Raw genomic sequence first — 144,179 nt, 5'->3', positions numbered from 1 at the left:
TTACGGTTTTAACAGCCCCTGGCACTGACTAAAATAACACTTGGTTTCACATTAAAGTTCAAAAATACAAATATACTTTATTCGTGTAGGCGTAGCAACAAATAATATGTACATATGTATTATCTTAAGTTAATTATCAGAGAAATTACGAGCTCAGACACAATGGCACGCACCGTGACACGCGCTCAGACACAATGGCACACAATGGCCGACCGCTACCATAAAAGAAACAATGGCTAATGTTTAAGAGATTAGGGTCTTAGGTGTAAAAATCATTTGAGAAGATTTAATACTATAAGAAATTAGTTAAAACCGTGGTTAAAACACAATTCAGTTATTCAAGAAAATAGGCAAAAAATGACCATTCCCCCCCCTTTATCTCCGAAACTACTAGGTCTAAAATTTTGAAAAAAATAAACGAAATAGATAACAACCTATAGATTACAGGAAAACCTATTAGAAATCGCAGTCAAGCGTGAGTCGGACTTAATTACTTAGTTTTTGATCCGACCCCTACGGGTTTTTTAAAGACATTTCACTCACGTTTCACATACAAAATACATTGTTTAAATTGTGTAATATACGGAACCCTTGGAACGCGAGTCCGACTCGCACTTGGCCGGTTTTTTTTAGTATTTGTTGTTATAGCGGCAACAGAAATACATACATCATCTGTGAAAATTTCAACTGTCTAGCTATCACGGTTCATGAGATACAGCCTGGTGACAGACAGACAGACGGACAGACGGACAGCGGAGTCTTAGTAATAGGGTCCCGTTTTTACCCTTTGGGTACGGAACCCTAAAAATAGTTTGCTTAAAACACGTCTAATCGAGTAGCAACACACACCGTTATTTATGCTGTGATTTATTGGCAGATTTCAATTACTGATATTTTACTAAATTCCCCCGAAATAAGTGTTTCATCGGCTCGTATATCTTTACTAGGCGGTTATCACACTGGACGCGATTCTTGGAACACGGCGCGTTTATCACGTTTATGCCATGTTTATCCGTGATTCCGTGTACTCTTAATGCAGCGTGTCCTACTTGGGTGATTTCGTTGCGAACGCAAACGCTGTGGACCCGCCAGGATTGCCATAAAACACTAACCTAACCCATCTATAGGATACCCTTATGAAAATCCTGAAGTGAACGCTCCAGGGAATAAGGGCTCTTAAAAGGAAAGGGAATGACGACCGCTTTCCAGACAAACGTAGTTGGCGTAGTCCCCCATTTTCCTTCCTTGATATTAACATTATATGTAAATAATATTGTTATGCAATTTATAGCTCTATCGCTTCGTTTCATTTTAATTTTAATAATAAGAGTCATCATCATCATCATCATGTCAGCCGATAGACGTCCACTGCTGGACATAGGCCTCCCCCAAGGCTCGCCACAATAATAAGAGTAAGGAGCGAAAAATTAATTAAATATATTATTTTAATACCTACTCATATAATAATTAAAATTCCAAAAAAGTCAGTAAGGGGCATATATTGATTGACATACATCAAAATGTTTTTTATTTATTTATATAAGGATCACCAACGGATAATACATCTACACAAATACATTAGAACAAGGATAATTAACATTACAGATGTTTATCCACTTATAGGTGACCACAGCTCACACATGTATATTTCATAAGACATTATATAAACAACTAATATAACTTATTGAGAATAAATTAACTTAAAAATTACATACATACACATACATATAATCACGCCTATTTCCCGGAGGGGTAGGCAGAGACCACGGATTTCCACTTGCTACGATCCTGACATATCTCTTTCGCTTCCTTCACTTTCATAACATTCCTCATACACGCTCGCCGGTTTAGGGTGCTCTTGACCTGGCCTTTCTTCAGGATTTCCCCGATCTGATAAGAGAAAGTCCGCCGAGGTCTGCCCCTTCCAACTCCCATTTCTACCTCTCCCTTATACGCTCTCTTTGTTAGCCTTCTTTCACTCATTCTTTCCACGTGTCCAAACCATCTCAACATACCTTTCCAATTTTTGTCACTACATCTTCGCTCAGTCCACACTTTTCCCTTATCACACTGTTCCTAATTCTATCTTGTAATCTCACACCACACACACTTCTCAACGCTCTCATTTCCACTGCATTCACTTGGCTCTGATGCCTCTTCTGCCATACCCAACTTTCGCTACCATACATAAGTACTACTAAAAATTACACTATACTACAAAAAATACTTAAAAATTAGATTTACTTATAATGTTAATATCTAGAGGAAAACGTTGACTTGATGTAGCAGTTGGCATGAAAGCTTAGCGTGGCCCGGGCCCGACTAATTATTTATATTTAGAAGAAGGGTAAAGTAATAAATAACGTAATCAAAAGGCGATGCGCTAGAGACGCTAAGTCGACTATCAGACCGTGGGTATTCACAACGATACGCGAGTGTGGGCGGATTATTTGTGGTATTTTCTATAAAAAGGGACCTTATTGTCGATGGCACTTACGCCATTATAAACGATGCTCCGATATAAATACAATGCCGCGCGACGCTGTGCGGCGTAAGCGCCATCGACAATAAGGTCCCTTTACCTTTCGGGACCGAACGCGTTGGAGGGTCTGCCATCTTGTGGCCTGCCGGAAACATAAACATGTACATTGCCAAAGCAAGTACTGCCATCTACTGTTCGTACGTTTTCTTGTGCATAGTGGGATAAGGTAAGTGGGCAAGTAATAAGACTGAACGTCGAATGGCGGTAAATTAAAACTGTTTTCATGCATGTCACGCAACCGTAGTTTCTATAATTCAAATACAAACTGTACTCATTATCATTTGTCACCATGCCTGTCATGTTTTATCAAATATGTAAGTGCGAAAGCATGGAGACTATATAAAGGAGCCAAATCTCTATGTATGAAAAGTGTCCATCAAAAAACAGTAATTAGGCGGCGCCACCGAAATACTACCAAAAACAAACTACGTAATTTGGTCGGGTTATTTGTTGCCTTATATGTTTCATGTTATACTCATGTCCCAGAGCCTAACTTGCGCCACCGGAGAGATTAGGAACTATTATTTAAAGCTGAAAGCGGTCACTTTTGCAACAATTCTGCCATAAGATATTGGCATCCTTTCTATACCATCCATATGCGAAAGTGATGCATGGAATGACAGGTGATAAAAATGCGACCATGATATCGCTACTGGAGTCTAATATATTATTCGTATCGATGCCAAATGCGAAATTATGTAACAATGGCTTGCAATCAACAATTTATTTCGAATCCGAATAAAAAATAATGTAGACTTAATGTATATTGATGTAATATTTATGCTATGATAACATTTTCACAGATAAGACATTAATTGTGACGTTTTCAATCAAAAGGTACCACATTGTCGCTTACCATAAGGATGAAAACTGCTTGTATACGAAATGAACCGTGATAGCTAGACAGTTGAAACTTTCACAGATGATGTATTTCTGTTGCCGCTATAACAACAAATACTAAAAAGTACGGAACCCTCGGTGCGCGAGTCCGACTCATTATACGAAAAACCTGTCAGAGCTTCCTTATGGCACGCGACAATGTGGTACCTTTTGCTTGAAAACGACACAATTAGTTCTAACAAAACAGTTTTTATTTATGTTGTGGTTTTTTAACGCATCATAGAGGGTTTATTTATTTATTTATTTAAAAATTTAAATCAGGCAACAAGGCGAGGCCCATATTACAAATACCTTACAGACTAACATATATATGCATTTTATAAACTAAAAACCGGCCAAGTTCGAGTCGGACTCGCGCACCGAGGGTTCCGTACTTTTTTAGTATTTGTTGTTATAGCGGCAACAGAAATACATCATCTGTGAAAATTTCCACTGTCTAGCTATCACGGTTCATGAGATACAGCCTGGTGACAGACGGACAGCGGAGTTTTAGTAATAGGGTCCCGTTTTTACCCTTTGGGTACGGAACCCTAAAAACTAAACACTATTTAGGCGACAATACGGCGACGGCGTGGCTCCGTTGAATCGTCTGGTTTGCCCCGGAACCTCCGACCTCCGAAACACCCTATATTATTTATTCAACCATAACATGCCCTTATCATAATATGCCCTTTTTACGGTTTTAGGGTTAGGGTAAAAACGGGACCCTATTACTGAGACTTCGATGTTCGTCTGTCTGTCTGTCACCAGGCTGTATCTCATAAACTGTGATAGCTAGACAGTTGAAATATTCGCAGATGATGTTTTTCTGTTGCCACTATAACAACAAATACTAAAAAGTACGGAACCCTCGGTGAGCGAGTCCGACTCGGTTTTGTATTAATAGTTGCCGATTTACATAGTACAAAATGTCCAAATATGTGACTGGTTTGCTAAATGTGACCAGTTGTGACAATGGTCGCGTACTGTGCGGTTTAAGAGGAATTTCCTCCCGCGGACGCTTCAGCTGTGGAATGAGCTCCCTGCCGAGGTTTTCCCGAGGGGCTACAGTATGGGGTTCTTCAAAAAAGGAGTGTACAGGTTTTTAAAGGGTCGGCAACGCGCGTGTAATATCTCTGGTGTTGCAGGCGTCCATAGGCTACGGTAACTGCTCACCATCAGGTGGGCCGTATGCTTGAATGCCACCGACGTGGTATTAAAAAAAGGAGGGGGGAGGGATCTAAAAATCTTCAAATTCGTGTGACGTAATTTATAGATGACCTCAATGACTCGCCAAGCCCTAGGAACGTGCCCCGACCGAACCGTTGCCCCCGGTTATAAAAAACCAGCGGAGCGAGAGAAAGGAATTATCTCGCTGATATCTTAGTAGAGGGTTCTTTGCTCCAAATGCCACGATCTTTTTCAAAACAAAGGACAAATTCTGTTGTATTTACCGAAAGAAAACAACACAATACAAATTCTTTCTAGCCCCCGCCCGCCATTTTCACCCGCATAGGATTACGATAATCATGATTTATGATTGACCAAAATTATCTTTTGTCTTTCCCCGGGCCTCAAATTGTCTTTGGTCAAATTTTATTTCAAAAAGTTCATTCCAAAAGCACTGAGTTCGAGAGTCGGACCAAAGTGTGCACAAACTTTGCAGTGACAGTGTGGAACTGCCACTATAAGTATCTAATATCTTTTTTTTATATCGCGTCGGTGGTAAACAAGCATACGGCCCGCCTGATGGTAAGCAGTCACCGTTGGACGCCTGCAACACCAGAGATATTACATGCGCGTTGCCGACCCTTTAAAAACCTGTACACCCCGAAACTACTGTATCTACGAAAATATAAACTTTGTAGTGGCACTCCACACTTTGACACTGAAAAGTATATTAACTCGCACGTACTAAAGATAATTAAATTACTGTGACTTCATGATGTGTCTGTCCAGCGTGCCCGCAAGCCTGAGCGGGACCTCTGTGATGCGACACAGGGCGATAAATGTCGCTACCTTCTGGTACAGAATAGGTAATAGTATTATCATACAGAACGGCCACGCACCGCCCCGCCCCGATTCAAATTACCTCGCCCCGCGACAGCAGATTGACGGCTGTTTGCCGGCCGCTTAGTACTATTTATATGCAACTTACACTATGACGCATGACGCGTGTACAGACGTGCCATTCACACATAGATACGCAAGTGATTCTCGATGTATAGCGTGTCCGCATAGTCTGGAACCATCGACACGAGAAGAGAGAGATTAAATTACTACACTTTCAGATCTGCAAGTTCCAGAAACTTTCCAGAAACTGTAAATTTCTAGGAAATAACATTTCACAGGAAACAAGGGAAACAATAATTATGGAAATGAAAAATTTCGATTATCATACAAAAACATAAGTTTCTATGTTTTCTCTATGTGGAAACGTCTCGATTTTATTCGCATCCCGACGGCAAATCAGTTCACGTTATTTCAGTCGCATGAAATGTAAAAAAACAAACAAACATATCATCACTCAAAACAACCATTATGTCACTCCTAAGAAAAATAAATGTAATGTTGATTTAATTTTCATTCACGATTTTTTGCCTCTTTTAATGAATATGTGTTGCGTGCTGATGAAAACTTATTCCAACTTGTACTGTTAAGGAATATACTTTACAGTACATATGGTGCTACTTTCTCGCACTAGTGCGTAAAAGAGCACTTTTCGTGCATATGCCGAAAGTTTTGGCCATATGTACTGTAAAACGTTGTACGATACACGTGCGAATAGGTAATTCGCAACTCGTGTCGATTTAAAACACTCCCTGCGGTCGTGTTTTAATTTATCGCCACTCGTTACGAGTCTCCTCTTTTACGCACTTGTATAGTAAATAACTATTCCCACCCACCTAAAGAGGCCCACTGACTATCAGTCCGCCAAACGATATCGGCCTGTCAGTGTTCGGAACTGTCAAATTTTTGTTCTAACTGACAGGCCGATATAGTCCGGCGGAGTGATAGTCAGTGGACCCCTTGGTGTCAGCAAACTGTCATTGTCACCATAAAAGCTAGCTAGAACACATTGCGTTGACATGTCGCAATTTTCGATCTTAACGCACTGGCGCACTGCTAATCTCTAACAACATTTCAAAGAAATGGGCAGGAAACTAAATTCCTTGACTTTTTTTAATACTACGTCGGTGGCAAACAAGCATACGGCCCGCCTGATGGTAAGCAGTCTCCGTAGCCTATGGACGCTTGCATCACCAGAGATATAACATGCGCGCTGTCGAACCTAACACTCCGCACCCTCGTTGAGCTCTGGCAACCTTACTCACCGGCAGGAACACGACACTATGAGTAGAGTCTAGTGTTATTTGGCTGCGGTTTTCTGTAAGGCGGAGGTTCTTCCCCAGTTGGACTCCGCTGTGCTGTGCTCTACCACTACCTCTCTCTTGGACGTAGTTTAAGGACATACCTGGGTCCGACTATACTTTAGAATCCCTCGCTACGTTCAAAATCTCACTTGAAATTCAAAATCAGTACTAGCAGCAATAACTTCTTTCGGTGACGTTCACATGACAACTGCAGCTTCTTCACTGTTGCGGCGATTTTGTTGAGGTATTAACTACTTTATCTTTACTATGACATCTTTTTAAGTGTACAAATAAAAATTCATCAAACGATATATTGGTAGGAGCGTACGAACTGGAATTTCATATTGGGATACCCTCCTCCAATTGAGGGATTTCAAATCTTTTCGAGGAAGAGGTGTAGGGTTAGAGCCGGCGTAGCTTTTTGACGTTCATAAGCGCATTGTAATATGCCTACTTAAATAATAATAATAATAATAAATAAGGAAGGCGGTGATCTTGGACACGGCGCGGATAGTCCGCCGGTTCCTCTCTCTGCGGCCCTGACCACCGGCAGCTTGGGCCCTGCCTCGCTGCTGGCGGCACCCTAGGTTAGGTTTTTTATAATGTGTTTATATGTATTTTGTATTGTTTTGTAAGTGTTTTATATTGTACTTTTATACACATATTATAAAAATCCTAACTTAAGAAAAAAGATTAATAAAGAGAAATAATAATAAATAATAAAATTCTTTATTTCAGGCCAGATTGCCCATAGATTGTTAGTTATATACAGACTTATAATATTAGAGTTAGCACATCTTAACCTAGGTATTACAGTTTTTTTACTTATTTGGGGTCCCGGTAAACAGGACGATGAGCCGACGCCCAGTGGCTAAAAAACGGACAATCCCACCTCTCGGCTATATCTACCAGCAAGCTGTTGGTGCTACCCCGCAGGCGATACATTTGAGAGGAGATTCTTTTTCTCATTATGGCATGAAAATCGTCCATTCGTGCTTCCGCAAACATGCCTGATGCACTGCAAAAGCGTGGTAGCCCCAACAGCATCCTGAAGCCGTTATTGAACTGGACACGCAGAGCACTGTAAGCACGCTTCGTATAATTTACTATCTTTATACCTATTTGAATCCAAACCACAGAATATATAATAGTACTAGATACAGAAGATTCACTTCCTAACAAAATGCGACTAATACGCGCAAGGCGGCGCAAGCGCGTGCACGCGTCCGTTCCATATATGTGCGGCAATTACTATGGCAAAACCTCAAAATTGAGGCGGCCGCAGGTACTTGTAGCGACGCGACGAAAACACGCCTGCCCAAACTACTTTGGAAGTCTCGCGCCTAAACCACTCGCCTACCACAATCTGCGTCATCTCACGATGTATCAAACTGAAAAGTATTAAATCACCGAGGCCTACGCCAGGTGGCATACTATTTCCATAGCAAATTTTAAATAGAACATTACATTATTCCCACAATATTTTACTATCCAACGGATGCCACAAATTTACAAATATACACGTGCAGCTAACATAACGCTCACAATAGATATTGTTCGTCGTTCAACCGCGAATGGAGTTGGTAAATTATATCCGTCCATAGTGCGTAGAAAAGTTCCGATAACATTAGGCTGGGCGCGACAAGGTTCTATCTGATTGAGTTTGGCTCGTGTTTTGGAACTTTGCGCCGTTGATAGATTTAGTTTGTATAGTGTCATGGATGTTAAAGTCATGTTATAGTGCTTGTCATTCATTATAGATAATCTTACAAAAGTCGACCTAATCAATATTGATTGCGTTTTGGATACTAAAATATGTCATTTAAAATAGATGGACAAACATTCAAATATATATGTATAAGTTAACGTAAAAAAGATACGGTCGGTTATGTCGCAAGAAACGTATATTTCGACACTCTCAAGGGAATCAAAATTTATAGGGTACTTCCCGTTGACCTAGAACAATGAAAGGCAAGTAATATCATCGTAAATCAACTACAACTACAGGGAAAAATCGGAAAAATACAAAATTTGTAAAAAATAAGTTAAATTTGTACGGAACCCTCGGCGGGCGAGTCCTACTCGCACTTATCTGGTTTTTTAGACATTTACCCGCATAAAAAAATTATTTAAAGTTATCCTCCTCTTAAAATATGATGCATTGACATTCAATCATATAAATAGGTACAGGGCGATCAATCCAATCCAAATGGGTCAGTAGGGAGAAGTCAGAAACTATGAAAGATAAAAAAATCTGGTTGTTGTAACGAGAATTCGGTAGACCCTACAATATTTATCGTAGTATATGTAACAACTCTACAGATAGCAAACTCAACTATTAACTAATATATTAACAAGAAATAAAACTATGAAAACGGATTATATCGCGTATATTGAATTTATAATACATCCCGACGTTTCGAACTCTTTACAGCGTTCGTGGTCAACGGGTGACTGAGGAAAAATTACAAAATGCAAAAATACCCACATACTAAAATAATGAACAATCATAGACTACAAACTTTAAGGCTGGTTGTACATGCAAAATCGGTTCATAAGGCTAGTTATACACTATAATTATTTTTCAAGTAAAGATATATATATATACGCGATAAAAAATAATCCGTTTTCATAGTTTTATTTCATGAGTAACTATCGCGGTAACCGAAGACAATATTAATATATTAACAAATTGAACATTGCCCGTTACAAACGAATTGTAATCGCTTCAAATCAAATGGTTGGCTAAACAGAAAAAAATGTTAGGAGAACGCAAAATTTGTTACAAGAACAAATTCCCATTTACTATACATTCTGGTAGTATTGTAAAAAATATTTTTTTCCGTGATCTGTTCTTAGGAATGCTTCGATTTTAGGTTTAATAATAATGGCATTTTAAAAAATAATGGTCAAATTTCATAGCAAAATTTGGTTTATACTTTCAGGATCAATTATACAAACAAACACTACACGCGATTATAAAGAATATTGACCAGGTTCGATTCCCGGTTATGTATGAGAGTTAAAAAAAAGTTTGAATGTCATTATTATACTTTTCCATACTGACCCACTTCGATTGATCGCCCTGTATATATGATTGAATGTCAATGCATCATATTTTAAGAGGAGGATAACGCAAAATGGATTTTTTAAGCGGGTAAATGTCTAAAAAACCGGATAAGTGCGAGTCGGACTCGCCCATCGAGGGTTCCGTACAAATTTAACTTATTTTTTACAAATTTTGTATTTTTCCGATTTTTCCCTGTACTTGTAGTTGACTTACGACGATATTACTTGCCTTTCATTGTTCTAGGTCAACGGGAAGTACCCTATACATTTTGATTCCCTTGAGAGTGTCGAAATATACGTTTCTGGCGGCATAATTTAATAAACGAGCGTATCTTTTTTTACGTTAACTCTCTAAGTTAGATTTTTTCACAGCATCAAGGGACCGTAGACCCAAGTATAAGGTTATAATTTCAACTCTATACCTACACGCGTTCTCGAGATAAAGGGTCTTGACAGACAGACGGACGGACGGACGCGGACGGACAACAAAGTGACCCTATAAGGGTTCCGTTTTTTTCCTTTTGAGGTACGGAACCCTAAAAAGTGACCAAGCCCTCGTTGCCGCGTATATAACCTAGAGTTCCAGGGCGATATCGGCGTATGCGGAAGAAGCCGGTTTGAATCTGGTCACTGTAGGGCTTGGTCACTTTTTTAGGGTTCCGTACCCAAAGGGTAAAAACGGGACCCTATTACTAAGACTCCGTCCGTCCGTCTGTCCATCTGTCACCAGGATGTATCTCATGAACCGTGATAGACAGCTGAAATTTTCACAGATGATGTATTCAATTCTGTTGCCGCTATAACAACAAATACTAAAAACGGAATAAAATAAATATTTAAGTGGGGCTCCAATACAACAAACGTGATTTTTTTGCCGTTTTCCGTAGGGTTCCGTACCCCTTCGTGTGCGAGTCCGATTCGCACTAGGCCGGTTTTTTCGTCAAAAAAATATCAAAACCATATAAGTAGTTATATCTGAATCGGGCTGACGGCGTAACAATAAATATAACGTTGGCATAATCTCTGGCGTTATCTCAGTGTAAACCGCAGTGTGCCATAATTGTTTCATTTAAGGGAAACGGTTAAACTCGGTACATGCGTTTATGTTATTACATAATCTGTTTTATATGTTTGTTATTTTTATGAGCTTTTATTGCTAGTAAGTATGTTTGAATTTAATCTTGGAAGATAAATTACTTCCTGACGTTTTATTGGGCTCATATTTTATGTTACAACAACACATTATTTTAATGCTTCATCAACACATGCTTCAATAAACTGAAATAAATGTCATATACGAAGGAAAAAATGACCAAAGCCTCCAGTGTCCAGGACCGGACTCCAGTGCTCAGAGTTATTGTTCGGATTTTAGGCTGCGCTTCCAGCAAAGCTATGAGAGGATGCGTCGCGAGGGATGTGTTTGTCATAAACCAATAGAAACACTTCATTAACCTATCGTCGCTCAGCTCAGTTCTAGTGGAAACAGCTCACCGGCGGGAGGTATTTGTACATACAAAACAAGTGAAGATTGTGACCGAGGAATGTGTTGCGAGGAATGTGTTGCGAGGCATGTGTTGTGAGGAACGGATGCGAGCGAAAAAGATTAAAAAGCTTGGCTCCCGCCTCACCGCGAGATATAATTCAACAACAAATAAATCAAGAGATGATAAGAAGGATTTATTAATTTTATCATGTAGAGTAAGTAAAGATATTAATAGCCACCAAATGGATGCCAGAAGAGGGCCGCGGACCCGGCAGGCCCAGACGGAGATGGTGGGACGACCTAGACACCTTTCTCAACAACTGGCCGGAGGAGGCACTATATCGGGAGTCGTGGAAGACAAGGGGAGAGGCCTTTGCCCAGCAGTCGGACACCATAATAGGCTAGTAAAAATAAAAAATAAGAGCGTAACTACGTTTGTATGGAGAACCGAGCATGCCGGGGACTCAATATGTTATTGATATGAAATTTATACCAAACTAACCTACCAAACTGGACTACGAGTACAGTCAAGGGCATAAATATATTTACAGTCCCAAAGTTTCAAAAATATGTGCCCGCTCTTACACCTTAGACAATAAAGTCACCCGTGAACATGATGCATACGTAACTGCGTCGAAATATCGGGAGCTCACCAATAATACAAAAGGTAATCAATATCCCGTATATCCCGGTCAATAATTATAAGTCTAGTGAAACTAACCGTGAATCATTCAAAACTCTAATAAAGTCGTGTTCACATATTCTTGAGCCATTTGTCTGGATCGATATTTTTGCCTTCGACGTACGTATGCTAATTGTGTTGATGTTGTCCGAGCGACACCACACATGGCCGCTTTCATGCGTGTTTCACACTGAACACGCTGCATCGGCACAGAATAAGTAATAGTATTATCATACAGAACGGCCATGCACCGCCCCGCCCCGACTCGAATTACCTCGCCCCGCGACAGAAATCTGGCGGACTTCTGGCGTACTCTCAGTACTATTTTTAAGCAACTTACTCACACTATGACGCATGACGCGTGTACAGACAACAAAAAAAAATATTTATGTTACACGAAAAACTGCTTTGATTTCGAACTGTGATGGATAAGTGCATAGATTTTTATTATTACATTATAATTAATTAGTGTAAGGCTAAGGTGACTGCAGCACGTTTGATAGCACAGTGTGAAAGAGAAAAAAACATTACTTAGGATTTTTTTTATACCACGTCGGTGGCAAACAAGCCTACGGCCCGCCTGATGTTAAGCAGTCTGCGTAGCCTATGTACGCCTGCAACTCCAGAGGAGCTACGTGCGCATCGCCGACCCTAACACTCCTCTCCCTCGTTGAGCTCTGGCAACCTTACTCACCGGCAGGAACACAACACTATGAGTAGGTTCTAGTGTTATTTGGCTGCGGTTTTCTGTAAGGTGGAGGTACTTCCCCAGTTGGGCTCTGCTCTAGATCCGGAATAACATCCGCTGTGCTGTGCCCTACCACACAAAGCGAGATGACATTCACAGTGCCCATACCTCTCTTTTGGACGTAAAATATTTGTAAAAAAAAACAAATGAATGCCCTACCGGATTCGATTCGATTTCGCGGGACCCTGCTTCGTAGGCCGGGACACTGAGGACTAGGTTCGAATACATACTTTAATATGTTTTTTAAAAATCTAATGTTTTAAAAACTTTCTTATTTTTACACTTCATTCAATAGCATACATTCAGCGATTCCAAAAAGTGAAAGACCAAAAGCAATTTAGTCCGAACAGTGAAATTGATTTCCGATTAAAGCGACCGGTATTAAATTGTTTACCCAAAATTAAAACCTGTAAAAATACTCTAAAAGGTGTGAGGGGCGAGCAACATCGAAGCCATTAGGCTCTTTTCGCCGCGAGGTCGGCTAACAAAGTGGCGAAGTTGGGGCCGTTCGCACGAGCGATTTTAATACCTTCTTTCTGCCGTGAAACGTAGAGGTGGGAACAATTCGAGTCGTTGAAATCATTTAGAGGGTTTTTTTTTAAATAATATACTTGTTGAGGGGAACGGGGGGGGTTAAAGCCGGGAGATCAGAAGGAAACAAAACAAAGTTATGGCGCTCTGCGCGAAAGTTGCGACGGAATACGAGTAAATATGTGGCTTTCGCGCGGGTGTGACGCGAGGCGTTTTCGCGCGTAGCTATAAAAATGCAATTATTTGTTAATAATAAAAGTATAGCTGAAATATTGTGTTTTTATTAAAAGGGATTTCAAAATTTGTCATCATGTGCCAATTGCTGTTGAATTTTTTTTTTGTAAATAAATCGAGTTATGATAAAAGTGATCTCTGACTTAATTATAACATACTGAAAAACAGTCGAGCAGAGGACTCAAACAATAATTCCCACGAGACTCGTAATAAGTTCTTCGACTTTAGACTTTAAACTTCGATCCCCATGGCCGGCACTAGCAAAAGGGACGACAAGGTTTCCACGGATGAAAAAGTGTTCCCTTCGAACTAACAATGAAATGTAAGTTCCATCGGTTTGCCGCTGTCTCTGTCACATTTCGCAAGAAAAAACGGGAAAGAGCATGCGCGCCAAGTGTCCATTTTGATCGAATTTTGTCGATTTTTATTTATTTTAAAAACGTTACCCTACAATATCGAAATTCGAAAGCTATGAAATTACTATTTAAGTTAAGATTGTTTGTTCTTCTTTTTTTGTTTATAGTATCACATAATAAATAACCGAGGAAAGTTGGATTAAAAGTCCGAGTTAGAGGTTACTTTGGGAATTAATATATTAATAAGGTGTATTCGTGTATCGGAAGCTATGATATTAAAGATAATATAGTCAAGAACTACATATATTTTTCCCACGTCTACGAATATCAACGCCTCTTAAAAAAACATGATCATATAGGGAGATTTTTTGCCTTCTGGCTCAGGGAACCGCCTTAAACGACCAACCAGCGAATATCACACCCCGTGTAGGGTAGGGAGACCCATTTCCGTATTATTATTTAGTTATGTAATATATATAGTATTAGAGAAATCACCATACATCATTAAATAAAGGATTTAATACATAAAACCACGGAAAACAGGCATAGCTTAGGTAAATCACACTCCGACGCCGCAATGGCGGGCGATCCTCGTCTGACAGTTCGGAACGCGCCACACGTAGTGTGACCATCGACACCAATCGTAGGGCTGCACCCGAGCAAGCCACGTAATCGGTTATCAATAGGTATCCTCATAGTGTCGGAGAAATTCATATTAAAGCCAAGTTAAATGTATACGAAATTATAGTAAGATTTTGAGGCATTTGATTGGTAAAAACCAATGATAGATATAACTCCGTAATAGATGGATACAGTCTAAGGAAAAAACGTGCCTCGAAAATCAAGAAAATTTACTATGACAGTACCGCTCTAGTATAAGTTACTCTATGGTAAAAACTAAACCGTAAAACATTCCAGCTAACTTGAATTCTGTTCAGGTATGAATATGTATAATATTTGATTGTGGTAGTTCTAAGAAAATGCAATTTAACAAAAGAAAGAAAAAGCTCGGAAAACACCAAAAAGCAGATAGGTATTGACACTTAACCGTTTTTCATACAAATTTTGGGTGTCAGTTTTGTAACGGTCCATACAAAATGTATTTGAAAATGCGTTACAAAACTGTCATTTTCTTGAGGACATTATTTATCTTTTAAGATCGATAGTGCTCGTGGTTCTGAGTAAAAATAACCCAAAAGTTGATGGATTTCAAAAAAAAGTAAATGGTACACTTTTAAGTGACAATGCCCATCACCAAGGTGATCGTCACGGTCGTATCAAAACCAGTTCAAATTGGTAAATTAAAATCTACCCCCCAGTGCCTTCCAACCAGCCAAATACCACCATATTCACAAAATAACATTTTGATTGCTTTACTCGTGTCGTATAGCTTTCGTTTTCCTCGCTGCGAATCTTCGTGTTTTCAAATATGATTGAATACCGCCACCGATATATATCTGAATAGATCACGCATTGCGAATTTAATGGCGTCTTTTTTCACTGGTTGGTACCATCGTAAATTTTCACTTTCAAATCACTACTTTATTGCCAAAACATGATAGTACAAAAAATAGCAATACAACAATACAATACAAAAGTTCTAGTTTAAGTATAGTGTTAACTTGTGTGTATTTTATCGAAGACATAAAGTCAAATCTCTCTAAAATAGACTTCGTGGATCATTAGAAACTAATTTAGCTACAACCTAGCTGTTGCATTGTAGTCACCGATTTTTCACTGGTCAATTTTTATTTTACAATTTTTGAAGTAAAACTTCTTCAGGCGCGACTGGAGGGTAGCTCAGATTTTTTTTCTGACGGAAGTAACGCTCAGTAGTGACACACGCACAATAGGACACACGTCAAACCAACATAGCGATAAATGTCAAAGAAGTTTTACTTCAATCGTACGTAAAGATTACAGGCACACACTTTTTTTTAATAAGGCCTCCTAGCCTAGTTGGTACGGTAGTGACCCTACGAATGGGTTCGAATTCTTTAAAGGACATTTGGGGCATTTTCTATGAAAAGGGACCTTATTCTCGATGAAGCTTACGCCGCACAGCGTCGCGCGGCATTGTATTTATATCGGAGCATCGTTTATAATGGCGTAAGCGCCATCGACAATAAGGTCCCTTTTTATAGAAAATATCACATTTCATTTGTATGTTGATCACAAATATTAAATTTGTTCCTAAGTTATGGATGTTTTCTATATATTTAAGTATTTATCTATATCATCTATTATGGTCATCTAGTGCCATGAACACAAGCTTTATTGAGCTTACTGTGAGACTTGATAGGTCTGTGTAAAAATTAAAACAGCCCTTAAAAAACAACTCAAATGTTCAACTAGGGAACAAATCAAATGATTTTCTGTTTTTTTTTTTATTTGTGTTCTCGGTGGACCGATCACTTTTTAGGGTTCCGTACCTCAAAAGGAAAAAACGGAACCCTTATAGGATCACTCGTGCGTCTGTCTGTCTATCTGTCTGTCCGTCTGTCTGTTTGACCGTCTGTCACAGCCTATTTTCTCCGAAACTACTGAACCAATTAAGTCGAAATTTGGTACACATATGTAAGTTTGTGACCCAAAGATGGACATGTAAAGTAAACAAATAAAATTTAAACATGGGGACCATTTTTGGGGGGTAAATGAGAAAATTAAAAATTAAAGTTTTTCAAACTATATCGTGTTACATATCAAATGAAAGAGCTCCTTGTGAGAAACTCAAATATATTTTTTTATAATTTTAGAATAAACAGTTTAGAAGTTATTCAAGAAAATTTACAAAAAATGACCATTCCCCCCTTTATCTCCGAAATGGCTGGGTCTAAAATTTTGAAAAAATACACAAAATAGTTCATTACCTATAGATCACAGGAAAACTTATTAGAAATGTGTAGTCAAGCGTGAGTCGGACTTAATTACTTAGTTTTTGATCCGACCCCTACAGGTTTTTTAAAGACATTTCATAAAAAATACATTGTTTAAATTGTGTAATGTACGGAACCCTTGGAACGCGAGTCCGACTCGCACTTGGCCGGTTTTTTTCTTTAGTGTATATTATCTATTTCAGTTTATATCTCAAATGTTAATTTATATAAATATATTATATTATCCGTTGCGCTGTCTACTCGGATACATGTCTGTGAAAAACGCTTTCACTTATGATTTACCCTAATGTACAAGCAAATATATAAAGTAATCCCCATACGTGGAAAACGAAATTGTAATATTACAGAATGGTGATATAAATAGACCCCGTTTTGCGTGTTTCATAAAAGGTAGGATAAACTCGCATTATTTGGTGACACTTCTAATTCGGTGATACAATTTGAAGCATGACACCGAGGAAAGCTAGTGAATTAGGACCTTTTAAATAGGCCTCACGGCAAAGCCCCCTACACCCCCGAGGTAGGGGATGATCAAAAGCAACGTGGTGTTCAAGTGTCACGAAGGATTTGGAAACCGCAGCACTTCAAGTAACTACAACCCAGAACAGAAATGTCTGGCACACCCGATCAAGGAGACCCGACCCCAAGTAGATGGGACAAGGGAAAGAAAAAGAAGAAGAAATGGGCCTCACGGCAAAGCCGCCGAAGCCGTGAAGTCGTGTCCCATTTAAAAGGCCCGACAGTTGTATCGATATGCGCACATCACTATTTTTCGTCAGTAGCAGAGATTTGTTTGTATGCCACATTTTAAGTGATTTATTTTTTGCAATATTTCAATAATTATCATCATTCAAGTAGTTAGTTGTGTTACATATATAATAAACTAATACTTTAAAACTTAATTGTGAGAAATTCTCTAATAGTAACTTAAAATTCTTCAATTTCTTAATGATTAATATTAAGCGTGAAATAAGAAATATTAGTGAATATAAATACGCCAAGTGATAAGTTATTAACTAAACATATTATACTTAATGTGTGTGTGAAATTTCAAGCACGTAGCTGTAGTACTTCAAAAGTTACAAGTAAGTGAAATTATGTCAAACCGCTTACTCTCGCCAATACATGCCCGTATTGAGCGGTGACTGGGTGTTCAAAGTCCCCGTAGGTAAAGGGTTAAAAGGTCCTAATTCACTAGCTTTCCTGGGTGTCATGCTTCAAAACTTGTATCAGCGAATAGGCGTGTTACTAAATTATGCGAGTATATCCAACGTAGAGTTGGACCAAGAAAAGTCTGCAACGATTTTGATAGCACTCGCATTGCAAGTGTTATTTTAAACGTCAATCTTCTAAAATTTACCATAGTTATGCAGAAAACGACCAACTTCATTTTTTAGGTTTCCGTACCCAAAGGGTAAAAACGGGACTCTATTACTAAGACTCCGCTGTCCGTCTGTCCGTCTGTCCGTCCGTCTGTCCGTCTGTCCGTCTGTCCGTCTGTCCGTCTGTCCGTCTGTCCGTCTGTCCGTCTGTCCGTCTGTCCGTCTGTCCGTCTGTCCGTTTGTCCGTCTGTCCGTCTGTCACCAGGCTGTATCTCATGAACCGTGATAGGTAGACAGTTGAAATTTTCACAGATGATGTATTTCTGTTACCGCTATAACAACAAATACTAAAAACAGAATAATATAAATATTTAAATGGGGCTCCCATACAACAAACGTGATTTTTTTTGCTGTTTTTTTCCGTAATGGTACGGAACCCTTTGTGCGCGAGTCGGACTCGCACTTGGCCGGTTTTATTTATCAATGCGGAAAGCGACCAAATCCACTGAGGTAGTCACTTTGACAAAAATAAAAAGTTGGTTGCTTTCTACAGAACTTTGGGCATAATGACACTTGCACTGCGTATGCTATCAAAATCATTGCAGATTTTTCTTGGTCTAATTCTTAGGTACCTTTAAATCGCCGATTTTATATATTTTGTCGATTTATTTTCGTCTTATTTTAAGGTGGATAGATAAAAGTACAATATAAACAAATTTTACCGTATGCCCTTAAAATATTCCTTTGTTAGAAAAAAGTACGGTATTCTCGGACCGAAACATGATTTGTATGCCGAAACCGAAATTTCGGTCGGACACTATCGTAATAAATGGAAAAAGGGAAAAACAAGTCTAGGACGGAAAAGTATTAACAAACCTCAAGACCCGACCAAAAAAAGGTAAATAATAATGCTATATAATATGCGTTTTCGAGTGTTTTCAAATAAGAAATTCATTAATTGGTGTGTGTAATGCGTAACTCCCCAATCTGCACGAATCCATAATTTCAAGAATTTTGGATTGAATGCCTCCAAAATAGTAGTAGCTATGACTGATTTTTTGCCGCTACGTAGAAACTTCGTACTTTTGACTTGTAGTCTCATTCGCCACTTCTTCTTTCGTGTCGAGGTTCCTTCAAACAGTGGATGCCCAGAAAGCAGCGGTGCTGACAGCCCTGACCGTCGCGTCCCTCAGGTCAGATTCTGAGCAGGATTACGGGCACGCGGGGCATTCCAACAGGTGCGCCATGGTTTGCGGTGCTGTATTGCAAGTGCATTGAGTAGAGTGGCCGCGAAGATGTCCCCATTCGCCAGTTTTGATACACGTATCTGTTCGGACAGACGGCATTCACGAAATGTCAGCTGTTCACCTACTTTCTATATATAAATCGTTTGAACCAAAACCGCCTTGTTTACAGCGATGTATGAAAAAGCGTCAACGCACACCCGCGGAACATTTCAAAGCATTTAAATATCGACTTTATTATCTAAGTTAGATGACTCAAATTACTACTAATAATTTTCTTTTAATTTGACAGCCGCACTTGAAATTTTATATATCTGAATTTAAGTAAATGTATCAAACTTCAACCTTATTTTGATAGTCGTAAAGTGGAAATCAGCGCGGCATGCGCAGACGCACGGCGAGTCTAAAATTAATTGTCACCTTCACTCTCGGCGCGGATTTGTATTGGTCGAGAAAGCGTAATGAAATAAATGTGTATGTCGCGAGGAAAAGGGTGTCATTGTCACTTGAAACAGGTATCTCGCACGCTCGGAGCATCCAGGCGGTTGACGGTAGCTGTAGTTTGTATACTAATAGGCCAATTCGAGTTTTAGTTATTCGATTTGTTTCCGATATGAAACGTGACATTTCATCAATCAAAACGTCACTTTTCACTCGAGTTGGCCTATAGGTGATAGATGCCATATCCATACAATTTATAACAATTTTACAATAGGGAATATTAAGCGAAACTGCGTAGGGGGCGCCAGGGCGCCACTACCACAATCTGAGGGTCCGACGTGAAACAAGAAAATTTCTTTATCTAACATCTCTGTCACTTGCATATTCGAGCAATAAAGAGGCAGGTAGCGAATTTTCGGATTCGCGTTTCCCGGTAGGTCCTCTGTAAGTATTGCCTTGATGCATCAATGTCATATTTCATATTATCTCTGCTAAAAATTTGTCAAAAACCTGTTAAAGGTGGTATGTATAAGTTACTCTATGGTTTACTAATAAGGCTAGTCCTGCACTCTGGTGGCAGAACATTGCAGTAATATCTCCTATTGTTATCTAGACACGCGGTAGCCCACCCCGGCCACCGGTAGACCAAGTCTAGTGGCCGAGGCGGTAATCGAACCCGCGTCTTCAGCATACGTCCTGACCACTAGACCAACCGGCCACCGGTGGACTTGGTCACTTTATCTTTAGTGTGTCATCTATTTCAGTTTTAATATAATAATAATATATTATATATATAATAGTGTGACTACTTAAAAAAAAAACAAAGAAATATTTCATAAAATAATTTGATTTGTGCCCTAGTTTCATAATATTGATAATTATTACATTAATTAAAACTTATAGACCAAAAATAATAATAATAATAAATATTCTTTATTTGCTTAAAATATGGTACAATGAGATGGTATGTTATCTATACCAAGACATATTTTGCTAGTTAGCATGCAAATGTACACTTAACCAACTTAAACTCTAAGGTTGACTGGTTGAGAATGCTTTTGGCATTAAGTCCACCTTTTGTACGATAAGTATTTCTTTTGTGCAATAAAGATTAAATAAATAAACCTAACTAAATTCTACTTAATACTATTACATGCAAACAAATCATCTATAAAACCTAACATACTTCTAGATGACCTAGAAACTTGATATTTGGCTAATAGAATAGAATAGAAATAATTTATTCGTTAGCACACACAAATAGAAAATTATACAAAACAGAGAAACATAAAAAAAAAGTGCCACAAAATGGTCTCACCTCAGCATGTTTGTTGCTGGCGACTTCCAGCGCTGATCTTCCGGTGAGACCATATTAGGCGTATACAAAGGAAAATATTGAAAAACTGAAAATTTTTGATAATTGGCCGAGCGTTAGGGAGTGAAGTTTATATGACGTGATCGGTAATACGAGTATACAGTGTCACAGAATAAGTAATAGTAGGTATTATCATACAGAACGGCCACGCACCGCCCCGCCCCGATTCGAATTACCTCGCCCCGCGACAGCAGATTGACGACCTTTTGCGGACTGCTCAGTACTCTTTTTAAGCAACTTACTCACACAATGACGCGTGCCGCGTGTACAGACGTGCCGTTCACACATAGAAACGCAAGTAATTTTTGATGTATAGCGTGTCCGCCCTGTGACAGTGTCGCTCAACATGAACATATTATTGATGACTCCTCCGGATCCATTAATTATAGCTGAACACACATGGGGTCAAATGGGGAGCTCTGAAGGCCTACGTTTGATCCGTATTGACATTGATAAATATCTTGGTATCTGGATAGTAAAATTTTAGCGCATAATGTACGGGAAAATACAGGACCGGCTACTTAATGCAGTAGACTATTCAGATTACAAAAACGTGCCCTTAGAATAATTTCAAATCATCATTCGCTTGCCCTTGTCCCATTCACTTGGAGTCGGCGCAGCATGTCTTTTTCTTCCATACATCTCTGTCACCCGTCATCTCATCATTCACTTGCGTTAGTTTCATATCATCTTTCAAACAGTCCATCCACCTTTTCCTCGGTTTTCCTCTCCTCGTACTTCCCTCCACATTCATTCTTAATACCTTTCTTGTCATATGACTTTCATCCCTTCGCATCACATGCCCGTACCATGCTAGGCGATTTGCCCTTACTTTTTCTGTTATGGGTGCAACTCTCAGGCTTCCTCTTATATACTCATTCATTCAGAATAATTTCAAATAAACCCTACGATTATCCAGCGCAGTCATTGTTTAAAGAGCACAAAATACTTACGCTACCATGTGTTTACATACTAACAGCCTGCAAATATGTAAGGTCAAATCTGGGGTTATATACAACTCGCGGGTAGAACCATGGCCGCAACACGCGCGGCGAGCACCTCCTGCTGGTCCCGCGGTGCCGACTGGCCAAGGCTCGGAAGTCACTCGGTTTCATGGGTGTAAGGATCTATAACACCCTTCCGAAAGAGGTCATTGACTCAGCTAGTGAGGCAATATTTGTAAGGAAACTTAAAAAAATGCTAATCTGTTTAGCTTGTTACACAATAAACGAATTTATATTCAGAACTGCTGATGTCCTAAACTGATGTAATTTTTAAAATAAATTAAAACAATGTAAAATAACTGAATAATTTAATATTGTGATAATTAACTCTATTGTGTATTATTGTGATAATAATGTGTATGCTGTGTGATGTGTAAAATTATTCATAATTTTATCAATAAATTTCTCATTCTCATTCTCTTAAATTTCGGTTACAATTTCTTGTATTTTTCACTATACTTCATTATTAATCACCGATTTAAACTCACGATTTTTATACATTATTATTTACGAAAACGAGACTTAATCGCGTATAAGTAATTAAATTTCTTACATTAACACCATGGACCCCTAGTAAACAATGTATTTATGTATGTATGTAGGCCGTATGTGGTGGCAGAGTGTAAAAATGGGCTCATACTTTAATAGTACCCGTTTTCATTGATATTTAGTCTATAAAGGCATGTGAAACGTTGGCCGACTTATTAGGCCCTCAGAATGGCGGCAGGTGACACCTCATTTATCAAGGCTCGGGCCAATTTAAGTTAGTCCCTGTTTTACCCAATATTTGACACTGCTGCTGTTATATTGAGTATAACAATTATTTTACACATGCATGAAATAAAGCACCAGAAGATTAATGGAGTAACGTAGACAACAGTTAATTTTAGACACAATTTATATTTTAAAACCCGTATAAATCTATAAATAATAAGTAATTTGATTGTGACGTCACATGCTAGTGTTTCATATAAATCCCATAGTAGCAAAATCGTTACGGAGAGCTGGCAGTAAAATTTCCTACCAACTTGATACCGCGATGAAATGCACAATGGTTTCCCATAAAAGTGATGCTAAGTCCGAATTTGATAGCACCTATCCTAGTACAGGAACGTAGCCGCCGCCATACAATACAAGTGACGCTCACATTTACAAATGACAGTCTGAAACAACACGAAATTTTACTTGAACATTCAAGTATTTAGGTAACACATCTGGTGGTGGTTTTCGTTGCTAAGGGTATTTGACTACTGGTCAAATCAGTTTCTTTTTTCGAACTGTCAAAACGATTTTGCTACTACGAAATTTATATAAAACACTAACATGTGACGTCACAATCAAATCAACTAATCTTTACAGTTTTATACGTGTTTTAAAATAGAAATTGTGTCTAAAAATAACTGCTGTCTACGTTTCTCTTTTAATCTTCTGGTGCTTTATTTCATGCATGGTGTAAAATAATTTATTTTTAATACAGTCTAATACCCTATTCGGGTTACACATAATGAGCCAGATTCTGATACAACTTGTGACGATTTTAATCTTATTTTCATACGAACTTGAAGATCGCTCACGCTAATCAGCAAGGTCGTGTCAAAACCATAACAAATCGCTCATGTAACACACATTATTATATAAGTAATACTAGCGACCCGGCCCTGTTTCGCACGAGTACAACTAATTTACACAAAGCCTTAACAAATTATACATAATAAACCTTCCTCTTGAATCACTATTTATTAAAAAAATCCGCATCAAAATCCGTTGCGTAAGTTTTACAGATCTAAGCATACATAGGGGCAGACTGACACACAGCGCAAAGCGACTTTTTTTTAAATTATGTAGTCAGGCCTTCCATCGTATTTTATATATCGTATCGTATAAGTCCTAGGTATAAGTAAACGGTACGGATATTAAATTACGAGTAGGTACCTAAAACAGTAAATATTTAGAAACAAATTGTAAACAACTGTTTGTCAATTTCAGTTTGTAATATCCTTACCTTCCGAGTCACGATTATACAATCTAATATTATACATATATTTTCATTACTCGCGATGAAAAATTTGAAGCCAAAATAAAAAGGGAAACAAGGAAATATTCATTTAACTTGTTATGCAGAACATGTGGCAGTAATCATGGCTAATTTAATGAAATACTGTATTAGGGCATTTTCACTTAAAAGTGTACCATTTACTTTTTTTCGAAAATTCGTCGACTTTTAGGTTATATCTACTCAGATTCACGAGGCCACGGAACGGCCACGGACCGCCCCGCCCCGATTCGAATTACCTCGCCCCGCGACAGCAGATTGACGAACTTTTGCCAACCACTCAGTACTGTTTTTAAGCAACGTACTCACACAATAACGCATGCCGCATTTACACATAGAAACGCAAGTGATTTTTGATGTATAGCGTGTCCGCCCTGTGTTTGTAAGCCCAAAAAATCATCTCAGATTTAAACTGTAAATATAAACTCTTTAACGTTCATCTATCTCTGTTTGAAGGAATTAAACACGCACATTAGACTCTAATGGTTCTTGAATTACTTTTATAAATGTTCTGTTCCCGGAGAACATGACAGGGACTTATTGCCATTGGTAACGCGAGCCAGGGCGAGGGGTGTTTAGGGGGCTGACGCAAAATGGACTATCATTTTAATTTTCTTACCGATTCAATTCTAATAAAAACGTACAAAAATTTAATATAAAAAACTATTGTGTATTGTACTTTGAAACGTTTTAATCAAGGGGAAATGCCATAAAAATCAAAACGAAACAAGAGTATACAGGTTGGCTAAAAAATAAGTGCATTGCCGTTGCCAGGGAGGTTATTGGTTTATACTGAGCAACTTTTACCATGGGACCAACCATGAAATCGCGAAAAAAAATTACCCTTTGATAGTAAATGGACCAGCCAAAATGTATTTAACAGCCAATTTGGAATGCACTTACTTTTTGGCTACCGTGTATATACACTATATACAGGGCATCCAAAGACTATGCGACATGATGGGAAAGTACCTTAAAGAATGGACAAAGAAGAGATCTTAAGTAATATCACAGGGTGGACACGCTATACATCAAAACTCACTTGCGTTTCTATGTGTGAACGGCACGTCTGTACACGCTTCATGCGTCATAGTGTGAGTAAGTTGCTTAAAAACAGTACTGAGCGGCCGGCAAACGGCCGTCAATCTGCTGTCACGGGGCGAGGTAATTCGAATCGGGGCGGGGCGGTGCGTGGCCGTTCTGTATGATAATACTATTAGTTATTCTGTGGTAATATAGTATCTTAAAAGAAAGGAGTACCCCTAGAGTTAGACCAAGAAAAGTCTTCAGCGATTTGGATAGCACACGCAGTGCAAGTGTTATTTTAAACGTCAAACTTCTATGAAATTACGACGTATAAATAACGCACTGCGTGTACTATCAAAATCGCTGCAGACTTCTCTTGGTCTAACTCTGTCTTTTTGTATTTATCTCGTTTTTTTATCATTAAAAAAAGGCTACACGATTTTACGCGTCTCTTTATTGAAAAACACGTACAGTCGCCATCAGATATATCAGAGCGCCCGAGGTGCTCAAATTATCTGAACACGCACTCTAACGCCTTGACAATAGAGGCGTGTTCAGATATATGTGAGCACATCGGGCGCTCCGACATATCTGATGGCGACTGTACAACAAACACGTAAATATGTTCATTTACATTCTTTTGGTTTCATAAGTAATAGTTACTATTTTTAAAAGCGTTTTCAATAAAAAGATATGTCAAGATAGTGTAGTATTTTCTAATGCTAAAAAAACGAAGTAAAACTTAGCTCATAATCCGATGTGTACATACATATGATATATTCTAGTTCTTTCTAGACAGCTAGCAATCGTAATATTGCCCCAGAAAAAAACTCCGCCAGACTGAAACTTGGAAACTGAAGTTTGGAAGGCAAGTGAAAAATTAATACCTAACTTAAAGGTCGCGTCGAAAGTTTTCAGAATTCATATTTTACGATGGCGCTAATGTTCGGATAGATACCTATAGCATATGCATCGTTGACGAGGATTGATCGTTTATATGGATGATGTTCTACATTTTTCTCAAAGCTTACAGTGGAAATGGGCCGGCCATATTGCAAGATACAGCGATAATTGAATTTAAACTATCGTGAGACATATTAACTTAACTAACATAGCGGTTTCACTCACGTGTTTTTAGTCACTCGCGTGACATGTTTCGGAGAGCCTAGGTCTCCATTTTCAAGCACTAACAGTGCCTGAGTGAGTAGCGGTCACGACGGATGGGCGTACGTACTCACTCAGGCACTGTTAGTGCTTGAAAATGGAGACCTAGGCTCTCCGAAACATGTCGCGCGAGTGACTAAAAACACGTGAGTGAAACCGCTATGTTAGTTAAGATACAGCGATGATAGATGGACATCAACTGCAACAAAATGGGCAGGACCTCATGGCTCTAGAGGCAAAGGTCGGCCAAATAACAGGTGGCAGGATGAAAGTCTCAATTGCGGGTCAACATTGGATAAATGCAGCAAAAAATAGAGACAAATGGAATTATTTGGAGGTGGCTTTTATCCGAAGGGGGTCCATATAATATAAAGTTGCATAGTTTTTTTTTTGTGTTGAATAATACTGAGAATAAGAAATACTATTAAAGTAAGAGGAGTATTAAGAACATTTAGAATAGGAATATTAGTTAAGTAATTCAATTATTGCATGAAAATTGTTTAAATTCAATCAACTACTGCATGACATCTAAAATTGTGTTAATTTGCAACTTACTATATAATGGAATTAATAAATCTTTTTATTATTTATTTATTATGGATGAATAGCTTGTGCCCGCAACTCCGTCTGCATTGAATTTGTATTTTTCCCACTCCCTTAAGGAATGATTCACGCGATTTAAACTATTAATATCTGGGAGACCATAAAAACATAAAAACTCAAAAATGCGCGTTTTCCCAGAGATAAGACCTAGCTAGATCGATTTTTCGCCACCGAAAAACCGCATAAATAGCAAATTATATCGAAATCATTAGAGCCGTTTCCGAGATCCCTGAAACATATAAATATACAATAATTGCTCGTTTAAGAATATTACCTATATACACGGTGTAACATGAGGAACCCGAATAATTTTAACGGCGTATTCCTGATCATATTTAAAGACTAAAATGTCCTATAAACTTTTCTGCAATTCGCCTAGTTTCAGAATTAATACCAACTAGCAAAAAGCAGAGCTTTGTAAGGGCTCGCGAGTTTTTCTACCTTATCATCATATATTTAAGAGTTAGACTTGTCGGTGGAGCGATTTCTATGCGTCGGTTTTCTGCCTTCTCCTCGACAGCCTGATACGACGCGACGACGATGTTGAGTTTTTCCTTATTTGATCTATGTACGTTCTTTTTGTTGTTGTTTTTTCTGCCTATGTAGTTATAATTACTAAGGCAGTTTTTAATAAGAGACCACGGCACGACTGTCTGTTACAGCTTTTACTTTGCCCTTGCCTTTTTTAGGGTGCCGTTCCAAAGGGTAAAAACAGGACCCTATTACTAAAACTCCTCTGTTCGTCCGTCCGTCCGTCTGTCTGACCAGGCTGTATCTCATGAACCGTGATAGCTAATAGACAGTTGAAATTTTCACAGACAATGTATTTCTGTTCCCGCTATACTTCGGTTTATTTATTTATTTTTATTTTATTCAAGACAACAAATGGTCCAATGAGTGTTAACACCAAATACTAAAAAGTACGGAATCCTCGGTGGGCGAGTCCGACTCGCACTTGTCCGGAATACTTTGTTGTTATAGCGGTTCAACTGTCTAGCTATCACGGTTCATAAGATACAGCCTGGTAACAGACGGACAGACGGACAGACAGACGGACGGACGGACAGCGGAGTCTTAGTAATAGGGTCCCGTTTTTACCCTTTGAGTACGGATCCCTAAAAAGTAAGGAACCATCGGTGCGCGAGTCCGACTCGCACTTGACCGGTTTTTTTATATATTTTTAGTCCTTATTTATTTTTACGTTTGGAAGATATTGATTAGTCCATTACAAAATCAGCAATCAGCATGGACAGAAACTATAAGATTTCCCAAATTTCGAGAAGCCCTATTGGGTGCACTATTTGCGTGTCATGACGCAAACCCATTACAATCATTGCGTCAAGATACATGCGTATAGTACAAGGGCCTGACACACTCTTTGATAGAGAAAGATAGTCTCATTGCGATTCCTATAAGAGGAAAGATATAATAGTGCCATGCTTTGTCCTTAACACCGACCGGGTGGAATCATAGGTAGGAGGCGATGGCGAAATACTGAAATTTATAACAGTGAAAGAGAAAAAATCCTATGCTGCCCAAATTTTATATGAATATTATTTCTCTTACCCCCGGTCGCTCGGTGGCGCGTCTATAACTACTTGTATATGATATGTCTATGTTACAAGGTATGGATGGTATAGAAAGGATCGCAATCTCTTATGGCAGAATTGTGGTAAAAGTGACCGCGTTAAGCTTTAAATAATAGTTCCTAATCTCTCCGGTGGCGCTAGTTAGGCTCTGGGACATGAGTTTAACATGAACCATATAAGGCAACAAATAACCCGACCAAATTACGTAGGTTGTTTTTGGTAGTATTTCGGTGTATGGTGGCGCCGCCTAATTACTGTTTTTTGATGAAAACTTTTCATACATAGAGATTTGGCTCCTTTATACAGTCTCCATGTTACAAGGGTTTGAACAGGATGGGCCAGTCATTTTAAGCCTAAAAAGGGGGTCAACCGCGGAATGAGAGATAATAAGCTGGAAACTCGTATACACCTTCGTTATGACGTATTAAAGGTTCTCTTAAAAATCGACGCTTAGATTGTGTGCGCGTCAGAAGTAATTCAAGGTCGAATGTCATACAAGGTTTTTCGCTGATATAAAAATTTCTATAGCTCCGATGATTATAGGTACATGTAGGAAAGAGTTGTAGAGCATATTTTTTTTTGTATGTGAGTATTTTTGCACTTTGTAGTTTTTCCTCAGACACCCGTTGACCACGAACGCTGTAAAGGGTTCGAAACGTCGAGATTATAAATTAAATATACGCGATATAATCCGTTTTCATAGTTTTATTTCATGAGTAACTATCGCGGTAACCGAAGACAATATTAGTATTTACAATATTTAATGTATGATGTGCTGTCAGTGACAAACAAACGTATACGTCATAAGACGACGGCGACACGCTCGTCGTGTGTCGGCCGATATCGGAAATAACTCGACATTGGGCACAATTTCACGATTTATTATAAATACACAATTATGAAAGCTGTCGTAGTGACACTAGTCCGAGCTCGCACCAACGACGGATCGGGAACTAGCACAATATTGCCTGCCACAAAGAATAGTTATTTGTTATACAAGGGTGCAAAGTTGTATTTTACCCGCGAGTGTGGAATTGAAACATGAGCAAGCGAAAGGATTCTATCGTGTGTAACACAAAACTTTTCCCCTCACTATAGCGAGGAAAGTGCAACATCCACAGGCGTTAGATCATCTTCATCACTGGAATCACTAATTTTTTTACGTCATTATAACAGAAAACACTAGAAATTCGATTTTAACGTGAGTCGGTGAGAAGAACAGTAAAAATGTTGTTGACAATGTTGACATTTCTGTTCTGACGTATGAAATGTCAACGATGCGTTTTGAAATTGCATCGACTCAACTTGTGCGTTCAGAATTATATTTAACATCATTACAAAAAATCTAACGTTTCTTATGGAATTTTAAGGTTTATAACTTAAAATTATTAAATAAAGCTAAATTTGGTATTTTTTATTAGATTCTCAAACCATTTATTTAATGATAATTAATATCGAACGAACCATTATCATGAGCGTTTTACGTTTTGTTATCTGTCAAGCTACTTAAACACGCTCCATCCAAGGTCAAATTACTTTCCCCACTAGTGAATAAAATGCGTTTTTCCCCGCTTGTTTTAAAGGATAATAGACGGCTTTCCGAGCTAGTGAGGGTAAAACATATTTTTGTAAACAGTACTTAAATAATGGCAATATGTATTTTAACCTCGTAAGGCCCATCATACAAAGTTTCCCTATTTTTGATTTGAACCTTGTTGTATAGAAGATTAGGGTGACTTTTGTTTGTTTTAGAAAACATTGAAACAAAAGAAATTCTACTTAATTCAGTTAGTGTAAGGTTCAAATTAGATTGAAACAGAGTGTACATTGTAATGCACATTGGGCCTTACAAGGTTAAATAAATAAAGATTTTTTTATGTATTGTATAATATATAGCTAGATGTCCATTTGTAATATAGATCGATTATCAAACAAGCTGGAAAGGAAAACATTTCAAATCCAAACCAAATTAATTATACTACAGTATGAAGGCTTTCAATTGCCAGTAAACGTACTGTAAATAGTAGTATTTATCAGTACGGTTTTTACTCACTATTATTTTTAGTCGCTTTTGGCGACATGTTGGTGTTTTGGCGGGCAGTGCACGACGTACAACCGCCGCGGACACTCGTGCCTGAGGATGGATTCCCAAAGAATCCGAAACATGTCGCCAAAAGCGACTAAAAATAATAGTGAGTAAAAACCGTACTGATAAATATTTTGAAATATGTCTCACGATAGTTTAAGTGCGATTGTAAATAGTAGTTTTCGGTGGTCAAAGTTGCACGTTATAACTTACCAGTCGAAATTGTCCCGCTGCACCTTACACAAAGTTTTTAACATAAACACGGATCTCTGAAAACTGGAAACTCTTAGAGCAAAGTCCGGAACTTTTAAGTTAATAATTTCTCTTAGTCTTGATGTTAACTCACTTTGATCTGTGCTGTATAAATGTAATTTTAGGGTAATAAATTTACTGGGAGTTGATTTTGACTTTAATCCTGTTCTCGGCAATTATTTTGATAATGTTCCACAAAATATTGTCTTCGGTTACCGCGATAGTTACTCATGAAATAAAACTATGAAAACGGATTATATCGCGTATATTGAATTTATAATACATCCCGACGTTTCGAACCCTTTACAGCGTTCGTGGTCAACGGGTGATTGAGGAAAAACTACAAAGTGCAAAAATACCCACATACTAAAAACGCGCGATTATACGCGATATATAATCCGTTTTCATAGTTTTATTTAATGTTCCACAAATTCATAGTTCCGCCTTCAATTCATTCTGGGGATCAATTGAGGGGGCTTTATCTAATATTCATGAAATCAGGCAGGAAGGTTATTCTGGCCCCAATTTCACCACGGTGACAGGTGCGACAATTGTCGAAATCACTATTACTGACGTCACATGCCTCCATAGGCTACGGTAACCGCTTACCATCTGTTGTGTGCTTGTTTGCCACCAACATTTTAATAAAAAAAAAACTCCATTATATCGCCAATAAATAAGTACTTATTTTGCGATGCTAATGACAATTGTCACAAGAAACACGACAATTGTCGCAAAATTCCGACACAGAACTTATTTCCTGTCAAGAATTACCGAAAATTCTTATAAATCTTGTGACAATTGTCATCATCATCGTCATAAACGTACCTGATTTTTGCCGATATAATAAAGTTTTTTAAAATATTACAATGATGGTGGCAAACAACGAGCTCAACGAGGGAGAGGAGTGTTAGGGTCGGCAACGCGCATGTAACTCCTTTGGAGTTGCAGGCGTACATAGGCTACGGAGACTGCTTAACATCAGGCGGGCCGTATGCTTGTTTGCCACCGACGTAGTATAAAAAAAAAACAGGAATACAGCCCGCCCGATGGTAAGCGGTAACCGTAGCCCATGGATGCCTGTGACGTCAGCAACATTGATGTTTTACAATTGTCGCACCTGTCACCGTGGTGAAATTGGGGCCAGTTCTTAACTAAAATTATAAAGCGAGAGTTTGACAAGGATTGTCTCAGTTACAGATTTCTAAATAATATGTGTAGCTACGGACCATTCGCGCGTTCCACGGTTAGCCAGCCAACTCGGAGTTAACCGTTTATACAGGGTTACACTGTACTGTATAACTCCGGGTTATAAGACGGGCACTAAGTCTATGTTCACTGTTCAGGGCATGGGCAACTAGTACCGTGTCACAGAATAAGTAATAGTACTATCATACAGAACGGCCACGCACGCCCCGCCCCGATTCGAATTACCTCGCCCCGCGACAGCAGATTGACGGCCGTTTGCCGGCCGCTCAGTACTGTTTTTAAGCAACTTACTCACACTATGACGCAGCGTGTACAGACGTGCCGTTCACACATAGAAACGCAAGTGAGTTTTGATGTATAGCGTGTCCGCCCTGTGACCGTGTTCTCGAAATATGATTCGAAATTGCTTGTTTCTATAACCTGTTAGAAAGAGTGGCTTTATAACAAAAAAAACATGAAGTAGTAGTAGTAGTAAACTCTTTATTGCACAAATATACATATTAACAAATTACATGGTACAAATTATAAGATGTACAAAGGCGAACTTATCCCTTTGAGGGATCTCTTCCAGTTAACCTTTGAGTAGATGAGAGGAGAAAGTGAAAAGAGGGTGACAAATGTAGCAAAATGTACAACAAGGTACCAGAAAGACAAACGATATAGATACATACAAAATTAATAGGATAAACATATAATATGTTACACAAAAAGAATGGGAGAAAATACACAAAAAATTGGAAAGCAAGAAATATAAAGCAACATACAATACAAATACAGGCACATTAATCAATCAGATAACCATAGCTTCTTTAACCTCTCCTTGAACGACGCAACCTTTGCGCCTGTCTGAGCGAAACTGGCAGCTCATTCCACAGCTTCACTGAAGAGAAGTAAACCGGGTAAAAATAATTCTCGAACCTGCTCACAAAAATTACGAGAATCTATTGAGATCTCGACTTATAAAGAAGAACAGCCGAACATACGAAACGACCAAGCTTCGCTCGCTCGGTCAGTAATATGGTCAGTAAAGATGTTAGCCTTAATTATTAATGAAATGGCAGCGACACCTAGTGGTGCCCCGAACGTCGCCAGGACGCTATTTCTTCAATAGGGTATTTGACTGTTTTTAAAATAAATTATTTTACACCATGCTTGAAATAAAGCACCAGAAGATTAATAGAGAAACGTAGACAGCAGTTATTTTTAGACACAATTTCTATTTTATAACTCGTATAAAACTATAAAGAGTAGGTAATTTGATTGTGCCGTCACATGCTAGTGTTTCATATAAATTCCATAGTAGCAAAATCGTTTTGACAGTGAAAAAAGAAACTGATTTGACTAGTAGTTAGAGCTCCCTGCCGAGGTTTTCCCGAGGGGCTACAGTATGGGGTTCTTCAAAAAAGGAGTGTACAGGTTTTTAAAGGGTCGGCAACGCGCGTGTAATATCTCCAGTGTTGCAGGCGTCCATAGGCTACGGTAACTGCTTACCATCAGGCGGACCGTATGCTTGATTGCCACCGACGTGGTATAAAAAAAAACCCTATTGATGAAATTGCGTAGACATCCACCGCGTGCCACGTCATCGTCCAATTACTGGACTTCGCACCAACTTTTTGGGAGGATATTTCCATTGAACGGTGCCGGCTAAGATCGTTAACATTGAATTATTTCGGCTAACGTGATGATGATACAACATTGATTAATGATTGGGCTCAATACGGCTAAAAGATTCCCAAGTGTTGGAGATACTGACAATTATAGCCTTAAGCCTATATAAGCCTATATGGGCTCTAGTTAAATCTATGTATACTGGAGTCGAAGCGGAGTGTAGAGTATTTATGTAATCACTATTATTAAACAAATACAAGAAACACAGCTAGCTAGATTTTTCACAGGCGACGCCATATTGCCCGCCGAAAGCAATCCTTTTTCTCAATATTCGTGGTGTAACAACAATTTAACAAAGATTACGTTTACGTTTAATCATTTGTAAATTCTTTTCTTATTATTTAATTAATTATGGTATAAGTTAGTTAGTATTATAACAACACATGAAATATTACACCGGATGCCTCAATGCAATACTGTAGTAAAAGGTTAATCAATGACCGTATTTTTATTTAATGTTAACAACTAGTATCAAAATAGAAATAGGTAGTTTGATTTTACCTTATATTTCTAACACATACAATCTTTTTTCAAGGTCCTACCTATTATTATAATAAAAAAAGTGTGTGCGTGTAATCTTAACGCGCGATTGAAGTAAAACTTCCTTGACGTTTATCGCTATGTTGGCTTGACGTGTGTCCTATTGTGCGTGTGTCACTACAGAGCGTTACTTCCGTCAGAAAAACAATCTGAGTTACCCTCTAGTCGCGCCTAAAGAAGTTCTACTTCAAAAATCGAAAAGAAAAACAAATGAAGGGCAAAGCTGGTGTACAGTTCACGGCCACCATGGCTGCTGTTCATGCACTGTTAATGCTTGTAAATGGAAACCTATAGGCTCTCCGAAACATGTTGCACGAGTGACTAAGGCCGCTTCCCAACTTGGCGGCGCGGTATCGGTGCAGTACGCAGTATTTCTTCATGATTGGCGCGCCCGCGACTCCGCGCCAATCAAGAAATACTGCGTACTGGACCGATACCGCGCCGCCAAGTGGGGAAGCGGCCTAATCATACGTGAGTGTTACCTTCAAAATATTCTCCTTGCAAACGTTTATTTAGATTATCAGCAATACTCACAGTCAGAATCTTTGTCATCATATTTTTGGGTTGTATATCGTATATCAAATAAAGGTCTATTGTCTATTTTGAATCATGTTAACGTTAAGTCAATAATTCTATAACCGCAAGGGCAAACGGACCCTAGATGGCTTATCCGACGATCTCCGGGGAAACCCTTCACATTATGTCACAACTTATAAGACATACGGCGAACAGAGTATTCAGAATCAGAATCAGGTAGGGGTAAGATGGTCGGCTCTTTGTCATTTGTCACCATTCCTGTCACGTTCTAACAAATATGTAAGTGCGAAAGTGACGCATGGCATGACAGGTGATAAAAATGCGACCATGATACCGCTGCAGAATCAGAACAAATGTATGAAGAATTGTTTGACATGATGCCAACGGCCGCTTTCTATCACCGCACCGCTCGCCATCGGCAGGGCGTTCATCCTCACACCCTAGCACCTAAATGGTCGCGTACTGTGCGGTTTAAGAGGAATTTCCTCCCGCGGACGCTTCGGCTGTGGAATGAGCTCCCTGCCGAGGTTTTCCCGAGGGGCTACAGGGTTCTTCAAATAAGGAGTGTACAGGTTTTTAAAGGGTCGGCGCAACGCGCATGTAATATCTCTGGTGTTGCAGGCGTCCATAGGCAACGGTGACTGCTTACCATCAGGCGGGCCGTATGCTTGTTTGCCACCGACGTTGTATTAAAAAAAATCCCATTTATTAAATTGACACATGCTTAGGTACATTGTTTCAGTATTACTGAAACAAGAGGAGTATTATCAGGGAGCAATTTTAGACTAGCGTTTTATACGCGTATGAGTTTATTTGTATTGACATTTGTATAATTAACTGTTGACGATAATTATATAAATACATATATACTATATATAAATAAATATATAAAATAATTTATAATTTGATTTTTATATAAATAAATCTTAATCTTAAAGTATTAATGAATCGCCTGGGCGCTATTTCTTCAATAGGGTATTTGACTGTTAAATTATTTTACACCATGCATGAAATGCATGCATGCATGCATGCACCAGAAGATTAATAGAGAAACGTAGTATACAGCTAAGCTCGTCTAAGCTCGTTTTTGCATGCGCGTAAGAGCGCGCCTTTTGCCAAATGTAATGCGTGTGTAAGGAAAAAAAAAACGCTTATGATAAATTAGAAAAATGACGCATTTGTTATCTCTGAAGCAGAACGCGTCGCACAGCCCCGTGCCTCATTGCTGGAATTCTTGGTGTGAAAAGTTGGCGTTTGACAATTGGCATGATGACAAATTTTTAAATCCCTTTACAATATTATCGGTACACTTGTATTGGTTCCGAAAAACACTATATTTCAGTTATATTCATAAGTTTTAACATAAATAATTGCATTATTATTTACAACGACGGGACTTAATCGCGTAAAATAAGTTTTAAATTTACCTCCGACGTTTATTACGCGACTTATTTTACGCGATTAAGTCCCGTCGTTGTAAATAATAATGAGTAAAAATCGTGAAAGTTTAAATAATTGCATTTTATAGCTATAGTTCAAACCTCGCGCGAGAATGCCTCGCGTTCATTTGTGACGTCACGGTTTAGTTGGTGGTAGTGTGGTATTGTTTACATTTACATGAGTACACGAATATATTACTTTACATACTTACATTTACGAATTTTCACTTGCTCACAACCCGAATGATATTGTTAATTCAGCACTATATAGCACTAGCTTTTGCCCGTGACTTCGTCTGCGTGGAATTAGTAATTTGGGTAGGTACCTTAATTCTTAAACAAATCTGCTTTTCAATCCATCCTCTTTTCACCCCCAAATTGGTCCACACTATACATTTTCACCCCATTTTTTACACCCTTAAGGGATGATTTCGGGGATAAAAGTTATTCTATATCCTTTCCCACAGCTTAAACTATCCCCATACCAAGTTTCATCTAAATCGGTTCAGCGGTTATTGGTTCCCCATACAAATTTCCACACCCCTTTTCACCCCCTTGAGGGGTGAGTTCTGGGATAAAAAGTATCCTATGTCCTTCCCCGGGACTCAAACTATCTGTGTACCAAATTTCAACTAAATCGGTTTAGCGGTTTAAGCGTGAAGAGGTAACACACAGACAGACAGACAGACAGACAGACAGACTTTCGCATTTATAATATTAGTATGGATTAATATGGATTAGAGATGATAAATTATTACATAACAAAAATTTATCACAGTAACTCATTTTAAACAAAAACCGGACAAGAGCGAGTCGGACTCGCCCACCGAGTGTTCCGTACTTTTTAGTTTTTGTTGTTATAGCGGCAACAGATATACATCGGCAAAATAGTGGTTCTCTGTGCCGGTTCTATAAATAGTAATATGTATTATAGTTCAGCGTAACAAACAGACCCAATTTTCGGCAAACACTCGCAATGCGCCACAAATGACACAAAGCGTACCTACTGTTTCCCGGCCTGCTATATTTTTGCGGCGTTGGCAAGGACGAGGGTAACACTAAAAGTTTTTGGAATGTCAAAAATGGGCATTTTTTTCTGTAGTGATGAACTCGACTTTTTTTAGGATATGTAAATTTAGAATAAAATAGAATAGAATAAATAGAATAATATTTATTCAGGCAACACATCATTATTACATTACAAAGATACATTAACAACAACAAGAAAGAATAAAACAAAGGTGAAAAATACACAACTAACAGATAAGGATGTGAGGTTGAAATGGTCTCCACTCAGCAATGCAATTTAATGTTATCTGTACCCAGAATCATGAGCGGATTCCATGCTCCTAGGAAAGAAACAATGTCCCAAAATGTTCATATACCATTTTACGTACTTTCCATTTTGTTACCGCCGTACTCGCCGTGAAAAGTGTTTGAAAAATGGTAACCGAGTGAAAATAAAACGGGTCGCTTTTTTCCTCCTAGTAGGAAAGATAGATATAACTCCGTAATAGATGGATACGGTCTAAGGAAAAAACGTGCCTCGAAAATCAAGAAAATTTGATTCTTGATCAGAGGGCGCTACTAGCTTTGGCCTACTGTCGTATAGATGGCGTTGACGGTTTCGTTTGTTATTTAACAATTTTAACGAATATCAGTGAAAGAACATGGGTCAAAATCATAAAAGTAATTAATGCAAATAAAAAAAATCATTTATCTATATTTAAATACATTTTATCGTATTTTTATAAATCTTCATTTTTAGTTTTAAAGTGTATCGACAGATGGCAGTGAATTTACTGGGGTTACAAAATTTACTATGACAGTACCGCTCTAGTATAAGTTACTCTATGCTCCTAGGAAAGAAATAATGTCCTAAAATTTTCATGCATTTTACGTACTTTCCATTTTGTTACCGCCGTACTCGCTGTGAAAAGTGTTTGAAAAATGGAAACGGAGTGGAAAAATAAAACTTGGGTCGCTTTTTTCCTCCTAGTAGGAACGAAGGAGCTCGTGATTCTAAGTAAAACATTAACATTTTTGATTTTGATTTTATTGTTAAAAAAAAAAAGGTTAAAAGTTTTGTTTTTATTTTTAATGTATTTACTAACACATAGCTATAACGATGGTACTAACAATATTGTATGGAATTTTGAATGTTCTGAAATAAAGATATTTTATTTTATTTTTATGAATTTATTTATTAAATTTACCTATTTTAGAAAAAAAGTCCAGTGCATCAGAAAAAAATGCCCAAATAGTATTACTAAGGCAATTAACGTATTAACATTCCTTTATCGATATTCTTGATATCTGCCTTAGGCACATTGAATGTGCCATACAAAATTTACGCTTGAATCGTTTATACGACTTATAAAAAGTGGATAAAGAAAAATATCTTTGGGGTCAAATCTTATTTTTGTACGAACACCCGTAGCACATTTCAAATTCTTATCAGTTTTAGAAATACGTATTACATAAGTACTAATAAATAGAACATCAAATATTTAATAAAAAGTTATTATTCCATACACACATTTTATTTATTTATTTTACTTTTATTTTATTTTATTGGGAAACAGCTTATCTTATCTTATCTTATCTTATAGTTTCGGGGGCCCTTACGGATACACTTCGACCCATAGGGATCTTTTGTGCAGTTACCCCCTAGGAAAGATCCGTCCGCTACTCAAGAGCCTTCCCCACCCTCTCCATATGCCGGATGATGGACCTTATGGGTAGCTTTTTGAATTCCTTTGGTACCAGGTAGCCTGTTCCAAAGTCCTTCATTCTTTGTCTGGCGAGGGCGTGACATTCACACATAAGGTGTTCTATTGTCTCTTCCTCTTCGCCACACATACGACAATCGGTGTTGTCAGCGTGCCCCATCTTGGCCAGGATTCCCTTGACCCCGTAATGGCCAGTAAACACCCCCGTTATTATTTGGAGTTGCCGTTTGCTAAGTTTCCAAAGCTTTTTGCTCCAACCAGAGTCTACCCCTTGTATAAAGAGCTTTGAGTGCTTTAGACCCGTCAGACTGTCCCATTCTTCCTGGTGTTTGGTCTTAGTAAGGTTTTTGATAGCCGTTGTGATGGTTCCCTGTGAGAGCCCCACGAATGGTTCCGGACCTATAAGGTTGTTTGCAGATCCGGCTCTGGCAAGTTCATCTGCATTTTCATTGCCCATGAATCCCTCGTGCCCTGGGATCCACACCAGTTGCACTTTGTTTTGCCTTCCAAGCTTGTTCAGAGCTTGGATGCCATTGTATACCAGTCTAGAGTCCACTCTAGGCGCCTTAAGCGCTTTGAGTGCAGCTTGACTGTCGCTGAGAATATAGATATTCTTCCCTTGGGTTTGCCTAACTATATTCTCATGTGCACAGGCAATTATAGCGTATGTCTCGGCTTGGAAGACAGTGGCGTAATTGCCCATGCTTATGCTACTACTAAAGTCATTTGCATAAATGCCTGCCCCAGTACCAGAATCTGTCTTGGACCCGTCTGTGTACCATATGATGTCATTTTCATCAGACATTGGTGCTTCAAGACCTTCGGTCCATTCAGCCCTTGTTGGAACTTTAACATTAAAATTCTTACGGAACACAAACTTGGGTTGCACCTTATCGCAGCCCATATTCGTAATCCTTTTCATGAAATTGTCACATTCCATGTTTGTGTGTTTAGTCTTTGGCTTGTTATCGCTCCAGAGGCCTGTCAAAGCCAGCCTGTGTAACGATTTCCGCGCCTCAGATAGTATCACTAGGTGCAGCGGCGGGAGGTCTAGTAGTACCTCCATCGCCGCTGTTGGCGTCGTTCTAAACGCGCCAGTAATAGCCATGCACGCCGTTCTTTGTATTTTCGTAAGGGCATCCCTGCATGTGCTCTTTAGTGTCCTTGGCCACCATGCCAGGCATCCGTACAGAATGATAGGTCTTACCATCATGGTATAGATCCATCTCAGTACCTTTGGGTTTAAACCCCACGTTTTGCCATATGCCGTTCTACACATTCCAAACACCCTCAGTGCCTTGGTTATGGTAGTTTCGACATGCTTTTTCCAGTTCAGTTCTTTATCTAGTGTTAAACCTAGATATTTCACTTCATCGGACATTTCCAGAACCCTTCCATAAAGCTTCAGCTGTTTCATGCCGTTAAGGGTCTTTTTCCTGGTAAACAGTACTACTACTGTTTTGCCAGGATTGATGGAGAGCTGATGATGGTTGCACCACCTCTCCACTTGCTTCAGTGCTGTATTCATGATTTCCGATACCGTTCCCGGGAATTTCCCGTTTACAAGAATCACTAAATCATCTGCATACCCTACCGTGTATATTGGGCCTTTGTTTAGTTCTTCCAGCAGTGAGTTCACTACCAGGCTCCAGAGAGTCGGTGAAAGAACTGAGGGCAACCCTTCGTGGCCGTGGCTAATATTTCATCTCCCATGAGGGTGGACTTTATTAGTCGGCTATTTAGCATAGTACCAATCCATCTACAGATTGTCGGTTCTATGCCATGTTTAGATGCTGCAGTGTTGATTGCCTGATACGTGGTGCGGTCAAATGCCCCCTCCACGTCTAGAAAAGTGGCTAGGCATAGTTCCTTGTTCTCTATCGCCTGCTCTGCTTTGGTTGTCACCAGATGCAGTGCCGTTTCAGTCGATTTACCCGGCTGGTACGCACATTGCAATTGGTGCAGTGGATGTCTCTTAAGAGGACCATCCCTTATATGTCTGTCTACCAGTTTCTCCAATGTTTTGAGGAAAAATGATGACAGACTTATCGGCCTGTACGATTTGGCTTCTGTGTAATCTGCTTTGCCTGGTTTAGGCAGGTATGTTACTTTTACCATCCTCCACACACGTGGCACGTGTCCGAAAGCTATGCACGCTCTGTACAGTCTACCTAAGTGTGGTATTAGTACATTGGCGCCCTCTTGTAGTAGTATGGGGTAGATTCCATCTGACCCCGGGGCTTTGTATGGCTGAAATGTTGATAGTGCCCATTGTATCTTATCGTGATCTACTACCTTTTTAGACGTGTCCCAGTTGTACCTGGTAGTGCTAGTGGGTTGTTCCACCACACTAGTTACTATATCGTCCGTTACGCTCTGGTGTATTATCGAGCCTGGGAAGTGTGTGTTACACATGACTTTTAGGGTTTCTAACCCCGTTTCAGTCATTCCTCCATCACTTCTTCTAACTGAAGTGAGCGGAACTGACTTCGTTGTGGCTAGCGCTTATGTAAGTCTCATGCCTTCCGGTATGGACCTGATTTGATCGCAATGGTTCATCCATGCCTTCCTTTTTGCTTTCCTCACCGCTTTGCTGTATTCAGTGAGTTTCTGCGCATAATGCTGAAAGTCCTTAGTCCTTTTAGCATCGTTGAAGACAGCCCTGGTTTCCTTCCGGAGTTTTGCGATCTCCGGGTTCCACCAGGGCACCTTCTTCGCCAGGATTTTCTTTTCCGGGCAGTTGTTTGCCCAGGCTGTATAGACAGCTTGTACCATTCGGTCTGATTCAAGTTCTATATCACTGATAGAGTTTAGCTTGCCTTTAAGGTCTCCCAGTTCCGCCTTCAAGTCGCTTTTGAACGCTAACCAGTCGGTGTTTCTGGGATTCCGTTTGCGTATAATTTCTAATTGAATTTTAGTCTTATACCTAAAGCATATGTATCTATGGTCCGATAAAGAAATCTCCCCAGAGGGAAACAGCTTACTTACTTATACAGGTTATAGATATTATGACTAATACATAAGCCAAAACAGTTTCCACTAATGGAATAAAAACATAATTGCTCAAAGGGAACTTTTAAGTGAAAATACATTATCACTTATCATTTTGCAGTTTGGCGAGGAATATAATTATAAGAAAATTGTTGTGTTGTACTTTGAGATAAATAAATTAAAAAAAAAATTCAATCATTCTAGGAAATAGAGGGAAAGAAAAAAAGAAAAATAAAAGTAACAAAACCACATCATGCGTTTACAACAAAATTTAAAAAGGAATAAAATAATAAACAATAAAATTTGAAAATTAAAAAAAAAGACGTCATTATTTAACAAAGAATAGTTATTTGTTATACAAGGGTGCAAAGTTGTATTTTACCCGCGAGTGTTTCAACACACGAGAAGTAAAATACATTTGCAGCCGTGTGTAACACAAAACTTTTCACCTCACTATAGCGAGGAAAGTGCAACATCCACAGGCGTTAGATCATCTTCATCACTGGAATCACTAATTTTTTTACGATATTATAACAGAAAACTCTGGAAGTTGTGTATTTTTACGCGAGAAGTTTTTAAGTAAAAAATTTGTTGACAATGTTGACATTTCTGACGTATGAAATGTCAACGATGCGTTTTGAAATTGCATCGACTCAACTTGTGCGTTCAGAATTATATTTAACATCATTATAAAAAACAAACGTTTCTTATGGAATTTTAAGGTTTATGACTTAAAATCATTAAACAAAGCTAAATTTGGTATTTTTTATTATATTCTCAAACCATTTATTTAATGATAATTAATATCGAACGAACCATTATCATTAGCGTTTTACGTGTTGTTATCTGTCAAGCTACTTAAACACTTAAACACATCCAAGGTCAAATTACTTTCCCCACTAGTGGTTAAAACGCGTTTTTCCCCGCTTGTTTTGAAGGATAAAAGACAACTTTCCGAGCTAGTGAGGGGAAAACAAATTTACCAAGCTTCGTACTGAATAAATCGAGATTTGAATATTTAGTTATATGTGCACATGCTTCTTATTGCTATGATATCTATCTCTAAACGCCCCATGCCAAAAACTTTCAGCTTAACCCATGTACTACTTAGGGGGGAAATGAATTACCCGATCCTCCATTGACCCAGTGCGTTATCTCACAAATAACCCTCCCCCACTCGGGGGTAAAGGGGGTTAAGGGCACCATAGATAATGAGAACAAGAGATGTGCTGATGCTGCGGTTTTTTCATTACCGAGGACATGTGAAGAACTGTACAGTTTACTGTTGGAAAATTGTTTTATGACTATTTATAATTAATAATTTTTAGATAATTTAGTTTAGTAGTTTGACATTGACACACATTGACATTTTTTCAACATTTTTCTGTACTTCTTATTTAATATTTGTAATTATTTTTGTGATAAATATTTGAATGCTGAAATTCCGGCCAGACATGTAAAGAACTGAATTTGTACATATTTACATATTATATGTAACTCGTGTTTTATCAAATAAACGATTATCTTATCTTATCTTATCACTCAATGTAGAGTCAGCAGCAGAAGTTGCTAAGCGGGCGAGGTGTAGATAATAGAATAGAATAGTTTTTATTCGTAAACACACAGACAATTAGACATACATTAAAAGATCATAGTGAAAATATACATACATAGATATAATTATACAGATAGCACTGTAGATAATATTTTCTCTATTGTTACGAATATCTAACATAAACTATTTTTAGCTTTGATACTTATTTGGGTCTAATTGGGTGGAATACATAAAGATTTTATGTCTGTGACAGACAGAAAACGGAGGCTGCATCCTACACATCACATTTTGCGTACGAAACCCTAATAAAACCGGCCAAGTGCGAGTCGGACTCGCCCACCGAGGGTTCCGTAGCCAAATGGCAAAAAACGGAACCCTTATAGATTCGTCATGTCTGTCTGTCTGTCCGTCCGTATGTCACAGCCACTTTTCTCTGAAACTATAAGAACTATACTGTTGAAACTTGGTAAGTAGATGTATTATGTGAACCGCATTAATAAAAATAAAACAATAAATTTTGCGGGTTCCCCATACTTGGAACTGAAACTCAAAATTTTTTTTTTCACCAAACTCATACGTGTGGGGTATCTATGGATACTTACTTAGTTACTTCGCTGGCTCAGCGACCCCAAGGTGGATTACATTTCTTGAGAGATTTAATGTGTATTAACACCTTCTCTTATGAGTTCATGAAACCTTTTGCTTCTTTTGTTCAAACCAATTAAATACAATTTCCAACTGGCATAAGTATTTAAGTTTCAAGTCAAATGACATATTGCAATTTAATATTAATCATATTTCTAAAACATTTACATTCTTATTATTTTAATACTTATACAATTTGACATCACTTAAGAATTAGTTGCCCGTTTATTTTTGTATTTAATACACTGACAATTATCTGACAATTATTTGATTCAATTCGGCTTATATGTATATAAAAACGACGAAATTGAGTTACTTTTATATTATACATATAGATTTAAGATCAGATCCTAAGTATGCATGTAATATTGCTATGCCCTCACAGGGTCCACAGACTTTGTAATACCAATAATATCATGAAAATTAAAATGAAAAATGAAAAATATATTTATTTTGTACACACAAAGATGGGAATTTGCAGATGGAGTATACATGAGGTCCAGGTTGCGCGCATACAGCGGTACATTTATAATAGTATGAACAGGGGTCCCCAAACTAGGCATAGCCTGTATCTTGGGCGACCAGTGAGTGAATTAAAAACTAGATTGAAAAAAAAAAGTATGTCTAAAGGTAAAGATAGGTGCTATTGCTAATAACCTTAGCTACTAGGGATTTACGTTGGTCAGTCTGTCAGTCAAGTCTCTTATGGCTCTTAAGGCTAAGTGGTTATACCTATAGGTTAAGTGTCTAATTGGTTGCAATAAATAAATATGAATATGAGTTTTTGCTCGTATCACAAACCCACCATGTATCCCATAATCCCACGAATGTTGACCACGCGTGCGTCAGATCCAGCGGAGATAACGCCTTTATCTGACACGTATACGCCGCGCCGGGAAGACACTTTGCTGGCTTGATTACCCTCGTGATTGGGATACTGAGGGCTGCTACATTTTTACGCCCTTTAGACCAATCAAAGAGTCGCCTTATCACTTGAACTTTCATAAGTGTGTGGTGGTTAAAATAAAACTCGTAGGTTTGAAACCTTTGGCTGTGTGTATAGACTATAGAGCAGAAACCATCTTTCTCGAGAACATTTTAAAAGTATGTAAAAAAAAAACCGGCCAAGTGCGAGTCGGACTCGCGCACCGAGGGTTCCGTACTTTTTAGTATTTGTTGTTATAGCGGCAACAGAAATACATCATCTGTGAAAATTTCAAGTGTCTGTCGCGGTTCATGAGATACAGCCTGGTGATAGACAGACGGACGGGCAGACGGACAGACGGACAGCGGAGTCTTAGTAATAGGGTCCCGTTTTTACCTTTTGGGTACGGAACCCTAAAAATCGGCTATAGAAAACGGTGGAGAAAAAGACGGTCTTTTTGTTTAATGTGTTTGCATAAGTAAGTAAATTTTTTTTCATGTAATTGAATGTTCTTATTTATATCCAGCATTTTGACAGATAAACCTGTTGTAATTTCGTAGAGAATTCTAAATAATAAATATAGTTTTGTTCTATAAGGCTAACCGAGAATCGTCCTAAGCAGACCTTACCTTGATAGTTACCTAATTGACTAGAATTATAGACAGTCAAAATTTGAAAAATATTATAAACTGAAATAGATGTGATCAACAAAGAACAAGAAAGTGACCAAACCCCCCAAAGGATAGAATAGAAATAATTAATTCGTAATCACAAACGCAATAGAGAAAATTATACAAACAGAAAAACATAAAGAAAAGCGCCCTAAAATGGTCTCATCTCAGAATGTTGCTGGCGAGTGGCTAAGTAGGAATCGAATCGGCTTCTTCAGCTTACGCGGCTGACGCCCTTGACCTACTAAGTCACCCAGCTACGACGCTACCCTTCCCAAACTCTCTAGTATCTGCACTTAAAAAACACCTGATTCCTAGTTGTTACCAATATCATACAAGTTATAGAAAACCTGCAAATCCCCGTTGAGCAGGATATTCCGTTTTAGTGCCCTGTTTTCGTGTTTTTACGATCACGCCTAGCAGTTAGCAGACGAACTACACGCTCTCAAAATGGCAGCCATGCTATCTTTATATTCCCCTACTTGTTAGTATCATAGATAAAACGGCGCAGATTTGATAGCTGACTCTTTGACACGAAAGCCGTAGCGAGCATGTAGCGAGCGGTGTGATCGTTTTGGCTTGCACGCAGCGAATTTCTGGCAAACTCGCCACTCGCCATCGTCACCATATTCCGGTTTGACGGGTCCGATTTGAAACGATTAAAAAGTGCGAGGAAAAGTGAAACTTACTTACTCGATGTAATTTTCATTATTGTCAGAATGACTAGTCAATGTGAAATGTCAGTTAGTAACAGCTGCAAAAAGAATAAATCAAAAAGGTAAGCAAATAGTAAAGGAACTTTAACATTTCTAATTAATATAATTCAAATACTTAGTTATTAAAGCGCTGGTGGCCTAGCGGTAAGAGCGTGCGATTTGCAATCCGAAGGTCGCAGGTTCAAACCCTGGCTCGTACCAATGAGTTTTTCGGAACTTATGTACGAAATATCATTTGATATTTACCAGTCGCTTTTCGGTGAAGGAAAACATCGTGAGGAAACCGGACTAATCCCAACAAGGCCTAGTTTCCCGTCTGGGTTGGAAGGTCAGATGGCAGTCGCTTTCGTAGAAACTAGTGCCTACGCCAATTCTTGGGATTAGTTGCCAAGCGGACCCCAGGCTTCCATGAGCCGTGGCGCAATGCCGGGACAACGCCAGGAACATGAAGATGATTTAGTTCCTAAAACGTATGGCACTGGCATATTTCTGTCCCCGAAAAACGGAGCGGACGCACCCACGCGGCTGCCATTGTAGTTAAAATTCGTTGCACTCGTCCGCGCCAGTTAGCGTTGCTCACGCCTCACGTAGAACTATTAGTTATTCTGTGCTTATAGTATTTATTATTTATTCATGGTCACTTTGCAGAAATAGGTCGAGATCCGGATAAAATAAAAGAACAAAGCGTCGAATCCCAAATCCGCACTTAAAACCCGCAACTAATCCTCAGTCATGGAGTTCCGGCCAATCGCACTGGTTGTGTAGATATGTTGATGTAATTCCATGAGTATCGGCATTCGAGAGGGGGTAAATCTGGTAAAGTGTTGTACAATAAGGAGGAAGGAGACTTGAAGTTAATCCGCGAGGCGATGTATACTGGCAACCCGGCGAGGGTAGTGTCAGAGTTATTTATTGTAAGATTACCGTTGGGGGCGCTGTGTGTATTGGGTGTAGGTAATCTAATACTTATCGTTATCAGAAATAAGACTAGTATTCAAAAGGATAAGTCATAATCTGTGCTCCATAATTATGGATGGTATAGAAAGGATGCCAATCTCTTATGGCAGAATTGTTGCAAAAGTGACCGCTTTCAACTTTAAATAATAGTTCCTAATCTCTCCGGCGCTAGTTAGGTTCTGGGACATGAGTATAACATGAACCATATAAGGCAACAAATAACCCGACCAAATTACGTAGGTTGTTTTTGGTAGTATCTCGGTGTATAGTGGCGCCGCGTAATTACTGTTTTTTGATGGACACTTTTCATACATAGAGATTTGGCTCCTTTATATAGTCTTCATGTCTATAATACTGCCTCACCGTATATGTATATCAGCCGGTATTAATATTATATAGAAACCTTTAGGACTTTCCAATGAGGCTGAGATGAGCAAAGATGAGTGAAGATGTGCGGAAATCAACCAATAGAATTGATTGTAATCCAGGGCGGAGAAGAGATGTCTTTTTTTCTATTCTTTTCTTGATGGACTTGAGGGCGGTGTTGCCCGTAGCCAATGTCACGTAAAAGGGTAGGAACAAAATAAATGCTCTTAGAGCACGACGCTGTTCGGTGGTTGTTGTAGTTGTCTCGTAAAACCGATAGCTGGATTTTACGAGAAGCACGTGGACTACCGGCCGTTGACTCCAAAATGGTGGTTAAACACGCTTTGAGATTAATTCTCCATTCACTGCACACTACCACATTAGATTATTGTATAATAAAGCTATCGATATTACACTTTAAACAATATTAATGAGCAAAAAACAAAGGAATGAATCACGAGGCTACTATCAAGATGGCGTTCGAACCGGAAGTCAGAAGAGATGTCGATTACAATGCTATTGCCGCACGTTTCTTCTCATCTCCCCTCATCTCCGCCTCAGTAGAAAGGCAGCCTTTTGCTCCTTTCATATCCCTGACATCTGTTATAGTACAAACTATAGAGCCTACGGCAACCTATCAACATTATTATGCTCGATTGCTAACGTTATATAAAAATTGACGATGTTTTGAACAGGTTTTATGAACAGGTTTTAGTAAAGTAAGATAGAAATAGAAAATAAATAAAAATACTTTATTAAATTTGGTGTAAACATAAAACTTAACTTATTACATCTTATAAACTGAAATAAATGTCATATACGAAGGAATAAAATGACCAAAGCCTACTGCCATACTGTTCTACCTTAGAGATGGCCAGGGGGCGCCACAAGCCTTCGGGAATTGTCATATACTTGGAAATTTCGACCCATGTCACCGTGGCCGGATAGCCGAGCGGTTCAGGCACCTGTCCGGTAAACGGGGTACGCTGGTTCGATTCCAGCTCTGGACACTGGTCATTTTTTCCTTCGTATATGACATTTATTTCAGTTTATAGTTTAAATAGTAGTGTGTCTACTTGAAAAACCACAAATTAAAATATTTTCATAGAAAATAATTTAATTTGTTCTTAGACTATTACATCTTATTCTAATATATTCTAACACCAACATGGATGCCACTCAGCATATGCCGATGACTAAGATTAGCCATGGCGCTGGTTTTCAGGGCAACCAGGATAAACACAATTAAATTAAATCAAAGATAGATATAACTCCGTAATAGGTGTTTACAGTCTAAGGAAAAAACGTGCCTCGAAAATCAAGAAAATTTGATTCTCGTTCAGAGGGCGCCACTAGTTTTGGCCCACTGTCGTATAGATGGCGTTGACTGTTTCGTTTGTTATTTAACAATTTTAACGCATATCAGTGAAAGAACATGGGTCAAAATCATAAAAATAATTAATGCATTTAAAAAAAATCATTTATCTATATTTAAATACATTTTATCCTATTTTTATAAATCTTAATTTTTAGTTTTAAAGTGTGTCGACAGATGGCAGTGAATTTACTGGGGTTACAAAATTTACTATAACAGTACCGCTCTAGTATAAGTTACTCTATGAATTAAATAAAACAAAACTATGCTAACATGTAGGAGAAAGTGGGTTAGTGCTTTGAACAATTAGAGAATAGGATATATAAGATAGCGTATAATTTGTTAATTATCGTTCTACATTCAAATAATAAATGCATAGCATAAAGAGCTCTCGTTCCCCGCACTAACGCCATAAGCCCCAAACGGATTCGCCAATCCATAAGGACTTTATGGGATCTCGAAGCAGCCAAACGAATTCCATAATACTACAATGGGGATCAAACCGGCGCCGCTCAGCAAAAAAGTATTGTTGGCTTCAAATGCTGATTTAGGGTACTTTGGCTGCTTTTGATCCAAATCAGATGGCCCAGCGCTGGGCCAGCGAGATGGCCATGCGATGGTCGAGAGCACGCACTATGGAATGGGCCACGTGTATAATGCGTACGCGCCATCGTTTGAACACTTTGATGTGCGGATAAAAAACCGACACCGTGGCCATCCCATCGCCATCCCGCCACGCCATAAATCATCCGACACCACTACCCTATCTACACGCTGGCCCATCTTAGTGGGCCAGTATGATGGGCCATTGTCTAGAGGAGCGATTGTCCGATTCGATATCGGATTTCGGAAGGAAGTAAAGTGTAAGATATATGTGTTTCTCTGCATTTAATAAATCATTACTAAATAACGATAAATAACGCAAACTTACTTAATACCAATGGCACTCTCCTGCAGCTGTTTTTGTCATAGTCGCCTTCCGACATTCGATATCGGAAAGGCGCTTCCGATAAATTCAGCCATGTCGGAGCCCGTCGTCAGCTGTTTGACCGATAATATTTGTTTGTGTGCGTATGTATAGGCATAATGCTTGTTGTGTGCGTGACCGCTAAAGATGGCGCCCGGGCGCGCCCCCGCGGCCTGACTACGCGGATGTCGGATCTTACATCCGATATCGAATCGGACAATGTGAAAACGCTCTTATGCTGGCAAGGCACAGCTTAAAGGCTTTTTCTGATTGTAATAACAGGTCATGAATTTGATCAGAACATTGAAAAATCATATCCACAACAAATGGAGCTCATATTCATAACCTGTTTTCAGAATACGCCCCCTAAACCGTTGATGAACCTTAAATTTTAAATATGTATTCTGAAACTACTGTAGTTTTATTTTTAATGCGACCCGAAGGAGTCTGGAGTTTCCTTCAAAGTTTTTAACGACCTCTACTTGGATTGGTTGCGGGAAGTTAATTATACAGGATGGCCAATTTGTAGGTATACAACTTTTGCCGCCATTTTGTTTTAGCGGTAAATATGACACGGCGCGCCGCAGTACGTGGCGCCCGCCTGTCGTGGCCGCTACTCACTCAGGCACTGTTAGTGCTTGAAAATAGAGACCTAGGCTCTCCGAAACATGTCGCGCGAGTGACTAAAGATACGTGAGTGAAACCGCTAAGTTAGCTAAGTTAATGTCTCACGATAGTTTAAATTCGAATAATGACAATTGTTGCATGAAAATTACTTTGTGTACTTAGATACGGCAAATTTGTTATGGAGCGTTTAACGACGGAACAACGTGTTTTAATTATTAAAACGTTTTACTCTACCCAATCATGTATTGCGGAAACTAAGAAAATTACGGCCAATTTTTGGTAGAAATCACTTACCTTCGCGGCTAACAATAGCTCGTTTAGTGAATAAATTTAAGCAGTATGGCATCGTAACAGATAAAGCGGTTCCTCATCGTGTCAGCAATTAAAACAAAATATTCGAGACACAGTCACTGAAATAACGCAGGAAATGTGTGAAAATGTGATGACAAACGCGATGAAAATGGTTCACATCTGCCATGGTGGACTTGTTTGACATTATTTTCCATGTTTAACTGCCGGCCCCAAATTCTATATTTAACAAGGAATACTTAAGGCCGTTCCGTCGGTTTGCCGCTGTCTCTGTCACATTTCGCAAGAAAGAACGGGAAAGATCATGCGCGCCAAGTGTCAATTATGATCGAATTTTGTAGATTTTTATTCATTTTAAAAACGTTACCCTACAATATCGAAATTCGAAAGCTATGAAATTATTATTTAAGTTAAGATTGTTTTTTCTTCTTTTTTTATTTATAGTATCACATAATAAATAACCGAGTAAAGTTGGATTAAAAGTCCGAGTTAGAGGTTACTTTGGGAATTAATTGTATCGAGCGAAGTGTCATAATTCGTGTATCGGAAGCTATGATATTAAAGATAATATAGTCAAGAACTACATATATTTATTCCATGTCTACGAGTATCAACGCCTCTTAGAAAAACAGGATTATATAAGGAGATTTTTCGCCTTCTAGCTCAGGGAACCGCCTTAATATTTTTTATATTCCATAGAATAAAACTACAAAACTAAGGCCTACCCTGTATTTACTCAGGAAATTATAATGCGCTTGTATATTCTCGTAAAGCCCACAGTCCTTCCCGCAGTACTAATTATTCCAATGTTTTTTAAACCATTTTCAATTAAAAGACTGCTGCATTTCTTTTATTTCGGTCGATTTGAACAAATGAAATTCAACCATATTTCTTGCGACATTGATTTCCATTTCAACTGGCGTTTTTGTGTTAGTCTTAGGAGGATAATATCCTGTTGTAAGTGTATATTATACACCGATGTAAGGAAATAAATTAAATAGCCCGCGGTCAAATTGTGGGGCCTGTTTAATTAATGTTACCAAATAACTTCTTATACTTAATTAAATAGTGATTGCAAAAAATTCAGGATCACCAACTGTTTGGATATAACTATAATAAATGCATACGGGCAATTCCAAAAAGTTCAAAATGACGGGTAAATTCAAAACAAAAATGGACTCTAATATAATTAGATTTTGGGCAATTTTCGCAACAATAAGTCGACATTTTCAACTCGGAATAACCTAAATACACCTTTTTGAGCAACTACGATGAAATAATGGTACCTTCCGCTTCCTGCAAACTTTACGAAATAAATGACACACTATTTTTAATTACAAAGAAATTAAGAACAAAAGTTTAACTAGGTAACAATAGGCAAGCGAACAAAAAAATAGTTTACTCACCCACATAACCGCATTCCAAAAACTTTTAACTTCACATTTGTAGTTCAATTTTTCAAATCTAATAGAAGTTAGTACGTTTAAAAGCATGTCCGCCCTCACTCGCAACCAATCAGAACACCGCATGATTCCATTAGTCTACAGTTTGCACACCAACTTAGTACTCCAGTGTTTAGCCCAGGCATTAGCTCTAAAAGTTTGGCTTTGCCGACCCGCGTCAGAAGCATTTGCGGGCCGCGCCTCGTTGCGGGCACGGGCCGGTAGACGCAACCAGACAACTGGAAGTTTTTCGAACGGTCAAATGATTTTCAGTAATTGTATTCTAGTCAGTTATCATTCACAAAGGAAATATGAAGGGTACACGGAAATAACATGTCTAGTCACTTTAGTAACATTTTGAGTATTCGCGTTTTTAAAATTTGAAACAATGTCAAAATGTATGGTAATTCCGTGACCAGGTATTTTTTAACGAAAAAAAAGTTGTGCTACATATATTATACAGTGGTAGCAAAAGATATAACTAATAGTTCATTAAGAGTTCTACATTTTAAAATTAAAAACGAATTGTCCAAAAAAGTGACTAGACATGTTCTTTCCGTGTACCCTTCATATACAAATATGGAGGTCGATTCAAATTTAACAACTTGTTACGGTTTTGATACGACCTTCACGATCGTCTGGGGGTTTTCAGAAAAAATGGTACCATTTACATTTTTTTTTTTTAAAAAAACATCAACTTTTAGGTTATTTAAACTCAGAATCACGAGTACTATTGAATAAGGAAAAGAAAAAAAGTGTCCCCAGTTTTTCATACAAATTTTGGGTGTCAGTTTTGTAACGGTCCAAACAACCGAATTGAGAACCTCCTCCTTTGAAATCTTGAAGTCGGTTAAAAATGTATGTGAAAATGACATTGGGGACATATTATTTTTCTTTTTAAATCGATAGTCCGCGTGATTCAGAGTAGAAATAACCCAAAAGTTGATAGATTTTCGAAAACAAAAATGGTACACTTTTAAGTGAAAATGCCCGTCTTGACGATTGCGCGCGCGCATCTCACGCACGAATTTCACTTCATTTCACATGCACCACAGCGTAAGCGATCTTTCACACATTCGCTGACAAACTGCTACGTTTTGGCAGCGCTACGCTCGTAGCCGATCATACTACGAACAGATAACCCGCCGAGTAGATTCCCGGCTCCCGGCACTCAATATGTTAAGGTCGCATGAAAATAAGATCTAAACATAAATTGCCCTTTCCCGGCTTCTGCAATAATGTACTATAATTACTAATTAGGGTTCCGTACCCAAAGGATAAAAACGGGACCCTATTACTAAGACTCCTCTGTCCGTCTGTCTGTCAGTGACCAGGCTGTATCTCATGAACCGTGTTAGCTAGACAGTTGGAATTTTCACAGATGATGTATTTCTGTTGCCGCTATAACAACATATACTAAAAAGCACGGAACCCTCGGTGCGCTAGTCCGACTCGCACTTGGCAGGTTTTTATTTTTTTGAAATTACTTTAGGTGCTGTAGTAATCCAGTAATTAAAACCTTTTTTTTACGTTAGTCTAAATTAGTCCATGTGTGTAGGTACTCGTGCAAACAATACATATAAAATAGACACACAATCATATTCTATATTTTCGCACACATAAAATATTAAAATAATAATTTCACCAAGAAATAGAACAGCAAGAAGAGCTGCGTAAAAATAATATAAATAAGAAATAAAAAATTCTAAAATACCCTAACTTTGCCACCCGTCCCAAACTTCGCCTAATCTGTTTTATTTTTAAGTCCTAAATCTTATCTATTTCTAATATTTTGTTTTATCTATTGCTAGTTAAGGCAAATTTAGTGTACGTATTTTGACCAACCCTTCAATGAAGAAATGAATGAATTGATGGATGATGAGTGAATGAATTATTTTCAATGAAGTTGCAAAATCAATGACGGGAATTGATTGATCTCTCCTTAATTGAAAAACTATTAGCGGTCCTTCTATCCACTACTATTGAGGAAAATTTAAAACTGTCCGTAACAAAAAATGCATCCTTCTCCCCCGTGTGTGTCCCAAAAAATGCATCTATAAAAAGCGTTTTTTTTTTATACTACGTCGGTGGCAAACAAGCATACGGCCCGCCTGATGTTAAACAGTCTCCGTAGCCTATGTACGCCTGCAACTCCAGAGGAGTTACATGCGCGTTGCCGACCCTAACACTCCTCTCCCTCGAGCTCTGGCAACCTTACTCACCGGCAGGAACACAACACTATTAGTAGGGTCTAGTGTTATTTGGCTGCGGTTTTCTGTAAGGTGGAGGTACCTCCCTAGTTGGGCTCTGCTCTAGATCTGGAATGACATCCGCTGGCCTGTGTTTAAACCAATGCACTCAAATCACTGCAATCCTATTTCTGTACCGGTCGCAATATATACCCGATTTAAAAACAATTTTTCAATTCACTGAACCTGTATTCAGACCGATCATCATCATTCGCTTGCCCTTGTCCCATTCACTTGGGGTCGGCGCAGCATGTCTTTTTCTTCCATACATCTCTGTTACCCGTCATCTCATCATTCACTTGCGTTAGTTTCATATCATCTTTCACACAGTCCATCCACCTTTTCCTCGGTTTTCCTCTCCTCGTACCTCCCTCCACATTCATTCTTAATACCTTTCTCGTCACATGACTTTCATTCCTCCGCATCACATGCCCGTACCATGCTAGGCGATTTGCCCTTACTTTTTCAGACCGATATGATACATTTTTCTGCAAACTTTCTATTAACAAAATTCATTGTTTCATGAAACAAATGTGTTTTCCATTTGATTATTACTTAGTTATAGTATAATTATTATGCATGAGAGATTCCTTGCAATGTTATAACCAAAAAGCAACTTTCGTAATATTAAATGATATTTTGTACATAAGTATTTCATTTAGATTCAATAATTTCACTGTCCTAAATAGGGATGATGACACATGTTGAATTTTATAACAAAATCTAGTAAAATAGATAGCAAATGAGCAATTTATCACAATAATGTGGATATTTAAATAATATATGGAAATTATAAAAAAATACTTGATCTAAAAGTTTCAAAATTTAAAGTTTTTTTTTATCTCCCAAAAAGGAATAAAGTAAAGATACCATTGGCGTCCTTACATTTTATCCACAAAAAGATTGTACAGCATTTATATGCATAAACGCAATATTTCACCGACAAAATCGCAATTTTACTTATTTTCCATACATTCAAGATGGACTCAACTCTCAGCGACCTTGACGTCACGTTCACTTATCGTTTTGTAAGCGTTTCGCGAGTGAAGTACGACTGTCGGACTTTGACTATAATTTCTGACTTTTGTATTGCTTTAATACAATGGGTCCCATATAGACATTTGATGCTAAAAACACACCTGATCGATTAGTACCATTAATGAAAATTTGTCATCTAGCCTATTTGATATTATCGGTTTGATATCAAGTGTACGTTCAAATTGGCCTGATGATCTAAATATTTATCAATACGGTTTTTACTCACTGTTATTTTTAGTCGCTTTTGGCGACATGTTTCGGATTCTTTGGGAATCCATCCTCAGGCACGAGTGTCCGCGGCGGTTGTACGTCGTGCACTGTACCGCACAGTAAAAACCGTACTGATAAATATTTTGAAATATGTCTCACGATAGTTTAAGTGCGACTGATGATCTAAGTAACGGATGTGCTTTATATTTAATAGTTACATATGTAACTACATGTAACATCGATAAACAGGTTAATGCATAGAGTAACTTATACTAGAGCGGTACTGTCATAGTAAATTTTGTAACCCCAGTAAATTCACTGCCATCTGTCGACACACTTTAAAACTAAAATTGAAGATTTGTAAAAATACGATATATGTATTTAAATATAGATAAATGATTTTTTTTATTTGCATTAATTATTTTGATGATTTTGACCCATGTTCTTTCACTGATATGCGTTAAAATTGTTAAATAACAAACGAAACCGTCAACGCCATCTATACGACTGTAGGCCAAAACTAGTAGCGCCCTCTGAACGAGAATCAAATTTTCTTGATTTTCGAGGCACGTTTTTTCCATAGACTGTATCCATCTATTACGGAGTTATAAATATCTATCTTTGGTTAATGTAAACTAAATATAAACTTATTTTGGCCACAGGTACCTACAGATAACTTTACAAGAGCCAGCGTCGAAACTCATCATCTGTTATTGTAAGTTTTTAAGTGCCAATTTTTATGATTTTTAACATACAAACCTATACAGGGTGACCTTAGCCATTGGACAAACCCTGAAATCCTACGTAGGGTTACTTCTCAGGAATGCTCTAACGTTAATACTTTTTTTTATTAGAACAAAAGATTAATTAATTAATTTTCAAACAAAAATTAATTCCAATTATCGACAACAAAAAGAAACACACTGTATTAATTATTGGCAGTGTTATTGAGAATTTCTTCGAAAATGTGCGGCAATGATGACATTTGTCAAAAGTCAGAATCTTATTAATGTCATAAATAAAAAAGATAATCGAGACCTCCGGTTCGAACGCCATCTTGATAGTAGCCTCGTGATTAATTCCTTTGTTTTTTGCTCATTAATATTGTTTAATGTGTAATATCGATAGCTTTATTATACAGTAATCTAATGTGGTAGTGTGCAGTGAATGGAGAATTAATCTCAAAGCGTGTTTAACCACCATTTTGGAGTCAACGGCCGGTAGTCCACGTGCTTCTCGTAAAATCCAGCTATCGGTTTTACGAGTCAACTACAACAACCACTGAACAACGTCGTGCTCTAAGAGTATTTGGTATTTCTACCTCTAACCGTGTCTGGCTAGAGCCCTAGAGGCCCATAATTTTATTGTTTACCGTATACTGGCTATGGCCGATGGCCTATATGTTTTAATCAAGAAATATTAATTCGATTCCACGTGGATCCCACTTTGACGTTGGCGAAATCATCGACAGTATCGATGGAGCCATACTACCTGAAAAATTGAATTGAAAAAGATAATCAATAAGGTCGAAGAAGGTTTCATACTATTTATTACCCCAGAGCTACACATCTAGGCTGCTCCAAAGTTAAAAATCGTAATTTGTTAATTTCTTCGTAACCGCTACACCGGTTGTTATGATACTTTGTATACTGGTTCTAAATACCCTAATGCATATGTACATTTCGGCTTTGGCCAATGGCTAAGGACAACCTGTATACTTTTGCGACCCACTGATGATTATAGTCACCAGGGGGGCCTAGCCAACATGACAATTGTTAATAGAAAACGCCAAACGCAACTAACATATGGAAATAGTCACGTGACTTTTCGTAGCATTTGTCATCCCGATATTATTATGTATTTTGTTTTTTCGTTTAGCATTTGTCGATGTACGATTGTCATCATGGCTATCCAGCGATAATACGGTGATTTGCCATCATCAGGTTATATGGGGCATTTTCTATGAAAAGGGACCTTATAGTCGATAGCGCTTACGCCGCACAGCGTCGCGCGGCATTGTATTTATATAAGAGCATGGTTTATAATGGCGTAAGCGCCATCGACAATAAGGTCCCTTTTTATAGAAAATACCACATATTTTCAGCTTGACGAAACAGAGGCCGTATCCTCACCATGAGTTTTATGCGGCCTTAAACGCTTGCGATTGCATCAACTCAAACGCTTCTCGCTTGCAGCAACGAGGGAGATGCATTTTGTGAGTTAGTTTACGCAGTCGCTAGCCAATATGTCAAACTCGTGGTAAGGGTACTTGCCACACTAAAATCAGTTAAGGCCGTTCCATCGGTTTGCCGCTGTCACTGTCACATTTCGCAAGAAAAAAAACGAGAAAGATCATGCGCGGTAAGTGTCAATTTTGATCGAATTTTGTCGATTTTTATTTATTTTAAAAACGTTTCCTTACAATATCGAAATTCGAAAGCTATAAAATTACTATTTAAGTTAAGACTGTTTTTTCTTTTTTTTTGTTAATAGTATCACATAATAAATAACCGAGTAAAGCTTGATTAAAAGTCCGAGTTAGAGTTTACTTTGGGAATTAATTGTATCGAGCGAAGTGTCATAATTCGTGTATCGGAAGATTCGGAAGCTATGTTATTAAAGATAATATAGTCAAGAGCTTCATATATTTTTTTCACGTCTACGAATATCAACGCCTCTTAGAAAAACGTGATCATATAAGGAGATTTTTTGCCTTCTGGCTCAGAGAACCGCCTTGCTCTGGTTTCCTAGGATTGCGGTGCCGTCTCCATAAATACTACTCATCCATATTTAGCCGTATTATTTTGTACGGAGACGGCCGCTACATAACGGCGCCGCTATCCTAGAAAACAAGAGCTTAACTGATTTTATTTTACTGTGAGGTGGTGCTTCAGAGATAAATACCATTTTTGTTCTGCAGAAGAGGGCTATTCGAGCAATATATAAAATGAACCACAGACTCACTTAGAGATAAATTTAAGGAAATTGACATAATGGCAGTGCACTGTCAATATACTTATGAGAATATTCTGTATGTACATAAAAACATTGCCAGTTTTAAGAAAAACTGTGACATACATAAGATTAATACTAGAAAATATAAGCATACGCTTGCAGTACCTATCACTCGGCTTCATAAAATAAAAAAACATTCATGGGTAATTGTGTAAGATTTTATAATCAACTTCCAAATATCATCACTGAATTACCTGTTAATAAATTTAAAAAATATGTAAAACGTAAACTTATCTCTTATAGCACACAAGACTACATGAATGATGAAACACCGTGGGATTGTGATTGAAAATAATTAATTATTTATTATTATGTTAATAATGATGAAATTGATTATTCAATGAATACCTATATTAGGTAATCCGTATTTTTTGACATTTAGATTTTTATTCTAGAAAGTTTCTAGACTAGTATTTTTTTATACAATTTTGGTGTTTGACGATCCTTTTGTGAAATTCTTATTATTAAGTTTGACATATCTATAATAATTCAATGTTTTTAAGAATAATAATAACTGCATCAATGAATTGCTCTGATATTTAGATTAAGGTAATATTTAAAACTTGACAATTTAAAAGTGCTTGTTGCTAGGCCTATTTGAATAAAGAATATTTTGAGTTTGAGTTTGAGTTTTAGTGTGGCAAGTACCCTTACCACGAGTTTGACATTGACATATTGGCTAGCGACTTTAGTAAAACTTTAATTGAAAAGCTTTTAGCTTCCAGTTATATAATTGTATGATGGATTGTTTGTTTTATTAGCTCTTTGTTTTAACACGTCCATTACTTTCTCGAATTATTTGCTGGCATTGTACCTTCTAATACAAAATCTTTTATACTAGCATAGAGTAACTTATACTAGAGCGGTACTGTCATAGTAAATTTTGTAACCCCAGTAAATTCACTGCCATCTGTCGACACACTTTAAAACTAAAAATAAATATTTATAAAAATACGATAAAATGTATTTAAATATGGATAAATGATTTTTTTTATTTGCATTAATTATTTTTATGATTTTGACCCATGTTCTTTCACTAATATGCGTTAAAATTATAAATAACAAACGAAACCGTCAACGCCCTCTATACGAGTGTAGGCCAAAACTAGTGGCGCCCTCTGATCGAGAATCAAATTTTCGTGATTTTCGAGGCACGTTTTTTCCTTAGACTGTATGCATCTATTACGGAGTTATATCTATCTTTGATACTAGCAAAGCAACCTCGGCATAAAACGTTTCCTAGAAACATGCAAACGTTTCGTCCAGTATTGCACTTTGCGCAATTCTGCCATTATAAATCGGCACGGGCAAGCTGTTTCTAGCTTTTCTATAAATGTTCTTCAAAAGGTTTCAGGGAAAACTAGCACTGATAGATTTATAAGCATGCCTGTGCTAACTCGGGGCACGTTCTAGGGATTTGATGTCGATAAATAAGATGTAGAATTGTCGATATATGATATATATTTATACATACTGTCCGCGTGCCAATTCCGTGCATTCGGAGGTCGATTAAGTGGGAGGGTGTGCGCTGCGCCCGTACGTACGACGTACGAATAATGCAATAAATCTTGTTAACGTAATCCTAAAAATGAACTGAAATAAATGTCATATACGAAGGAAAAAAATACCAAAGAAATAACACAAATTAAAATATTTTCTTAGAAAGTAATTTAATTTTAAAATATTTAGATCAGTACGGTTTTCACTCACTATTATTTTTAGTCCCTTTTGGCGACATGTTTCGGATTCTTTGGGAATCCTTCCTCAGGCACGAGTGTCCGCGGCGGTTGTGCGTCGTGCACTGCCCGCGCCGCCCGCCTCGTCGCTCACAGCCGCAGCACACAGCCAGCCACAGCAGCAGCAGCAGCAGGCAGTCGATACAGCCGCCCTACCAGACCTTCACTTGACGACTCCATCTGCGGACTGCCCCGCGCCCCCCGCCCCCGCCCCATCAGCGCGTGCGCAACGTTCGACGAGGCGAGCGGCGCGGGCAGTGCACGACGCACAACCGCCGCGGACACTCGTGCCTGAGGAAGGATTCCCAAAGAATCCGAAACATGTCGCCAGAAGCGACTAAAAATAATAGTGAGTAAAAACCGTACTGATCTAAATATTTCGAAATATGTCTCACGATAGTTTAAGTGCGATTAATTTAATTTTGAAATAAAATTATGAAAACGGATTATTTTAATTAAATTTGTTCTCATGATATCCTATAAATGTGTCTCTATTGTTTGACATAATTATTGAAAGTCATAATGTAATGTTTGTCATATTATCATTAGTCATAATTTGGTTTTTCTCAGAAACGCGTAACTTTTCAGGATTGCCATAAAACAAACCTAACCTAACCTATCTATAGGTTAACCTGAGGAAAATCCTGAAAAGAACGGTTTCAGAATTATGACTAATAATAATATGACAATCATTACATTATGACTCAATAATTATGTTAATCAAAGGGACCCTATAAAGAATATATACGAGTTGATGACCACTAATATGGTAGTGGTAGTGGTACACGCTATTGTCTACATGACAGCTTGCTAATGACTCTTTCAATCACGCAGGAAATGTGTCAAGCTTTATCACGCGGACAACCTAGTCCCGTCCATCATCCGTCAGCAGATATCGCGTTATGATTTTGACACGTGCATGGGCATTTTTTACAACGAAAAGTGCAACGATTGTGATAGCACACGCAGTGCAAGTGTTATTTGTAAATTTTTATTTGTTTTTTTATTATTATTTGTAATTTAATGTGTGTTTACTAACATAAGCATCATCAATCATCATCATCATGTCAGCCGATAGACGTCCACTGCTGGACATAGGCCTCCCCGAAGGCTCGCCACTTCGACCGATCCTGTGCCGCTCGCAACCACCGAATTTACTAACATCAGCTATTTATTTTTTTCAGGCATTTGCCTGAAATAAATAATTGAATTGAATTGAATTATTTATACGTCATAATTTCATAGAAGTTTGACATATAAAATAACACGACTATTCTTGTTCTAACTCTATGTTCATGTGTTTCTAGGATTTCTAGAATTTTTAGGCTATTCCTGCTCAAAATCACGAGCACTATTGCTTCTGCTAGAAGAAAAAAAGTGTGTAAGAAAATTGCCGTAAGCCGTTGAGTATTAGCAAAGTCTATGATATTTATTAGCAACTAAATAGTTCCAGGTTATTGTAAATGATGTTTTAGATATACACTTCAGGCTAAAAGTATGGAAACAAGCTTGTATTTCAATAGAAAAGTGTGATCTGTTAAGCGATGGATTTTATACTACTCATTGACAATTTGGTAAAAAAAATATTAGAACATTTTAAAAGTAAATTACTCTGGCTGTGATAGTTGCCAATTCAACATTTTGTCATGTAATTAAAGGGTAGGTGTAATTATGTAACTTTTTCCTACTTTATTTGTTTAGCTTTTTGACAATATTTTAGTATGTTTTGATATTAAGCGTGTATTTTTAATCTTTTGGGTTTGCCTAATGTAAGTGTTAGTTTACAAATATATACAACAAAGATAGAAACATGAGTTATTAAAGAAAACAACGTTGTTTCCATACTTTTGGCCTGGGGTGTAAGTAGTAAATTGCTTCACCCTATCCGGGTTCATATATGTGCCATAGTAATAGGTTCAGGTATCTAATAGTTAATAAATTTAAATATTACTTTGCTTATTCGGGAAATAATGACGTGAAAGTCAATTAATGCTAACAAGTTATACTAACTTGCATATTTTCACTTGAAATACGCAAAAACGAATACCAATTTAAATTTAATTAATATGGATTTCCGCAAAGTAACGCCGGATTCTATCAGTTATGTAAGAGTAACATATTATTACGGGCATCAAAGGGCCCCACTGATTATCAGTCCGTCGGACGATATCGGCCTGTCAGTTAGAGCAAAAATTTGACAGTTCCGAACAACAGACAAGCCGATATCGTCCGGCGGACTGACAGTCAGTGGGCCCCTTTAGTCACGTTACATTTCAAGGGTGAATGTCATGAAAAAATTCATACGGAAACAAGATTATATTTACAAGGGCACAAGACTCCAACCAAAACCTTGATATAGCTATTTATGCAACAAGTGCGGAACGATACAAGTTTTTACTATGCATTGTGCGAGTAAATAAAAACCAAATCATGGCAAATAAGTTTAATTATTAAAAGGAGAGTTTTAAATCGACACGAGTTGCAAATTACCTATTCGCACGTGTATCGTACAACGTTTTACAGTACATATGGCCCTTTAAACTTTCAACATATGCACGAAAAGTGCTCTTTCCGCACTAGTGCGAGAAAGTAGCACCATATATACTGTAAAAAAAATTGAAAACAAAAAGCACTAGTGCGGAAAAGTAGGACTTTCCGCATGATATGGCTCCGTAGGAAACGTACTTTTCGAGCACATGCATTGTAAAGGTATAAGGTAACCTAATAAGTAATCACAATGTCTAATTTTTATTTTATTTTCCGTTGTACAGTCGCCATCAGATATCTCTGACCGGACAACGTGTTCACAATATCTGAACACACACTCTAACGCCCTGACAATAGAGGCGTGTTCAGATATTGTGAGCGCCTCGGCCGCTCCGATGTATCTGATGGCGACTGTACTCGTATATAGTATAAAATAGCTAGAGATTTATAGCCTAAATATCTGAAGACCAACATTTTAAGGTAGGTATATTTTTAAATTGAGATAAAATGTAGTAATTGAAACCCGCGCAGCGGCTATTATTTACTTCCGTCACAAGTATCGCGCTGCCACATCCTTTGTTTCCTTTTCATTTCTTAGCTTTACGCCCCATCTTAATTAATAGCTTTACAATAGAAAGAAATATCACACAAGAGACGCGATACAACAACTGTACCTAAATGTTTTATTATAAGTCTGTGCGCTCTTCTGATTTATTTATGGATTTGTTCCGACTCGCACTTGGTTTTTTATTAGGTCATAAATAGCGGAGTTTATATGAACGCTGTCTATGGCTGATGTGATTTTTTTTATTCGAATTATACGAGTAGGTACATTTATCTTCTCCGTTTCGCCGCTATACTTACTCAACCTCGTATCTGCAACACTCATTTGGTGACAAAAACACCCGTATTCCGAATGAAAGAAAAGCGACATTTCCATCAAATGATTGTTGCAGATATGAGGTTGATAAGTATAGCGACGGTTTGCAATATGGAGAAAAATATATTTCGGTATTCGGCCTTCCAATTGAGACATGTACTTCGACCATTATTCTGTGTGCACTGATCTCCCGCAGCTCGGCCTTCGGCTTCGTAGTCGTGGTCGTAGCGTGCCTCCCCCGGACGCTTCGGGCCTTCGGCCTTCGCATTGGAGATATTTTTGGAAGTAGGCATGCCTCTTCGGGACGTTTCGAGCCTTCGGCCCTAAGTAGATCTCGGTCTTAGGCCTTTGTAATAGCTGTCTACATCACGTTTCGCGTAAACCATTGCGGCTGTGTCCCTAACACAGCCTAACCGCATTTTTGTTCTTAAATCCGACTCACGCTTGACTGTAGATTTCTTATAGGTTTTCCTGTCATCGTTAGATGAAGAAATATTTTGTGTATTTTTTTCAAAAGTTTGGACCCAATACTTTCGGAGATAAAGGGGGATTGGGGTGGGGAGAATGGTATTTTTTTTTCTTGAATAACTTCTAAATTGTTTATCGTAAAATTATAAAATATATATATTTGAGATTCTCATAATAAGCCCTTTCATTTGATATATAACAAAATATAGTTTGCAAAATTTTGATTTTTAATTTTGCCATTTGACCCCCTAAAGTAGCCCCTAAATTTGAGATTCATTTGTTGACGTTACACATCCGTCTTTGGGTCACAGACTTACCTACATATGTGTACCAAATTTCAACTTAATTGGTCTAGTAGTTTCGGAGCAAATAGGCTGTGACAGACGGACAGACGGACGGACAGACAGACGCACGAGTGATCCTATAAAAGTTACGTTTTTTTCTTTTGATGTACGGAACCCTACTAAGACATGGTTGACCCCCCTCCCTCCCTTAGTCGTCGTACTATAATAATTCCACAATAATTCAATGTTCTTAAGAACATTAATAACTGCATCAATAAATTGCTCTGATTTGTAGAACTTGAGAATTTGAATAAAGAATATTTTTGACTTGACTCTTACGTAATAACTGAATAGCGCCTAAGGGTAACTGTTGATTCTTTATTTCGTTTTGTTGGCCTAACTTTAGAAATGATCAGGGCATCATAGCTCTGCGTGCAGCCAGGCCTAGCTCATTAGCCCACGTCGGCCTTTTAACCCTTCTCTTGGAGAGGCTCAAAACATTTTAAATTTTAATATGTTTTAGTTTTTTGACACCTCATACTATATATATCGTACTAGACTATTAGAAAATAATGAAAAAAATCGAAGGTTTTTCCAGTTTCGGAAAATCATATGTATCATATTTAATACAATGACAATCCCTCGACAAACTAGTTGCCTACTTTTTAGAAGAAAAAATGTGGATTTTAATAAAAATAAGACATGTTATGCAACAGAAATCATCATTTATTCTTACTAAACAGTAATCTGAAGCGTAAATAGTAGATTGTTAACCAAGGGACGAAAGGCACTCATTTCTGCCGAGGTATTTTGGCGCTCGAATGCAGTGAGAGCGCCAATAGTCCGAGGCAGAAATGATGCCTTTCACCCGAGTTAAACACTCTACTTTTCATTTCGAATACGAGGAAAGTAAAATGCATGTATTTTTTTTAAAACATGACTAAGTATACATTTTTATAGTATTTCTTGAGGGTACTTTCAATTAACAATTCAGACAAAAGTATCGTTATTTATGGAATGGAGAGTCAAATATCAAAATGAAAAATTTATTACAAATCCATTTAAACTCAAATTTCAATTGCGTATCGTAAAAAAATTAAAAAAGTACTTCGAACGTAAAATGCTCTAGTGCAGACACGTATCATTTTCTGCGCACCTTTTAGAACAACAATGACCTTCTTTCAGAGCATGAGAAATGAAAATGACTATAATACACCTGTAAAAATAAATTATAACTACGAATATCTGATTACATGGTAAAAAAAATATCACGTAGAGATTGACAAAAAGTTGTGTAAATAAAATAGGGAAAGTAAACAAATAATTATAATAGTAAAAAAAACTTAATTGTAACTGTAACATTTTTTGCCATAAATAAAATTTGCCGCGCTACGGTCTACACCGTAGCAATAAATCTACAGCGTACGAATATACAGTTTAAATAATATCTATTACTTAAATAGTATGATAAATAATAACATATTTGGAATATGTTTTGCAACCCCCCACAAGTATAAAAATTAAAATAAATCATTTACACCTTATTTTGACTTTTAATTTGACACATGTACTTTTATGAGTTCTTGGTAATGTATCAAATATGATACAAAACAGTTTCGTATTCTGTGTGTTAAATGATTTTAAATACGATCACTATGTAAATAATCAAAATTAAACACTAACACTATATAAATTCTACTACTCTAACAGATAGTTCATTAAAATGCAGATTATGCAAAAATATGTAAGAAATGAATGCAAAACTTATAGTACGAAACGAGATCGGTTGTTTCCGCGGCGACATTTTGATTATTGCTAATTAAGTTACAATGACTCTTGTGTGCATTATTTTTTGCAATAAAGGAGAGTAGATCTACATATTTATAGCAGAAATATTTTGTTAAGTAATAAAGTTAAATTTTTTAATGTTTAATGTATCACGGGTGTTACAATGCCAAGATAAAGGTTGACTCTTAGAAAAGACGCGCACTCGCAGTCCGCCATTGTTATTCGCATCATGGCGCCGCCGCACTCTCGCGAACAAAGCGATATTAACACGAGGTGGCTGCGTTAGTGTTAATATGGCATAAGTTAACTAATATTATTAATATTATTGTTTTATGTTTTGCGCGTGCATGCGCGAATTTAAAGAGCCATTCGCACTGAAACTGGTCTATAACGCCTTGGTTAGAAGTAAATTGGAAGCCTTGTCGGTCGTGTGGCACCCACACGAGTCAACCTATGCCTTGTTACTCGAGAAAGTTCAAAAAGGTTTTTAGATCCTTGTACAAGAAATTGTACGGGTATTACCCAACCAAATTCTTGTTAGGGACCCTCAGTTACAACTCGTTAGAGGTCAGGCGAAACGGAGCTGGTGTGCCGCCTGGTACGACTGTTTGTCCCTGACGTTCCCAGGATGGCTCTCAGGCCCCGCCGACGCGACTTATTGGCAGTGCCGGCGGCTCGCACTGTGTCGCGTAACAACTCGCCACTTCTTCGTGCTCTCACACTATTGAATGCGCTCCTGACATCAGCTACTGACTGCGATATGTTTGCGTGGCGATGGACGGCTGTGTGCAGTGAATGTCTGAGGTTTGTGAGAGGATGGATGACAGGTGCTCAACTGTAATAATTTTGTGTTGTAAATGTAGTTCTAATTTAAATGTTATTAACTTTCATGGCGCATTAGTTTTACACTGTAATGTCATGTAAATGTGTTTTCAATAAATTACTAAAACACGACGCCTAACTCATTAGCCCACATCGGCCTTTTATTGAAAAGACGCGCACTCGCAAGTCCGCCATTGTTGTTGGCAACATGGCGTCGCAGTCGCACTCTCGCGAACAAAGCGATATTAACGTGAACTGGCGAGCGCTGCGTGCTGTGAAATCATTCGCGCGTTCATTTCGCTCTGACTTATCCGTACATGTTGTAGTGCGATAGAGATGCCCGCGCGAATAACAGCTAACTGATATGCCGTGGCGGACAAGCTCATTCACATATTGGGCCCAAAAGTACAATCGTCTCCTAGACTCAATAGTAGTTGCTAAAAGCCAAAGAGGATATAATAGGATAGAGCGGTACTGTCATAGTAAATTTTGTAACCACAGTAAATTCACTGCCATCTATCGACACACTTTAAAACTAAAAATGAAGATTTATAAAAATACGATAAAATGTATTAAAATATGGATATTTGATTTTTAATTATTTTTATGATTTTGACCCATGTTCTTTCACTGATATGCGTTAAAATTGTTAAATAACAAACGAAACCGTCAACGCCCTCTATACGAGAGTAGGCCAAAGGTAGTGGCGCCATCTGATCGAAAATCTTTTTTTTTTTTCATTAGACTGTATCCATCTGTTACGGAGTTATATCTATCTTTGTAAAAGCGTAGCAGTATTTAAAACCGGCCAAGTGCGAGTCGGACTCGCGTTCCAAGGGTTCCGTACATTACACAATTTAAACAATGTATTTTTTATGTGAAACGTGAGTGAAATGTCTTTAAAAAACCCGTAGGGGTCGGATGATCAAAACCTAAGTAATTAAGTTCGACTCACGCTTGACTGCACATTTCTAATAAGTTGTCCTGTAATCTAAGAATTAAAACAAAAGATACAACACAATAGCTGTGCAGGTGCCTCTTTTTAAGTATTTAAAATACTTGTGTTAAGAGAACAAGATCTATAGGTAAAGATCTATATTGTGTATTTTTTTCAAAATTTTAGACCCAGTAGTTTCGGAGATAGAGTGGGGGGAATGGTAATTTTTTGGCTATTTTCTTAAATAACTTCTAAAATGTTTATCGTAAAATTACAAAAAAATATATATATTTAGACTCTCTCAATGAGCTCTGTCATTTGATATGTAACACGATATAGTTTGAAAAACTTTGTTTTTTAATTTTCTCGTTTACCCCCCAAAAGTGGTCCCTATGTTTAAAATTCATTTTTTACGTTACATGTCCGTCTTTGGGTCACAAACTTACATATGTATACCAAATTTCAACTTAATTGGTCCAGTAGTTTCGGAGAAAATAGGCTGTGACAGACGGACAGAGACAGACAGACGCACAAATGATCCTATAAGGGTTCCGTTTTTCGCTTTTGAGGTACGGAACCCTAAAAACCGCTAAGATTTTTTAAAAACTCTGCTAGCTGAAACTACGGCGCCTTAAGTATGTTCATGAATATGGTACGACTTGTTTCCGCATATACAAACCTTCTTTAACCCATCGGAAATGTATAAGTAATAGTCCGGGCTCAGGTGCGGATAAATAAATGGGGCATTTTCTATGAAAAGGGACCTTATTGTCGATGGCGCTTACGCTGCAAAGCGTCGCGCGGCATTGTATTTATATCGGAACATCGTTTATAATGTCGTAAGCGCCATCGACAATAAGGTCCCTTTTTATAGAAAATACCACAAATTCGCAAATAGCTTGTCTTAGCAACCGTGCGGTCTAGATAGGCCGAGAGTACGTTGTACTACAACTCATGTCATCAACTTTCCGTAAATTTAGCTTATTGTTAAATTCGAAAGGTTAGTGTCTGATAGACAAATACAGCTGAAACTTTTAATTTCAATCAGACTTAAGGGGATTCAAATATTTAAAAAAATGACAAAATTCCTCTGCCACTACAATATGCCAGAAATTAAATTTTTATTTTATCACGTCATCAAACCGTTACCGGCTTTCAAACTACAATAGTTCTGACTGGGTGTAATTAAACACCCCTCGACCCGACCATTAATTTGTCCTAGTCCCACTACCCAAGCATAAATGTTACCACTTAGTATTAAAAAACCTACTTTTTTAAAGTTTTGATATTTTACCAGGTCAACAAACCGATACCGGATTTCAGACTACAATAGTTCTGACTGAATGTAATTCGACGCCCTCGTTTTTAGGGTTCCGTACCCAAAGGGTAAAAACGGGACCCTATTACTAAGACTCCGCTGTCCGTCTGTCCGTATGTCCGTCCGTCTGTCTGTCTGTCACCAGGCTGTATCTCATGAGATACATCATGAGATGGATCATGATCCGTGATAGCTAGACAGTTGAAATTCTCACAGATGATGTAACTGTTGCCGCTATAACAACAAATACTAAAAACAGAATAATATAAATATTTAAATGGGGCTCCCATACAACAAACGTGATTTTTTTGCTGTTTTTTTCCGTAGTGGTACGGAACCCTTCGTGCGCGAGTCCGACTCGCACTTGGCCGGTTTTTTTATTTGTTACCACTAGTTCCACTAGCCAGACGTAAATGTTACCACCTATTAACGAATACATACACCTAATAACAATCGAGAAAAACCTCTTAGAAAAACATGATCGTAAAAGGAGATTTTTTTGCCTTTGGCAAATAAATTCCGGGGCAACTTGCCGAATTCTACACCAAGTCAGACGACGCAACGGAGCCACGCTCGGCTGTTATGTCGTCGCCCAAATCTTAAATACCTAAATCGTATTTAATAATTGTATCTTTGTATTTTTATTTGTTTTGTAGTTCGCAGTGCCTTAGTAGTAATACTGTATTGCTGTAACTAATTTGAATAATAAAATAAAATAAATAAAAAACTAAAATAAAAAGGGACCTTATTGTCGATGGCGCTTACGCCATTATTAACGATGCTCCGATATAAATACGCTGTGCGGCGTAAGCGCCATCGACAATAAGGTCCCTTTTCATAGAAAATGCCTCATTTATTGGTAAAATCGTTGTTTTACAGGTTAGGATTATATTGTCTTATATTGTAGTTACGGCGATCTGTGACACTGAAACAAGAAAAACTGGGACGTCACGATAGGCGTTTTCCTGGAATGAAGTTTGGCGCGTTGCCAGCTCGCTTAGCTGAAGTCTGAAGTATCGCAACCTACTTATCCTGCGACCTTTGCGGGCCACATTTATTTACCACACTGACATTAATGTGCCATTTTCAACCAAAAGGGTACTTATTGTCGCTTGTCAGTAAGGCGCTATTTCCATATAGCTTCAATTAGAAATCAACCGTATCGACAAGCGACAATGTGGTACCTTTTGGTTGAAAACGTTACATTTCTAATTTTACATTTATATTCACGTGACCTAACTTCCCTATAAACAAACAAGTAACGCCAACTAATATCACTATTACAATTGTATCATTAGCAGTTAACAGGATATAATTAATGAAAACACAATATTATAGTCGACGTATAAACTAAGCATTAATATGCGTCGGACGCGTTATAATGAGCTATTGTTGGCTAAATGCGTCGCCGGCACCAATGCAATGCAGGCTCGGAATAATTATTAGTAATTAATTATTTCGTACACATAATAGATAGATAGATAGATAAATAATTTATTGCCACAACAAGGGCATAATAGATATATAGATATATAATAGGCCTTTTCATCTGTGCCAGATGTTTTAAGCAGCATCCCGGTAACGACACTTGCGTTCGTGGCCCTATGCCCTATGCCCTATGCGGGAGAGGATCCCTCGTCCACACACGCGGCAGGTGTATGCTCCCCCAGGTGGGCGGGGGTTGGAGGCCTGCTCGTGGCGCCCCAAGCATTTTTCTTTCAAATAGGTAAACCAGGCATCGTCGTGCTTGGATTGGCCATCATGGACAACACGACGCCACATGGGTCGGTCTTCGGCCAGTTTCTGCCATTGGTTGCATGGGATATTAAAGGCAACCATATCACGCTTGACACAATCTTTGAAGCGCAGCATTGGCCGCCCGACCGGTCTTTTTGCATCTGCAATCTCTCCTAGCAGGATTTGGCGTGGTAAACGAGTCCGTTCCATACGATGCACATGCCCAAGCCACCTGTCGTCTCTTCTTTAGTATGGCTGTGATACTAGGGAGCTGTGCCTGGCCTAGAACAGACTCGTTTGTCACGCGATCCTTCCATGTGATGCCAAGTATGCTCCGCAAACAGCGCATATGAAAGGTGTTCAGCCGGCGTTCTTGTTTTGCGTAAGTTGTCCAGGATTCGGCTCCGTACAGAAGTGTGCTTAGGACACACGCTTAGTAAATAAGCATTTTCGTTTTTACCGTGAGATGATTGTTGTCCCAAGCCCTTGCACGGATACCAGTACGTAAATAAACGTAAATTCATGAGATATAGCCTGGTGACAGACGGACAGACAGACAGCGGAGTCTTAGTAATAGGGTCACGTTTTTACTCTTTGGGTACGGAACCCTAAAACACACGGGGTTGGGGCGTTACAAATTACAAAACGTTTTATCCATCATCTCAGTAACGTTCCGTTATTTATATTTTTTTAATAAAAAAAATACCAAAGGAGTTTTTTACTAACGCTTAAAATGGCCTAACACGAAGAAGTTAACTAACACTATAAACAACCATTCATATTTTTAAAAGGATCAAAAGCGGTAAATTGGCTAATTTGTTGAGATTGGTGTTGTTTGTCAACCAATCAGTGAATTGAAAGTATAACCTAGTATATAGGTATAACTAAAACACTTTCTAGTCAAGATTTAGATAGCCACATTTCCGAGCAGTGGCGTAAAAAGTTTATTTTCGTACAGGAACTACATTCCGAACTACTTAATTAAATGGCTGAATAAAACCACACGATACAAAGTTTGATCTTTGCGCAAACAAAGTTATGTACGCACGAGCATTCAAGATAAAGAGAAATCAGGCTCTGAAACAATAAAACCACCTTCGTAAAATGTTGTAAGGAAACCTGTCATATTGTTTACATTATTCGCAATTTCAATTGAACTCCACTTTACCAGTATCACAGAATAAGAAGTAATAGTATTATCATACAGAACGGCCACGCACCGCCCCGCCCCGACTCGAATTACCTCGCCCCGCGGCAGCAGATTGACGGCCGTTTGCCGGCCGCTCATTACTGTTTTTAAGCAACTTACTCACACTTCTTCTTCTAGTGTCGATGGTTTCAGACTGTGCGGGACCAGAAGGTAGCGACATTTATCGCCCTGTCTGTCGCATCACGGAGATCCCGCTCAGAGCAGGCCTGCGGGCTAGCTGGACAGGATATCATGTGGTCCATCGTTTGTGGAGCCGTCCCACATTGGCATTGGGTGTCTGAGCCGCTTAGGGCGCCCAACTTCAGCATGTTCTCCTTGCTACGGCCGACCCGGGAGCGCAATCGGTTCAGCTTTCCAGATCGGCCACGGCTGTTTATGCCCAGCGGGAAGCGTTTCAGCGGGGCGGACGTAGTCGTCAGGGGGGGGCGCGGGTATTTTCCCAGTGGGCTAGTCGATTCTGGGACGGCGGAATCCGGATGGCTGCAGTGCACCGCATAAAGCTCCTACGGCTCTTCAGACGAGACGGTGGTAGCTTGTGGCCGTGGAGAGGTACTTACTCACACTATGACGCATGACGCATGTACAGACGTGACGTTCACACATAGAAACGCAAGTGAATTTTGATGTATAGCCTGTCCGCCCTGTGCCAGTATCATCCGGAAATATAACATTTCCCGTCCTTCGCAATGTTTACAAACATTGATCAGAAAAATGAGTTTCCATTACTATAATGAACATCTATTAACTCGTTTCAAGACGAATTCCAGACGGTAATAAATTGTGTTTTTAGGGTTCCGTACCTCAATAGGAAAAAATTGAACCCTTATTTTTTTTAATAATAATAATTTAATAATTTAATTTAATTTAATTTAATTTATTGATCACTCGTGCGTCCGTCCGTCCGTCCGTCTGTCCGTCTGTCACAGCCTCATTGCTCGGAAACTACTGGACTAATTAAGTTGAAATATGGCACACATAATAGTAAGTCTCTAACCCAAAGACAGACATGTAATGTCTACAAATAAATTTAAAACATACGGGCCACTTTTGGGGAGTAAATGAGAAAATTAAAGAACAAATACATCATCTGTGAAAATTTCAACTGTCTAGCTATCACGGTTCATGAGATACAACCTGGTGACAGACAGACGGACAGCGGACTCCGCTGTCCGTCTGTCCGTCTGTCTGTCACCAGGTTGTATCTCATGAACCGTGATAGCTAGACAGTAGCGGAGTCTTAGTAATAGGGTCCCGTTTTTACCCTTTGGGTATACGGAACCCTAAAAAGTACCATTCCCCTCCCCCCCCCTTTATCTCCGAAGCTACTGGATTTGAAAAAAAATATACGTACCAAAAGTTGTTAGGAAAAACTATTAGAAATGTACAGTCAAGCGTTAGTCGGACTTAAGAACAAAAAAGCTGTTAGGCTGTTTTAGGGACAGCCGCAATGGTTTACGCAAAACGTGGTGTTGTTTTTGTGTGATGTACGGAACCCTTAAAACGCGAGTACGACTTGCACTTGGCCGGTTTTATTACCGCCGACCATTATACATCAATCATGTGTCACATTATACGTTAGAATGATTTCATTATAGTAACTATTTAGATATTAATGTGTACAAATAGCAACACTCTCAACTGTCCATCGGAGAACCTTATGCACATTATAATAAGGTTTAAGAACTGTTAACAGTGTGGGCGATGGACTTATAATGAATTATGTCATACTTAGAGTTTTGAATGATTCACGGTTAGTTTCACTAGACTTATATTGACCGGGATATAGACCGTGATTACCTTTTGTATTATTTGTGAGCTCCCGATATTTCGACGCAGTTACATGCATCATGTTCACGGGTGACTGAAGATAGTGGGTGGTTGTCAAAGTTGTGTAGACAGCGCTCTGTCTACCCTCATTCTTGCGCGTCGGCTGCGTTCACTTTCAACGTTACCAACGGTCGCATTCACACTTGTTGGTCCGGTCGCGTTCACACTCGTTGGTCTGTCCAAACACACTACACTCACGGTGTCACTACGCGTGTTTGATTCGGATATCACTGGTTTTTTACACAAACAAATCACAGGATTCCACACATTTGACAGTTTAAACCCATCTTCACGATTGAAATTTTTGTATTTGTGAATTTCAACGGCTTCTCTTACCAATCTTGGTATATAGTGGCGTTCTGTCGAAATGACCTTGGGACTATGCAACTCGATCCAGTGATTTGTACCCGACTCAAGGAGATGCTGAGCAATAGCTGACTTGCGAACGTCATTGTTCTTGACCGCAGCAATGTGTTCTTTAATTCTGCAGGCAATAGTGCGTTTGGTCTGCCCAATGTACGAACTACCACAGCTGCACTCAACTTTGTATACACCAGGTTTTTCCAGGGGAAAATTGTCTTTAGGCGACCGCAGAAATTGTGCAATTTTCCTGTGCGGGGTGAAGATAGTTTTTACAGAGTAGTTATTTAGTATTTTTGATATCTTGTCTGTCACACCCTTGACGTACGGCATAAACGCTGGCTGTCTCTCAACGCGATGAGTGAGGCGCTTGGTTTTTGTGTCCCGCTTGTCAATGTTAACTCTGTAGCCATTCATCCTCAGGACACTCTGAACATGGTTCAGCTCCTGTTTATGTCATACTGTCATAGTAAATCATAGTACTAAATGCCTGATAGACATTTTAAATTTGACATGGGAGACTAAAAATAAAGTATACACCTATTAATTTACTAATATGGAACCCTATTAGGACCATGGATGTAAGCAAAGAGGATATTATAATAGGATAGAGCGGTACTGTCATAGTAAATTTTGTAACCACAGTAAATTCACTGCCATCTATCGACACACTTTAAAACTAAAAATGAAGATTTATAAAAATACGATAAAATGTATTAAAGTATGGATAAATGATTTTTTTTATTTGCATTAATTATTTTTATGATTTTGACCCATGTTCTTTCACTGATATGCGTTAAAATTGTTAAATAACAAGCGAACGCCCAACGCCCAACCCCCACGCTCAACGCCCTCTATACGAGAGTAGGCCAAAGGTTTTTTTCGTGATTTTCGAGGCACGTTTTTTCCTTAGACTGTATCCATCTATTACGGAGTTATATCTATCTTTGATGTAAGTAAAGGGAGGTAGATATGGCACCCGGCGCTCGATCGTAAGCCATAGGTTCCGGAACCTATATTGAGTAAGTCGTACGGCTGACGCCAATGTGTCAAGATTGTCACAATCATCTACTAAATATTGCATGCATTTTAGTTTTGTCAACTATGAACGTCACGCGTCTATTATTAATAAAAGGTCTTGATTAGGACTACAGTATTATTATATCCGTTCGTCTGTCTGAGCCACAGCTGAGCTTAAAGACCCAATAGATTTAGATTTAGATATTTATTCTCATAATATAAAAATACAATATAAATTAACTTACATTACATTATCAAATAAATTCTAAAATACAATTTAACAACGTCTGAGTAAGTAAACAATTTTATCCATTTATGTCAAAACCGAAAATTCGGGAGCTCGTTACTTATTACGAGTATCTCCTAATGATTGTCATGTTCTAAATAAAACCGGCCAAGTGCGAGTCGGACTCGCCCGTTCCGTACGTTTTAGTATTTGTTGTTATAGCGGCAAAAGAAATACATCATCTGTGAAAATTTCAACTGCCTAGCTATCACGGTTCATGAGATACAGCCTGCTGACAGACAGACGGACAGCGGAGTCTTAGTAATAGGGTCCCGTTTTTACCCTTTGGGTATGGAACCCTAAAAAACTAGGTACAAATTATAATACAATACAATTTATGAAAAACATGTCAGTTTAAAAAGGTATATATATATGTAATGAATGGGGCGGTGCAGACTGTATACTATGGAGGCAGAGGAGACGCCCCTACACATCCTCACAGAGTGCCCTTACCTAATGCGCACTCGCGACTTGATCCTGGGTGGACATATATTGCGCCCGGAGGAGTTAAAGTCTCTAGAAACCAAAAAGATCCTGCAGCTGTTTGAAGTTGCAGGTTTGGATCGAGAGTTGTAGTAGGTGGCGATCACAATCGATCAGAGATGGTCGCAGTGATACATAGGCTCTGGAGCCTTACATAGCCCCTAGAAAAAGAAGAAGAAGAATGAATGTGCCTAACGCGGGTAGATTTAACATCATCCTTGCAATACATTAGTACATTGTGCAACGTGGGGGTTAAGTGTAATTTTGCAAACGAGGTCTTTAGATGCACGACAACCGCAGGCTGGAGTGCATTAAAGATTCGAATTTGCAATATTATTACCCCCGGAGTTACACACAATGTTTTTCATCACACTTGCGAAGAAAAAACTAAATTTTAAGCGAAATCATTCTTAAATACGGTGACATTTCATCAAACATTCGTCAGCCATTTTGAATTTTTTTGGCAGTTTAGGCATCGAAGGCACAGACCCATCGGTATTCAGCCATAATTGAAAATTGTGTAAAAATATTTTGAACTGCTATTTAATTAATCAAATTAAATATTGTTAAACATAAACAAAAATATTAAGTTATAAACGTCAGTATTTTATAAGTGAAACTCATTTATACCTAGTTAATTCATATGAATAAGTAACATAATTTAAAAAAAAGCTATAACTCACTCGTGAGTTATAGCTTTTTTTTTACAATCCATAACTCGCGCGGGAACAATATAGGCCTTTGTCCTTCAGTACACCTGCATGAAATAAGATCTTTTTCGAGCAAGTGTGATGAAATAGTAGATTGTGTCACAAGGGAGCAAAATACATTGAATCCTGAATGAAACGAAGGATTATATAATAGAAGCCTGAGCGTAGCGAGGGATTCTAAAATATAATCTTGAGCGTAGTGAGGGATTCAAGTGATAACGGCCAAGATGGAAATAATTTTGCTACCATGTGACACATACTGTTTTTCACATCACCTATAAGAAAATTATCATGTTCCTAAATATTAATTTACCAAAAAAAAATAGTATGCAAAAAAGAAAAAAAAATCGTGTCCTAAAACAGAAAAGTGACACTTTGATCCCTCCTAGCGGGGAAGAATAAGCCCTTTTTCGAATAGATGTGAAAAAATATTTGTAACGGTTGTGTTTCCATGTGCTCCTGCAAATATAATTATCCCGAGGGATTTACTGATGACATACGAATATCACTTTTTGGTCGTAAAGCGCTTACATTTAAAATGTACTGTGACGTTCAGTCAGTACCAATAGTAGCGAACGAGACAACGCGCCTAATGTATCTGCCATCCGGGAATTATTTTTCATATAGAGATACTAGCTTTTGCCCGCGACTTCGTCTGCGTGGACTTAGTAACAGCAGCTAAAGTAAGCATAGCGCCTGGAAAAATTCTCAGAGCAATCATTCAATTTGAGCATATTATGCACACAAATTAGCAGGCACTTCATTAATTATCTCAATTCCACCCCGCTTTTTACTTACTTAAGGGATAATTTTCGGGATAAAAACTATCCTATGTCCTTCTCAGGGACTCAACCTATCACTATGCCAAATTTCATCTAAATCGATTTAGCGGCAAAAGAAATACATCATCTGTGAAAATTTCAACTGTCTATAGCTATCACGGTTCATGAGATACAGATTGGTGACAGACGGACAGCGGAGTCTTAGTAATAGGGTCCCGTTTTTACCCTTTGGGTACGGAACCCTAACAAGTAAATTTACCATTATTTCAAATTCATGAAACAGCCTATTCGGAGATCACACGTTTTGTTATCTCCAAAGAGACCCTGCTTGTTCCCTGAATGAGCTGTCACATAAATTCGAAACTTACTACTATCACAATAGTTGCTTTTTAAACGACATGGTTGCTTTGGCACGTGCTTAAGACTGCTCATAAAAAAAAACAAGGGCTTTTGTTTAAAAAATAAGGCCCAAACCCGAAAAAAACATCTGAGATAATTCATATTATAAGCGTGTAATATAGTCGACTCCTGACTGTACGGTAATAGAAATTTTATGAATGATTCATGAACTACATAGTTAGGCAATAGGTAAGGTCAATATGGGTGCCTAATGTGGCTGCGGGCTTCAGTTCACATTGGGATCTGTTAACACTTGATTAATGTTTGTTGCGAGTCCACACATTTGCCACTAAACGCGTAGCAATTAGTAAATGTAAAATTTATAAAATAAAATATGTGCCATCATTACTGTTGTCACAATGGTGTAGGAGCCAGGCACTTATGCGGTGGAACAAGACACACCTTATGACTATCAAAGATAGATATAACTCCGTAATAGATGGATACAGTCTAAGGAAAAAACGTGCCTCGAAAATCAAGAAAATTTGATTCTCGATCAGAGGGCGCTACTAGTTTTGGCCTACAGTCGTATAGATGGCGTTGACGGTTTCGTTTGTTATTTAACAATTTTAACGCATATCAGTGAAAGAACATGGGTCAAAATCATAAAAATAATTAATGCAAATAAAAAAAATCATTTATCTATATTTAAATACATTCTATCGTATTTTTATAAATCTTCATTTTTAGTTTTAAAGTGTGTCGACAGATGGCAGTGAATTTACTGGGGTTACAAAATTTACTATGACAGTACCGCTCTAGTATAACGTCGGCCTAAATCGCATACCTCGTAACTCCATTTTTTTTGAAAATCATGTTTTGACACTTTTAGATAGTACTATTCTGAACGCATCTAACGGCAAAACTCTTAAATACCAAAAATAAACCGTTTACGATTAAAAAGCAAAATAGAAAACCTTGCAACTCCCGACCGCCATTTTTGTAAAAGAAATACCTCGTATCTCCCCCCGCCGCCACTCCCATCAGTACAGTTTGCGATGGCGTTGTGACTGCTCGTCAGTTTTGCGTAAATATTTAGGAGGAAAACGGGTGCTGAATAACAGGTATGTGTATAAGGTTCTACGTTTTACTGATTGTTTATTCTTGATAGATATTTATCATATTTAAACACATTAGACTATTGAAAATGTCCTTTGGTTGCGTGCCATGGACATACGAGGTTTGCTTCGCCTGGATCTTTACTCATGAAGATTAGTTACGTGGTTTTCTGCCGGTAACTAGATTCAAGAGCTTGCCTCTGGAGGCACCTTGTGGACACAAAAAAATCGCTTTTCAAGCCACGAAATCGGCTCATCGTGATGAGAACCGCTCGTCATAAACCAGAAGCTTTGCCGCATAAAATGTGTGTGGATCAATGTGGCTCTAGAATCCTCATTTCGGGATCTGACTGAGATGCGTGCGAAGCGTAGGCTATAGAAGGATTTGATTTCAGAGAGAATCCCCAACCGGGAGGATACAACAGCCCCATCAGTTGTGGTCAGCTTCGTCAGGTGGCTTCTTCCAAGGGACTGGACAAAAACTTTTGACCCCCGATTGCTTGCTCAATGAAGCATGTATTGGAGCACCGGAAGTCACGTCGTACTAGTTTGCCGATCTTCTTGTTTAGAGCCCGTCGCTGTGAAGACTTCTTCCACCTTCCCTCCCTTCCTTCTTCTTCTGCAACTTGGCAGGTGGGTCTTTCCCATCGTTCCATTATGAGCCTGAGGGTTTCCTCTGAAAGCTTCGACCTCCCGGCTTTACGCTGTACTTCGCAAGATCTCATACCTTCTTTCCTGAGCATTCCAACCACATTTTTGAGGGTCTGGTTTATGTCAACGGCATTTGTGCTTTCCACGGCAGCGAATCGGTTCTCCAGGTTCGACTGAAATGCTTTAGATCCTACCATGGTTTGGAGCAGCCTAGGTCGGATGTCGGAGCCTGGACTTATCAAACGGACACGTTCGAGCTTATGGTTGTATTCAGAGAGCCTCTAACAAGTCGGTGATCACTACCGGTGTTGAACCTGTTGATCACTGAGACGTCTCTGAATATACCTATATAATAATATGCTTTTTGTGATCTCATTTTTTGTCATAGTCTCTGGGCTCCATCACGTCCACTTCCATGTTCCTTTGGGGCTATTTTTTGAATAAATAAATAAATATTATAGGACAATCTTACACAGATTGACAAAGTCCCACGGTAAGCCCAAGGAGGCTTGTGTTATGGGTACTCAGACAACGATATATATAATATATAAATACTTAAATACATAGAAAACACCCATGACTTAGGAACAAATTTAGTATCTATTCTGTGCTCATCACACAAATAAGTAAATGCCCTAGAATGGTTGAAGAACGAATTCATCAAGAAAAGCCCCTCTCTCGAGGAAGTTGACAAGCATTTGGCCCCTATGATTCTGGCTACCCAAACCATGGGATCCTACTACCGACTCGCTGCAATTCTGTACTCCCACTTTAACGTGGGAAGCCAGAGGAGGCTTTCTGTTTTTAAGTTTAATAAATATTTTTTAATTTGCAAGTTATTTTTTTTAATCCACAATTACCTTGTTGAGATCAAAAGATTATCCTCTATTTTTACGGATTTTAATAGCAAAACTCTTAACTCCCGATTAGCTTTCTAGAAATTTTGAAGAAAAACTAGTAACTCCAAATTTTCCAGGTTCAGGTGTTTAAAAAAAAATAGGTTTTGACAATCTGATGGCTAAATTTAATTTAACATTATCTAAAAAAAATACTAAGTAAGTCTTCATGCAAAATTTTTGGTAATGAAGTTTTTTGTGCCTCCTGTAAAATTTGGTCAAATTGAGTTACGAGGTTTGCGATTTAGGCCGACGATAAGTTACTCTATGTGACTATATACTGTCTGCAACCATCACATAGATGCAAATATTAATAAATATGCGCCCCCATAAGGCGGGTACACAAAAGAAAAAATGGAAAAATTCGCACCCTTTGGTAAACTTCGGTAGCTCAGTTGGTTATGAGCGATTAGACCGGTGTTCCAAATAGTTGCAAGTCCGAATCTTGCCCGAAGCGGTGAATTTTTCAATTTTTCCTTTAAATTTAATATCGGCATCAAATAATGTTGCCTGCTTACGCGTACGGACGTCCTCACGTCCTCAGTTATCTACTTTGCCTTGTCGTAGATACACTTTGCCTTGTCGTAGGTACACTTTGCCTTGTCGTAGATACACTTTGCCTTGTCGTAGATACACTTTGCCTTGTCGTAGATACACTTTGCCTTGTCGTAGATACACTTTGCCTTGTCGTAGGTACACTGTCTTGTCGTAGATACACTTTGTCTTGCCGTGGGTACTGTAGACTGGCGTCAAAAGTCTGGGTGAAAGTTTAAGACGCGACATTAGAGTTGCGATCGAAGTTAAACGACCGAATTACAAACAGGCACTCGTCTCAAACTTGAGACAGTTTGAAAGACTTCACTCAGAACACAGACTACTTGCCCGACTGCGCATTATGAGTATTATGTGACGCACTTTTAAGAGCGCTCTTAAAAGAAAAGTCGAAATAATGTCAAATTGATGATATTCCTCGACAACATTTAGGACTTTACGCTCATTATTAGAAACAAAGAGTACTTGTTCCAGTAAGAGCGTCTTCTTATCTTTAGGAATATCGTTGTACATTTTAGACAAAGGACTAATTAAATTAGTTTTTTTTTTCTGATGGTCGTTTACGAAAAACCGCGTGAAGCACTGAACTATGAGCTCTTATTTGTAAATTTTGAGAAGTTTACTCTGCTAAAGTTGTATATTTTGTATTACTAATATCCTGTACTTTAAGAATATTGATTGATATTCTTCCTACATGCTTTTGAGAAAGAGAAAATCAATGTAAAACGAATTGAATTTTCTCTTCGAAACTAGTGTAAATTCCTACGAAAATCTACTTACTTAGCTATAGCAAAATTGTAGTTTTTATGATTAATTTTTTACATACTTTACTTACTTACTTAATGGCGCAGCGACCCAAAATGAGTCTTGGCCTCCGACACGAGTATACGCCAGTCGTCTCGATCCTGTGCCATCTCCCGCCAGTTATCGGCATGGAGAGCGCTCAAATCTACTCCAACAGCATCGCCCCAGCGATACCTGGGACGTCCGACCGGCCTCCGCCCCACCTGGCGTCCCAAGTACGCCCTTTTAACGCCGCGATCCTCCTCCATTCTCAAAACGTGGCCGAACCAGCGGAGACGGTGAGCTTTTGTCTCGCCTATAATGTTGGGTGCAGCCACAAGATCTTCAATCTCGACGTTTTTTCGGAGTCTAAAACTGCCATCTTCCCTTTTCACAGGACCAAGGATTTTTCCGAGTATTCTCCTTTCTGCCACCAGGAGCTTGTTTTCTTCTTTAAGTGTTAGCGTCCAAGTCTCGCATCCGTACATGAGTATAGGCCGTATGACCGTCTTATATATACGCAGTTTTGTGTTTTTACTCAGGAGCTTGGACACTAACACTTTATGAAGGGCGGCACTACATCGTTACATACTTTAATCAAGGGTAAATGCCATGGACAAAATTACACGGAAACTGAACTATATTTTCACCACAGTTAAGTAGTGAGAACATATTAAAGGTTAAAATGTATTTCGAATTTGTAATAGACCCCGAAGTATGAAGTGGCAGTTCATGGCCTTCACTAAATTAAAAAGTTACTTTGGTCACTCCCTGGAGTGGGGAAAGTCGCACTTTCTTCACTCCAGGGAGTGACGAAAGTTGGCTTGTTCGAGCTGCTGAGAGTGCTGAGGTGAAAAAACGTTTGCACTATTTGGCTTGAAGGAATATTAATAAATTTGGATTTCATTATCTTTTGTATTAATAAGCTACGCATTATTGTTTTCTTCATTTAAATGTTGAGTATTGTTTAAATGTTTGTAATGTAAGTATCAAAGTGTAATATTAAATGCTAAAAATCGCTTTTTCGTAAAAATTTTCAAAATTATTATTCGACGTAATCCATGATCCTATTAATTGATTTTATTTTTACCTATGTCTGACGTACCTAATTTTGCAATGCTAATTTTAATTTTGAATTTTAGAATTGTCCAAATTAAAATGTTATTAAGTAATACTAATTTTAGTTGTAGTATCTTAGTTTTTTAGTATTTAGTATTAATAATTTTAATAATTTTAGTTTTTAATTTTTAGTTAAGAACTTACTAACAATGCTATGGACCTATGAGTTGTCTGAAAATAAACGAATTTTATTTATTTTATTTTATTTATTAGGGTTCCGTACCTCAAAAGGAAAAAACGGAACCCTTATAGGATCGCTCGTGCGTCTGTCTGTCTGTCCGTCTGTCACAGCCTATTTTCTCCGAAACTACTGGACCAATTAAGTTGAAATTTGGTTACATATGTAAGTTTGTGACCCAAAGACGGACAATGGACATGTAACGTAAATGAATAAATTTTAAACATAGGGGCCACTTTTGGGGGGTAAATCAGAAAATTAAAAAATAAAGTTTTTTAAACTATATCGTGTTACATATCAAATGAAAGAGCTCATTGTGAGAATCTCAAATATTTTATTTTTATAATTTTAGGATAAATATTTTAGAAGTTATTCAAGAAAATAGGCAAAAAATGACCATTCCCCCCTTTATCTCCAAAAAAATAAAAATAAAGTTTTTTAAACTATATCGTGTTACATATCAAATGAAAGAGCTCATTGTGAGAATCTCAAATATTTTATTTCTATAATTTTAGGATAACCATTTTAGAAGTTATTCAACAAAATAGGCAAAAAATTACCATTCCCCCCCTTTATCTCCAAAACTACTGGGTCTAAAATTTTGAAAAAAAATACACAAAATAGATCTTTACCTATAGATCACAGGAAAACCTATTAGAAATGTGACTTAATTATTTAGTTTTTGATCCAACCCCCAACGGGTTTTTTAAAGACATTTCACGCACGTTTCACATAAAAAAATACATTGTTTAAAATGTGTAATGTACGGAACCCTTGAAACGCGAGTCCGACTCGCACTTGGCCAGTTTTTTAATTATTGGCAGAATTACTAGTGTCTATATAAGATATCAGATTTTTCCAGTTGCAATAAGAATAAGTCAACTAGGTTTGCAAACAGATAATAAAATAACTAAGACTCATAATTAATATTGTTCACATTAAAGATTAATAAAAAAAATATTCATCAATATTATAGTGTAACGCCCCTACCACCACACGCCAACAGATGTCGCTACCAGTACCATAAAACCAAGGGCCTGACACTCTTTGATAGAGAAAGATAGTCTTGAATGTCTTGATGCGATTCCTATAAGAGGAAAGAGCAAATAGTGCCATGCTTTGTCCTTATCACCGACCGGGTGGCATCACAGGTAGGAGGCGATGGCGAATTACCGAAATGTATAAGTGAAAGAGAAAAAATCTAATGCTGCCCAAATTTTACATGAATATTCGTTCTTTTACCCCCGGTCGCTCGGTGGCGCTGGCGCGTCTATAACTACTTGGACACACCTCCACTATGGATGGAGGCTAGTTACGGCGCCCACCGCAGGATCAACTGGCGAGCCACCTAAAGGGCCCCACTGACTATCAGTCCGGGACGATATCGGCTTATCGGATCCGATATCGGTTTTTTTTTATGAAATAGGAGGCAAACGAGCAGACAGATCACCTGATGGTAAGCGATTACCGCCGCCCATGGACACCCGCAACACCAGAGGGGTTGTAAGTGCGTCGCCGGCCTTTAAGATGGGAGTACGCTTACGCTTAAGGTTTTGTTTGGAACTGACAAATTTTCGTTCTAACTGACAGACCGATATAGTCCGGCGGACTGATACTCAGTGGCCGCCTTAAAACAGCCCGGCGGGCCGCAGGTTGAGTATGCCGGTTCTCGTATAGTGTATCTAACAAGAAAACGGTCTGTGGTTTGAAAGTGTGCCAAATGGGAGGACACATCTGTTTAAAAATATTAGCTTATTTCAGTGAACTGGGGTTTCATTTTCATTGCGACTACTTACGCTATTGAGTAAATAAATGTACTTACGACTTTTAGGGTGATAATTGTCTTGAAAATTCAAAGCTTACTGCTATGAATTACTTGACTTATGTCCGAAATTAAATTATCGTGAGACATATTTCAAAAGTATTTAGATCAGTACGGTTTCACTCAGTATTGTTTTTAATCGAATTTGACATGTTTCGGATTCGTCGGGAATCCTTCCTCTGGCACGAGTGTCCGCGGCGGTTGTACTCCGTGAGTCCGTGCACTGCCCTCGCCGCCCGCCTCGTCGCTCGTTGCGCGCGCGCTGTTATCCTATGTCCCCTAGATGGGGCAGAGGGCGTGGACAGTGCGCCGCGCCATCTGGATCGGTCTTCAGCTTCGCGCTTGAGTTTTGTGGTGTTGCAGGTGTCCAAGAGCAACGGTAATCGCTTACCATCAAGCGATTCGTTTGCTCGTAAGCTCATGGCATAGAAACCATAAAAAACGGGCCAAGTGCGAGTCGGACTCGCGCACCGAGGGTTCCGTACTTTTTAGTATTTGTTGTTATAGCGGCAACAGAAATACGTCATCTGTGAAAATTTCATTTCAACTATCACGGTTCATGAGATACAGCCTGGTGACAGACAGACAGACGGACAGACGGACAGACGGACAGACGGACAGCGAAGTTTTAGTACCCGTACCCGTCGGTTTTTAGGGTTCCGTACCCGTTTTTACACTTTGGGTACGGAACCCTAAAAACCGACCAAGTACTGATAACTCCGCTACTTGACGAGATGTTGACTACGGAAATAATAGTTTTGGTAACAAAACTGATGTATGGAGAGAGAGGACTTCTCTATGGCAGCACAGACGTAATAAATTGCCCTTATTCCCTGCAACCCCGAGCTGCACACAATGAACCAAACGAACCATTCAGACAATATTACTCGTACCGCAAAAAAGTTAAAAATATTCACTTTGAAATTGGAATATTTCATTCAATTATCCGACTTGCAGAATGCGACCTTATTAGGAATAAAATAGATTCCAATATCGACTGGAAGATTTTTCTTTCCAACCAGTATTTTCTATTTCTGTCTACTTAAAAAACTGAATTCTACAGAACTGAATTGAAGTTAGTGCTTTATATAATGCCTAATTTGTGTTGGTCTAGGAAAAAGGGACTACAGCCGTTCGTATAACACCATTCTTGATGCTTGACCAGAAAAAAACATTCTAGATGAAATTTGGTATAAGGATAGTATGAGTCCCGGGAAAGGACATAGGGAAGTTTTTATCTCGGAAATCAGTTCCATCGGTTTGCCGCTGTCACTGTCACATTTCGCAAGAAAGAACGGGAAAGAACATGCGCGGCAAAGTGTCAATTTTGATCGAATTTTGTCGATATCTATTTATTTTAAAAACGTTGCCTTACAATATCGAAATTCGAAAGCGGTCAAATTACTACTCAAGTTAAGATTTTTTTTCCTCTTTTTTTGTTTATAGTGTCACATAATTAATAACCGAGTAAAGTTGGATTAAAAGTCCTAGTTAGAGGTTACTTTGGGAATAACTCGTATCAAGCGAAATGTCATAATTCGTGTATCGGAAGCTTATAAATAAAAAGATAATATAATCAAGAACTACATTATTTTTTCCACGTCTACGGATATCAACGTCTCTTAGAAAAATGTGATCATATAAGATTTTTCGCCTTCTGGCTCAGGAAACCGCCTTAAGCTCATAGAATAAGATGCGGAATTTACTTTGGGATTGAAATACTAATTATATAATATACAAACAAGTCGCGGGATTAGCTAGTCCTGTATATTTAACTACCTACGTAAAATTAATAGCATCATTCTCTCTCATTTTTCGCATGATTGATCAAGGCGGATTCCTCTCGGGACTAATTATAATTATAATTAGTTTACACACTCCTCACTACCCTTACGATTCACAACTCGACTCGAACTTTAAATTCAATCTTACATCCTGCAAGTGTGTAAGGCTGAGTTCACATGGCAATGTCCTGCACGTTTTTTTAGGGTTCCGTACCCAAAGGGTAAAAACGGGACCCTATTACTAAGACTCCGCTGTCCGTCTGTCCGTCTGTCTATCACCAGGCTGTATCTCATGAACCGTGATAGCTAGACAGTTGAAAATTTTACAGATAATGTATTTCTGTTGCCGCTATTATAACAACAAATACTAAAAAGTACGGAACCCTCGGTGCGCGAGTCCGACTCGCACTTGGCCGGTTTTAGAATTTTTTTCGTTTTCTCACTTCACATATGTGGTATTTCCTATAAAAAGGGACCTTATTGTCGATGGCGCTTACGCCATTATTAACGATGCTCCGATATAAATACAATGCCGCGCGACGCTGTGCGGCGTAAACGCCGTCGACAATAAGGTCCCTTTTCATAGAAAATGCCTCATATCACTTTGATTTTGTTGTCGATCATGTGAGATTGGTTCATGATAATGAAGGGCAACGGAACTGCATTTTGCTATGTTATCCTTGTTACTGGATGCAGGCGTCTGGCTGTTCATCGGTGGAGGTAAAAAATTAAAGCCACTTGACTTGGAGGTTGCTAGTTTGGAAGTATTGGGTGTGGTGTATTTTGAAGGGTAATTCCAATTATTTATTTATTTAAACTTTATTGCACAGTTAAAGTTGTACAAAAGGCGAACTCAATGCCTGAAGGCATTCTCTACCAGTTAACCTATGTATGTATGTATTTAATTCGAATATTATATTCATCAGGCGTTTCTGTGATGAGCCAGGTGATATCTAAGATGACTCGTAGTCTTCGCCTGTGGTTTTTGTTTCCGCAATAATGCGTAAAGGGCCCTCCACACTCGTGCGCGAATCGCGGCGCGAAGCCGCGAACGCGAGTGTGGAGTCTAGTTCGCTAATCAGCGAAATCGACTACACATTCGCGTTCGCCGCTTCGCGCCGCGTAGTCTGGAGCGGGCTTAATAAACAGGGAATAAATTAAGGGAACATGACACCTGCCCGTTACAAATGAATAAGAAAGAATGATTTATTGCAGTACTGTGTAAATTTGTAGATGGTAATCATGATACAATTTGTTTCAACAGTCAAATCACAATACCAATGAGACATCTTCAGCACTTTTCATGTACTTAGGCATTCCTTTTTTTTTCAACTGAATCGCTCCTTAGAGGATATAATCAAACGGGGTAGCCATTAACAGGCGTTCCCCTCTGTCGAAAATAGTCGGCCAATGGTCATACACAATGTATGGACTGACGTTTATCTGACATAACGTATACATTCGACCATGGAGACTATATAAAGGAGCCAAATCTCTATGTATGAAAAGTGTCCATCAAAAAACAGTAATTAGGTAGCGCCACCATACACCGAAATACTACCAAAAACAACCTACGTAATTTGGTCGGGTTATTTGTTGCCTTATATGGTTCATGTTATACTCATGTCCCAGAGCCTAACTAGCGCCACCGGAGAGATTAGGAACTATTATTTAAAGCTGAAAGCGGTCACTTTTGCAACAATTCTGCCATAAGAGATTGGCATCCTTTCTATACCATCCATAACATTCGACGTCCCCTCCCCCGCAAAAATCGGCAGACTTTTTGTACAGAAAATTACAGACAAGGCTAACACTAAACTTCCAGCGATTAACAGTTGTCAGACGCAAAAATCTAGTAATAAAGATAAAGGTATGTTGATAAAGGTAGTGATGAACATAGGTGGACAGTAATTTTAGATGGAAGGATATTATATCAAACTAACGGTCAAGTTTTGTTGCTCTCATTATCATGTACCATTTCCCGGGGCCAGCTCTTAGTGTATGATACACGAGCCCCTAGGCCCTATGTAGTTATTTCGACACGGAAGAAAAGTAATTGTAAGTTTAGTTAGTCCATATTTCTACACAGATGCTTAAATAACTTGTGTGTGTTGTTACGAGTATGATGTTACGAGTATGATCATACAGAGTGAAATTTATTCATTTCTCGATTTACTCGGGTACCATAGGGTAAAAACGGGACCCTATTACTAAGACTCCGCTGTCCATCCGTCTGTCTGTCTGTCCGTCTGTCATTAGGCTGTATCTCATGAACCGTGATAGCTAGACAATTGAAAGTTTCACAGATAAATATTTATGTTGCTGCTATAACAACAAATACTAAAAACATAATATAATAAATATTTATTTGTACCCATTGCAACAAACGTGATATTTTTGCCGTTTTTTGCGTAATGGTACGGAACCCTTCGTGCGCGAGTCCGACTCGCACTTGGCCGGGTTTTTTTAGCATTAAAAAAAGGTAAACAATCTTGACGTCTTTTTATTGAAACATATTGAAATGCGCTTTTCAAAAATTAGTTGCCACGCCTGCTAGGAGCCCGGTCAGATTGAACGACTTTTTTTTTATGTAATAGGAAGCAAACGAGCAGACGAGCCGCCTGATGGGAAGCAGTCAACACCAGAGGAGCCACTTATGCGTTGCCCACCTTTGAGAGCCCTAAATACCTGCTTCTTGAAGAACCCCATGTCATAGCGCAAGGGAAACACCTCAGAAGGTAGCTCATTCCACAACTTGCACGTTCTGGGCAAAAACGAGCGAGATGCCCGCTTGTTTTTGGTTTGCCACGTGTCAAGAAAGTGAGGATGAGACTTGTTACAGTTGTGGTATACCCGTGTATGTCAGCTTTAAGTGCATCTTGTCACTCTAATCTGTGGTAGGTCTCGCTCTTCTCCAATATGGCGCCTTGGCTGTAAGATCGTTTTTATATAATGCAAATAAAGAAGCATTAATTAATTGCGTATCATTATAAAAACATTACAACAGTTTTGATCTTATTATTAATACGTCCTTGAAGATTACTGCATGCTGATTGGTGCTGAATGAAGTGAAAGTCGTGTGTGAAGTGCGCTATCATCAGTACGATTGTCAACGTATCAAAACCATAACAAATTGTAAAATTATAATCGCCCTCCTACTGTTTCTCAGAACATGATACAAAGTTGGTGGCATTACACAAGCCGACGCGTTTTCCATCACGAATCGCATTTGCCACTTACTCCTTATATTTCAGTGGAGGGCGCTAATAACTAATATCAACAGCGGCTTATGACACACGAGGCAGTATGCTGCCTCAAAACGCGGCGACCTGAATAAAGGTACCGTTCGGATTTATACTATTATCAACAGCGGCTTATACTGCCTCAAAACGCGGCGACCTGAATAAAGGTACCGTTCGGGTTTATACTATTATCAACAGCGGCTTATACTGCCTCAAAACGCGGCGACCTGAATAAAGGTAACGTTCGGATTTATACTATTATCAACAGCGGCTTATACTGCCTCAAAACGCGGCGACCTGAATAAAGGTACCGTTCGGATTTATAATATTATCAACAGCGGCTTATACTGCCTCAAAACGCGGCGACCTGAATAAATGTACCGCTCGGATTTATAATATTATTAACAGCGGCTTATACTGCCTCAAAACGCGGCGACCTGTTTAAGGTACCGTTCGGATTTATACTATTATCAACAGTGGCTTATACTGCCATTACTGCCTCAAAACGCGGCGACCTGAATAAAGGTACCGTTCGGATTTATACTATTATAACAGCGGCTTATACTGCCATACTGCCTCAAAATGCGGCGACCTGAATAAAGGTACCGTTCGGATTTATACTATTATAACAGCGGCTTATACTGCCATACTGCCTCAAAACGCGGCGACCTGAATAAAGGTACCGTTCGGATTTAAACTACGCAGCAATACTGCTGTAGTATAGGGTTGGCCCGTCGAAGTATTTAGCAGATGGCGCCAGTATAGCTTGCCCTGTCAATCCCTAGAATTATGTCAATTTCTTTTTTAATGGAATTTTATGGCCTGCTTGCCAGCCCTTTAAGCCAAATCTCATAAAAAAAGGCTACGATGGCGCCATCTATGTAAACCTTGACATTACTGCCGTCCGCGTTGCAGCCGCAAATGTCAAAAATCCGCGCAACAACATTGAAGGCGCTTCTGATCCAGGTTCACTGTTCAAGTCGAGCATAACAACTGACAGGCCGACATCGTCCGGCGGACAGATAGTCAGTGGGCCCCTTAAGGTGTAAGAGCGTACACATATTTTTGAAACTTTGGAAATGTATATATATTTATGCCCTTGACTGTACAATGAACCACGCAAAACGCCTCTCCGTGTGTGTTGCCCCTTTGCATATCGCACTAGATAATCTAGAACTAGATGAATAGTCAAGCCAAGTTCTAAATTAGGAGTGCGTTCGCTGCATCGTCCAATTTAAACCATGTTTATATGCGTGCATATCTTGGACATGTATTTTAATAACGAATCTACTTCGTGTTATATTGTTATTTTTGTTTTAAGGTGTTTGAGGAATAAAAACCGGCCAAGTGCGAGTCAGACTCGCGCACCGAGGGTTCCGTACTTTTTAGTATTTGTTGTTATAGCGGCAACAGAAATACATAATTTGTGAAAATTTCAGCTGTCTAGCTATCACGGTTCATGAGATACAGCCTGGTGACAGACAGACGGACAGCGGAGTCTTAGTAATAGGGTCCCGTTTTTACCCTTTGGGTACGGAACCCTAAAAATGAGCGGTTTTTATTTATTTACATGCATTCCTGTTGCTAGGAAGGATTTGGGATTATACTGAGCAACTTTTACTATGGGATCAACCACGAAATCGCTAAAAAAGAATACCCTTTAGAAAATGGACCAGCCAAAGTGTATGAAACAGCCAATTTTTTTTCGCGATTTCCGGGTTGCTCCCACAGTAAAAGTTGCTCAGTATAATCCCAAAACCTCCCTGGCAACGGGAATGGACTTATTTTTTAGCCACCGTGTATAATAATAGATAATGATCGAATGTCATACAAATAAAGATCGAAGATTTACAAATGAGAATACTAAATCTGTGTACCTATGATGTACTAAAATCCGATTAAGATTTAACAACTGTTACGAATTTAATCTTTGATACGACATACGACCTTGATTCGCTACCGCTGATGCGCCAGGGATGTTGCGGATGCCGATTTCTTGACATCCGCGGAAGCGAATGCGGATGCGGATGTCGAGATCGAGATTAGGCACATAAAAAACGTCAAATATAACACTTTAGTAATTTTTATTTAAAAAAAAAACGATTTTTTTTTATTTGAACAAGAATATAGGTGCCCCACAATCGCATTACTATACTAAAGTCTAAATAAAACAAACTTTTCACTTCTTGTCGCTGATCATATGTTAAAGTGCTCGATCGACGAATCACAAAAACGAAACGAGATACCTATTGGCTAATGACGAAATTACCTAGCACTTACGTCGCCGCCAAGACGTTCCTGTACCTACCTGTTCCACATCCGCATCCGCATTAAGCTCCGCATCGATTTTATGCGGATGCGGATGCGGATGCGGATGTTGAAAATAATGCGGAAGTTCAGCGGTTGCGGATGCGGATGCGAATATTCGCAATATCCCTGATTGGTGCATACGATAAGAAGTAAAAATCGTGCGTTTGATGCGCGCCAATCACGAAAACGATAGTCAAGGTCATATTAAAACAGGCTCGAATAGACTCGGCCTCCTTTTCATTACGAAGAAAGAAAGGGTTCAAGAAGCAGGTATTTAGGGTTCTCAAAGGTGGGCAACGCATAAGTGGCTCCTCTGATGTTGCTTTATGTCCAAGGGCGGCGATGACTGCTTCCCATCAGGCGGCTCGTCTGCTCGTTTGCTGACTATTACATAAAAAAAAGGACATGAGTCGTGGAATTCATTCATTCATTCATTCATTTATTCCTTTATAAAACATAGTTTTACATGTCGAATACAGTATTTCTTATTTACAACTATTTACATCTAAGTTACATAGCAAAAAACATCAGTATGAATATAATATTAGGTATAAGATAATTATGTCGGGTAGGTACAATTATTATTTATAGGTTTAAATGATTACAGTAAGTTCATATAAGTATATCATATCACATAATTATGGTTAGTTAAATTCTTATTTTATATTTCTATAGCTTGGGATTGTGAACCAGTTCAAGAGTGCATGCCGTCAAAAAATTCGTCAACAGAGTAGTACGCTTCAGACATAAGTTTAGCCTTAAGTTTATTCACGAAACCTCTTTTACCAGTAGCACTTTTAATCTCTAAGGGTATGTGGTTATATATCTTAGGGCCTATTGAGTGGAGACAACAGTCTAACATCAGTTTCGACTTTCGAATATTTGTCCCACATTATTCATTTCCTTCCGTGTTCATTTATAATTTCATTTCTCAATTTCATGCTCCAAGAGGCCGAAAAAGTCTATTTCTAATTTTCACCACACTGCTAAAATTGGTGCTGTGCAAACAGTAGGAAGGACCGAACGGATTCAGTCCAGAGAATTGCGAAAAATAAAACGGGTATCGTATTTGTGCTACATCGCCTGCAATAAAATGTGACGCAACAAACTATAAAAGCAAGGAATCTTTCGCTATTGGTTGCTGCTTAGCAATTTGAACATTTAATAACCCACTTTATTTAGCTTTACCGCATTGTTTTAGGGTTCCGTACCCAAAGGGTAAAAACGGGACCCTATTAGTAAGACTCCGCTGTCCGTCTGTCCGTCTGTCTTTCGGTCACCAGGCTGTATCTCATGAACCGTGATAGCTAGACAGTTGAAATTGATGATGATGTATTTCTGTTGCCGCTATAACAACAAATACTATAAAGTACGGAACCCTCGGTGGGCGAATCCGACTCGCACTTGGCCGTTTCTTTTTTTAGCCACCGTGTATATAATTCTATATAGGCCGCGAAATATAGAATTGCCGGCCGAGTGTTATAGAATTGTAGTATTCACTCAAAGCTGTCAGTACAAGTGTTCAAGTTAGATTTGATATCTAGTTTCGTTAGGGTTCACGCACACATTACTATCTGGCGCCGTCTAAACTTATACACAAGCTTTCCGCGTCCAAAGTTAACTTAAAGATATTGTCCAATATTTTAATAAAATGGGGCATTTTCTATGAAATGGGACCTTATTGTCGATGGCGCTTACGCCGCACAGCGTCGCGAGGCATTGTATTTTAAATATATCGGAGCATCGTTAATAATGGCGTCAGCGCCCTCGACAATAAGGTCCCTTTTTATAAAAAATCAGGGCTCGGAACCGGTATTTTTTAAAAACCCCGAAATAGCCCAATATTTTGAATTTTTTTATGCTCATTACGTACGACTGAATCATATATTTAGGAATAGTAGATTGTGTCACAAGGGAGCAAAATGACATATTTACGGCGAGGGCGTACAATTGAATCCTAAACGAAGCGAAGGATTCTATAATAGAATCCTTAGCGTAGCGAGGGATTCTAACATAGAATCCTGAGCGTAGTGAGGGATTCAAGTGTTAACGCCCAAGGTGAAAATAATTTTGCTACCATGTGGCACATACTGCTTTTCACATCACCTATGAGAAAATTACATACATATAATTAGGGTTCAAATCATTATTATTTTAAGCAAAGATCGATACGGACAGTGCCAAAAATATGTATACACGACCTTAGTATAGGTACATACTTCTGGCACTGTCCGTATCGATATTTTCAGACGTGACTGTACTGACAAATTAAAAGTACCTACAGCTCATAATTATGTACCTAATATCTTTTCAAAGACAGCAGCAAACACCTAAAATGATACAATGAAAATCAAGTACATTATTTTTGTAGATTTTTCTGGTAACAAATTAGCTCTTACCCCTTTAAACCAAATCTTCGGAAGAACACTATGAAGAATGACATCACTTATATTTATTATTATAAAGTTATTGATTTAAACTACGTATTTACAAATTTATACACAATACAGAACCGCATAATTATGCTTTGTGAAACATTTGTACAAAACTTTTTAAATATAAACTTTTTAAATTGCATAGACAAGTATGGCTGCGTTTAAGGAGACCTAAAATGTCAAAATAAAAATTAAATTATTAAACTAATGTTTTTTTACGTTTCTTTGTAAATATTACTCTAATTAATTAATTTACTTAATTTAAATGTGCTATTAATTAATTTAAAATACGCTAATAACATTTTCATTTCTCATGCTCTGAAAGAGGGTCATTGTTGTTCTAAAAGGTGCGCAGAAAATGATACGTGTCTGCACTAGAGCATTTTACGTTCGAAGTACGATATTTTTAATTTTTTTACGATAAGCAATTGAAATTTGAGTTTAAATGGATTTGTTATACAATTTCCATTGTGATACTTGACTCTCCATTCCATAAATAACGATACTTTTGCCTGAATTTTTAATTGAAAGTTCCCTCAATAAATACTATAAAAATGTATTATTCGTCATGTTTTTGAAAAAACACATGCATTTTACTTTCCTCGTATTCGAAATGAAAAGTAGAGTGTTTAACTCGGGTGAAAGGCATCATTTCTGCCTCGGACTATTGGCGCTCTCACTGCGTTCGAGCGCCAAGACACCTCGGCAGAAATGAGTGCCTTTCATCCCTTGGTTAACAATCTACTATTATTGTTTACAATTACAACAAAATATTATTTAAGATAGAAAAATTGTATGCACGTAATCGATTTTAAAGAAATTGTAATCGATTATATGCATACTAATTTCATATGTCTTTGTGTCAATATTTCATACTGGCAACAAAATGTCCTTGAACAGAAAAGTGCCACTTTGATCCCTCCTAGCAGGGAAGAAAAGTTCCCTTTTCGAATAGGTGATGTGAAAACAATTTTGCATTATTAAAACGTCCCATTAAAAATGAAATTATAAACAAAAGAACGAAAAAGAACGTAATAATACCGGTATTTTTGTATGGAGCAAATACCGGTTTCCGACCCCTGTAGAAAATAGCACAAAATTAAATAGTGCTGTCATGAGCGGCGAACAGTATAAGCTTTAACAGTTTTAGGGGTCCCTATTTTGTCAGCTTTTATTATAATTTAATTTTAATCTATTATTTAAGAATAATCTAATTTTAAAATTGATTGTTCATTACGTACGCTTTAGAATGTCCGATTCAGTTAGGAGTTCCAGCTAAATTGGACATACAATTTTAAAATTAGGTTATTATTAAATAATAGATTAACTAGAACCCTAATGGCTCAACAATCACGGAGCGTGACTGTATATGGGGCATTTTCTATGAAAAGGGACCTTATTGTCGATGGCGCTTACGCCACACTGCGTCGCGCGGCATTGTATTTACATCGGAGCATCATTTATAATGGCGTAAGCGCCATCGACAATAAAGGTCCGCTTTTATAGAAAATACCTCATATTTTGTTTTAGTAACATCGAATGATCGAGTACTTAGAGACAAAATAATCATGATCAAGCCTTATAATCAGAGCCCGGAATTCTCGTAGCATTTTTGAGTTGTCATAAGGACCTCGTTTATCGACTTCCGATTATACATATGTATATCGATAAATACAGAATACAATATGTAAAATATGATTACTAGTAGTAAACAACACGCAGTTATAAGAAACAATAAAATATTATTATTTTAATTTCTATTTATAATTTCCTAAATGTTGATATCCAAAGGTTATCTCGAAGAGATCGCTCATTCGCGATAAGACTGCGTGTTGTTTACTACTCGTAATCATATTCTACATATTGTATTCTGTATTTATCGATATACATAAATATGTATAATCAGTAGTCGATAAACGAGAAGTCCCTATGACAGAGCTCAAAAATGCTACGAGAATTCCGGGCTCTAATTATGTCCAACAGCACATAAAAGGGGACGCATATTAATGGTTGATGGCTCTGTCTCTTTACATTAATATTTCTAAGCGAAAACAATCTCCGTCGGTTGGGCTGAACAAGTATGCTCGAGCCTTTATCTTAGCAATCTGCTAAGCAGTGTACACTCCCGCTCGGCCAACAATGTATTTGCATCACGACAATACGACGGCTGCTTTTCATTACAGATAACTCGGCCGGCAATCTTAATTCCTGGCGCAGTTGCTACTTGATGTATTTTGATATTACCTTATCCTACCGACTAAATAAATAAATATAATAATAAGATAAGATAAGATACATTTATTGATAAAATTGTACAAATTTTACACGTCAATTCAACCATACTATAATATACAATGTCAACCATATAATTATAATAAATGTATACCTCATTACAATACACAATTTGTGTTCGTAGTTCTATTGATAAAGTTCATTTATACAATTATTATATCTATTTATTAAACATTCTCAGTTTTTTATCTAATGTCAGGGCTTATTACACTTCCTTAAAATAAATTCATTCACACTGTAGCAACACAGGTCAAGCAACATTTTTTTTAATTTTATTATAAAATATTTTATCGCTCGCCGAGGTAATTATGTCACTAGGTAGGGTATTATAGATCTTGACACCTAGGACAGCGAGTGACTTTGGAGCTTTAGCGAGTGCGGTGCGGGACAAGTAGCAGGTGTGCACCACGGGTATTTCTACCATGACACTGACCGCGCGTTGTGTATTGTTTAAGATTAGACCTCACGTGTTGGCAGGCCATCAATATGAAGATACAAGGCAGAGTGAGAATTTTATGCTGCTTAAATAATGCTTGGGCTGGATGATCGTAGGGCTTACCAGATATAATTCTAAGAGCACGCTTCTGTAGTTTAAACGGTCTGTCACAGTCTGCTGACGTACCCCATAGTTCGACACCTTGGGTTAAGATTGAGTGAAAGTACCCGAAATAGGCAGTTCTGAGGTTGTCAGCTGTCAGGGTGGGTGCCAGTCTGGATAAAGCAAAACAGGCAGATGCTAACTTGTCGCAAACTGCGTCTATATGGGGTGACCATGTCAAACCTGAATCCATCGTGAAGCCTAGATATTTCACCTGATCAACTTGAGGTAAGTTAATATCATTTATAACAATATACACACACACATTCGTTATTTTTACGCAGTTTAAAGTGAAAGTGAAAGAATACATACCTTAGATACAGACACACGGAGGAACAAATGTGGTATTTTCTATAAAAAGGGACCTTATTGTCGATGGCGCTTCCGCCATTATAAACGATGCTCCGATATAAATACAATGCCGCGCGACGCTGTGCGGCGTAAGCGCCATCGACAATAAGGTCCCTTTTCATAGAAAATGTCCCAAATATGAGTGATGAAGATGAACACAGACGTTTTGTTAGATTTAATATAGTCTATATTTCGCTGTATTGTATATATTATTTTATCTATATTTTGTATACTGTTTAGTAAAAAACGAAATAATTATTGGTTAATATCCCGAAACCGATTTTGTAACAGGTAACACACACGTAAGTGAAACCGCTAAGTTAGTTAAGTTAATATCTCTCACGATAGTTTAAATTCGATTAGGTAACACACACGTCCCATTTTTTTATAAGTATTAGTAACAATTAAATATACTTATAGGTATTTTGTTACTTTTATGCAAACATTTCTTACTCCTACCTAATCCGATAAAAACTATAGGTATAACATCGAATAATGGGGATGCAGAGACACATTTTTTTAAACCGGTATCGATACCGAGTCTAGACCCGATTTTCGCCCTACATTTCTATTACCGACTCGGCATCGCTCAGATATTATTCCTTTCAAAATACCAACTTATACGTCAAAGAAAAATAATAGCTTCTCTTCCAAAATCCACGCTTATCAAAAAGAAACCTTTTATTTTCGGGCGCTTACGAGTTTTTTGTTCAAATGCCTTGGCAATCGTAAGGGGTGAAATTGAAAAAGGTCGTAAAGGACGTGTGTGTTAAGGTGGCGGTAGGGTTGAGGAGTTATCTCAGGTGGCTTATCCGCTTGTCAAACCCAACGGCCATTATAAATCTGAGGAATCATTCATCTCGGAGTCGCTGGAGGCGCCTAATTTAAAGGTGGCGCCTTGAGGTGTTCTTGAAGACGTGACGATGTAGAAATGAATGGGGAATATATTAATGATAACTAAATACATAATTATAACTACAAATGTGCCATTTTCAACCAAAAGGGTACTCATTGTCGCTTGTCAGTAAGGCGCTATTTCCATATAGCTTCAATTAGAAATCAACCTTATCAACAAGCGACAATGTGGTACCGTTTGGTTGAAAACGTCACAAGAATGTACACGATGAAACCAGGCCAAGCATGATGTAGTAAATCTTTTAAATGAATATGTACATTTTCAAGCACTTTTCCTTAAGGGGATCCAATGCCCCAATGACCTTCGATCGGAAGCCCTTAGTTTTCTAATGTTTTTTGTAGCTTATCATAATAACAACAATGGCTTTAAGCAATATAGTATCCCATATTTACTTCAAAGTTCATTGTTTTCGAGATATTTGGCATCAAAGTTGAACAATTTTAGACCAAAAAACTGGTTTTCTGGCCATAACTTTTGGGTTAATTAGTTTAAAATTAAAACCTTAGACACATTTTTAGAGACGTCATAGACGAACCCAAATATGTAGATTTCGTATCTGTAAGATCCTTCACAGCAATCGAGATACGAAACAAGTGTTTTTTTAGACAATGTTTAAAATAATCATAAATAAATAAGTATTCATTTCTTTCAAAATCCGGTAGACAAAAATTGAGATAAAAGATTGAAGAAACGATAGCCGTTTGTCTTATAATTCTATATGTAGTGCAAAAGTAGGAGATACGATTCAAAACTTGTCAAAAATCGATGAAAACCTCAGGTAGCCCCTTAATATTTTTTGGTTATCAAACTACATAATAAAATTAGAAACATAATATAAAGTTAGGTTGTCTATGACTTTGAGCGTTATATATTCCACAGTCCCTATATTTTTTGACCACGGTCTTCTGACAGTCTTTACTCTTTACCTAATTTTCCAGTTAAAAATATTTTATTATTTTAATTATATAAACTGATTGTGTTCAGATTGAGACAGTTCTGAGATACAGCCTGGTGACAGACGGACAGACAGGCAGCGAAGTCTTAGTAATAGGGTCCCGTTTTTAGGGTTCCGTACCCAAAGAGTAAAAACGGGACCCTATTACTAAGACTCCGCTGTCCGTCTGTCCGTCTGTCTGTCTGTCACCAGGCTGTATCTCATGAACCGTGATGGCTAGACAGTTGAAATTTTCACAGATGATGTATTTCTGTTGCCGCTATAACAACAAATACTTAAAAGTACGGAACCCTCGGTGCGCGAGTCCGACTCGCACTTGGCCGGTTTTTTACCCTTTGGGTACGGAAACCTAAAAATCACAAGAAAAATAAGACTAATATCATAGAGTAACTTATACTAGAGCGTTACTGTCATAGTAAATTTTGTAACCCCAGTAAATTCACTGCCATATGTCGACACACTTTAAAACTAAAAATGAAGATTTATAAAAATACGATAAAATGTATTTAAATATAGATAAATGATTTTTTTTATTTGCATTAATTATTTTTATGATTTTGACCCATGTTCTTTCACTGATATGCGTTAAAATTGTTAAATAACAAACGAAACCGTCAACGCCATCTATACGACTGTAGGCCAAAGCTAGTAGCGCCCTCTGAACGAGAATCAAATTTTCTTGATTTTCGAGGCACGTTTTTTCCTTAGACTGTATCTATCTATTACGGAGTTATATCTATCTTTGCTAATGTTCAAGGGCAGACTCCAAACAAAACCTTAAAAGGTTAACGCTCTATTTATTGTAAATTATTTCTTGGTAAAAATATTATTTTTATATTTTACTTGGGAGAAGTTGGGCACCAACGTTGTTAGGGCTCCCAGCGGTAAATACTTTTGCCAAACCTGATTTTCAATGAACTGGAATATCGATAACGAGGTTTGGTCTTTGCAATAAGTTTTACTAATGATCACTGACAAAGGGTTCCCCTCATCTGGCATAATATGTGGCATTTCCTATAAACAGGAGAAATGTCGCTAACATTTGTATAGTGGTCTACAATGGACTCCCGGAGGACATAAAGGTGCTCGAGGGCAATTTTTTTTAAGCGTCGCCTGACGAACTGGCTTCTAGACCAGTGCTACTATAGCGTAAAGGAGTACCTCGACCGCGGTTCAGTTCTAGGATAAGAATTGATTTTCGTGCCTCTAGGTTAGAATTAGTTTTGAATGTATTATTATTTGTACAAAATTGACATTTTAATTATAAATTTGTATTAAGCTTCATTGATATGTTATTTATTTTTATTATTTTTAAGATTGATTTGATTTGCACGCTTGCATGCAGGCAAGATACACAGTACATTTATAAATATGTAACATCCCATTACTGTATCTAAGCAAATAAATATTTCTGATTTCTAAAAAGGGACCTTATTTTCGATGGCGCTTACGCCATTATAAACGATGCTCCGATATAAATACAATGCCGCGCGGCGCTGTGCGGCGTAAGCGCCATCGACAATAAGGTCCCTTTTCGTACAAAATGCCCCATATTGTTTGACAGAAATACAATTCGCATAAAACGTATCGCAGAAAACTTTTAGTCGAATGATACTTTCGTATAAATATATACTTGCCATAATAGTCATTTCGCATAATATTCATTTGGCAGAATTTTCTAAGTGGTTTATAGGGTTTTCTGTCAAATAATATTATGCGAAAAGAAATTCTGCAAAGTAATATTTTGCGAAAAGCAGCATGCCAAAAGTATTTCTGCCAAACGACATTTTGTACCAAGTAACATTATGCAATACTAAAATATGTGAAAAAAAACTTTCTGCAACACAATAGGGAACCAGTGACAAAGGTACGGGGATTTTACGTCGCTTCATAAAACACTTGTGAAATAGTTATTTTCGATACAAGTGCGGAAAAGAGGAAATTCGAAACGAGCGGCGATAAATTAAAACACGACCGCAGGGAGTGTCTTAAATCGACACGAGTTGCGAATTACCTATTCGCACGTGTATCGAACAACGTTTTACAGTACATATGGCCCTTTAAACTTTCGACATACGCACAAAAAGTGCACGTTCCGCACTAGTGCGAGAAAGTAGCACCATATGTACTGTAAATGATAGAAAATGTCAAACTGTAACATTTGTCCGCTTTAAAACCATCTGTCAATCGTATCCTAAAACAATCATCACTAGATCCCGCTTTCATCTGCGTGAGATCCCTTTGATGTGTTCAAATGTCGTATCTATAAAACTAGTATCACTATTTATAGTGCACTTTTTTTTTTTTTTTTTAATAATAAATAAATTATAGGTCATTCTTACACAGATTGACTAAGTCCCACGGTAAGCCCAAGGAGGCTTGTGTTATGGGTACTCAGACAACGATATATATAATATATAAATACTTAAATACATAGAAAACACCCATGACTCAGGAGCAAATATCTGTGCTCATCACACAAAATAAATGCCCTTACCGGGATTCGAACCCAGGACCATCGGCTTCACAGGCAGGGTCACTACCCACTAGGCCAGACCGGTCGTCAAACTTGAGGCGCAGACAACGCATTAAGTGGCCCACTGACTATTAGACCGCCGGACGATATCGGCCTGTCAGTTGTTCGGAACTGTCCAATTTTTATTCTAACTTCCGGCGGACTGCTATTAGTCAGTGGGCCCCTTTACGAAGCGTTTACGAAGAATATAATAAGTTTGTCAATTTCATTTTTTAAACATAATAGATTAGCTTCTGTCCGCGACTTCGTCTGCGTGGAATGATGATGATGGTGATGATAATGAAGACAAAAAATTAAAAAATGATAACAACTAGGCAATGTCCTTCTTTAAATCTCAATAATAACAAAATTTCATCTAAATCGGTTCAGCGGTTTAAGCGTCAAGTGGTAACAGACATTCTAAAAATGCTTTCGTATGTTCGGATGTTCTCCCCTGCAGGTGCATTTTTAATCTCAATTGATTCTCGGGAAATTTTGTGAGCGGTAGTTAGATTTTTTTTTCCCTTTCGATCTTTAACGCTGCGCTTCGATCAGAGATGTGCGAGAATGCATTGCGAGGGATGTGTTGTTAGGAACCAATAGAATCACTGCACGTTGAACGAGGAAAACAAATGAAGTGAAAATAAAATAAAATAAAAAATAAAAAAAGTGATTCTATTCTATGGAATCTGACAAAAAAACTGGCCAAGTGCGAGTCGGACTCGCGCACGAAGGGTTCCGTACAATTACGGAAAAAAACAGCAAAAAAATCACGTTTGTTGTATGGGAGCCCCATTTAAATATTTATATTATTATGTTTTTAGTATTTGTTGTTATAGCGGCAACAGAAATACATCATCTGTGAAAATTTCAACTGTCTAGCTATCACGGTTCATAAGATACAGCCTGGTGACAGACAGACGGACAGACGGACAACGGAGTCTTAGTAATAGGGTCCCGTTTTTACCCTTTGGGTACGGAACCCTAAAAATGATTGATTCCAGTGATGAAGATGATCTAACGCCTGTGGATGTTGCACCTTCCTCGCTATAGTGAGGGGAAAAGTTTTGTGTTATACAAGGGTGCAGTTGTATTTTACCCGCGAGTGTGGAATTAAAACAAGAGCAAGCGAAAGGAATCCTGAGCGTAGCGAGTGTTCCAACACACGAGAAGTAAAATTGAGGTCTAAAAATCATTTGAGAAAATTCATACTATACTCGTAGCTGCTCCGAGTACCACCGATCTTATATCTCGGGGTCTGCTCGTCAACAGCTTATAAGATAAATTGAAACCACTCTCGGCTCATTGCGTTACGATCTTACGATACAGGATGGGGCACTAAAATGTGCGGTTTCTCGACCTTGACACACGTTTTGGGCGACACATTCTACACTATACCACAGAATAACTAATAGTACTACCGTACAGAAAATTCACTCCTACTCAAAAGCCAGATTTAGGTACAAAATTATACCTACACTCGCCGCCTGCAAGCAAAATTGAAACTTATAACCGCGCACGAACCGTGAATCTTCTTTGCGCGCCGCAGTTTTATGACCGAGCTGCGAGTGTCGGCACGGGGTTGTCACTTGACAAGTTTTTGTACCTATACCTACTGATTTATTATTTTTAAGATAAATATGTAGGAATTACAAACGTAAACATGAAATTTAGGTACTGTAATCCTAGTGTATATTTCATTTGATGGCGTGAAGTGACGTATGTACGCGTTTCTGAGAAAAATCAAATTATGACTAACGAAAATGTGGACAAACAATACATTATGAATTAAAACTATATGGGAAACAATAGACCCAATTATTTGACTAGGACTGGACCCTACAAATTTGCAAATATAGTTATTTGTGCAACAAGAGAGGAAAGTTGGTTTTTCTTGCGAGTGTTTATTTTGAGTCCCGAGAAAGCGAAAGATTCTATAATTGAATCACGAGCGAAGCGAGTGATTCTAAGGTAGAATCTTGAGCGTAGCGAGGGTCTCAAAAACACGAGATGTAAAATTGCTCTCGTGTTGCACACATAATTTTTCACCTCAGTATTGAGAACATATTAAAGGTTAAAATGTATTTCGAATTACACAGAATAAACAGAAAAAAAAAAGTATTATAATATGTACGATACGATAAGATACGATACGATACGATACGATACGAGACGAGACCGGACCGGACCGGACCGGACCGGACCGTACCGTACCGTACCGTACCATACCATAAAAAAAAATGTAATAAAAGTATGAAGTTCATGGCCTTCACTAAATTAAAAAGTTACATTGTTTCACTCCCTGGAGTGAGGAAAGTCGCACTTTCCTCACTCCAGAGAGTGACGAAAGTAGGCTTGTTCGAGCTGCTGAGGTGAAAAAGTTTTTTACCCATTGAAATACCGGATTCAACATACGCTTACTAAGTTTATAAATAAAGGCGCGTTAAGGAAATCGAGCTACTAATAACATTGTGATATCAAATATATTGGCTCAGTGGAGGCAAGGCGAACAGAATGGAACCACAATAAGTGTGTCGGAAACCTTACGAGGACGATATTAGGAAAGTTTCCGTTATCAAAGGGTTGACATTCTGCGATAGTGAGAAACGAACGGTTTATTTGGATATGTAAGTGGTTTTTGGTTAGGTAAAAGTGGTAAAAGTTTCATAGTAAATGTAGGGTGTTTTTCAAGGTATGGCTAACTCAGCGAGGTACAAAAGTGTGGTGTTAGTTGGGAGTACCAAATTTTTTTATATTCAATTTCACACGCTTTAATCAAGGGCCAAAAATTTCTCCTTCTGGCAGGGGCGTAGCTAGAGGATATGGCGCCCGAAGCAGTCGCCAAATTTGCGCCCCCCTGACGACTGACAAAAGTTTCCCTGCTGCTACCTTTTGCTCATTTTAGCGCCCCCCCCCCCTTGGATGGCGTCCGGGGCACTTGCCCCCTCTGCCCCCCCCCCCTAGTTACGCCACTGACTTTTAGCCTTTTAGGAGTTTTTAATGTAAACATGAGCTATCGATCAGTACGTGTAAACTGTCGAGTGAAATAAATTAACGGAATTAATCATCCAATCATGATTGACGCGATGTCGCAATCAACTAACGGATTAACGCTTTAACGAGCGTGTCCGGTTCGGATCGGGTCGGATAGTCAAAGCTGTACAGTGAGCAGCAGATAGCAGCGGATGAAACAACTGCCAGCGGATGCCACCCGGTTGGTGATAAGGACAAAGCATGGCACTATTTTTTCTTGCCTCTTATAGGAATCGCAATAAGATATTTCTCTATCAAAGAGTGTCAGGCCCTTGTTTGCAACACTCGCGGCTTTTGTTCTATTTTCTTTGTTTTGCGTAGGTGTATAGCTTGTAGTAGCCATCAGTTCGATTTTCAAAATTGTTCTAATTTCGCCGGGTTAATAATGAGATTTGTATTCGTATGAAAAATTGTTCCATAATTAATGAGGGCTATCGTTTTTTTGCTCACCAGTTGGCGCCTCTGTTGATGATGGTCCAAAAGACTAAAGAACAGCTGTCAGTCATTGAAGTGACATTTTTTTTTTTTTTAATTTATTTTCAAAAAAGTATAACACATTTTAAACTTATACAAGTTTCGCCAAACTTGCGTTTAACGGCGAAATGGTGCATTCATTTTCAATGTTAGTACCTTAATCTAAATTTAATGAGAATTGTCAATGTCAAAACTTCAGCGTAGGAAAATGTTAATTAAAAATTGGAATTGTCTCAACTGACTCCACAAGACAGGCCTAGCCTAGTGTGGAGATCATAGGTTAATAAATCAATGTAAAAATTTTTGGTAAATAAACTATTTTTATTTTTTATTTATTTTTTTATTTAATGATTAACTTATATTACTAAGGTTAATGCTTTTATATTACATTAACAAAGTGTAAGTTGTAGGTATATATGTTGTTGTTATTCTTTAAGAATTTATTTGTAGTTTTACATGTATGTAAAATGTATGATTTTGGTGCAATAAAGGATATTTATTTATATTTATTTTGACATTTCGAACTATGGAAAAGACCACCATCTACACTAGCGCCCCTAGCGGCGAATTCATACGCGTTAGCCCTCATTGTTCCTACAGCAATAATGACTTACTTTAAGCGAGGTTTAGACTAGTAAGAACTTGCATGCAATTTACGTTCCATTGCCGACTTCTAAGGTAAAGTGCATTCAAAAGTTTGATCAAATACCGCAATGTAATGAAAATTGCATGCAAGTTCTTGCCAGTCTACACCTCGCTTCAGGTGAAGTTTGCATGATATATAATTGGGCAATGTGATGAATGTGTGAATTGGGTAATTGGGAGAGCATGTGGTGTAAAAACTGACTTATATAACGAGCCGAAGAGTTTAAAAGGTTCTAACCTGTGAAATATGTCTTAAAAGACCTTTCATTCTACCCTTCGCCGTAAGCGATCTAATCAACAAAGCCTGATCGAGCGTGAAATAGTTGACTTGCCAATTTTCCCACCCAATTAAGGACTCAATCAACTCTGCGACGTCATGTTTATTCAAGCTGTTAGAGCGTTTTCACATTGTACGATCAGATATCGGATGTCGGAAGGAAGTAAAATGTAAGATATATGTGTTTCTCTGTATTTATTTATGCATTTAAGACGGTTCCCTGAGCCAGAAGGCGAAAAATCTCCTTTTATGATCATGTTTTTCTAAGAGGCGTTGATATTCGTAGACGTGGAAAGAATATATGTGGTTCTTGACTAAATTATCTTTAATAACATAGCTTCCGATACACGAATTATGACACTTCGCTTGATACAATTAATTCCCAAAGTAACCTCTAATTCGGACTTTTAATCAAACATTCTTAACTTAAGTAGTAATTTCAAAGCTTTCGCATTTCGATATTGTAAGGTAATGTTTTTAAAATAAATAAAAATCGACAAAATTCGATAAAAATTTACACTTGGCGCGCATGATCTTTCCCGTTCTTTCTTGCGAAATGTGACAGTGACAGCGGCAAACCGATCATTATTACTAAAAACCGACCAAGTGCGAGTCGGACTCGCGCACGAAGGGTTCCGTACCGTTACGGAAAAAAACAGCAAAAAATCACGTTTGTTGTATAGGAGCCCCATTAAATTATTTATATTATTTTGTTTTTAGTATTTGTTGTTATAGCGGCAACAGAAATACATCATCTGTGAAAGTTTCAACTGACTAACTATCACGGTTCATGAGATACAGCCTGGTGACAGACAGACAGACAGACGGACAGACGGACAGCGGCGTCTTAGTAATAGGGTCCCGTTTTTACCCTTTGGGTACGGAACCGTAAAAAACGATAAATAACACAAAAAAAGCGGACTTAATGCCAATGGTACTCTCCTGCAGCTGTTTTTGTCATAGTCGCCTTCCGACATCCGAAATCGGAAAGACGCTTCCGATAAATTCAGCCATGTCGGAGCCCCCGTCAGCTGTCGGAGCGATAATATTTGTTTGTGTGCATATGTGTAGGCATAGGAAATGCTTATTGTGTGCGTGACCGCTAAAGACGGCGCCCGGGCGCGCCCCCGCGGCCTTAAGGCCGTTCCATCGGTTTTCCGCTATCTCTGTCACATTTCGCAAGAAAGAACGGGAAAGATCATGCGCGCAAAGTGCGAATTTTGATCGATTTTATTTATTTTAAAAACGTTACAATATCGAAATTCGAAAGCTATGAAATTACTATTTAAGGTAAGATTGTTTTTTCTTCTTTTTTTGTTTATAGTATCACATAATAAATAACCGAGTAAAGCTGGATTAAAAGTCCGAGTTAGAGGTTACTTTGGGAATTAATTGTATCGAGCGAAGTGTCATAATTCGTGTATCGGAAGCTATGATGTTAAAGATAATATAGTCAAGAACTACATATATTTTTTCCACGTCTACGAATATCAACGCCTCTTAGAAAAACATGATCATATAAGGAGATATTTCGCCTTCTGGCTCAGGGAACCGCCTTAAGTACGTGGATGTAGAATCCTACATCCGATATCGGATAGAACAATGTGAAAACGCTCTTAGTAACTAAATGGTGTGAAAACTAGTAAAAAAAGATGAAAGAAGATAAGCAATCTGCATTTAGGCTTAAGTTTCATTAGTTACTAACCTAGTGTGCTCTTAATAAAATGTATGATGTTATTTTATTGTTTAATTCACGAGCATTATTATTTATTCTTTAATTATTTGAGAATAAAATCACGAGTACTAATTTCTCCAACCTCTCGCTTACTGAAGAAGTAAATACTTACTCTGTAAATTCGCTAGGGGTCGCTGGTGAGATGCTTTAGAGCAACCCCAACTTCATTTGGCATAAATTCGTGAACTAAAGAGGTAGCATTTTTTTTCAAGTAAGTAAAAATGAAGTACCAATTGTGTACTAAATCCTCATATAATAAAAAATGCCAAAACGGAAAATGGAAAAATGCAAAGAAGATTCGCGCATTTTATTTTTGATCAAACTGCTGGTTTCCCGAATTCACCGCGGACATCCTAGCGCGGCTCGGTGCGGAACCATTTTTATTTCACTGAATTTATAATATCACAAAAATATATCATGAAACTCGGGATTTGGTCATTGACTTTGTAAGATTTTTAATAAAAATGTTTTATTGTTTATAGTACATAGTGCAACGAGGGGGGGCAAGCGAGATTTTGTAAACGAGGTCTAAAATTCACGACAGCAGCAGGCTGGAGTGAAATAAAGAGTCGTATTTAAAATATTTATACCCCCGGAGTTACACACAATGTTTTTCATCACACTTGCAAAGAAAAAACTAAATTAAGCAGAATAATTATTAAATACGGTGACATCTCAAACAGAAACTTTTTTTAGTTTAAGTTAAGGTTACTTATGCCACTTTTCAGTGGACATCATAGAATAAACGGACTTTAAATGTTAAACCTTTAAATCAGTATGATAAAAGTCTTAGAAAAATGTATCCAAATAGTTACCTAACTTTTGCAATGTCCATGGAAAAGTTGCCGGTTTTCCCAAACGTTTATTTAAAATTTGCTTCTACCAATAAAGTTCTGTATTCTGTATTCTGTTTTTGACCCAAGGAGACAACAACAATAAATAACAAATAATTTATTGGAAAAAAAAGTATTGTACAGAGGTTCATCTTAGAGACTAAGAGTTGTTGTTGTTGTAAGAGTTGTGTTGTTGTTGTTTTGTGTGTTGTTGTTGTTGTGTGTGTTGAAAACGTTGTAAGTAATGAGCTTTTTGTTACCAGCGGGCGCAGCATGGTTCCATTTTTATCGCCTGTCACTATGCCCGTCACTTTTGCACCCACATTTGTTATAGCGTGACAGGTATGGTGACAAGCGATAAAAATGCGACCGCCGCTGGTTTTGAATCATCATCATCATCATAATTTAAGAGCATGGCTCTTGTCGGTGGAGTATGCTCCAGTTTTCTCAGTCCTCGGCCAGGTTCTTTAGGTCCCTGTAAGACACGACATTTGCTTTCGCTTTCAGTTGTTGTGTGTAGCTTGCTCGTGGTTTTCCGCGGCCTCTTCTCGCTTCTATCTTGCCTTCTAATATAGTGTTAAAGAAAGTGTCGTGTCTTATCAAGTGACCTATCATTCTGCCTCGTCTATTTTCTATGGTTCTCAGCAGGTTTGGTTTTGAATGGTCGTCCCTAAATACAATCATGTTTGTGGACCGATCGGATTCCAATGCAATCAGTGTCGAGTGTTCATCCGTCCGTAGCATACTGTCAGGAAACCTGATACATCGCATATGCCCGAAATTCAATTTGCACACAAGTCCCATTCGTCTAGTTGCCTTGATGCATTGCCATACCACAATTGATAATTAAATAACTATACATTCAAATTAAGCCAAAATTCGATTTATCTGAAACAATTCTCTGAATTAATTTTCACCGTACATACACGGATCAAATCAGTAGCTATTGTCCTTCGTTTAATCCATTCTTAAAGTCAAATTTTAATAGTAAATGTACCTACTGATATGATGTTACCAAAGTGTACGGCTCACCCGGTATTGTATTGTCCTAGTCCTAGCTCTAAGTATATTGATTTGCATGGTAGGTCTTAATTCATTGTACTGTTTAACATTAGTATTTAAGTTTTTATTACTAACACTTCTATGGGACTTTCCTGAAAATAAATGATTATTTAATATAATTTAATTTAATTTGATTTAATTTAATTTAATAAAATGACACCATTTATGCGCCGATAATTATAAAAACCATACAAGTGCATGGCTTTTGTTTAACAGATTAACGTCTTAGACGTAAAAATCATTTGACAAGATTTATACTATCAAAGATAGATATAACTCCGTAATAGATGGATACAGTCTAAGGAAAAAACGTGCCTCGAAAATCAAGAAAATTTGATTCTCGTTCAGAGGGCGCTACTAGTTTTGGCCTACAGTCGTATAGATGGCGTTGACGGTTTCGTTTGTTATTTAACAATTTTAACGCATATCAGTGAAAGAACATGGGTCAAAATCATAAAAATAACTAATGCAAATAAAAAAATTTTTTTTTTCTATATTTAAAAACATTTTATCGTATTTTTATAAATCTTCTTTTTTAGTTTTAAAGTGTGTCGACAGATGGCAGTGAATTTATTGGGGTTACAAAATTTACTATGACAGTACCGCTCTAGTATAAGTTACTCTATGATACTATATAATTTTACCAACATGACAATTGACACTAAACACGGACAATTTCCTGTATATTTCTTGGTGGGTAAGCAACGACGGTACCTACAGTTGTAGTGTATAATTATTTTCCATCGTATTTTCACGGAAACGTATGAACGTGTCTTGCTATTTCAGTCAGTCTCGGTACAAAAAGTACTGAGGTTGACTGAAATAGCATGACAAATACGAACGTTTTCGAAAAAACCGGCCAAGTGCGAGTCGGACTCGCGTTCCGTATATTACACAATTTAAACAATGTATTTTTTATGTGAAACGTGAGTGTGAAATGTCTTTGAAAAACCCGTAGGGGTCGGATCAAAAGCTAAGTAATTAAGTCCAACCCACGCTTGACGGCAATTTCTAATAGGTTTCCTGTAATCTATAAGCAAAGATCTATTTTGTTTATTTTTTTCAAAATTTTATACCCAGTAGTTTCGGAGATAAAGGGGGTCATTTTTGCCTATTTTCTTGAATAACTTCTATATTGTTTATCCTAAAATTGTAAAAAAAATATATTTGAGATTCTCACAATGAGCTCTTTTATTTGATATATAACACGATATAGTTTGAAAAACTTTATTTTTTAATTTTCTCATTTACCCCCCAAAAGTGGCCCCCATGTTTAAAATTCATTTGTTTGCGTTACATGTCCGTCTTTGGGTCACAAACTTACATATGTATACCAAACTTCAACTTAATTGGCCCAGTAGTTTCGGAGAAAATAGGCTGTGACAGACGGACAGACAGACAGACAGACGGACGAGTAGTGATCCTATAAGGGTTCCGTTTTTTCCTTTTGAGGTACGGAACCCTAAAAGTACGATGGAAAACAATTATGCGCTACATCTGGTAGTGTGTTTGTTTTTTGGACCAGCAATGTAACTAGTACAGTGAAAGTCATTGTCAGCGTTACATATAGGTACATAGGCCAGGGAACGTTCCTGTTTAAAAAAAATAACTTATTACACTGTCAGATCATAAAAAATCCAAATCTAATTCATATTCATAACCTGTTATTATAATTAAGGTCGTTCCATCGGTTCGCCGCTATCACTCACATTTTGCAAGAAAGAACGAGAAAGACCATGCGCGCCAAGTGTCAATTTTGATCGAATTTTGACGATTTTGATTTATTTTAAAAACTTTGCCTTAGAATATCGAAATTCGAAAGCGGTCAAATTACTATTCAAGTTAAGATTGTTTTTTCTTCTTTTTTTGTGTCACATAATAAATAACCGAGTAAAGTTGGATTAAAAGTCCTAGTTAAAGGTTACTTTTGGGAATGAATTGTATCGAACAAAGTGTCATAATCCGTGTATAGGAAGCTTATAAATTTAAGATAATATAATCAAGAACTACATATATTTTTTCCACGTCTACGTCTCTTAGAAAAATATGGTCATATAAGGAGATTTTTCACCTTCTGGCTCAGCGATCCGAATTGTTCGATTTCCTCGTGATGTTATTCATTCACCGAAGTACCTAGCCTAGTATTCATATAGTCATATGAATATCCGTGCGTAATGTTCCGAGAAGCATAACGGCTCGAGCCAGAATCCAACCCACGACCTCCGGGTCCGAAGTTACATGTCTGAATCACTCGGATATTTCGTGTATTTATTATGCATGAGGAGTTAATTTTAGAAAATACATTATTCGTATGGTCTCATTTTTATGGTTCCGTACCCAAAGGGTATAAACGGGACCCTGTTACTAAGACTCCGCTGTCCGTCTGTACGTCTGTCCGTCTGTCCATCTGTCCGTCTGTCTGTCACCAGGCTGTATCTCATAAACCGTGATAACTAGACAGTTGAAATTTTTACAGTTGATGTATTTCTGTTGCCGCTATAGCAACAAATACTAAAAAGTACGGTAGTAAAAAAGTTATACAATACAACTATTTTCAAGTATAATATATATACGAGAAAGCTACGCCGGCTCCAACCCTACACTTCGGACCCGAGATTAAAGTATAATTATTTGAACTTTGAACTTAGATGGACCTTATAACGATTGAATGCCGAAGGTTTAAAGAAATTTAATTTAGAACAGCAACGGAATTGCACTCTGAAAACGTCAGCTGTCAACGTAAATTAAGGTCAGGGGACATCCACTGACAGCCGGCCAGCAGACACTTAGAGCCCGATTCAGACCTCACAACTTGTTACGGTTTTGATTTTATTCTAATACGAACTTTGAAGGTTATGTCTGAAGCGTACTATGTTGAGCGTACTACTCTGTTGACGAATTTTTCGACGGCTTGCACTCTTGAACTGGTTGACAATCTCAAGCTACAGAAATATAAAATATGAATTTACCTAACCATAATTATGTGATATACTTATATGAACTTACTGTAATCAGTTAAAGCTATAAATAATAAATTTTAAATAATAATTGTACCTACCCGACATAATTATCTTATACCTAATATTATATACATACTGATGTATTTTGTGATGTAATTTAGATATAAATAGTTGTAAATATGAAATACTGTGTTTGACATGTAAAACTATGTTTTATAAAGGAATAAATTGAGTGAGGCGCCTGCGCGGCAGCCCGAATAGCCTCCTTCAGACGGTGGCAGAGCGCCTAGACGGCCCTTTCCAGCTTCACTGGGATAAGCTGCACAGGGCGTCTAACTGAATCGTTAGTTTTATGATATTAGTGTTAATTTTAGTTTTGATTGATTTGAATTTTAATGTTTTCTTTTTTTTTCTAATTTTATTGATGATTGTTGTTTGTGTAAATAGTTGTAATTATGGATCATGTATCTGAATTAAATGAATTTATTATTATTATAAATGAATGAATGAATGTTCACGCTGATTGGTGCATGCGCAGTAAGTGAAAGTAGTTTGCATAACAGTAACAAAATATTTTATTCAAACATTTATTCAGCAAATATGCCACAGGGGCACTTTTACATGTCAATTTTTACTTTTACAAGCAATAAAATTAATCAAAAATTATAAAAAACAATTACAAATATGGAATCAATGAAATATTAGATACTGTGTTAGAGATGTTTCCAGTCTCTTATGTCGAATTACACATAAAAAAACTATAATAAAAATATACAAACAACAGACAAGTACAAGTAAGTAGAGATAAAAAACGTTCATAATAAAAAAAACTATCGTCAAATTATCCTTAGAGGTGTAAAGGGTCTCCAAGACTTGAATTATTATATAAGTAATTAAAAAACCGGCCAAGTGCGAGTCGGACTCGCGCACGAAGGGTTCCGTACCATTACGGAATAAAACAGCAAAAAAATCACGTTTGTTGTATGGGAGCCCCATTTAAATATTTTTATATTATTCTGTTTTTAGTATTTGTTGTTATAGCGGCAACAGAAATATATCATCTGTAAAAATTTCAACTGTCTAGCTATCAAGGCTATGAGATACAGCCTGGTGACAGACAGACAGACGGACAGACGGACAGACGGACAGACGGACAGACGGAAAGCGGAGTCTTAGTAATAGGGTCCCGTTTTTACCCTTTGGGTACGTAACCCTAAAAACAAGAAATTAAATCAGACAAACAGACAAGAACCGAGTGAAGTGTCTCACGTTAATGCCACTCAAAAGTTAAGTTACTTACATAGGTACTTATAATATAACGTAACATGAAGCCCGTGTAAACTTAAACAGACCGGTCTCCACAAACAGCACCCGGTCACGAGTAAGACGCGTATCTCAGCCATCGTCTCCGTCATCGTCTCTTATTACAATTTACACAAAAATTTGGTCTTGCGAACTATGTTATGTGTGTAATAAAAAAAAAAAAAAAAAACAGCCAACAGATCGGTTTGTAAAAACAACAAAAAGGCAAGTGCGAGTCGGACTCACCCACCGAGGGTTCCCTTTTTAGTATTTGTTGTTATAGCGGCAACAGACATATCTAACTGTAAGTATTTTTATATATTTTTTTAAGTTTGACGATCTTTTTGTAAAATTCTTAGTATAAAATTTGATCTGTATAATAATTCAATATTATTATGGAATAATAAAATGGGGCATTTTCTATGAAAAGGGACCTTATTGTCGATGGCGCTTACGCCGCACAGCGTCGCGCGGCATTGTATTTATATCGGAGCATCGTTAATAATGGCGTAAGCGCCATCGACAATAAGGTCCCTTTTTATAGAAAATAACACAAATTGCTCTGAAAATTAGCTTAAGGTAATATATATGTACATAATATTCACAATTCATAAGTGCTTGTTGCTAGGCCTACATGAGTAAAGTATATTTGAACTTTGAACATCCCTATTATTTTAATCAGTGCGTACGTGAGATGCGCGCGAATTGTCAAAACGATCGTCGAGATCGTATCAAAACCAGCTCACAACCGTAACAAATTGACCAGTCTGAATCGACCTCTTAGCAATTAAGTTTAGATTTGAACTTGGCCTTTTCAGAGCATATTTTTACCTCGTTAATTACAGAAGCGCCTACATCGGACCTAAATAGGTCCAACCGCAGTCAGACAGGTCCAACGCCATTTTCTAGGTTTATTTTAAATCTGGACCGCTGAGTCTAGGCATTGATAATTAATTTAACCTTGTGGAAAGTGCCAACCAGTTTAAAAATTAGAGGCTGATATTTTCAACACTTTACCTGAGACGAGAGTTGGGGTAGAGTACTGGTGTGTCGTCGGAAAGTTTCAAAAATTTTTTTTTTAAATTATACCTGGTTCAATTTCAAAGTTCAAAGTGAAGTTTGAAATTGAAATGCATTGAAATGCAAGTCCAATAGGATTAGCAGATGTGTGGCGCGACAGTACCGATCGCCCGCAAGATAGACTACCCGTCCCTATCTAATTAATACAGTTAGAAATAGACGGGTAGTCTATCTTGCGGGCGAGATACAGTCGCGCCGTTCCTGTGCTAAGCCTATAATCAAAGATAGATATAACTCCGTAATAGATGGATACAGTCTAAGGAAAAAACGTGCCTCGAAAATCAAGAAAATTTGATTCTCGTTCAGAGTTCTACTAGCTTTGGCCTACTGTCGTATAGATGGCGTTGACGGTTTCGTTTGTTATTTAACAATTTTAACGCATATCAGTGAAAGAACATGGGTCAAAAACATAAAAATAATTAATGCAAATAAAAAAAATCATTTATCCATATTTAAATACATTTAATCGTATTTTTATAAATATTTATTTTTAGTTTTAAAGTGTGTCGACAGTGAATTTACTGGGGTTACAAAATTTACTATGACAGTACCGCTTTAGTATAATTAAGTTACTAAGTTAATAAGTTACTCTATGCTATAATATAATGGTTTTTAAAATATTTTAGTTCATTTTTTGCTCAAATAAAAACAATTCATATAATAACATCGCTTATCCCTTAGGTACCCTTTAACACCCCCCATAATGTGAAGTGTAACATAGCACTTATCCGATCTACCCCACTCATAGAAGATTCGAGCTAATTAAATATGTTAGCCGCCCGACAGTCCACAGCTAGCTCGGTTCTCCATACAAACGAAGTTACGCTCTCATTTTAAAACGACTAGCGAGATGCCTCTGAAACTTTGTACTTAAAATAGGATAAAATATGTCTAGTCCTGTAATTAGTTTATGTAGCTTCAGATACCATAGTTAAAAAACTACAGCATATTTAAGTTTTTCATACAAAACTTGTTTTCTGCTCTATTTCGTTTGTTTTACAAACTGGAGCTATATAAACTAATTATAGAACTAGATAATAGATATACATCATATCTAGTACATAAGTTTCATTACAATCCAGCACGTAGTTTTAAAATGAGAACGAAACTGTTTGTATGGGAAGGTGAAACCCGAGCTTGCTGGGGACTTAACGTCGCCTACATCGTAATGAAGTAGGCTTGTGAAGGACTCTAGAGGCTTCTCAACGCGGCGATTAGTATCTGTTGGTGATAATAATTATTCTACTTATTAGAAAGGCAGGACAACAAGGGAAGAAAAAATGCCTTCTTATCATTAAGAGCTGAGTTTTTTTTCTATAGTTACTTACATCTAGTAGTACCATAGTGCCAAGTTTTGTTGAAAAATTCCCAGTGATTCATCCGGCAAAAAATAAAATCCGAATTATTAAACTTTATCATACCATTTTTTTTTTCATTTCGATTCATTAAATGGTACATAATAATGTCCGGAAAGAAAGTACATCTTTAACATTTCTGTTAAAAAAACACGCAAGTCAAAAAAAATTTAAACTATTTTTAGCATTCGTGAAGTAGTAACCACTTTAAATGTCATTTCTAATAGTCTTAATTATTATTTAACCTTCTGTCAATCATATTAGTTTAATGGTTAATATCGAAAAGCAACAGTGTCAAAATTAAAAAAATTACTGGTACCTAGACTATTTAGATCAGTACGGTTTCATTCTGATCTAAATATTTTGAAATATGTCTCACGATAGTTTAAGTTCGATTATCTGTAGACTATTTAATAATAATAATAAATATTCTTTATTTGCTTAAAATATGGTACAGTGAGATGGTAAGGATAACGTATATCTGTACTTAAACATATTTTGCTAGTTTAGCATGCAAATGTAGTGTAACTAAACTAAATACCTATCTTACTTCTTCTTCTTAATACTTTTGACTTCTTTGGATTTTTGTAGACTATTTGAGAATCTTTCACTTGCGATACAGCAGTCTGTGCAGATACAGGCTCTTATTTGGGGCATATTCTATGAAGAGGACCTTATTGTCGATGGCGCTTACGCCGCACAGCGTCGCGCGGCATTGTGTTTATATCGGAGCATCGTTTATACGACCGACCTTGACGACCGGTCTGGCCTAGTGGGTAGTGACCCTGCCTGTGAAGCCGATGGTCCTGGGTTCGAATCCCGGTAAGGCCATTTATTTGTGTGATGAGCACAGATATTTGTTCCTGAGTCATGGGTGTTTTCTATGTATTTAAGTATTTATATATTATGTATATCGTTGTCTGAGTACCCAGATAACACAAGCCTCCTTACCGTGGGACTTAGTCAATCTGTGTAAGAATGTCCTATAATATTTATTTATTTATTTATTTATAATGGCGTAAGCGCCGTCGACAATAAGGTCCCTTTTTATAGAAAATACAACATTTATACATTTCTGTTGAGTGTACTCTTCAAATCCCAATAGCTCATCAAATTATTCTTTCCATTATTTGTTCATTTCTACTACCTACTTGTACAAGTCATTGTAATTGATTGTTATATGTATTTGTTACAGGTACAAGAGCATCACGTCAAAGCAGAAAATTAGTAGATTCTTGGCCCAATGTAAACACAAGTGCGAGGACGTCAAGTCACACGAGGCAGGCAGTCATCATAGTTACAATCTTCTATGAGGTATTTCCCTGGAATTCGAGCGAGGCGAAATTTTATAATATAAGATTTAATAAACAGGACGAAATTTGCTAGTATCTTTATAGGAATAACCTGTCAGAGCGTCCCTAAGTGGTACATTTTGCTTGAAAACGACACATATGTATATACTTCGGGGATCTCGGAAACGATTTCGATGAAATTTGCTATATGGGGGTTTTCGGGGGCGAAAAATCGATCTAGCTAGGTTTTATCTCTGGGGGAACGCGCATTTTTGAGTTTTTATATGTCTTTCGAGTAAAGTTCGGTCTCCCAGATATTTATAATGGCAATGTGGATATTTTTGCACTTTGTAGTTTTTCCTCAGTTACCCGTTGACCACGAACGCTGTAGAGGGTTCGAAACGTCGGTCCATATAATCCGTTTTCATAGATTTATTTCAATAACCATGTTGTTTTTATTTAATACGACATTGAATTTTGTCCATATTAATTCACTCCGCATACGTTATTATTATAATAATAAATAATAAATATTATAGGAGATTCTTAAACAGATTGACTAAGTCCCAGGGTAAGCCCAAGGAGGCTTGTGTTATGGGTACTCAGACAACGATATATATAATATATAAATACTTAAATACATAGAAAACACCCATGACTCAGGAACAAATATCTGTGCTCATCCCAAGGCATCGTAAACTGCGAGCGAAATCCATTGAAATGACGTATGACAATTAGTTACAACCCTAGTACTTCAATAGATTACGATGCCTGCTCATCACACAAATAAATGCCCTTACCGGGATTTGAACCCAGGACCATCGGCTTCACAGGCAGGGTCACTACCCACTAGGCCAGACCGGTCGTCGAATTCTAATTGTATGTTGTAAACTAATATAATGTAGGTACCTATGTACCAAGGATAAGAATTTGTTTCATCTTCATCCATTCAAAAATTATAATTTCACAATGTTGCATAGCAGTTTACAGTCAAAGTGCCTATGCGGGCGATGTCTCCAACATTATCTAAACACAACTTTATTTTTAATTCAATTCAATTCAATTTATTTATTTAAAAAGACTACAATGGCACATACCTAATGGTTAGTAACAATTAATATTAAAAACTAAAGGATTTGCCACACTGGATGCGTTCTGCGGTCAGCGGTCAGGTCAAACCCGCATTATGTATGAACAACATTGACAGCTACCTTTGAAGTTGAAGTTTGACATGACCGCTGCCCGCAGAACGCATCCAGTGTGGCAGCCGATGCCCGCAGAACGCATTCAGTGTGGCAACCGATGCCCGCAGAACGCATCCAGTGTGGCAAATCCTTTAGTGTTAGTAAAACAAAAACAAAAAGCGACAAGCAAAAACAGACAACAATAACTATAACTATCACCTATTAGTAGCGGTTATGACACACTCAAAATGCCGCATTATAGGCCCGCTACACTAGCCAGGATGGGGTTGGAGCTGGCCCGCACTCTGCAGAGCAACGAGCCAATTCTCTTGCGTATTATGGCATAGTAGTCATCCGTGTGAGCTTGCGCAAACATGCCCGATGCGCTGCAGAAACCGGACAGCCTCGACAACATCCTGAAACCATTATTATATTGGACGCGCAGGGAAAGATGATCTTCTGCTTATAACTAGTCCAGAGGTTGCACGTGTATAATAAGAACTGTGTAGGCACAGGGCGGACACGCTATACATCAAAAATCCCGGAATAAATGGACCCGGGATAAATGGATCCTTAAACTACGTCCAAAAGAGAGGTATGGGCACTGTGAATGACATCTCGTTTTGTGTGGTAGGGCACAGGACAGCGGATGTCATTCCAGATCTAGAGCAGAGCCCAACTGGGGAGGGACCTCCACCTTACAGAAAACCGCAGCCAAATAACACTAGACCCTACTAATAGTGTTGTGTTCCTGCCGGTGAGTAAGGTTGCCAGAGCTCGAGGGAGAGGAGTGATAGGGTCGGCAACGCGCATGTAACTCCTCTGGAGTTGCAGGCGTACATAGGCTACGGAGACTGCTTAACATCAGGCGGGCCGTATGCTTGTTTGCCACCGACGTAGTATAAAAAAAAACACTTGCGTTTCTATGTGTAAACGGCACGAATGTACACGCATCATGCGCCATAGTGTAAGTTGCTTAAAAATAGTACTGAGCGGCCGGCAAACGGCCGTCAATCTGCTGTCGCGGGGCGGGGCGGTGAGTGACCGTTCTGTATGATAATACTATTACTTCTGTGGTGTAGGTTTTGTTTTGAAGTTTTTGATCACCTCACCCGCTTAGCGGATGCGGAGGACTGTACCAATATTTACGGGTAGTCTAAACGGAGTTTATTATTAAAAGGTACCAAAGACTACCAACAGCACTCAAACTATCCCCTCGCCAGCGGTTCCCAAACTTCCAATCGAGTTACGTGATTGTAACGGGCGCAAACCCTCCATTTAATGAATTTACACAACAAATGCCGTAACGTAAGCAGATTATTGTGGTTCGTTTCATTCTCTACTTGATCAGTGGCTTTAATAATGTAATAAGTATTCAATAAACCTAATTTATTAGTTATCTGAGGAAAATTAGTCAAGAGTTCATTAGGATACCCCTGTTTGACGGGCGCAATTTGGTTTTCACATCACCAATTCGAAAAAGGGGTTCTTCTTCCCTGCTAGGAGGGATCAAAATAACACTTTTCTGTTCTAGAACACTATTTTTAAATTTTTTTGCACATTATTTTTTTAGCTTTTTAAATAATATTCTTAAACATCATAATTACCTCATACGTGATGTGAAAAGCAGTATGTGTCACATGGTAGCAAAATTATTTCCATCTTGGACGTAGCACACTTGAATCCCTCACTACGCTCAGGATTCTACTTTAGAATCCCTCGTTACTCTCGGGATTCTATTATAGATTCTTCGCTTCGTTTAGGATTCAATGTACGCCCTCGCCGTAAATATGTCATTTTGCTCCCTTGTAACACAATCTACTATTGTCGTTTAAAAAGTGTGAGAACAAGTGAAACTGACTCGATTATTGATGTAAGAGTACTGTCTGTTCTTGTGTCTGTCCTTTACATCCGAAAAACTCATTGGTACGAGCCGGAGTTTGAACCCGCGACTTTCGGATTGAAAGTCGCACGCTCTTACCGCTAGGCCACCAGCGCTCCCACTAACTAAATTTTTTATAATGAAAATTACAGTTGAATAATATTGTATTGTGAGACTATTAATAAATTAACTATCAATTGTTTATGATGTACAATTGTACACCGTGTCATAAAGAATCAATTTGTTTATCTTTTACGGCAATGCTTATTGAGTGATGTATGTCATGTGACTAGTAAGTACCAAGTTAAAGCGACAATATGCCTAGGAATCTAATTAGTTGACTGTACAATATAATTATAGTTTTAAAACTGTTGTCATTTAATTAGGTAACAGATGATAGTGGCAGATAGAAAATATATACACGTGGCAAAAAAATAAGCGCATTCCCGATGCCAGGGAGGTTTTGGGATTATACTGAGCAACTTTTACTATGGGACCAACCACGAAATCGCGAAAAAAATATTTACCCTCCCATAGAAAATGGACCAGCCAAAATGTACAGCCAAATTTTTTTTGCGATGTCGTGGTTGGTCCCATAGTAAAAGTAGCTCAGTATAATCCCAAAACCTCCCTGGCAACGGGAATATATTTATTTTTTAGCCACCGTGTATAACAAAATTTGAAAAAACACCAACAATAAGTACCTATCTCACAAAACTCTTTACTATGTAGTCAGTAATAAAGTCGTGTCATGTGACGTGACAGTACATTTTGATGGAGCCTCATTCCTTCATTTTCATATGAAACAAATTTCAAAACTACTGTAAAACAATTTAATATATCTAAAGCTACAACAAAACTAGTCTCTTGCGACCAAAATGAAAGCGGAGATTCCAAGTTTCCATAGCAGCCATTTATCCACCTGTAGACTGGCAGTCAATAAATTGCAAAAGAGTCCGACCGCTCCGCGTCCGGCACGACCCCGTCCGTCGCATCGGCGTCGGGCCGCCCGATATGTGCCCGTCTATTGTGGGGTTTAAAAAAGGAAATCGAGTGTTGAGAGCGGGGCTTGGTGGTGCTGAAATACAAGATGTTTTGAGACGGAATTGGAGAGTGTTGAGAGATTTGAAATTGAGGTTTAGAAATACGGGGTGATTTATCTAGTAATGGAAAATCAGAAAGTGAGCAAAACTACTTTTGAGGATCAAGTTGGGACTATATCAGGACAATTTTGGAAATAAAGCTCGCAGGTCGGCGACTTTTATAGGTTTCAGAAATAGGACAAGTATTGAGAGCTAGTTTTCAAATTGTGTTGCGACTAAAGTCTAATGCTCGAAATTTGCAATAACAAAGTGTGGATCATAAATATCATCATAAATGCCAAATTTCTAGGAAAATATCATGTATGTAATGAAACTCACATACTTTGTTCTGTAAAAGTTGATGCAGAGTTGGCTTACACGTACTCCATCCATTTCCAGATTTCCACCATCAAATCCATTTTGCACATTTTAAGTTATTCCACCTCCGGCTTGAAATGACTGTTTTATTTTAAATTCTTATCTCTATAATCGGCCTTACACTTCCCAAAAACAAATTAAGCTAATTGAAACCCAATGAATTTTACATGAAAGCAATTCTTCATTTTTTTGTAAAAATAATGAGCTCTGAAAAGGGCTCAAGTCTCTACAAAAGACAATGGAGACCCTTGTTGAAAATAACTCGAATTTCGACTTAATTAAATGGGTGACAAACACAGTCAAGCCTTAAGGCGGTTCCCTGAGCCAGAAGGCGAAAAATCTCCTTATATGATCATGGTTTTCTAAGAGGCGTTCATATTCGTAGACGTAGTAAAAATATATGTAGTTCTTGACTATATTATCTTTAATAACATAGCTTCCGATACACGAATTATAACACTTCGCTCGATACAATTAATTCCCAAAGTAACCTATAACTCGGACTTTTAATCAAACTTTACTCTGTTATTTATTATGTGTGTATTTAGTATTTATTATAAACAAAAAAATAAGAAAAAACAATCTTAACTTAAATAGTAATTTCATAGCTTTCGAATTTCGATATTGTAAGGTAACGTTTTTAAAATAAATAAAAATCGACAAAATTCGATCAAAATTGGCACTTGGCACGCATATCTTTCCCGTTCTTTCTTGCGAAATGTGACAGTGACAGCGGCAAACCGATGGAGCGGCCTTAAAGAGGACTCAAAGGTCTCAAAACTTAACCAACACAAGTTGTTGTTCCGTGCGGAACCAGGATAATTGTTACAGTGTGACCATAAATAATGGTATCGTAAGAGCTCGTTCCCACTGTCGGATGTCGGGACGACTTTTAATCGGGTGTCGGTGCCTCTGTTCACACTAGTCGGCTGTCGGCCACGACCGCAGCTGCTGCCATTTGAGGTTCTCATTTGACGCACGGGAGGCACAGGGGGTGCGGCGCGGCCAGGGTCGGTCCGACATCCGACATCATGTGAACAGCGCCGCCGACACGATTTTTTTCCAGACGGAGGGCTGACAAAACACACGATATTTTATGTCGGATCCGACACAAAATCGTTGTCGTTCGTGTGTGAATAGCTTCATATAAAATGTTCTGCCGCTGCGACACCCGATTAAAAATCATTCCGACATCCGACATAGTGGGAACGAGCTCTAACGGCCCGGCCACGACATCGCGCGGCGGCGTTAGCGGCGAGCGGCGGCCATAGGTGGGAACGAAAGGTCCGTACGCTGAGTCTCGCTCAAACCTATGGCCGCCGCTCGCCGCTGACGCCGCCGCGCGATGTCGTGGCCGGGCCGTAAGAAGGCGGACCTTGAGAATCGCGACCCCGAACGGACCGGACACACAAGAACAACACCGGAACGTGTCGTACGGCTGTGATCGTGGCCCAAAATGGTCCCGCCGGAAGATCAGCGCTGACTTTCGGGACAGCATTATGCTGAGGCGAGACCATTTCGTGGTAAACTTCAACTCCTACCTATTTTATAAGTTCCTATAGCTTTAGTTATACTTTTGTATGTAATTTTAGTTTTAAGTTTATCACGAATTATAAATTTGATTCTGATTCTGGAACGCAGATAACCTAACCTAAACCTAGATTAGATGTGCCACTCACAAGCCCACATGATCTTAAATAAGGGAGTGTAATCTCGTAACCGCATAGTTACGAGTTACTGAATAGTTTCAGGGGATTATGAATATTGTCTGATGTTCTCTGAATTTAGTGAACAAGCCAAAGCCATAACGACTTAGGATTGGCTACTTTTGGGAATAACGGCGGATGTATTAACCTTTCGTATGCGCTGTCAAAAAATTGCTATTTAAATAACAATCTAAACAACTTCATGTTGAACATATAGGTATGGACATAGAGTAACTTATACTAGAGCGGTACTGTCATAGTAAATTTTGTAACCCCAGTAAATTCACTGCCATCTGTCGACACACTTTAAAACTAAAAATGAAGATTTATAAAAATACGATAAATGTATTTAAATATGGATAAATGATTTTTTTTATTTTCATTAATTATTTTTATGATTTTTTTCCATGTTCTTTCAATGATATGCGTTAAAATTGTTAAATAACAAACAAAACCGTCGACGCTATCTATACGACAGTAGGCCAAAGCTAGTAGCGCCCTCTGATCGAGAATCAAATTTTCTCGATTTTCGAGGCACGTTTTTTCCTTAGACTGTATCCATCTATTACGGAGTTATATCTATCTTTGGTATGGAGCAGATCTGCTACTAACATAGACATAGTATATACAAGTAGTTATAGACGCGCCACCGAGCGACCGGGGGTAAGAGAAAGAATATTCATATAAAATTTGGGCAGCATAGGATTTTGCTCTTTCACTCTTATACATTTCGGTATTTCGCCATCGCCTCCTACCTATGATACCACCCGGTCAGTGATAAGGACAAAGCATGGCACTATTTTCTCTTTCCTCTTATAGGAATCGCAATAAGACTATCTTTCTCTATCAAAGAGTGTCAGGCGCTTGGCTACTAAGCATACCAAAGGTTAACACTTACTGTCCGCGCATACATACATACATACATATAATCACGCCTATTTCCCGGAGGGGTAGGCAGAGACCACGGATTTCCACTTGCTACGATCCTGACATACCTCTTTCGCTTCCTTCACTTTCATAACATTCCTCATACACGCTCGCCGGTTTAGGGTGCTCTTGACCTGGCCTTTCTTCAGGATTTCCCCGATCTGATCAGAGAAAGTCCGCCGAGGTCTGCCCCTTCCAACTCCCGTTTCTACCTCTCCCTTATATACTCTCTTTGTTAGCCTCCTTTCACTCATTCTTTCCACGTGTCCAAACCATCTCAACATACCTTTCTCAATTTTTGTCACTACATCTTCGCTCAGTCCACACTTTTCCCTTATCACACTGTTCCTAATTCTATCTTGTAATCTCACCCCACATACACTTCTCAACGCTCTCATTTCCACTGCATTGACTTGGCTTTGATGCCTCTTCTGCCATACCCAACTTTCGCTACCATACATAAGTGTAGGCACCAGCACCCCTCTATGCACAGCCAACCGTGCCTTTTGCGACACCTTCTGGCTGCTCATAAAAGCGTTAAGTGCCCCATTCACGCGATTTCCAGCACTCACTCTCCTTTCAATATCTTTATCATGCTTACCGTCCCTAGTGAATAATGTTCCCAGATACACAAACTCTTTCACTTGTTCTACTCTTTCTTGACCAATCAAAATTTCACAGTTTGTCATATATTCCTCCTTTTCAAATACCATAACTTTCGTCTTACTTACATTTATTTTCATTCCTTTCCTTTCAAAAGATCCATGCAGTCTAGTTACCATCTCCTGCAACTCTTCACCCGATGACGCTAGCAATACCAGGTCATCAGCGTAAAGAAGACATTTGACGGGAAACCCACTCATTCTCAGCCCACACTCATCATTTCTCAAATCATGCAAACTACTGTCCATGAACAGATTAAACAGCCACGGTGACGCTACACATCCCTGCCTAACACCCTTTTCGATGCTAAACCACTCAGTGTACGACCCGTTTACTCTCACACAAGCACTGGAATCCTCATAGAGCGATTTCAGTACCTGAATGAGACGGCCGCTCAATCCATACACCGACAGTACCGACCAAAGTTCATTCCTCACCACTCTGTCATAAGCCTTTTCCAAATCCACGAAAGCGCAATAGACCTTCTGACCTTTGGCCAAATACTTTTCGGCTATGCATCGCAAGGAAAAGACTTGATTCGTACATCCCATACCCTTTCGGAATCCCGCTTGTGCATCCCATACTTTTTCATCGGTTTCTTTCACTACTCTCTCAATCAATATCTTTGCATACAATTTGCCGACGACGCTGAGTAAGCTAATGCCTCTGTAGTTTTTGCAATCCAGTTGTGATCCCTTTCCTTTGTAAAAAGGTACAATGACGGCCTTGCACCAGTCCCTGGGCACTTGACCGGTTCTGAAGCACATATTGAAAAGGCGGTACAACTGACTTGCTACAATGCCTTGTCCAGCTTTCAGCATCTCGACAGAAACTCTATCATACCCTGCAGCCTTCCCTGATTTCATTCCTTTCAACGCTTTCACAATTTTATCCATGCTAATACTATCTTCGTTCTCCGACACGTTTTCAATGCTTTCATTCAACTCCAAAATTGACGTGCTTGCCTTCTCTTTATCAAACAAACTTTCAAAATACTCTTTCCATCTTTCTAAGATGCATTCTTCCTCATTCACTAATCTTCCATTCTTGTCTTTTATTGACTTTAGCTCAGAATTCTGGGTGTTACCCCTGGCTAAACGAACGGACTTCCAGAAAAACTTTATATTTGTTTGGAAATCTTGAGAGAGCCTTTCTTCCATTTTATCTTTCTGTTCGTCTTTCTTTCTGTCTACTAATTCCTTTACTAACACTTTCATTCTTCTATAATCCTTTTTCGCTTCACTGATTTTGTCAAATGAAGCCGTGTGATTTCTTTGGTTAGCTCTTGTGGCTAACCAATCCAACCACAACTTTTTCTTCTTACACACTGCTTCTTGCACTTCTTTATCCCACCAAACATTCTTCTCCTTTTTTCCTTTGTGCCTCTTCCTTACTCCACATACTTCACTTGCCACACTTACTACTTTATTTTTAAAACTATTCCACAATTGTTCAGTCTCACTAATCTCATCCATACCATTGAATTCGGTTTTTAATCTACTCCTATACTCATCATTTACTCCTTCTTCTTGCAAATTCTCCACTTTTATTCTTTTTAAATCGGCAGTAACTGTACGGGGTCGTTGTCTCCATCCTTTAAACAAGCCACTTAATCGGCACATTACCAGGAAATGGTCAGAATGGATACCCGACCCTCGATACACCCTGGAGTCGATAACATTTTTCCTAATTCTTTCATCAACTATCACAAAGTCAATCATACTTTTCCTAACATTCTCCGCCTCTCGAGTGTATAAGTGTATCCTTTTGTGGTCAAACATCGTGTTTGTTACACAAAGGTTCCACTCTTGGCAAATTTCTAACACGCTTCTCCCATTATCATTCACTCTCTCGTCACCGTACATTCCAAGAACCTTTTCAAATCCGTCCCTTTTTATTCCTACCCAGCCATTGAAGTCACCTAACAAAACTAATCTTTCATTACTCTTACATACTTTCAAAACCTCTCTTAGTTCATCCCAAAATATCTGCCTTTCATCCCGAACGCGCTGTGAGATACTCGCACCCCGGTCTACTGGAGCGTAAACTCCTACCAAAAATATGCGCATCATTCCCACTTTCAGTCTAATCCACATCAGTCTGGAATTCACACATTCAAATTCTCTCACACACTCAGCCATTCTTGCGGAAAGTACAACACCAACTCCCTGACAGGCGCGATCCGAACTAGGTACCCCAGACCAATACGCCGTGTAGGTTCCATGCAAGGTGGTATCGCATCCTTTCCGTTTCGTCTCATTAACACACAAAATATCAATTTTTCTCTCATCCATCATCTGCAAAACCTCATTTAATTTCTCTTCCATTCCTCCTCCAACATTCAGCGTAGCAAAGCGGCTCTCCGTGAGCCGCTTGTCGCCCCCGCGAGAAACGAGACGTGACGGGTGGCGTACCACGTCGCCGCCATTCGGATGATTATTATTATTTTGAATCTCCATTGCGTTCCCACGAGTAAAAGGGATTTAAATGTCCACAACAGCAGAGCCCTGTACTGAAGCAAGGCGGTTCACCACTGTGTCCTGTGACCGCCAACACAGACACCCTCCGTTCAACGCCAGTACTACCCTCTGGCTATGCATCCCTCGGCACGGGTCGGCTAACACCTTGGATTTGGGGGTTTTATATTGGAGTTTTCCTTCTCCTAGACGGGTTGCAGCACAAAATGCTAACGAGGCCCATCTCCCCGGGTTCCATTTTGGAGTTTTCCTTCTCCTAGACGGGTTACAGCACAAAGCTAACGAGGCCCATCTCCCCGGGTTATATTTTGGAGTTTTCCTTCTCCTAGACGGGTTACAGCACAAAGCTAACGAGGCCCATCTCCCCGGGTTATATTTTGGAGTTTTCCTTCTCCTAGACGGGTTACAGCACAAAGCTAACGAGGCCCATCTCCCCGGGTTCCATTTTGGAGTTTTCCTTCTCCTAGACGGGTTACAGCACAAAGCTAACGAGGCCCATCTCCCCGGGTTCTATTTTGGAGTTTTCCTTCTCCTAGACGGGTTACAGCACAAAGCTAACGAGGCCCATCTCCCCGGGTTATATTTTGGAGTTTTCCTTCTCCTAGACGGGTTACAGCACAAAGCTAACGAGGCCCATCTCCCCGGGTTATATTTTGGAGTTTTCCTTCTCCTAGACGGGTTACAGCACAAAGCTAACGAGGCCCATCTCCCCGGGTTCCATTTTGGAGTTTTCCTTCTCCTAGACGGGTTACAGCACAAAGCTAACGAGGCCCATCTCCCCGGGTTCTATTTTGGAGTTTTCCTTCTCCTAGACGGGTTACAGCACAAAGCTAACGAGGCCCATCTCCCCGGGTTATATTTTGGAGTTTTCCTTCTCCTAGACGGGTTGCAGCACAATGCTAACGAGGCCCATCTCCCCGGGTTATATTTTGGAGTTTTCCTTCTCCTAGACGGGTTACAGCACAAAGCTAACGAGGCCCATCTCCCCGGGTTCCATTTTGGAGTTTTCCTTCTCCTAGACGGGTTACAGCACAAAGCTAACGAGGCCCATCTCCCCGGGTTATATTTTGGAGTTTTCCTTCTCCTAGACGGGTTACAGCACAAAGCTAACGAGGCCCATCTCCCCGGGTTATATTTTGGAGTTTTCCTTCTCCTAGACGGGTTACAGCACAAAGCTAACGAGGCCCATCTCCCCGGGTTCCATTTTGGAGTTTTCCTTCTCCTAGACGGGTTACAGCACAAAGCTAACGAGGCCCATCTCCCCGGGTTCTATTTTGGAGTTTTCCTTCTCCTAGACGGGTTACAGCACAAAGCTAACGAGGCCCATCTCCCCGGGTTATATTTTGGAGTTTTCCTTCTCCTAGACGGGTTGCAGCACAATGCTAACGAGGCCCATCTCCCCGGGTTATATTTTGGAGTTTTCCTTCTCCTAGACGGGTTACAGCACAAAGCTAACGAGGCCCATCTCCCCGGGTTCTATTTTGGAGTTTTCCTTCTCCTAGACGGGTTACAGCACAAAGCTAACGAGGCCCATCTCCCCGGGTTATATTTTGGAGTTTTCCTTCTCCTAGACGGGTTGCAGCACAATGCTAACGAGGCCCATCTCCCCGGATTACATGTGGACTGTCCGCGCATTACATGTAAATGCACCGTCCAATTAACTCTGACACGTCTACGTGACGTCAGAAATGGATAGCTCTATAACCTTAAGGGGCCCACTGACTATCAGTCTGCCGGATGATCTAAATATTTTTCCCCTCACTAGCTCGGAAAGTTGTATTTTATCCTTCAAAACAAGCGGGGAAAAACACGTTTTATCCACTAGTGGGGAAAGTAATTTGACCTTGGATGGAGCGTGTTTAAGTAGCTTGACAGATAACAAAACGTAAAACGCTCATGATAATGGTTCGTTCGATATTAATTATCATTAAATAAATGGTTTGAGAATCTAATAAAAAATACCAAATTTAGCTTTATTTAATGATTTTAAGTCATAAACCTAAATTCTATAAAAAACGTTTGTTTTTTATAATGATGTTAAATATAACTGAACGCACAAGTTGAGTCGATGCAATTTCAAAACGCATCGTTGACATTTCATACGTCAGAAATGTCAACATTTGTCAACAAATTTGTCAACAAATTTTTTACTTAAAAACTTCTCACCGACTCGCGTAAAAATACACAACTTCCAGAGTTTTCTGTTATAATATCGTAAAAAATGAGTGATTCCAGTGGTGAAGATGATCTAACGCCTGTGGATGTTGCACTTTCCTCGCTATAGTGAGGTGAAAAATATTTTAAAACACAGGAACTTGGTTTTTATAAATAGAAAAGTTATAGAATAGGTATCTAATACTCATTCAAATATACATTGTTCCCATACAGGCAGCTTAATGCTCATTTAGACTAGGTTAAAAGCTCATGCAGTCATGTTTATTAAGGGAAAGAATATTCGAGGAAGAGTTAAATGGCGGTCAAAACGTGTAATATCTTCAATTGTGCCATATTCAACCAAAAGGGTACTTATTGTCGCTTGTCAGTAAGGCGCTATTTCCATATAGCTTCAATTAGAAATCAACCGTATCGACAAGCGACAATGTGGTACCTTTTGATTGAAAACGTCACAATTAATTATACCTAACAAATCTACTATCGTAACCATATTTGTTTGCAAATCATTTTCATTAGTTATTATTAAATTATATTAATTAGTAAGGCTTAAGATAGCAAACATAAACAAAGGATAGCAATTAAGTCAAACTAACTTCCTTCTATAGATAACGAGATCGGTACCTACTCGTAATACATTCAATTATTGTGAATGAATTATCGTGACATAGGTACGTTACCTATTTAATTTCAATGATTGTGGCGTATAGTTTGTGTGTTTTGATCTCAAGGTAGTAATTGGTAGTAACTAAGCCTTACGACGTTAAGGGTCTCCGGCAAGCTCGGCCAAATTGCACCTTCCCATACAATCGTATTTTTAAATGTCCCTTTTCATAGTTTTTCGTAAATAATTCTTAAACGGTGGCACGTAGCAAAAAATATTCTATTACAGAAGTAATCTATATAAAATTTTCTACAAGAAAGATTCAGTACACTTTTTCGCTAGGATCAATATTTCAAAATATATTAAAGTGGGAAAGTTACTTATAATTTGTTGTAAGGTTTTTTTTTAGTTTTTCGTAAATAACTCGTAAACGGTAGCCCATAGCAAAAAATAATCTGTATAACGCCTGTATTTCCTTGCTTTGGTGGTCTAGAATATTACAAGATGTTAACACGCAGTTCAAATAAAAATAAGTTACTAGTTATGGCTGATATAACTTTCAACGCAGTAAGGAATTATTATTCAAATGTTGTCATAATGTTTTTTAGGCGCACAGGGTTAAGTACGCCACTTTTTATGTGGTGTAAACATATAGGTTCAGCATAGCGATAGGTTTATTGTCACAAACCGATCACGTGAAAGCGTTTTATAATAAGTAATCCTATTATTCGCGGCTAAATAACGCGCGGTATACCTATTTCACAAAAGAGTGTAGCTGTAGTATGCTCGCGGGCTCAATAATAGCTGCTAAAACTACGGTAGTACAGTCGCCATCAGATTTATCGGAGCGGCCGAGGTGCTCAAAAATATCTGAACACGCACCTAGCGCCTTGACAATAGAGTTCATCATGTTCAGATATTTGTGAGCTCCTTGGCCGCTCCGATATATCTGATGGCGACTGTACTATTAGTTATACTGTGTTAAAAACGTTGTGCAGTTATAGTCCAATGACTTTTTCGGGTTAGACGGTAATCTGTTAAACAAAAGCCGTTGTTCCTTTTGTGCGAGCGGTCGCCTATTGTATACCATTGAGTCTGAGCGCGTGCTACAGCAATGGCGGCTACAATGGTACACAATGGGCGACCGCTCTCACAAAAGGAACAATGGCTTTTGTTTAACAGGTTACCATCTTATCCGAAAAAGTCATTTGCGAAGATGCAGACTATATCTGCAATGAATCTAGCACAACGAAACACGCAAAAATGAGGCATTTTCTATGAAAAGGGACCTTATTGCCGATGGCGCTTACGCTGCACGGCGTCGCGCGGCATTGTATTTATATCGGAGCATCGTTAATAATGGCGTAAGCGCCATCGACAACAAGGTCCCTTTTTATAGAAAATACCACAAATATCTGCTGCACTCTTATTTGTAAAGCCACAGACTTACCCTCTATTCATAAAACTTACCAACATATTACATCCCTAACTGTTAAATTTAGTCTCTTTCTAACAAACGGAAATGTCAAAATGACGGACAAACGATTATCAACGCCATGGAGACTGTATAAAGGAGCCAAATCTCTATGTATGTAAAGTGACCATCAAAAAACAGTAATTAGGCGGCGCCACCATGCACCGAAATACTACCAAAAACAACCTACGTAATTTGGTCGGGTTATTTGTTGCCTTATATGGTTCATGTTATACTCATGTCCCAGAGCCTAACTAGCGCCACCGGAGAGATTAGGAACTATTATTTAAAGCTCAACGCGGTCAGTTTTACAACAATTCTGCCATAAGAGATTGCGATCCTTTCTATACCATCCATAATCAACGCCCTAGATTTCATAATTCATAATTCTTTATTGCAACCATGGTAGAATAGAATAGAATAGAATTGTTTTATTGCATATCACATTACAAACATGGATGGAATAGAACATTAAGGTATACATGTGACACCCTGCAAGGGCACAGCAATATAAGAGGGCTACAAGTAGGTAGGTGATTTGATTACAATTATTTTACACATTTCATTAAATTAAGAGTACACATACATACACATTATTACATTATTTCCTTACATAAACAAAGCACGGTAATATTTTCACCTATTGACTTGATCAAAATATTCATTAATAGTATAAAAACATCCACTAAGCAAAAATAATTTCAGCCGTTTTTTTAAATTTGCCTAGATTTTCCAGATCTTTTATAGAGTTTGGAAGGTGATTGTAGATTTTTATAGTCATATAATGGGGGCTACATGTGACAAGTTTTAATTTATAGAGTTTGGAAGGTAATTGTAGATTTTTATAGTCATATAATGGGTGCTACATGTGACAAGTTTTAATTTATAGAGTTTGGAAGGTGATTGTAGATTTTTATAGTCATATAATGGGGGCTACATGTGACAAGTTTTAATTTATAGAGTTTGGAAGGTGATTGTAGATTTTTATAGTCATATAATGGGGGCTACATGTGACAAGTTTTAATTTATAGAGTTTGGAAGGTGATTGTAGATTTTTATAGTCATATAATGGGGGCTACATGTGACAAGTTTTAATTTCGAAAAAGGCACTTTTAGTTGATTAACATTACGATTATTGATTTACATTACACGACTCCATTTGATCAATATTTACTAGAATTCTGATGCATTTTTTTTGTAGAATAAATATTTTCTCAATATCGCAGCTTGAGAAAATACAGGCTGGTACAGTATAGATGTAAATTATAATGTCTCACATGGACCCTGTAAGAGCACAGCATATCAATAGCTTACTCATAACATATTATTATTATATTTATTGTATCGTATGTAGAAAATTATTAATTTATCTAAAAAAATATATCAGGTCATAAAACAATTATTCTAATTACACATGAGATCATTAATAAATGTATTATAATAAATAAATTATTGTACAATATTTATATTATATATTTTTTATTTTTTAAATTTGACAGACGTTAATGAATAACGCCATTACATATCTGTACACAGTTGTATAATAAATCTTCTTATCTTACCTTATTACAGATGATATTTTTACTTACACGTTTCGCGTTAGCAGGAGAGGAGTCTGCACTTTAACGTACCTACAAAAAAAAAGTATAGAAAGTAAAAGATTGTATTATAAAATGTAATATAAAAGTATTAACCTTAGTAATATAAGTTAATCATTAAATTTAGATTAAGGTACTAACATTGAAAATGAGTGCACCATTTCGCCGTTAAACGCAAGTTTGGCGAAACTTGTATAAGTTTAAAATGTGTTATACTTTTTTGAAAAAAAAAAAAAAATAAAAAAAAAAAAATAACACTTAAAAAGTATAGAAAGTAATACTAAGGGCCGCTTGCACCATTCGCTAACCCGGGGTTAACCGGTTAAACCTGGAGTTACCATGGTTACAAGTACAATTTGATACTGGGTTACTGATTTAAACGCTTAACCCCGGGTTAGTGCGATAGTGCAAGTGTCGCTAAGACATGCATAGGTACAGTCGAGTTCATAAATATGTGTACATTTTTTCACCTTAATCCATTGCAATAAGGTGAAAAAATGTATACATATTTATGAACTCGACTGTACCTACTTCTAAATAAAATGTCAAAAAGTGACACCGATTACTTAAAAAAAACTTGTCCCGAGAAGAACCGGCGTAAAAATAAACCAAAATAGGGTTTAAAAAAACCGGACAAGTGCTCGGACTCGCCCAGCGAGGGTTCCGTACTTTTTAGTAATTGTTGTTATAGCGGCAACAGAAATACATCATCTGTGAAAATTTCAACTGTCTAGCTAACATGGTTCATGAGATACAGCCTGGTGACAGACAGACAGACAGACAGAGGAGTCTTAGTTAATATGGTCCCGTTTTAACCCTTTGGTTACGGAACCCTAAAAACAGTGACATAGTGGGCTTGTAATCTGTTAAAAGTGACGTTGATTTGTGGCATTTTCTATGAAAAGGGACCTTATTGTTGATGACGCTTACGTCGCGCGGCATTGTATTTATAACGGAGCATCGTTTATAATGGCGTAAGCGCCATCGACAATAAGGTCCCTTTTTTTTAAATTTATTTAGGTAAACAAACAACCACTACAAATAATACATATTATACTAATTATAGTACAACCGGATTAAGTCTCACCTCGAAATCCTTCCAAAGATATGAAATTTGGTATGTATGTTAATTAAAGGTCTCTTTTTCATGTCCACACTATTTGACATTTGGGGACCTCGAGGAATCGCAGCCATCTTCGAAAATGTGTACCATCCTGGAGAAATTTACGTTTTACTCTAAATATACGTTCTCTATGAAAATATGGTGTAAGGCAACATTAAAGCTTATTAAATTCTACACAAATAACTCCTAGATAACAACGCCATACACAGTATTCACATTAAACCCAGATATTCCGAGAAAAAAAGAAAAACCAAAAAACACTTATACTTTTCAAGATGGCGTTTGATCCCCGTGGTCCCCGAAGCTCCAATTTTATGACACATTTAATGTTGCCTTACACCATAGAGTAAAATATACTAGAGCGGTACTGTCATAGTAAATTTTGTAACCCCAGTAAATTCACTGCCATCAGTCGACACACTTTAAAACTAAAAATGAAGATTTATAAAAATACGATAGAATGTATTTAAATATAGATAAATGATTTTTTTTATTTGCATTAATTATTTTTATGATTTTGACCCATGTTCTTTCACTGATATGCGTTAAAATTGTTAAATAACAAACGAAACCGTCAACGCCATCTATACGACTGTAGGCCAAAACTAGTAGCGCCCTCTGAACGAGAATCAAATTTTCTTGATTTTCGGGGCACGTTTTTTCCTTAGACTGTATCCATCTATTACGGAGTTATATCTATCTTTGCTTACACCATATTTGCATAGAGAACGTATATTTAGAGTAAAACGGAAATTTCTCCAGGATGGTACACATTTTCCAAGATGGCTGCGATTCCTCGAGATCCCCAAATGTGAAATAGTGTGGACATGAAAAAGAGACCTTTAATTAACATACATACCAAATTTCATAACTTTGGAAGGATTTCGAGGTGAGACTTAATCCGATTGTACTATTACTACAATGCCTGCAATATGTGTCGCCCACACCGCTTACCACTAATTAGCATGAATAATGTTCATTCAGAGTCAAACTAATCAACGTCTGTCTTAAGAGGCCGGTGTCGATTTTAGTCGCAAAAATGTAAAATTGATAGTTTTAGTCGGTGAAATTGTACACCTTTTGTTACCTAATTGAAATAACAAGTACTGGTTTCTATTAGCACGTCTTCTTATCTTACCTTTTATCAGCTCAATTTGTTGAAAACAGACTCACTAAATTAGTAATGTTTGCTTTTCTGATGGACGTTTAGGTAAACGCGCGTAAAGCACTGATTTTGTCGCTCTTATTTGTAAATTTCGTAAAGTTTGGACTGCTAAACATGGTAATTTTGTTTTACACAGATCCTGTACTTGACGTTTATCAGACTACATTTTTATTATTATGACTTTGAAGTAGTGTAAATGAAAGTTAGACGAAATCAATTTTCTCCATAAATTACTTAAAAACAAGTGACAATTTCTCTGAAAATCGACTTAATTTCAACGTAATTTTGATACTTAAACAATCTACAACATTTGTTGAAACTATTTTTATACATCAATTTGTATAATTTACCACCATACATTTTTGATGAATTTTTAAAAACTGCCCCTTCTTTTTATATATTACCGGTGACGCACGCTTGCGACCTCATTATTAAAAGGCAAGATGAGAAGACGTGCTAATAAAAACCAAAACTTGTTATTTAGATATTACGTAACAAAACGTGTATAATTTCAACGACTAAATCTATCCATTTAAAATTTTTGGTCCAAAATCGACTACGGCCTCTTAAGGACTACCGGTGTTAACCGGTATTTATAGAAAATGCCACATTTTATCAGGTGGATACGCCATCCATCATGCTGCAGGTTTTGTGACAAAGCTTTCACGCATGAGAGCGCTTAATAAATACCGTTCGCGGGTAAATAACGCGAGATATTCCACAAAAGGGTGGCGGGGCTGTTTAAATAGGCTTTTAGAAGTTACTTTACAGCTCTAAAATGTGGTATTTTCTATAAAAAGGGACTTTATTGACGATGGCGCTTACGCCATTATTAACGATGCTCCGATATAAATACGGTGCAGCGCGACGCTGTGCGGCGTAAGCGCCATCGACAATAAGGTCGCTTTTCATAGAAAATGCCTCAAAATTATGGGTAAAATCAAATGGGGTCATTTGAGAAGCACACAAGAATTAGGTTTACGTATTCCATGTATTCAAACCTAACGGACTATACATTCTAAATCCCTATACCGCATAAAGAGGTACTCATTTTTAGGCTTCCGTACCGTGAAAATAAGAAGAAAATAAGAAGTCTAAATTTAAATCTATGTTAAAAATACACTACCTCAATATTTTGTAGTAATTGCATTACTATAAAATTAAGTTAAGTACATATGTAACTAGAGACTGATGACCCCACAGTCAAACTCTTTATTGAGTTTTGCGGGGCTATGATTATTGTAAGAATACTCTGTATTTTATTAAATAAATAAATAAATAAAAGGGTAAAAACGGGACCCTATTACTAACTCCGCTGTCCGTCTGTCCGTCTGTCTGTCATCAGGCTGTATCTCATGAACCGTGATAACTAGACAGTTGAAATTTTAACAGATGATGTATTTCTGTTGCCGCTACAACAACAAATACTTTAAAAGTACGGAACCCTCGGTGGGCGAGTCCGACTCGCACTTGGCCGGTTTTTTCACTAGGTCTACAGAAATATAGTCCATCGATGGTTCGTAAATCGTAGTGTGTTACCTACAGTTCAAAACCTATCATAAAAACTTGTCTAACGGTATAGGCACCGTGCGCGTTGGAGGGTCTGCCATCTTGTGGCCTGAATCGGAACCATAAACATGTACATCACATGTACATTGACACTTCACGCCAAAGCAAGTGCTGCCATCTTGTGGGCTACTTTGGAAGCATAAACTACACATTTACGCCTCGCGCCAAAAATCTGACGTCACCTGTGCTGCCCCCTACAGTTTATGCACGCTCCCTATGTATACACCGATTATTTCTATTGAAACTCTTTTCCATGATTGACAATGTTAAACAGCTTTTCAGGTCTTTCTTAAAGCGTTCTCGCATGGCGGCATAGATTACCCCGGCCGTTATTAATGTGTCGTCTTCAGAAATTGTCCCTCCTAGACTCCTTACTGAGCTTTTACTAAAACGATTTGATAAAGTATTGATATTATAAGTCGTTACGACTCGCGTTGCATTTCACGCGCACTAAGCGCGCGATGCAGGCCCTTTCATAAAGCGTACACGCGTCGCGCGCATTACAGCATACATAAATATGCGCTCTTACACTTGAACAATAATACGCCAGAAGCTATACCATATTCCACCATTTCACATGCTACCTCTACCTACCCATTCTCGCTAGTCAGGCCCCAATTTCACCACGGTGACAGGTGCGACAATTGTCGAAATCACTATTACTGACATCACATGCCTCCATGGCTACGGTAACCGCTTACCATCGAACGGGCTGTATGCTTGTTTGCCACCAACATTTTAATAAAATAAAAAACTCCAGTATATCGCCGATAAATAAGTACTTATTTTGCGATGCTAAAGACAATTGTCACAAGAAACACGACAATTGTCGCAAAATTCCGACACAGAACTTATTTCCTGTCAAGAATTACCGAAAATTCTTATAAATCTTGTGACAATTGTCATCATCATCGTCATAAACGTACCTGTTTTTGCCGATATAATAAAGTGGCAAACAGGAATACAGCCCGCCCGATGGTAAGCGGTAACCGTAGCCCATGGATGCCTGTGACGTCAGCAACATTGATGTTTTACAATTGTCGCACCTGTCACCGTGGTGAAATTGGGGCCAGATCAACTCATTTCCATGTTTCCCTAAATATAGTTTTTGTTGATATTTGTAATTTATAAAATCACATTTACAATCGGGTCTATCGCGAATTTATTTTGTTACCTTTATTTACCGACGTTTCGACACAGGTTTCACTGGTCGTGGTCGCGGCTAACTGAGGTCCCAGCAAAATGTCGGTAAATAAAGGTAACAAAATAAATTCGCGATAGACCCGATTGTAAATGTGATTTAATATGTGTTCAAAACGGGAAGGTTTTAAATGTTATATTTGTAATTTACATTACATAAAATTGTAACAAGGTGAAGTCTTTCAATGGTTCGTTGTAATACTTTTAGGGCAGTCAGCAGTAAAAGTAGTTTTGTAAATTATCAAATTAAGCTCAGATAATTTCGAAAGCCTCGTCACTCGACTGTACAGGTCGCAAACATCCAACAAAATTAAGAGCGTCCGCTCTCGTTCTAAATTATTACCTTTGGAGTACGGGTACGGTTGAAAATGCCCTGCATGCCTCGTCTATTTGACAAGTGGTCTGTGGTTTGTATGGGTCGCTCGGGGCCTGCATTCTTTAATAAACTGTGTTCGGGTTAAATAATGCCCCAGAATATTTCACCAGGGTGCTGACTGTCGGGACACAGATTAAACAATATCTTAAATAAATGTCCACCATATAAGAATATTTGTCAATTCAATAAAACTCATCAGTATATATAGGTAGAAAATGGCTCAATTTTCTTTTTTAAATACTGTAACGAAAAAAATATTGTCGTTAAAATGTGTGATTGTAGGTACTTACGTAAGTAAATTATCACCTGTAAGGAGATAAGTATCACAATGTAAATTTGTCATCCCTTCGTCTTGTTATGATACGTGGAAAATACAATAGATGTACAAATCTTAGATTAACTACCATTTACCATTTCTGGGTGCGAGTAGCGTGTTGAAGAAGCGTGAAAACGGCATAAAGTTAGTCTTTCTGCTCGGACTTAAACGTCAAACTTCTATGAAATTATGACGTAAAATTAACACCTTTTTTTTATACCACGTCGGTGGCAGTCAAGCATACGGCCTGCCTGATGGTAAGCAGTTACCGTAGCCTATGGACGCCTGCAACACCGAAGATATTACACGCGCGTTGCCGACCCTTTAAAAACTTGCACAGCGTATGCTATCAAAATCGTTGCAGACTTTTCTTGGTCTAACTCTGATATCTGTTAAAAATGTGTCAAGTGTGGTACCTTTCCGCGAATTATTGAATCTGTGGACGGGTAAAGAGTGAGGTGCGGGAGGCATTCGCTCTAATCACTTTTTAACGAAGTTATTTTTGCCCTCCGCCGCGAAAACGGCGCGGCGTGTACTCAAGTGAGCCTTTGTGCCGGGAGATTGCTTTACAAAACGGTGTTGCTATTTTTAATGTATGTGCAAAATGTATTTGTACAACATTTGTTTGCCTAGACTAGTAGGTAGTGACCCATGCTACGACGCAGGAGGTCCTGATTAACACATTTATTTGTGTTTGTGTGTTCATGTGTATTTGTCAACCATACAATTATAATTATGACTAGCGTTGAAAAAACCGGGATTTCAAAACGGCTCATTTTTTCAAGTTTCTTTCGAAAAAAAAAGCAATGTATTTTTCAATATACTTAATTAGGAATTTAAACAGGTGCATGTCTAATGTGTTTGTTTATGGCATTGACACTGTCATCACTCATCAGTGGTATTGTGTGTGACGTATTTAATTTTTCTGAATAGAACTGGAAAAAAACCGAAAAAAACGAAATTTTGTAAAATTCCCGAAAAAACATTTGATTTTTTCCGGAATTTTTATCCCTAATTATGACATGATCCTTTAGGAGTAATATTGTGTTAGATATATTTGGGCGTCATTATCAGTCAGATATGTCAGAATAAGCTGGTCCCGTAGCGTACGGGTTGAAATTTGTTTGACCATGCGGTGAGGAGTGAATAATTATGTAGGAATGACTGACATGTGATTCACCAAAATGATTTTTTTTTCGCGATTTCGGGGTTGGCCCCATAGTAAAAGTTGTTCAGACCTACACATTCACCCCTATGGTTAAACATAAAAGAATTACCCCGTATAGCTTGGCGCGCGTGTCGAATAGCGGCCGTTTGTTGCATTTATGAACAAATGAATATAGATTGACTAATAGGTATGCAAATACGTAATGGGGCCGTCAACGCTGCCGTCTAGAAGGCGGCTACGTCAGCCAATGCATTTACTGCCAGGCATTGTTGGCTGACTGGACATGAACCTTAGCTCCGCAACATAAGGTCCACCCTTGGCTAAAGTAGAGTGTTCCCGTTAGTCAATTAATTAGAATAACCTATAAGTAGTCTGATTAAAGCTCAAACATTACCTCAAGTGCTGATGCTCTCCTGACCGATTTCGGCCGCAGCGACTGTATGCTCTGGAGTAGGCAATTTTTAATTCGCGTTATTAGCGTGTAGCTGATCCGCTCTCTGGTGCTGCGCCCTTAGGTGGCTCATGTACCCTATCTTCTTGCTAAATACTCGAGCGCATTTTGGGCACGTCAGCGCACCACCTACATAGTTGTAGGGAATCGAGGTTGGCGGCCGAGCCTTAAGCTCATCTCGTTTCCTGTCGAGCTCACTGCGGCGTTTAGTCTCGAAATCGGTGACTCGATCATTAATGAGGCGCCGCCACTCGGGCTGCTGCGCTGCCTTCCGCTCCCAGACCGAGGGCTGCAGTTTGCATCTCTTCATACGTCTTTTCAGAACATCCTTATATCGTAAGTAGTAGCCACCACTTTTACGCTTACCATTCTCGAGTTCTGAAAAGAAGATGCGCTTCGCCACTCTGTCTTCTGACATCCAAGACACGTGCCCACACACCACCGCAGCTGCAGCTGCCGCCTCATCAGATACACCTCAATGCCTCCGACATTTGCGCGCCTCAGGTCAGGACATTTGTATTTCTGACCCGGTCCATACCTCACGTGTATTGATTAACACGCGAGCGACTTACGCTATCATTTTAAACGACAAGCTAGATTGCTCTGAAACTTAGTACAGTACTTACTTAGGGTAAGGTATATGTAGGTATGAAATTAGTTTATGTAATAGCATCAGATACCATAAAAAACAGCGAATTTAAGTTGATACCTACTTAGAGTATACATATTTCGAATGAACTTAAAGTTCAGTAAATTTGACTTTATGGCAATAAATTACTTGAGCGTCTCTAATTAGGTCCCCGACCCCCGACCCCCGACCCGGGGCCATCTGTGTTAAAAGGGTTGAATTTAACTCGAAATTGACTGCCATCGGAAATTCTGCGCCAATAACATTGCTATCATTTCGATCTTCTAAGAGCCTCTTACTCACCATGAACTTTATATATTGGCATTAATAATTGGAATAGATTGTTTAAGTATCAAAATTACGTTTAATTTTCTGAGAAATTGTCACTTGTTTTGAAGTAATTTCTGGAGAAAATTGAATTCGTTTAACTTTCATTTCCTCGAACTCTCAGTCATATAACATAAATGTAATCTGATAAAGGTCAAGTACTGGATATGTGTAATACAAATTTACCATTTTTAGCAGTCCAACCTTTACGAAATTTACAAATAAGAGCGACAAAATCAGTGCGTTACGCGCGTTTACCTAAACGTCCATTAGAAAAAATATCATTACTAATTTAGTGAGTCTGTTTTCAAAAAAATAATCTGATAAAAGGCAAGATATGAAGACGTGCTAATAGATACCAGTATACTTGTTATTTCAATTAGGTAACAAAAGGTGTACAATTTCACCGACTAAATCTATTAATTTTAAATTTTTGCGACTAAAATCGACACCGGCCTCTTTATCCATCATCCTAGATAATAAATATCTATAAGTACAAGTCCCAACCTGTGTATTGAAGTAAGATAAAA

General features: G+C 38.2%; 2 protein-coding genes, 2 long non-coding RNA genes and 1 pseudogene across 4 annotated transcripts in view; 1 reads left to right on the top strand and 4 right to left on the bottom strand.

Moving 5' to 3' along the window:
* Nucleotides 1–12,914, bottom strand: part of LOC134754588 (uncharacterized) — a 30,334-nt gene extending 17,420 nt beyond the window's left edge. The window contains exons 1-2 of the long non-coding RNA XR_010128939.1: nucleotides 12,688–12,914; nucleotides 6,600–6,719 (exon numbers count right to left, since the gene is read on the bottom strand). This is a non-coding gene — a long non-coding RNA (uncharacterized LOC134754588). The remainder of the gene's footprint in view (nucleotides 1–6,599; nucleotides 6,720–12,687) is intronic.
* Nucleotides 1–47,021, top strand: part of LOC134754591 (uncharacterized) — a 65,244-nt gene extending 18,223 nt beyond the window's left edge. Inside the window, exon 2 of the long non-coding RNA XR_010128942.1 lies at nucleotides 46,758–47,021. This is a non-coding gene — a long non-coding RNA (uncharacterized LOC134754591). The remainder of the gene's footprint in view (nucleotides 1–46,757) is intronic.
* Nucleotides 47,022–79,918: 32,897 nt separating this feature from the next.
* Nucleotides 79,919–82,062, bottom strand: LOC134755035 (uncharacterized; annotated as a pseudogene).
* Nucleotides 82,063–82,670: 608 nt separating this feature from the next.
* Nucleotides 82,671–83,192, bottom strand: LOC134754789 (uncharacterized). Its single transcript, XM_063691155.1, has one exon. It carries the CDS (start codon nucleotides 83,100–83,102, stop codon nucleotides 82,671–82,673), a length of 432 nt encoding a protein of 143 aa, XP_063547225.1. The 5' UTR covers nucleotides 83,103–83,192.
* Nucleotides 83,193–93,763: 10,571 nt separating this feature from the next.
* Nucleotides 93,764–129,460, bottom strand: LOC134755034 (uncharacterized). The gene is made up of 2 exons (XM_063691512.1): nucleotides 127,792–129,460; nucleotides 93,764–93,903 (listed from the first exon to the last, which is right to left on the bottom strand). The coding sequence occupies exons 1-2, from the start codon at nucleotides 129,458–129,460 to the stop codon at nucleotides 93,764–93,766; spliced, it is 1,809 nt and encodes a 602-aa protein (XP_063547582.1).
* Between the last annotated feature and the right edge of the window lie 14,719 nt (nucleotides 129,461–144,179).

The sequence above is a fragment of the Cydia strobilella genome, chromosome Z, assembly GCF_947568885.1.
Source record: "Cydia strobilella chromosome Z, ilCydStro3.1, whole genome shotgun sequence".
NCBI classification, from domain to species: Eukaryota; Metazoa; Arthropoda; class Insecta; order Lepidoptera; family Tortricidae; genus Cydia; species Cydia strobilella.
The sequence above is the reverse complement of the archived record's forward strand: the minus strand, read 5'-3'. Positions and strand labels throughout refer to the sequence as shown.

Bases quoted from the DNA above. Each gene is read 5' to 3' on its own strand.
- LOC134754789 (XM_063691155.1), bottom strand. From the start codon at position 83,102: ATGTACGGATGCGAGACTTGGACGCTAACACTTAAAGAAGAAAACAAG.
- LOC134755034 (XM_063691512.1), bottom strand. From the start codon at position 129,460: ATGGAGATTCAAAATAATAATAATCATCCGAATGGCGGCGACGTGGTA. The intron at 93,904-127,791 runs GTCAGTTGTACC...TCCACTCAATAG, and splicing joins TGGACAAGGCATTGTAGCAA to GCCCTAAGATATATAACCAC.